Source organism: Strongylocentrotus purpuratus, unplaced genomic scaffold (genome assembly GCF_000002235.5).
Source record: "Strongylocentrotus purpuratus isolate Spur 01 unplaced genomic scaffold, Spur_5.0 spur5_scaffold_13, whole genome shotgun sequence".
In the NCBI taxonomy this organism is placed as follows: Eukaryota; Metazoa; Echinodermata; class Echinoidea; order Camarodonta; family Strongylocentrotidae; genus Strongylocentrotus; species Strongylocentrotus purpuratus.
The window spans coordinates 19,542,173-19,686,351 of record NW_022145598.1 but is presented as its reverse complement, the minus strand read 5'-3'; the positions used below and the strand labels follow the sequence as shown (position 1 = coordinate 19,686,351).

The following is a 144,179-nucleotide window of genomic DNA, read 5'->3' as shown; positions in this document are numbered from 1 at the left end:
AAAATAAAGAAATAGAGAGAAAGAGAGAGAGTCAGACGATAAATTAAGCCATAAATTCAAATAACGGCACCAAATCAAATTTCGTTGGCTTAGTTTTTGGTTTAATAAGCTTTAAAAGTTTGTTCTCCCGTCGTTGCTGCATGTTAACGGAAATCACGCTTTGTGCCCAATACCAATATGACAACGATCTGAGAAACGGATATAACATGCATCTTGGTCTGTTAGAAAAGTTGGTAAAGGTGAAAATATGGGAAAGGGTGCAAAATCTTCTACGGCACCAGTGTCCTGTGATTTATCTGGCAAGAGATTATTAGACGATGGGACGTTTTATATATTGTCCAACTGCAAATACGTTTGTAGGTTTATAATAATGGATTCATCACCATCATTTCGTGTCATCACATCACTTTAATATGACAATATTATAGACTGAGAGCTATGTCATCATCAATTTCTTGCCAAATCTGAAAAATATGGGACATCTTTGAAAAGTGTTTATAGAAGGGAAACGTTACCGAAACTCATTTACTGATGGAAGATCTCCAAAAGATACCAGTAATCCTCGTTTCTCCTTCCCCGTCTCTTTCTTTCATACAAAATAAATAAATACAAAAAAAATGTGTATATCGACTACGTACAGAATCAACTAAAAAGCAAACTCTACCACTATAGCTATTGGTTAACAGTGGAGGACTATGAAAAAACATTGGATAAATCTAAATTCCGCGCACCGGATCTGTCTGACCAATGTAATGCTTAGTTCCCTTAGAATGCGTCCGTATTCAGACGCGTCAATTAATTGTGCTTAAATATATACCGTCATTCGAAATTTCTGTAAAGAAGATAAAACTTTTAAGCTGATATTCTAGATAATACCGGCTTGGTCACCAAAAACATTCATAGCAAAATATGCTTGGTCCCATGCGATCCATTTGACATTCCAACAAAGAAAGTCCCTTCAAAGTTTTAAATAGTGTGCAAATATTTTGACGGTTTACTGAAATGAAAATGTCACAAAAATATATAAAAGATGATTTTACAACCAAATATTCACCCCCCCCCCCTTCGATGCCGAAATATGAGGTGCCTCAAAATAGTTACACATTAACAATTATCGGTTGTTGTAGCCCCCAGCTCACTACTTCTCCCACCAATGTTTATAACCGTAGTCTCATTGTCAGGGGTATTGTATTGGGCGCCAACAACACCAGTACATCGATGAGTATTTCCTATTGCATCCAGTTTTGTAACGAGTCTTACTTTACTTACTTTACTTTATCAGCCGTTGTCAATCCACAGCAGGATGAAGGCCTCAGCATGATGTCTCCAAATGCCTCTGTTCAGCGCCTGCTGGTGCCAATTTGTCTGTCACCAGAACTGTTGCAGCTCGTCTCGCCATCTTTTTTTTTGCCGTCCCCTGTTTCATTTTCCCTCATATGGTGTCCAGTGAGTGATTGCTGAGCTCCAGCGATTGTCATTCATACGGCTGATGTGGCCCGCTTCTCTTTTTTTCACTGTTTCAAGGATGTCCTGGACTTTTGTCTGTTTCCTGATCCATTTGTTCGTTTTTCTGTCTGTTTCTGCAGCGTATGAGATTGCTGGGATGATGTACTGGTTATATACTTTCTTTTTCACGCATAATGGAAGTTTGCCTTTCATGATGGTGCTGTATCTGCCAAAGGCTTGCCATCCAGCTTTGGTTCTTCTTCTTATTCCGTTGTCTTGATTTTTGTCTTGGAGGGAGAAACGTTGCCCTAAGTAAATATACTCCTCTACTTGCTCCATTTTGGTACCGTTCACTTGGATTTGGTTTGGATCTTTGGCTGATCCTGCCATGACTTTAGTCTTTTATGCATTTATCAATATCAATTCAAGGCAATTAAATGCGGAACGCGCTTTTGTAACATAGCATCATGGTATTCTTTCCTATTTTATACAGGTGAAGACTATCTTGGGTGCTTTGTGGACAAATCTGATGATCGACTTCTTAGTGGTGATAGATTATATGGTCATCCAAGTATGAGCATTTCCTATTGCATCCAGTTTTGTAAAGAGTCAACCGCAGCGAACTATAAATACGCTGGCGTTGAATATGGAGATCAATGTTACTGTGGTGAAACCAGTGATGACTATACTAGACATGGAGTGGGAACAGATGCTCACTGTCAGGTCCCATGTACAGGAGACCCTACCGAGAGCTGTGGTGGATTTCAATACATAGCTATCTTCACCAGTGAGTATATGTAGACTTAATAAACTAACAAATACATCTACCGTTGGTAGTGCGATCCGTCAACATCATTATCGCTTATAAAACTTACGATAAAGCTACCGCACAACCAAACATAGATTGATGATTATCATTATTTGAGAGATCCACATTCATCAAGCCTTGCTTCTCAGTGAGTCCCTTGATTTCCACAGTTTTCCTTCGGAAAAAAAAAGAAATGTATACACTTTCTTTGTAATTCGATTAATGATTTGCAAAATGCATTATAATAATGTTCATTCATTTTTTGATTGATTTTTTTTAAGGCGCTCTATTGATTACATTTGTTGTTATGTAGGAAATACAAATTAAAAAAACTGAAACTGAAACTGAACTATAAAGAAATGACGCTGTCTTTACTCATTTTAAAGAAAACAAATTACATTACCAGCCGCATCCATTGGTTTTTTTTTTAATTAATAAGCCCACTATATCACAAAACAATCGTGTACAGTGCGCGGTGGGCTTAAGGCATAACCGTATTTTTTAACTGCAATAAGTATGAGCATGATCATCATGATCTTTAGTGTGATGCAGTGTATTTCGTTCTCGTTTTTGAGCATATTTCACTCGTCGTAACGACTCATGAAATATGCTCATCAGCTCGTGTGATATACTCACGTACTGCTTGTATTCGTTCAATATAAATGGTATTCTACAGCGCTTGCCACATAGTGATAAGACGTCTCTCTATTACTAGGGACTTTTAGATTTGCACTACGAGAACTTGGACTGCTCATGTGACACCCTTTTAAGCCCATTTTCTTATTAGGATGTCACACGTCGCAGTCCAAGTTCTCGTCGTGCAAATCTAAAAGTCCCTACTTTCAAAAGTAGACCTACTGTTGACCTCTGCCACGGGTTATGTGCAACATTCTTTAGATACTTACCTTGTAACTCGTCTGTTTCATGTATATGTAGTTTACGTCGAGACTGTGCTGGGCTATGTGCAATATTCTTTAGAGACTTACCTTGTAACTCGTCTGTTTCACGTATATGTAGTTCACGTGGAGACTGTTGAGACGACACCCGCCGTCGTGTCATCTGAGAAGGTAACCCATGTTTCAACCGAGAAGGTAACCGAAGTGACCAGTCAACCAGGCTCAGAGCCGATCAGTCATACCAAGGATGCAGTGACGTCATCATCAATGGCCACACCCTTGTCCACGCCCACAACGCTCCAACAGAGTGGCCATGGTTCTTGTAATTACAGATTTTACGCTTAAATTTCTTACATGGGATGAAATCGATATAGAATTTTACCTATTTCTGATTTTAATATAAAAACTGCAAACTTACATTAATAATGGTATAACTGAGATTAAAAAAGGGTTGGAAATATATATCAGGAAAGATTTTTTTTTTTTAATCCATTCATTTGTAAAAATTACGAAGAAGAGGAGGAAAGAAACAAGACACAAAAACAAGGACGAACATTTCTGAATAAAACATCATAACGACAATGAATTCGATTGAAGATATTTGAATATGTCTTATGAATAATCCAGTCAATCATCATTTATAAATTGTATGCTTATTACACGGACGGGCCTGTAATACTTGGAAGAGCAAATTAAGGCCTAAGCTCTACCAAAATATCTCATATCATCATGTATTACTCTACTCCCATATGAATCTTATTTTTTTCGCTTTTCCTCCGATGTTATTACCGAAGGTGTGGGTGTTGGAGTTGGTGAAGGAGTTGTCATTATTTTACTGATCGCGACCATCATTGTCTTGGTAATATACATCTTCCGAATTCGAAAGTGAGTATCACATTTTCTGAATAAACGTTTTTTTCCTATTTGTCAAAGAAGACGCCAAAAAAGAAAAATAGAGTAGCAATCTTATTTGTCAATTGTGTCATCACTACCACACATAGGTAGTGGTAGAGGTATCGAAGTCATGTGGTTTTAAACACTTGAATTGAGATGCGGAAGTTGTGGGTTCGAGCCCCGACTCGGCACTTATATCCTCGCCAAGACATAATCTACATTTGCCACTCTTCATCCAGGTACTAATGGTTACCGGTATAAAGGAATTTCTCTGAATACCGTTAGCACCGAAATAAGTAGCTTATATAGGTCTTCTAGATTACAATAATATGGGATCGTCTTGAGCACATTGCATGGCGAATATAAACGTTGTGCAAGTATATTGATTACATTCGTTTATACTGTATTCAGGTTTGATGTTTATTACATCATGTACTCGGGAAATATTCTCAAGAATTTGTAACTCCACCTCTCATCAAATATGAAATATCAGGTCCATAATTTCTTCACAGTAATTAGATTTATGCAACTCGTCCCTATTCGGCCATTTATTTTAGCCCCTTTTTTTTCTTTTAGGAATTTTGACCCAAATCATGGTCACATCACAGATGATATGACTTTGGCCCAGGCCTCAAGTTCGCATGACAAGGATACCGGTTTCTACCATGACATTCGGGACATCAGAACACCAGTCTCAACATCAACACCTGCAGGCGGTTCTCACTACTCATTGAAGATATACGACCAGACACGTGGGCATGCCATAGATCCTGCCGATACCGGTATACCAACAGAATCCACACATTACTCTACCAGGATCGAGAAAAACTGACTTCCCGCCGACACCGTGGCTATGAAAAAGAAAGAAACTGGGAAAGATATAATTATGCAGATCCATGTATTGAGTTAATTCAAATTTTGATCAAAGTCGAAAAAAATTAATTCACCAGAGAGTCACAAATGATAAGAGCTAGATAAATGATCTTTCAAAGCATAAACAATTATCCTGAGCCAAATATAGTTACAAAGATTATTCGACTTTGCTGATAACTTCTAGTAAATGAATTTGTGCATACATTGTTGTATTTAGATTAGAGATGTATTGCATTTTTTAAAAAAACGTTTATGTGATTAGTAATGTATTCATTGTGTCCTATGTTTTGGGATTTGCTTAATTCAAATTTATTGAAGAAAGAAAAAAGTATACAAATACGGATAATAATAATAATGATAATAGTAATAAATGGGTTGATATGTACAAATATAGCATCTTTTCCAGAGGATACATTAGAAATAATTGTAGAGGTATGTTTTCAGATTTTTTTTTCTTGAAGGAGTCGAGTGAAGTACTATTTCTGAGCAATGTAGGGAGTTTATTCCAAAGGCGTGGGGCATTGGATTGAAAAGATTTGAAGCCACCCTGTTTTGGGGCTTTGGGAATAAGAAGGAAAGGAGCTCAGACGTAGGTCGGAGTGAATATAATATTCTCTGCTGCTAAAAACAATGAGGAGATGTATTGAGTGGTCGATATAATTAAACTAATATAAATTTAACAAGTATCTGGTATCTGGCCTTTAAATTTAAGGAAAACATCAAGTCAATTGCATTGTGAAGTTGAACAATGGGGAAGCGAATGGGAAAGGTTGATTGTGCAGTTTGTGAGGCTTTGAAATAATCGAAATGAAAAGGAATTGACTCAGTCTCGCCGACAACATGTGCGAGTATATGGGACTACACACACACACACACGCAAATGTGACATGAATGTTTGGTCTTAACACGACATTAATTTATCGTCAGTATGAGAGCAAGTGAAGAGCAAGCCTTTTCAGGGAAATGTTTTACTTTGACCTCTTCCAAACTGATATGACATAATGAAAAATCCCCCAAAAGTTGTTCAGCTTTTTTCAGATTTCAAACTTTTCTTTATTTAATAGTAGCATAGACCTCTTCTGGTCACTATATATTTAGCTATAGCTAAGGGCAAAGATATATGAAAATAATCCTAGTTTAGATATGCCTTTGTTTGTAGCGATATAATGCTCTGTTTGTATACGGGTAGATACTTGATCATTCTTGCCATATATAGTTGTTTGATTCTTGTTTAACGCATGACATAAAATATAGTCATAATTTCATTCAAATAATTCAAAGATTACCTTATCATTTTTTGTATCCATATTATACAATATAGCAATTATGTTCTAACTAACATAATTATGTAAATATTAACATACCATGATCAAGCGTAGTTGTCAAGGATTACCAAATGGATTATGAAATACGTTATACATAATAGTTATCATCCCTTTTCTGGCCTAGAATCAGCGTATTCGATTTCAGAGCAAAGGCAGTGTTTTTGATATTTCCCTTTCATGGGTTATGCAAAATTAAGCTTGTTATTTTATTTTCATCATCATTTGTATTTCTTATTTTTTCTTATCTCTCAAGGACATATTTTTAATAAACAAACTGTATGTACAACGATGTAGTTAAAGGATAACCCCGTGTGAAAAAAACGTTTTAAGTTGTCCAATAATCTTGATTTTTTTTTTTTAGAGTTCTGGCATGGTAGTGTTGCGTTCATATCTGGGTCTTTCCATGAGGGTGGGACAGAATTATGACGAAACCCTTAGTAATCTAGTATGAGGTTGTAAATAACTTATTAAGTATGAAGACCTTTGTTGACAAATCTTTTTTTCAGTAAATATAAATGTAGGTATGCTCTGCCAGAACCATTCCAGTTCTAATCGGTACTTTACGATTTTAAAGCTTTACTTAATTAATATTTGTTTTTTTCTGTAATCTAGGCTCCAATGATGAACACGGTGTTCGAGAGTGATTAGATGGCATTGATGAGGGACCGCTCGACCACAATACGTCGTCTATAATAAACCGTAATCCTTGCTCACTCTTTCTTTTCAACATGGGCTTGACTATGAAATTCACGATACGATATTCTATATGAAAATTCAGTTTGACAATACACCTGACGGTGGCCACACTGCAATTGAAGAAGATGTTATGATATTCTTTTTTTAACCCTAGATTGAAGATTCCAATCTTTCCAATGTACATAGGCTTGTAGGTTACTACAATAGAGTAGACATACATGTTCATGTATACGAGTGAAACAAAATAAATCTGTTCGGAGAAATGACATGCTTACCCCTTTGCTCTTTGTTGTTTTGATCGGTCTTGGTACATAATAGGGCCCTGGGCGTTGTTTCACGAAACTGTCGTAGGTAAAAGTTTGATGACATCCCATAGGAATGTATGTAAACTTCAATACACGCGTTTCAATGGGATGTCGGCGAACTTCTACTTTTGAGGGTTTGGTGAACGCTGCCCTGGACGAAAATACATGTTCAATGTGACGTCATGGCCGTACAAAGTATACTTAAAAAATGCTTTAAACAATTCATATTGTAGTCTAGAACAAAATGAGAGAGGGGACAGAAATAAAGAGATGGAGAGAAGACTGTGTCTGGGATTGAGAGAGAGAAGTTAAAAGTGTTAAAGAAAGAAAGAGAGATAGAGAGAGTAGTAGTAGTAGTAGTAGTAGTAGAAGTAGTAGTAGTAATAGTAATAGTGGTAGTAGTAGTAGTAGTAGTAGTAGTAGTAGTAGTAGTAGTACTAGTACTAGTAGTAGCAGTAGTAGTAACGCGAATTGTAGAAAGGATTGTCTTGATAGAGGGCAGCATGCATGTTACGTTTTTATTCATTGATGAGGCCTTTAAAAAAGATGTCGTATTGTAGGTGCTAATCCAGAATCTGGCCTATTTAATTTTGATCTCTACCACTGACACCTACGCAATATGCTACCTTTCCCTACTTACTTGCTGCCAGCCGAAGTTGGAGTGATCATTAATTTATGACGAAAATAGGCGCGTGTACGGCTTGGCTGGTGAGCTTAGAGTACAAGTTCGTTGATAACGCCATCTTCGGCGGCTTGAATCAACGTTGTAGGGAATGTATAATTTGAAGAATCGGCCGGATTCTGGACGATGTAGGTGCCAGCAGCTGGGACGGTCGGTCGATTTTCTTTTCTTTTTTGATTTTTCTTCCCTGTTTGGGCTGATATTTTTCCGTTTTGAATGCTTTAATACATTTTTTTCGTAAAAACGGTAAGAACCGACCGTAGATTTTTAAATTGTTGGGCGGTCGCAAAGGGCAATACATCAACTATTATTTTTTTTTTTTTTTTTTAAATCAGTTTTTATGAAAAAATGTTGTCTTACAACTTTGTTCTTCTTTTGTATAAGTGACCGGCCTTACAGGCCATATTTATATATTACTTACAACTATACCTCCATCAGATGGTTGTATAGTTTTATCCAATCAGAACGCAGGAACTACCGTGTGAGTCAAAAAAAAGTTTACACCTAGAAAATTGTTAATTATTTTAGAAATCATCTATAAATGGTCTATGAATAGTTTTATGGTGGCTGTGGTGTTCCACACAATAGACACAAAATAATTTTAAATGACTTTTTATGAAATGGGCATGAGCTTCACAGGTGGCCAAAAAATAGGGGAACTAGAACAAACTACATTGACACGTATTCAGATCTAACGTTGATGATTTGTTGATGTATATACCGGGGGGGGGGGGGTCACAAAAACTAAGATCGACTTTAAGTTGGACTTAACTATGGCAGGTCATTTGTGCCACTGGTTGCTATCACTATTATGATCTTTAGATAATATTTTTCCTTCAATAATGAATTATCAATAATATGTTAATTTTGTAAATTTGTGACCCTGATTTGTACATCCATTGAGAGGCCAATACCAGTAAATGGTGAGATCAAACAGTAGCATAAACGGCCTGCCATAGTTAAGTCCAACTTAAAGTCAATCTTAGTCTTTCTGAACACTCCCTGAACAGATTCATAGGAATCGATTTTCATCTGCACGTCATGGAGTCTTGAATATAGTATCATGGAACGCTGAGTGTGCCAGTACCATGGGTGTCGATCCCGGGGGGGATGGGGGGGGGGGGGGTATATATCCCCCCCCCCCCAATATTTCAGGTGGGGGGGGGGGGCTGTACAATCATCCCCCCAATAATTCATCATCAAAAAACAAAAAAAAATGAAAAGAAAAAATAATGATAAGAGCCCGATGAGAGTTATTACTCGCAAGATGACCATCAATATACACATTTTGCTATCTCATTTTCATAATACATACATAATATACGAAGTAAATGAGACAACCGTATATGAGACAAGAATAAATTGAATTCTCGCTCATACGGCTTCATCAGGAATTGATGAATTTATTCAATTTGTTCAATCAACAGCATCATAGAAATGCAGTGTGCCAATTGCAAAGACGCAGCGTTAAAAAGCAACGAGCTAAATGTTAAGCGCGAAGCGCAAAATTAGCAATCTGCAATGCACATCAGACAATCCTGGACAGTGTAAACATAGATGAACTCTGTGACGAATTCGTGATGAGATCGGAGACAAGGAGAAAGCTTCCGCGCTTCGCGCGGTAGCGGGGAAACTGAATTCATACAAGGATTTAGAGTCGAGAATGGTACAACGAATCGTTTTCTTTCTTTAATAATCTAATGAAACGTCAGAGCTTCCACGCTACGCGCGGAGGAAGGAGAACTTGATTCAAACATTAAGGATTAAGAGTCGAGAATGGTACAACGAATCGTTTTCTTTCTCTAATAATTTAATGAAACGTCAAAGCTTCCGCGCTTCGCGCGGGAGGGGGGAGGGGGGGGGGGGACTGAATTCAGACAAGGATTAAGAGTCGAGAATGGTACAACGAATCATTTTCTTTCTTTAATAATCTAATGAAACGTCAGTGCTCCCGCGCTACGCGCGGAGGAAGGGGAACTTGATTCAAACATTAAGGATTAAGAGTCGAGAATGGTACATCGAATCGTCTACTTTCTTTAATAATCTAATGAAATGTCAGAGCTTCCGCGCTACGCGAGGAGGAAGAGAAACTTTTTACAAACAAGGATTAAGAGTCGAGAACGGTACAACCCCGCCCCCCCCCCACTCAGTGTTATTTAGGGTACGCATATGCGTGTTCCAAGCGACCCCCCCCCCCTTTTCAGCAAAAGTCCGGTATGTAAAGTCAATACGGGTCGACCTTTTTCTTTTGTTATACGAGCCTTTTTCAGCACCCCACCCCCCTTTTCAGCAAAAGTCCGGTGTGTAAAGTCAATACGGGTCGACGTTTTTCTTTTGTTACGAAAAGGACATTTTGGTAACACGCATGGGGTCCGTCCGTTCTCGGAGTGGGGGGGGGGGGAGGGGGGGTACAACGAATCGTCTTCTTTCTTTAATTATCTAATGAAACATCAGAGCTTCCGCGCTTCGAGGGGGGGGGGCAAGAATTCAGACAAGGATCAAGAATCGAGAACGGTCCAACGAATCGTCTTCTTTCTCTAATAATTTAATGAAACGTCAAAGCTTCCGCGCTTCGCGGGGGAGGGGGGGGAACTCCGCCTCCCTGCACCCAGCCCCCTGGGAACGCGCTTCGCGTGCTCACTACCACCCCCCTAAAATGAAATGTTCGCTACGCGCTTGGGGAGGGGGTGTAACCTGCCACACGCTTCTACCTCTTGGTTGCTTTGATCCATTGCCAACAATATTTTAGCACCTATCATCCCCCCCCCCCCCCCAACCACGGATACAAATCGACACCCTTGGCCAGTACTGAAAATATACGACACCGCATTCATTCTAAAGAAGAGAATTTAACGTCATGAAATAAATAATATTTGATCTGAAATATCAAGTTATTATTTCCCTTGACTGAATTGACTATAGTGCTGGTAAACGAGATCTTGATCAAAACAAAAACAAACAATGCTATACACCACTATATGGAGGTTAAAGAATACAGAAATGAACGGGTCGATATAAAGGAGTGAAAATTCCCTCAATTAGCGGTCATATTACATTAGGTATCAGTTCATCTTTGAGCTAAACCCATTCCGAAATCATAGTGGAATCCACTAGAAGTTATTGGTTTAAATTACCATTTTAAAAGGTTGTTTCCACTAGTTTGAGCCTACATTTCCTTTCTAAAATTATTGATCTTTAATGTGACTCTCCTGCCGAGAGAGAGAGAGAGAGAGAGAGAAGAGAGAGAGAATAAAAAAAAGAGTGTTTTTTTTCTAATTGTGGTCCTACTAGTGAAAATAACTATACAAATATTCCTTTTGAACAGTATCATTTGCTACAATATAGGATATATCTTAATTCATCGGCTATTACAATGATGTAATGTAGCCTAGCAGACTATAGTTGTTTCTTTCTATAATCAAAGATACCAGTTGTGCAAATGTATTAAATGTATTCCAAATGGTGCTCAGTCTATATGATTACAAACTGCTATACCAATCAAGGCCTGCTCGAGGGGTCTGTGTGATATACTACTTACGTATTCCCGAACACGAATGATGTAGGAAATTTTAAAATTATGTTCAACATTCAGACTTACCTGACGTTTTAAAAACAAACTCTACAGACAGGTACCTGAAAGCGGAACTTGACTCTGAAAATGACTTATGCCGTCCATTATTCATTGAATTCGTTTTCAATGAACTTATTTTTAGGGTTAGAAATCAAACAAAACACCGTTCCTCTGTGAAATGAAAAGGAGTATTAAATGGAATGACGTGCAAACAGTGTTCTGGGCACCCTTTCACAAAATGTGCTATCCATAACGAGTGACAAAAGCTGTTATAAGCTTCTGAAATCATAGAATTTGATTGGTTGAGAGCAAATTTGTCATAGAATTTTCGTACTTTGTTATTCATAACAGGTTTGATGAAAAATGGCCCTGTTTCACAGAGTATCCGAAGCGAAGAAGGGGAATTCAGCAAGGAACCTACCACGATTAGTCGCCCCTGAACTTGCGTGCACAAAGTCATAATCAAATATTACAACATTCTTCACAGTATTCTTATTCATGTAGCATTCATTTGAGCGCTGTAGTAACTGTAATAGCGTGTAGTTTTATCACGATTATTGTTGTGCTCAGTGATAAGAAAAATTGTTCAGGATCTTCACTCATTTATTGCGGATAATACCGGATGGATGCGAGCCATGCAGAGCATAGATATACTGGAGCTTGAATTGAGAATACGGTAATTACGAATAGAATACTAATATATATATATATATGTAGTGTGTATCAGCTTATGAAATACTTGTACTGGAAAACGTTTTGTCTCGCCTTCTTGAAAAGAATAATCCCACCTGTGTATAATAGATTGTACCGCCTATGGATAATTGAATAATGATTTCATTACTTTCAAAAACACTTATCCAGCAGTCGCCTCGATTAATTGTACAGTTTTGTATAAACGACCTTTATCTGCAGGTGGATATTTGGGGGATATTTAGTTGAACAAGTTCTATCTCCGAAGTGGCTTCTCTACACAATAACTCGGTAACATGTAGGAAACCTATCGACCAAATACCTAGGACTTGCCCTCATGCAATATTGATGCAATCACAGTTAACTTAGCGACTTCAGTTGATTCACTGACATTTGGGTATGGGGATTTATAAGCCTAATTACTTCCTTTCTCTCACAGGTGTCATTCCCACACCATGTCCTTCCCACTTAAGCATCGTGTTATATATTAATTTGGATTATAACGTCATGAACTTTTGAAAAATGATCCATCATCATAATTGACCCACACAATTTAACTAAATATGCTGGCGTTCAAAATAAAATGGGCTGTTTCTTCAACCTGATCTCGATCCGCAGAGTCATCGGTGATTCATAACTATAACTCGAAATGGATCGGCATCAAATTATCCTCGTGTTCCTGGTGATTCTTTTGACGCAGTGCAGCAATCACATGGTCAGATGTGTCATAACAGGTAACCAATGCATCTTGCACACAAGGCGTTATTTGTATAACGTAGGAATGCTTCAATAAATGATGTGGTCTTTGAGACTACATGTTAAAGTGGCATCGACAAAATAGTGACTGTAAAACAAAGAGTACAAATCATACTTTCAATAGGTTGTGTACGGGCTCGATGCCTTGAATTCGTAGACTTGATAATAACGCTATCAAAATTACGCCTCGTTTGCAACTGGGCATTACAAAACCGGGAAAGATAATTGGTGCTTATTGCACAAGCACAAGGTGCATATTATAAAGCAATGCAATTGTCATATAACTCAAGTTGGTGTTTGCAGTGTCCATTTTGCATTCACTTTTTTGTAAATATCACTCTCACATGCTGCATCAAAGACCGCGCCAGTTGCTAAAGATAAAGTTGGGTTCTGGGACCCGTTTCATAAAGACTTTTTTCAATGACAAATGACAAAAGTCAGTGATAAATCTGCTGACAACCAATCAGAAGCAAGGATTTCACTAGCTCATAACAAAAACTGTCATAATTGTCACTGATGACAATTTTGGTGAAATGGGGCCCTGGTCATGCGATTGCATTGTGAAAGAAAAGGTGTGGAATGTATCAGAAAAGTTTGATCATGTGTCATGTAAGTATTGGTGTGTACTGCAAGGTTCTGGAGTCATCAAAATCATAATAGATTTGGCCCAGTCTTGGTAAAGTAACAAGCACTGTACACAGAAAGATGTATATGGGACTACACCAATGGTGTCGGGCCTACTTACCTTGGTTTCCTTATCTTCTATCCTCATTACTCAGCCAGTATACATTTTCTACCAAAATTGTTTGGCAAATAACATTTAGTTGTAATCTTAACATTCAGTGTAAGTTTCGTTTGATTCTGTGAGAATTCATTTTCCTTTTATACCAGAACTCAAGTTTATCTTTAATGCTGTCCTGCGACAGCCACGCCTCGTATATATACAACAGGCATATAATGAACTCAACCATCACGGATATTCTGTCTATCTCATGTTAGTTCTATTGAGTTATCAAATACAGTACATTTGTAAGCAAAGAAGCAACCTATCTTATGACACCTAGATATTATTGGACTATCCAGATGGTCTAGTTGCACATGAATTACAGTATGTTTGAACATGCAATTTTGACATGTTCGCCTTCTATCATATCCTCACATTAACATAAACCCATTTCTGGGAGTAGTATAGTGCATCTTCTTACTACACGAAAGAGATCGTCCACCGTCCCATGCTGCCAATAGACGATCTTTTAAAAAAATAGAACAAATATTTCCTTATGATAAAATAAATTTCCTACTTCTCAATCAAACTTTTAAAACTTTTAAAACTGCTTAGCATTAATTTAACGGAACAGAATTTGTATTGAGTATTAAAGTGAAAGCTTATTGTTTCACCTATAAAATGAGAGTCTATTGATATGCTGGTTAGGAATTTGCTTGTAAGAAACCTAGTCCTTGATATTTCTGGCTAGCGTTTGCTCCAGTTGTTCATAATGTTGAAACATCTGTCAGAAGCAAAAGCCTAAAATAAGCCAGCAATTAGAAGGCCAGGACTAGCCACATTTATGTACCATCACCATTAATAATTTTGTGTTTCACAGATGTGCAACTTGTTGGAGGTCCAACTTCCAATAAAGGCACAGTTGAGATCAGAATAGACAACGGGACTTGGGAGACAACATGTGGAGTGTATCTTGGTTTCAGTGACGTCACTGTCATCTGCAGACATCTGGGCTTTACGGGAGTTAACCGAGCAATAACAGACACACCTTATGGACAGAATTTAATCCCCACCAGAGGGTTAGATTGTAATGGAGGTATAAATGTCATTTAAACTTTTGAAAATGTTACTGCCTAGTCTGCCTGGTTACCACTGCTAAGATGAAACAGAAAACTAATGTTATCTATGCGAGTATACTACAGGTCCTCCAAAACACATTGGTCAAATGGGTTCATATTGCCCGAGGCAGAAAAGGTTACACATGATTCGCAACGTATCAAAGCTCCCCTTTAACCCTAAAAGGGCAGGGTAATTTGAGGTCTTAATACGGTCAGGGGCAGGGGGGACATTATGCCCCCCCCCTAAGATCTCGGCCCAGGAAGGTTCAATTAATGTGAAAATTAGCATTGTGATAGATTGAAGTACTGTTTATTTTATTTTATGTTTATTTTTTGGTTTTATTAATATTTTTATGACAATATGCGATTCCTTTTTTGGAAATTTTCAAAAATGCGTGATTTTAAACAATGAATGGGCAGATTTGATTCGAAATTAGTTGAGTAATAACATTTATCAATTGAAATATAATAGTTGTGTTAATACAAACATACAAATAAACACACACACAGGTACAAATATGTTTGCTACATGTTGTTTTCATATGAAACTATAGTTTGTACCATATTTTGCGGGGGAAAAACGTCAGTTTCTTTATATTTACAATTACCAATTTCTTATGTATTCTATTGTTTTTGATTTCTTATGTATTTCATTATGTGAATAAAATATGCTTGGCCAATACTAAACAAGTATAATCATGAATGTATGACTGCATAACATAAAGTAAATCACTCATGATATTGATTTTGATAAAGATCATATAACTGCAGTATACTTACACACGCACATTTGTGAGAATTACATATTTTGCTTGACATGTGATGATATTTTGTCACTTAACACCCGCACCATAGATTCGCCCCTAACAAATTTGGTTTCAAAATGTGCGGGAGACAAGAGGAAAAAACTCATGAAATTTCAGCGCCAAAGGTTCAGGGGTTTTGATGCAGCAGCAGAAAATCGACAGGGGGGATCATTATGGCCCCCGGCCTTATTAGGATTAAGCTTGAAATAATGTATGTGGTATCATTATTCTCCAATATAATTTAAAAATATTGCTGTAAGATTAGATTTAAAAGTGGACCAAAAATTTGTATCATGTTTTTAACATTTTGATATTTCAGATGAAGCTGACTTGTCAGAGTGTTCATTATTTCCAAGGGGATGCTCAACAGCAGGAGCAGCTTCGTGTCATGGTAACTTCTTCTGGTGAAATGATAATATCACTTTTAGCTCTCGAAATAAACAAAGAATGTAGAGAAATATGAGAGAGTCACTATATGCATGAAGTCAGAAATCAAAATGGTACTACATACAGTTTCGTGGGCTGAGAAGCAATTTCTATCCGATTTAGGAGGAGGGGGACAAAAACAAAAACAAACTCCAGTCGATATATTTTCTTCGAAATTAACTTTGGAAGTTTGTACTTCGATTGTTGCTGGGTGTTATTAGAAATCCTGCTTTGTGCCAAATACAAATATAAACAACGATTTGAGCACTGGATACATACATCTTGGTCTATTCGAAAATGTGCTTTTGACGATCACTCAAATAATCACGTTATCACGTTTTGAGTACTTTCGTAGAACACGCTATATGATCTAAAAAGTGTTGGGTTACGTAAACCAAAATTTCGTTGAAATGCTCTTGTAAAATACGAACTTCAGTGCGGATACTTGACGAAGATAACTTGATTACATGATTGATCGGTACAAGCCTATAAAATGTGATAAAAAGTGAAATTATATACATTTTTTCATGGCCCTATGTTGTAGGTTCCAATGTTCTGTGATTTGTCTGGCAATAGTTCATTAGAAGATTATTATTGTTATATATTGTCCCACATCAACTAAATTCATAGGGTTATATCCGTATCAGGAAAACTACCCCCTGGGCAATCACCCCCCCCCCCCGGAAAATCACCCCCCGGAAAACTACCCCACAAGGACAATCACCCCCGGAAAATTCCCCCCAGGAGATTTACCCCCGAGGACAATAATTTATTACCCCCCAAGGACAATTAACCCCCGGAAAATTACCCTCCGGAGAATAACCCCCCAAGGACAACTACCCCCCGGGGACAATTACCCCCCGAGGACAACTATCCCGAGTACAATTACCCCCGAGGATAATTACCCCCCGTGGACATTACTGGGCATGGTGGCTCAGTGGTGAGAACGCCCGCCTCATGAACGGGAGGTCGTGGGTTCGAACCCCGGCCGATTCATACAAAAGACTTGTAACAATGGGACCTTCTGCCTTCTAGCTAGGCGCTCAGAATTTTATATTGGAGAAGGGTAGTAATAACATATTATGTTATGCTGGGCCTGCTGGAAGAGTAGTTTCATAACTAAAATGGCTACCGTGGGTAAATACAACGTTATTATTATTATTAGTATTATTATTACACTCGAGGACAACTATCCCCAAGGGAAACTACCCCGAGGATAATTAAACCCGAGGACAACTCCCCCCCCCCCGAGGACAATCACCCCCGAGGAATTCATAACACTGTGACGTATAACACAAGCTTCTCTCCAAATTGCTTTTTACAGAATATTGCATAAACCTTCATTTTTTCTTTGTTATTTATGAAGTTTATTTCAGTCTTTTCAAATTATTCAATTCCATATGGGGGGGGGGGGGGTGTGGAGGTTGCCCAATTTCCCTGGAGTTTTGCTACTGAGTAAAGAACAGAAATTACATTTTCTTAGAAATTAAACAATACATTGCGCGCAGATGAGTACGCGTTACAGCCTCTCTCACCATCAATGGCTCAACAAAGAAATTAGGATGTAAGATTTCCTTTATGCATCGTCTGTAACTTTGTCTTTGTATGTATAATGGGCCCTTATTCATGCCATGATCCATAATTAAGGTTTTCGTCACGTTATCTATTTATTTCTGTTGTCATGCTGAAGTATAATATGTTTTCGTGTACGTTAAATTATTTTGAAATAGAAATTGCCTTCAAGTTATATGTACGGTGCCTTGTGACATGTCAAAAGAAAATAAATATCCGCTCTCTGGTAATTCATCTTATTTGATTTTGTAACTCCAGCACAACGTTTTTCAACCGGTGTGCCGCAAAAGAAAGATTTGGAAAACTTTGATTTTGTAAAAAAAAAAATCAAATACCAGAAACGGTTAAAACATGTAATTACATGACAAAATAAAATTTTGAAGCTACTAAAGTGTTTTGTTTCCTCGCTCCCTGACAATATTTTGACAGCAAGGCAAATAAAGGCAACGAGAAGCCCGAATATCCTCATATTCGTGTATCAAGGTCATGACCGAATATATCACTTTTTTATGTACATTCGGTGGCAAGGTGCCCGCATACAGTACTTTAAAGGGACTTGGTAACATTGTTCAGATGAGAGATAGTGGTGCTACGGTAGTGAATTCAATGCTAGATGTACAATTAAAGATAATCTGAAAATTTGAGTGAAAACGGACCATTATTCATGGTACAAATTGGAAAAAAACTGATCTGATTGATTCCTTAATTCTCCCAACTATATTATTACAATTTAATTACATTTTAGGTGAATGGAAATGTCACAAAGCAATAAAATGGCTCTACATTCCATTTCAGACATTTAAGTGTTGACAGATTTTTTATAGCCTGTTTTACGTTTTTTTTTTTCATGGAAAAACGGTTGGGAAAATTCAAAAATGGTTGGGAGAATTTACTGTTAATCACTGTTAGAGGGTGTCGTACATCGACGCCTTCAAAGAAAACCATAGATATCTTCGTGGTTTGAGAATTTTTCAGGATGTTTTGCATATCAGAGGGTTAGTACAGTAGAAGGAATATAGTAAATAACATTTTATACAAAAATTAAGAATTTTTTTCATCAACCTTCAACAATGTTACCAAGTCACTTTAAATAGTTTCTAGTGTGTAGATTACAAACTAATTTTTTACCAGTTTGAAAGTGTCTTCTCCTTTTTATTTTTTAAATGTGCCCATACGTGTGTGCATAGCACTTGACGAGAGCCATAGTCATGCAACATTAATAGTCTGTAAAGACCTTGGGATTTGGGAGAAAATTTTCGTTTCTTAAGAGGGTACCGTGACTAACAAAAAGTTAAAATAACGCTGCTCCAGAGAAATGTATTTCTGTGCATTTTGAAAAGCGCTGGACAAATTGCATAAATTATAATGAAAGGGAAATGCGTAGTAATGAGGAAGACAACGTGCTAGAGTATTTGAACGAATATGGGTTCATGCAGGGGATCTTATGGGCTCGTAGCCATCTCTCAATGTGTCAGATCGTCTTTTGCTATTGAATCCTGATTGCCCACGGGGGTAGTTGTCCTGGGGGGGGGGGGTAATTGTCATCGGGGGAATTGTCCTCGGGGGGTAATTATCATCGGGGGTAGTTGTCCTCGGGAGGTAATTGTCCTCGGAGGTAGTTGTCAGCGGGGGGTAGTTGTCATCGGGGGTAATAGTCCTCGGGGGTAAATATCCTCGGGGGGTATTGTCCTAGGAGGGTAATTGTCCTCGGGGGGTAGTTGTCCTCGGGGAGTAATTGTCCTCGGGGGGGAATTCTCCGGGGGTAATTTTCCGGGGGTTAATTGTCCTTGGGGGGTAGTTGTCCTCGGGGGGAGATTCTCTGGGGGTAATTGTCCTTTGGGAGTAGTTTTCCGGGGGGGGGGTAATTTTCCGGGGGTGATTGCCCAGGGGGTAATTGTCCTAAAACCGGTTATATCAATGGCTATATCACGATCATTTCGTGTCATCTCACCACTATGATATAAACCAATGAGGATTAAAACAGAAAGCTACGTTATTCTCCTGCCAACTATAGTAAAATAAGGTACTACTTTGAAAAGTACCTTTATTCGTCCACTGATGAAAGATTCTGCCATAAATACGTACAGTCCCCGTTTCCCCTTCCCAGTCTTGCTATTTCAATACAAAAAATGTGTACATCTATACCCCTCCCCCTTAAAGGTACTATGTCCCTTTTGCAGCCAACCTCAAATTCTGTAGAACTTTGCAGGAATTATGAATATGTCATGTATGTCCTATCTGTGAAATTTAAACGTTAGCAGTGTCCTCATATTCAAATTATGCAAGGAAACCCGTTTACTTGCTAGACTTCATTGTCAGATACTACTGAGTGACGGACTGGCTTTTTTTCTTCTTTGAATAACATACATGAAAAGAGTTGTAAAGGGTACATGAGCATTTTTCTACATCAATAACCCACTTCTTGTGATGGCCAAGATTAAACTGATTGAATCTTTGCGCAGCATAAAACGTATGACCATTCGGGACAAATGTCTGAAAATCAAGACTATTACTTTTGGGCTCTATAGCCCTAAAGTCGATTTGACAACTAATAGTCGATATTTTCCCACTTGAAGACATTTTCAAGCCCCACCTTTTTTAGGGAAGTTCTTAATTAGTTTTATCTTTCAAATGCAGTTGGAATTTAACTTTTTCATTTTTTTCGGCCTGCAAATGGGACATAGTACCTTTAAAAGAAGAAAAACAATATTCCGAAGGGTTAACACTTATAGACTATAAAAGAAACATTAGATAACATTATATTCCGCAAAACGAATCTACCTGACCCACGACGTGTAATGTCGGTCCAGGCCTAAGTTCCGTGGGAATGCACCCGGATTCGAATGCGTCAAGTGTTGTACCAAAACATTTACCATTATATAAAGAGTAGACTATTTAAAATTTTGTACAGAAGCACATTTTTAAAGCTGATATGCTGAATAATACCAGCATGACCACCCTTAACATTGAGAGCAAAATATTCTTCAATGGTTGTTCCCCTGCGATCCATTTGGCATTCCAATACAAAAAAGTCCCGTCAAAGGTAAACATGTTAGATTGAGCGGATATTTTGACTGTTTCAATACTGAAGAGAATATACTGAAGACATTTTAAAAACTACATATTTGGCCTCCTCGAAGGCCAAAGACGTAGTGGCCAAAATATTACTACATATTCAAAATTATAGGAGGAGATGTAGCCCTCAGCTGATCTCTTCCTACACCAATGTTTATTACTGTAGTCGGATTGTCAGGCGTTAATATGATTCCTGGATATCTCGGATGTTGTGTGGATAATGTGAAAGACAGAGTGTTACTTGGCGAAATCAGAACCAGTGGATCGACGAGTAATTCACATTGCATCCGGTTTTGTAACGAGTCAATTCAAGGCAATTAAATCGGGGACGGGCTAATGTAATAATATAGCATCATGATATTGTTTTTTCTTTTATGAACAGGTAAAGAATATCTTGGATGCTTTGTGGAACTTTTGCCAGATCTAGTGTTACCCGGTGATCAATTAATCCAAAATCTAGATATGACCATTTCCTATTGCATCCAGTATTGTAATGAGTCAACCACAGCTAACTATACATACGCTGGCGTTAAAGCTGGAAATGAATGTTTCTGTGGTGAAGCGAGTGATAACTATACTCGACATGGAGTGGGAACAGATGCTTACTGCCAGGTCCAATGTTCAGGAGACCCTACCGAGAGCTGTGGTGGGATAGGATACATAGCTGTGTTTAGAAGTGAGTATACTGAAACTTATAAACTTATACAGACATCCACTGTTGAAAGTGTGTTGCGACCAATGCCGTCAACATTATCATCGCCTTAATTATGATAAAGCTACTGCTCAACCACACATAAGTTTATGGTTGTTACGGCTATCGTTATATCTAAGAGACCCACAATAAAGTAACCCCGCGTCTCAGTGTCTCTAAAATTATCATTCATAAATTTACAGCAAATGTATACATTTTCTTTTGTAATTCGATTAATTGTTTGAAAAATTGTTTATATTAATGTACATTGACTTTTTTGGGATTCTTTTGTATAGGGGGGGGGGGGGTGAAAGATCACATTGGGAAAAAACGGGGGGAAATGAAACCGAAATGGAATTTTTTTTTAAATGAAATGAAACTGTCGTACAGCTTCAGCCATGATATAGATTGTCTTTTTTTAAGAAACAAAATACACGAACAGCATCAATTGGTTTTCATTTTAAGCCCACCGCACACAAAACGATCCGATTTTGAAAGAATCATACATGTTAAATCTTCATGACCGAGGATGTGAGTAATAAAGTAAATCTAAATTTCAAGGGATTTCATGCTTCTTTGGAAGAAGAAAAACTTAGCGATCGTTCAAAATCGTAGTAGCGTCAGATTAATAGTGTGAATTACGATTTAAAGCCGATTCGGCTTTCATTCTGACAAGAAGAGTTCAATGAAATAATATTCAGTTTGATGTTATTCTAATCATTATTTAAAAGCGAAATCAGGAATATGTTTGTTTGGATATCAAATCTAATACAATTATCATTTCTCCGAAAATCGGATCGCATGACGATCGTGTAGTATGCGAGAGGCTTAAAGACAAGCTCGAGTTCTGGAAATGATAGAAAATAAATTACCACAGAATCCAACAAAACTTACACTGAATGTTCAATATTAAATGTGAATGACATGTGCTAAACGATTTTGGTAGAAAATGAATAGGGGTGGAGTAATGAGCATGGAACAATTATGAAATCAAGTTTGAAAATAAGTATAGGCCCGACACCATATTGTGCTAACATGGGTCTCTATGTGCAAATGAAAGATGTGGTTTTTATTGAAGATGATTTCCAGCACGTTTGTGTGAGTTTGTTTTTATTTAATGTTCAAACAATCAATCTACTACATGATAAAAAAATCAAAGAAATATTATAGCCATTTGCTTCAAGGCGTAGCCTACATTTTAAGTGAGCATGATGAGGATATTCCAAGTCAATGTCACTGTAAATCGTGGTTATGATGATAATGATATTTCGTATCATTAAAGGGATAGTTGAGTTCTGTTTTCAGACCGCAATTGCCTTCAAAGTGCATGGTAATTGCTCTAATTCTTATCTATGACATTTCTAGTGCCCTTTGAGGACCTAAAGATGCTATGAAGGTAATTTTAGACCCCAGAATGTTTAAAATTTAGCCAATACGATCATACCAATTCAGCTTCACGTTCAGAAAAATACGGTGACCGTTAATTAATTCATTCATTAATAATAACAATACATGGGCAGGCTGGTTAGGCTTAATAAAACCGACACGTTTCTTCAACGGCTTTTTTAAATTATCAAATATTTGTGGTGGTAAACAAATATTAGAAATCGTTATATTTATGGATATCTCAACCGTCTCTGAACCGGTTTTGATCAAAAAAAGATGATTTTGTCATTTAATTGTATGTTCTTTCAAATTTAATACTCACTTTTTCATTACCTCACAAAAAATTATTTTGTGTAGCGCCCTCCGCAACAGAACTCAACGGTTCCATGACACATGCTCCGCCGACGATTGCTTCGCCGACATTTACTCCGCAAAACGCGACAATTGCTCCGCGACATTTGCTCTGCGACATTTGCTCCGACGTCAAATGCTCCGCCGACAGGTGCTCCGCCGACAGTTGCTCCGCCGACAATTGCTCCGCCGACAATTGCTCCGCCGACAGATGCTCCGCCGACAATTGCTCCGCCGACAATTGCTCCGCCGACAATTGCTCCGCCGTCAATTGCTCCGCAAAACACGACAATTGCTCCGCCGACAGATGCTCCGCCGACATTTGCTCCGCCTGAAGCGACACTTGCTCCGCCGACATTTGCTCCGCCGACATTTGCTCCGCCGACAATTGCTCCGCCTGAAGCGACAATTGCTCCGGTGACATTTGCTCCGCCGACAATTGCTCCGGTGACATTTGCTCCGCCGACATTTGCTCCTCCGACAATTGCTCCGCCGACAATTGCTCCGCCTGAAGCGACAATTGCTCCGGTGACATTTTCTCCGCCGACAATTGCTCCGCCGACAATTGCTCCGCCGACATTTGCTCCCCTCAAAAATTGCCCCGTAAAATACAAAGGCTACTACGACAATTGTTGCTCCTCCCCAAAAGTACCCCTTAAAAGACAATGCTCCGCCAACAATAAAATTGCTCTCCGATCCAAAAGTGCGGCCTCTTGGAAGATATGAATGCTCCTCTGGTAATTAGTGCAATAAATGCTCAGCCGTTTTTTGCTATTCCGCATGTTTGATTAAAAAGAGAAAATCAAGTTATAGCTCCTTTATATGCAAGTTCTCCGGCGAAAGATAATTACTCCGCTCAAAATCTGTTTCATGTATTACTCATTAGCTGATCCAAAGCTCAAGGCTATCTCTCTCTCTTTCTCTCTTGCTCCTCCTTTTTCTTTTACACCCTTTTCTTGTCTTCTTGGCTCTTTTCTTTCCTCTCATGCTATTAGTCTTTTTTCAATTTCATCACTTCTTCTCTTCTCCCCCTCTCGAGTTCTATTTCTCTCGTGAAATTGTAACGTAATGTAGTACATTCTTGTTTAGAATAGTATTTTCAATAATATCCAGTCCGTTTTCTATAGGTTTCTTTCCTTCAGTTAAGTGTATGTAGCTTTACTATAATTATATATATATATATATATATATATATATATATATTAGTGTGTAAAACACCCCGTCTCATTCGAGTACTTTGTTTTCACTGACTTTAAGGGACTCACGGAGCCACCGGAAGAAGAGCAATTGGCTTATTATGAAGAACTAACATCACACTGCAACAGAATGATTTGTATAAATGGGAATAAGCAGAAAGGCTAAGAACTAAACCATAAAGATAATAAAATAACAGTGTTATTCATTTTCTTTATTCTTATCGTTTCAAATAATAATTACAAAAACTTACATCACATATTCAACCAAACAATTTCATGATGCAGATATGTTATATCATAAGTTACTATCATTTCCTGAAAGAACTTTTTTCAAAATTATCTTCATATTGTTTTAACCTAATTCTTCTACAAACTGTATAGGCCTAATTTTCATGACCGTCACATCATTTTCTACTCGGTTTATCTTCTTCTTATCTCAATTCCAATCAATTTTTTGTTGGAGTTCTGGTCATCCAATTACATTTCGAAATAAACCGTTTCAAAGCATTATGAAATTAGATTAGGTGTACATAAACAAGATTTAGGGATTATCGAATCGATAATTTTGCACACGAAAGTCCGCCTCAGGCACTTGCGCTGAATGCATAAATGAGTAGTACTACAAGGGACCAAACTCAATTTGTTCTGGCATGAATGTTCAGCCCGAATCCAGCCATTTCTTGACATTACTAAATATACATGATAAAGGCCTTTGACGAGCAACCCCCTTTCAGGGAACCTTTAAAAAAGTTATGACATTCTTCCTAACTCAGAAGGGGAAAAAATGCGAAAACACACAAAAAAATCCTTTTCCCAAAACTTAAGGTTGTTTTTAACCAGTTTTGGGATATGCATTATTATGCAAGTACAAAGTAGGCCTATTTATGCGTCATTCCGAATTGTCTCAAAAACTAGGCAGCACGCAAAAAGAACAGACATCCGAGATATTGATCAAAGAATCTTTTAAAAACCAAACTCGAAAACAAGAGGATTGAGCACCATACAATTAATACAATTAACATATCAAAGAATCTATGCTGATATTGCAAATATGTTCAAAAGGATAAGAAACATTTCTCTTACTCCTGTTAACCGAACAACTGCCAAAACACTCTCAAATGGTATGCAACAGGCAGCATTATAACATAAAAACAATCCTACATATCAATTGTTGGATGGTAAATATCCTTAATAACAATCTAACAAATTACAGCTCAAACAGGAAACGTACATTCGTCGAACTGCTCTAAAATAGAAAGATTGCAAAATAAGCTTTTAAAATTAATAGGCACCGTTAAACGGGGGGGATGAGAAAAACAAATGAAAACATGTTTTGGGTAATTTGTTTTCTCGATTATTACCCACATGTTTCCAGCTTCCTGGCTATGAATATCATGCTGTGAATCATCAATCAAGTATTATATCCTCTCGGAGGGAATATGTACATTGCTTTAATGTTCTGAGATATGTCTACAATTTCTTTCTCTTGACCTTCTAGATAATGATCTGATTTACATGAAGACCTCACAAGTATGGTGTTTCATAACATTCCTGAGGAAGAAAATGATTGCATTTTGAAAGGGTTATAATTTGTTTTCCCTTTAAATATTTTTTTTTTTTTTTTTTTTTTTTTTTTTTGGGGGGGGGGGGGGGGTAAATAACCGCAAGATTATTCAAACTGTCATATTATTACATCTTATGGTAACTCTTCAAGATATAAGAAAAACCTATGGTGAAAGAACAAATAAAATGTCTAAAATAAAAACCTCGATTTACTCCCAAATAGCTAAAGTGGATTTAGGTCCTTTTGCAAGAAAACTCTTCATATTCTTGGCGTATAACATACCTACATCAAGGGATTATACAGCTCCACACTACTAAGTACAATTATACTGATATTGCAAATGGCTATATATTATGGAGGTATTAAACAACTGGTAAGCCGGAGAACATTACTGAACGGCATCTCCAGAACAGACATTTTCAGGCACCTTAAGAAAGCTTAAATAATATCCGGCACACTTCGGCAAACAATATATCCCTCCCCTGTTGTTTTCTAGAACCATGATGAACTAGTACATTGTATAATGCTTTACTTGCAGATGGTTTACCTAGTAAGATGCATGTGCTTGCTTGCATTGAGGTTATTTCAGGTCTTACATATTGATGAGCTGTTTGAAATTAACTAGGAGGTATGCGCGTATTTGGGAATGTGGCTTGCTGCTCTACTTTTTTTAAAAACTTCCCACGACATGTAATGAGTGTTTAGTGTACATTATATGGGACGTACACTGATAGATGGAAAGTTATTTCAGTATATTCGACATGACTTTTAGGTAACTCCTTTTTCCTCCCACTTCATCAACATTCATTCATTTCATTTCATCTACATTATTTCGTGAAATGCATTCAAAAAATGAAGAAGAAAAAAAAGAAACGAAAATTACCCGTGTAAAAAAAATATTGTCGGCGAAGCATTTGTTGTAGTACTAGTAGCATTTGTAGTTTGGGACACTTTTTGGGCGGAGCAAATGTCGTCGGAGCAATTGTCGGCGGAGCAATTGTCGGCGGAGCAAATGTCGGCGGAGCAAATGTCGGCGGAGCAATTGTCGCTTCAGGCGGAGCAATTGTCGGCGGAGCAATTGTCGGCGGAGCAAATGTCGGCGGAGCAAATGTCGGCGGAGCAATTGTCGCTTCAGGCGGAGCAATTGTCGGCGGAGCAATTGTCGGCGGAGCAAATGTCGGCGGAGCAAGTGTCGCTTCAGGCGGAGCAAATGTCGGCGGAGCAAATGTCGGCGGAGCAATTGTCGCGTTTTGCGGAGCAATTGACGGCGGAGCAATTGTCGGCGGAGCAATTGTCGGCGGAGCATCTGTCGGCGGAGCAATTGTCAGGGGAGCAACTGTCGGCGGAGCAACTGTCGGCGGAGCATTTGACGTCGGAGCAAATGTCGCGGAGCAAATGTCGCGGAGCAATTGTCGCGTTTTGCGGAGTAAATGTCGGCGGAGCAATCGTCGGCGGAGCATGTGTCGGGTTACCAACTCAACTATCCCTTTGATGTATGGAGGGTTTTGCACTTACCAGAACAATCTTACGCTTTGTGCAAAAGTACCGGGATTGCCGTACAATGTTAAAACAATAATTACAATAATAATAATAATGATAATAACAATTATATACCTCTCTTTAGAAATCTAGTATTCTGATTGGTCGAAATTGGAGTCATGATTTTACCCATTCCCGCCTACCGGTCAATAATCTTTTAGAAGATGCCCGCATGCCCGGTTAACGGGCCGCATAAATAAATGCTGGTGAAATCCCCATTTGTTTACATGTAAAAAGTTTCGTTGTGCGAGCGCGGATACAAAATACAGTGCAGTGTGTGGGCGATTCCCGAATGGTTGTAACATTTAGGCAACTTTCCAGCGAAGATTTACAGACAGTGTCGCAGATTTTCTATGATGTTTTAACCAGTCTTTACTCAAGAAAATGATAAGGTAAGAATTCTTTGTAGATTATTTTGTGAATTTGGTATATAAAAGATATAAAGACTGCTTTAAAATTCGAGACATAGCTGTTTGTATAGGCTCTCCGGGACGTTCCATCCTGCTATCACCCCTCGGCACGCTTCAGGGTGATACAGGATGTAACGTCTCCTGTAGCCTAGACAGCTATCCCTCCCATAGCAGTCATTATATCTATATAATGATAACGATAATAATAGTGATGATGATATTTAATAGCTTTTTAATTGTGAGATGCAGTGTATACAGCACTCGCTTTGAGAATATGTCACTCGTCGTGGCGACTCGTGAAATATCTTCACCCTCTCGTAGGAGTACGATATACCCTCGTCACATTTTGTATCCATTATATCCATTATTTTCCATAGCGCGTGTCACATTGTGATAAGACGTCTCTCTATAACTTTTCATCTGACTCATACCATGTCCTGTAGGCAATTTTCTTCAGAGACTTACCCTGTTACTCGCCTGTTTCATGTATTATGTAGTTCACGTCGAAACAAGTGAAACGACAACCGACGTTTGGTCAACTGAAATGGTGAACGAAGTGAACAGTCAGCCAAGCTCAGAGATGACCAGTCATACCAAGGATGATGTGACGTCATCAGCAGTGACCACAACCTTTTCCACGGCCACAACGCTTCAACAAAGTGGCTACGGTTCTTGTAATTATAGATGCAATGCTTAGATTTCTTACATAGGATGAAATTGATATGGCCTGTACCTTCTTCGTATATTCATATTATGCCCCAAAATGTATATAATAAATGGTATAACTAAGATTAAAAAGCGGTTTTAAATATATCCCAAAAAATCTTTAAAATTGTGTTGACAACTTGTTGTGGTCCACGTTGTAACTGAGCATTCGATTAAAACAAAAAGTGAATTATTTGCTATTTCTAGCATGGGATTTCTCAATTTTTCGTAATATCGGTATAGTCGAAGCTAGCAAAAGCCTTTAATAAGCCAGCTATTGCTAGGCTAAGCTTGGTTAGTTTTACGCGACATCACCACTGTTATTTTTTTTTGTCCCAGATGTGCGACTTGTTGGCGGTCCGACCTCCAATAAAGGCACGGTTGAGATCAGGATAGGCAACGGAACATGGGAGACAACATGTGGAGTAAACCTTAGTATCAATGACGTTATCGTCATCTGCAGACAGTTGGGTTTTACAGGAGCAAACAGAGCAATAACAGGTACACCTTATCAACAGGATTCAACTCCCACCAGAGGGTTAGAGTGTAATGGAGGTAAAGACATATCATTTAAACTTTTGAAAATGTTTTTATTGCCTATTCTGTCTGTTTACCACTACAAAGATGAGACAAATACGACTTATACATATGCGAGTATACTACAAGTCCTCAAAAACCCGTTGGTCACTGTGGTTCATATATTGCCCAATGCAGAAGAGGCCACACATGATATGCCTTATTTCTCAAAGTACCAAAGCTCTCCTTCAAGCTGGAAAATAATGCACTTTTGTAAGAAACTAATAAGGCTCATGAAATTATTTGATATGTATTGTTTGTTCCTCAACCTTTAAAAAACAATATGAGCACAAATGGTCGAAATGTTTTTGAATTTTGTCGGCTGATGTCTAATTCTGCCAAATTATCATATTTCCAGTAAGTACACAGATAAGGCGACCCTGGTTTGCGAGTGGAAGGGCGAGGAATGGGGACACAGTAATATATCTCTTGATGGTACACAGCGTTCAAGTTACCGTTCATTTTTATCATTTCCAAGAAAACGGTTTTGGTTACATGTATTCGGTATTTGTCTACTTCTCCACCCTAAATGAAATGAGTACTATTAAAGGAAAGATGTCTTTGCCCTTTAACTTAACCCTAATAAGGCCGGGGGGCATTATGCCCCCCCCCCCCTCCACGATTTTTCTGATTGTTCGGGAACGCATATGGATGGCGCCCCGCCGCTCGCTGACTTTTTTATTTCGAGTCTTGCGCAACTTTTAAAATAATTTTTTTGAAAATCGGACCTACGGTTACAAGGTCACGTGACCTTTTGTTTTTGCATGTCACCCCGAAAATCGCTCATTTTCGTGATTTGTGTACAAAACATATGGAAAAGTAATTTTTCCTAAAAATAGATCAAACATGGGTTATTGGGTCTTGTTTAAAGTTAAGGTGGTTGTTTTGGGAGTCAAAATAGTTGAATTGTAGTAAGAAATGAAATAAATTAACAAAAACAATAAAAAACATAAGTTAAAAAAACAATGAAATACATAATAAATTATCAAAACAAGGGATAACATAAGGAATAAGCTGGCTCTTCCAAATTTTGTTGTCGTATTATTATTCAGAATGGTCTAATGAATATATGTAGTGAAAAAAAATGCTTAAATATGAATAATATATGATTTATGGGTAAAAAATTTAAATTATCATAGTATTCTATACACTTCACTTGACATGCGTGCAAATTTTCGCGGAGATCTTATGGGGGGCATAGTGCCCCCCCCCCCTCCCCGGCTGTACTAAGACCTCAAATAGCCCGGCCTTTTTAGGGTTAAAGTGAACACCCCCCCCCCCCCCCCCCCAGTGCACATTTAGTTCGCATAGTTCATGTCATATGATTATTTTCAAATATAATTTGAATATATTGTTGTGAGACTGGAGTTAAAATGGGACCGTACATTCATATCATGTTCTTTACTATTTTAAATATTTCAGATGAAACTGACTTGTCAGAGTGTACAATATTGTCAAGGGAATGCCCGGATGCAGGAGGAGCTTCGTGTCATGGTAAATTTTTCTGTTGAATTGATAATTACATTTTTTAGCTCGTGAAATAAGATAACACAACTATAGATAAGTATGTAAGAAAAGTGAGAGAGATACTTTATAAAAAAAGGTCAAAAATAATGGCACTAAATATCCATCCAATTTCAGGGGGCGGGGCGGAAATCACGCTGAAACTAATAACAAACCCCAGTTGAGATAATACTTCAAAACTGGACTAAATAATTTTGTATTTCAATTGTTGCTGAGTATTACGGAAAATCACGCTTTGTGCCAAATACAAATAAGAACAACTACGTGATCAAAAGATCAAACATACCTCCTGGTCTATTAGAAAATTTGGTAGAAAGTGACATGATGGAGAGGGTGCAGTTTATTAGTATATAGCCTTATAGGTGGTAGGTTCCAATGTTCCGTGTAAGCCTCATCGTAAACTCGTATGGAAAGAGTTTATTAGACGACGGGACATTTTATATATTTTTTTTCCCACGGCAACTATGTTTATATGGTTAAATTAATGGTTATATCAACATCATTTCGTGTCATCACATCACTATAATATGGCAATTTGGTGAGAGCTACGTCATCGTCTTATCGAAGGGAGATGGTTATACAATCCATAGATTCACATATTCCCCGTTTCCCTTCCCCGCCTCTCTCTCTTTCTCTCTCTCTGTTTCTATACAAATTAATAAGTGTGTAAATCTAGTGTGTACAAAATTAACACAGAGAGAAAAAGCTATCTAGGGGTTAACAGAACCATTTGGAAAATTCTGTGCACCGTACATTAAGCTATGATCACAACACCAAAAAGTAGCCTGCTCGGCGGCCGGGCGGCAAGTTTTTAGCCAATTTCGCCCGGGCACCGCTTGTTTTTAGGGCATCGCTCGGTCGCCGCTGAAGTTTAAGCGCGGAGTTAAAATTTGGGCGGCGCCTGCTCACTTTCACTCGCCGCCCAAAATACGCTCGGTGCGGTGACCAAATCGAGCGTTCGCCGTCGAGAGATTTAGGTCAAAAATCAAAGCCGTTAGGGCAAAGGCTGCTGAGCGGTCGCCGCTGGGATATCAGTCAGTCACTGGGCGGCGAGTTAAAAATCGGTCGGCAGCCTTTGACCTAGCGGCTTCGATTTTTGATCTAAATCGCTATCGAGCGTATGTTGGTGCCCCGCCGATCACAGGCCTGCAGCCGGGCAATTATTTTTAAATCGTCCGGAGACCGACGGGAAATCGACAGGGCACCGACCAGGCCTCGCTGGGGCTCTACAGCCTGCTCGACTTCTCCAAATAATCGTTGGGCGATGCCTAAATTCCAACGGCGACCGAGCTGACCCATGTAAAGTCGGTCTAGGCCTTCGGTCCCTGTTATTGAGGCTTATTTATTGTCCATTTCACAAAACCTGCATGAAACACGGCGCTCCCGATGGGAAGTGAGGGACTGAGGGTCAAACTACCCCAACAGAAGTGGCGTACGTCGAATGCGAATCTCGTAAGAGATGAAACATATAGCTCCGATTAGTCTCATTTGACAACGCCCCCTATCGTCAGAGTCCAGCAGCCTAACCGTGTGTTAGCATATTGACTTTTACAAACAAAATCGTTAAAAATTCATTTTTTTTTGTTTAAACGAAAAGCACATCCACCCCAACGTACGTTGACACTAGCTCTTTCATTGGAACCCTCATGTCCCATTGACTTTTGAAAGTTCACCCACCGTAATTTGATCAAAATAGGTCGCAAGCTCGCCATTGCATATATAACGCATGTGTAACAAGTCAAACTTTGGACGCAATTTACCAGGCGATTGTAAGATTATAGGTCAAGCACACGAAAGATGACAAGCATGAATTATCAGTAATCAGTTCTGCTTGGTTCATTATGTCCACTTCAGCCAACCCCCACCGTAATTTTTTCATTTTAATCATAGGCAAACATTTTGCCGAGGTAAGGAAAAACATGAATATTCATGACACACCATGGACTATTAGATTATTTACAGAGGGGTGCAATTGTGTACCATATCAAACTCCCCTACTTTCAGTCAAGTATTTCATTGTATTATGTAGTTTGGTAGGTTTATTTTTACTAACTGTTTAATTATCAGATATCAATGATAGTTTAAAGATATGGAAAAGGTTCTTGTAGTTTATATTTAGCAAAGCAATCTTACATACAAAATCACTATCAAGTGTCGTCTGCTCCGCCGATTGTCGTCTGCTATACGTTTCAAGGCACATATTTATCTGTGGACTGTGATGTATACAGTTTACTCGTCATTGTAGATTTATGATTAGCCATCTGACACACATACAATTACCACACACACGAACACTCTCACTTCCCCTCCCCGACACACCATTTCCGCACACCCGGTTCACACATACCCAATGGCACACCCTGTAACATAGTGGAACATTCTACGAAATTGACAATTTTCCTGCAAAATAGACCCCTTGAATCATGTAAGACGTATTGTACCCTATTCTGATGACATGAATGCATGACAAGATAACAATGGCTGCGTTTCCATACAGAAATGAAACTAGTTTGCGATTAGAAATAGTCAATTTTCTATAATTTCACAAAATATATTTGCCGCTTCATACAATATGACGTCATTGACAGCTGATTGGTTATAGTTTGGTAGTGACGTCGAACTAGCTACATTTGTGCTGGCTTTGGTCCAACGAGCGAAAATGAGACAACCGGAGCAATATGATAATGCTGCTTTTGGTGTGATTACAAACTCTTGAAAATCTTTGAAGAAACGGTATAATCGACATAATTTGATTTGATTTGAATTATTTACCAACAGCCATACGTATACATTACATACAATAAATTTACATATACAAGAAGAGAAACTGATAATAGCACATGTGCTAGTCGAGCCTAACCTCTTAAACAGCTAATCAAAGTATTTTGGTACAAATCAGTTTAGAAACGTAACGTAAAAATTTATGAATTTACTACTACGATCGATACCTTAAAAAAACAAGAATACTCAACAATATCTTACAATATACAAACTAATAATGTAAAATATAAATTATTTACATATGCATATTATTCAACATGATATTTAATTCATGACTTATTCAACAAATTACTTGTAACAAAATTTAGAAACCCATTACTAGACCTTGTCAATCTGACATCAATAGGTAATCTATTCCAAAATTCACTGACCACAAAAGACAATGAAAATTGGCCTTGTGTCGATCTTAATCTCGAAAGACGTAATTGTCCACCTTCTTTTTGTCTTGTGGAATAGCTATGTTCTATAATGTCATAGTACTCTATCAAAATATGAGGCAAATTGTCATTGACTAGATCAAACATGAAAGTAGAAATGGATAAATCATGTAAATTATTCCCATTTAGGATTCGCAATCTTTTAAATAAGGGATCTGAAGGAGTTCTCCATTCACTAGATGTTATAGCACGAACTGCCATTTTCTGTAAATATAAGTTACTTCTTAGGCTAGTCTTATAAGTGCTTCCCCACACCTCTATTCCGTAAGAAATGTGTGGTTGTATAAATGCTTTATGTAATAATATCAGAGTACGGCTAGGAACAAAATGTCGCAATCTAAATAGCACTCCAACTTTCTTTGTAATACACTGATTTACAAAACGAATGTGACTATTCCAAGACAAATGTCTATCAATGTGAACCCCCACTAAACTTCAACATCAACCTCTTTAATTTTTCCTCGCCAGCGATTTTCAGTTTACCATTAATACCTATTTTTTCCTTATTAACATGAAATTAGTTTTCATTGAATTAATTGTAAGTTTGTTAGCAATGCACCATATACGTATCTTCTGCACGTTGTTATTCACTTCATTTTCATCAATTTCACCCTGGTCAGCAAGATATTTATGAAAGAGGTTGGAATCATCGGCAAACAGCCGAACCTTGTAATATTCAGTAACAGCTGGCAAATCATTTCTATAGATTAAAGAGAGAGTTGGCCCTAATACTGATCCTTGTGGAACACCACATCTTATCTTTTTTCTTTCTGATATCGTTTGACCACACTGAACAAACCGAAATCAGTTACTGAGATAATCCTTAACCAATTCTAGAGGCAACTCTCGAATGCCATAATAGATAGTTTACCTAGTAATATATCATGATTAATTATGTCAAATGCCTTTTTTAAAACGTTGAACATACCCAGAGTTACTTTTTCCTGTTGAATTTATCTAGTTGATCAATGACAATTCAGTACTATATTTCTTTCGGAATCCATATTGATGGTAGTAGAATATATCATTTTTTTCTTGAAATTGTATTAATCTGATATTTATCAATTTTTCTACAACTTTATTGTTATTATAGAACGATATTGGTCTATAGTTACATGGATCTTCTCTTGGGCCTTTTTTGTGTAGGGGAGTAACTTTTGCAATCTTTATTTCATCTGGAACCTTGCCAGTTTCTAATGACAAGTTAAATATATATGCCAGTGAATGTGAAATATATGGAGCAAGCCTTTTTGGTATCAAGTAGCAAAACTTGACTCCTAACTTTAACTGCACTTATTGGTTTCCAAAATAAAGATTGCTCTATATTCTGCCCCCAAAAAAATCACCATATGCTAAATCTGTATTCCGCAAAGCATCTGCTAAATTCGGTCCTATATTTTAAAAAAAAAGTCATTAAATTCATTCACAATATCACATTGAGATATAAGTTGCATATTTTCTCCATGAACCTTCTTAATAAGTCTGTCCACTACAGCGCTTTTCAGTGATCTATTTTTTCCAGCTAACAACTCATTGATAATGGCCCATGTTTTATTTGTGTCCTTCATATTATTTTGTAACAAATCGCAATAGTAATACTTTTTGCATTTCTTAGTAGAGTGGTCAGTACATTTCTGTATCTTTTGTACTAATCAACAAGATCCTGTCGATAATTTTATTTAATAACTTTTGAATACATTGTATATTTTACACGAATAGATTTCATGATCCCTCGATATAACCATCATATAGCTCTGTTTAGTCTCATTTCACAACGCCCCCTATTGTCAGAGTCAGCAGCCTATAGCATGTTAGCCTATGGAATTTTACCCCCAAAAATCGTTAACAATTCATTTGTTTTTGTTTAAACGAAAAGCACATCCACCCCGACGTACGTAATCACTAGCTCTTTCATTGGAACCCTCATGTCTCATTGACTTTTGAAAGTTCACCCACCGTAATTTGATCAAAATAGGTTGCAAGCTCACCATTGCCTATAATACACATGTGAAACAAGTCGAACTTTGGGCTCAGTTTGCCAAGCGATTGTAAGGTTTTAGGTCAAGCACACGAAGGATAAGAAGCATGAATTATAATAGATCAGTTCTGATCGGTTCATTATGTCCATTTCATCCAACCCCCACCGTAATTTTTCCATTTAAGAGATGCCGCAAATTTGCCGAGGTAAGCAAAAACATGAATATTCATGATCGCCGTGGACTATTCGATTATTTGCAGAGGGGTGCAATTGTGCACCACATCAAACTCCCCTACTTTAAGTCTAGTATTTTATTGTATTATGTAGTTTGGTAGGTTTATTTTAATAACTGTTTAATTATCAAATATCAATGATAGTTTAAAGATATGGAAAATGCTCTTGTATTTTATATTTAGCAAAGCAATCTCACATACAAATTCACTACCAAGTGTCCTCTAATCCGCCGATTGTCGTCTGCTATATACGTCTAGCGAGCGAAAATGAGACAACCGGAGCAATATGGTTTTTTGGCAGCTTTCCTCTCTCCTACCTGCTTAGTAAACAATGGTGCATGTTTATTACAAAGGTTAGAGAAAGAATTACAAAAATTGAGATAAGCTGTGTTGACATCTTTTGAATTATATACCGGCAGTTATAGGCAGCAAGATCTTCTCTAAATACATTTATATCATATTTCTTATAACATCTATATAATTTTTTTTTTTTTACTAGACATCACTTTTGCTATGTTCTTGAAGATTGCAAAAACTGAAATGATCGGACACATTAGATTGAATTATACCTGAATGAATTTCAGATTGATATTTGAATATATATGATCTATTAAAGTAGCGGATACCGTTGTTGGTGATTGAATAAATTGGTCCTAGCCTGTGCATTGTAATGATGTCAGAAACTCTTATACTGTGTCTTCATCACTCAACAAATTAATATTTAAGTCACACAAAAGAACACATTTATGTTTATCTACTCTTATTTCTTCTATTAAACACACTCAACAGATTATCTTGGAATTCCTTTACATTTGTATTAGGTTTTCTACAAATTATTCCAACTGTAACTTTTACATTATCTGTAATATAAATCAAATTTTGTACAAATGCAATCTTCAAACAATAATTTTAACGATTCAAATGTTTAGACAAAGAGGTGACATTAATGTGAGATTACTTTAGTGAGATATATTAAATGGACAACACTATCCATATTTCATAATTATCTACGAATTTACGGTTGAAATTTTATTTTTTTAATACTGAGAGATTAGGTGAAATGTAGGTGACTTCGAGGAGATTTAGTTGAAAACTAGCCAATAAGACTTGCAAACACAAATGAATAATTTGGAGAGTGACTGATGGACAATAAAAATAACTTCATGAGAGTACATGTGTACTATAAGAATAATCAAAATGATAACCATGGCAAACGAAATGAAACCTTTATTCAAGAAATTGATTACGTGGCAAACATCGTCATTTTGATTCACCTTTTGAATATTTTTGTGATAAATATTACTGACAAAATATATATGTTGGAACGCGCTTGATTTTGCGAAATCTAGAGGTATTGGGTAGGTGTGGAGAATTGGAGACGCTTAAGCACATTTGCATAATTTACATAAACATAAAAAATGTTACACATACAGAAAGTTTGGTATTCTCTTCAGTAACTTCTTCTCTTTATTTGGTAACAAAATTGTGGTCATGATGTAACTGTTTAATAAGATAACAGTGATTAATGACGTCATCACCAAAGGTCTCCCATTACCTACATGTGTAGGTAATAAGGGACAGTTACAAATCAAGACATTTAAAATACAATTTGAATAAAAATGGGATTGTTATAGTTAGTTCAAACACTTTTTGAAAGAGATAAATGCAGCCAATGAACTTACTGTAATTTTGAAACGATTTTAAAACAATGTGGCCTACTTGGGATACTCAAACAAAGATTTGTACAGTCTATATAAACCAGCTCGCTGATCTCATATTTTTTATTTATATTGTCCAGAAGCATCTTGAGTCTTCTCATTCTATTATACATCCCAAGTTGGCCACCCAATATTCAAATTTACATCTTCTTTTTTTATTTTCATATATCAAATTGAATCCAATTACATTGCACCACATACATCTGTGAATCTTGATGTACACCCCCCTCTTTCTTTTTTTCTTTGTTTCTCTCTCTCTCTCTCTCTCTTTTCCCTTTTACCAATAGTTGTTCCACTATATTCGTATTATTATGTATCCATTGAGGGTAGTCATGATATCCAGCTTTGCTTTATACTTTGTCAACCCTCCTGTTTGATGTTTTGAATTAGTTACTTTATTCGACATTATGTTATTTTGAAACGTGTAAAATTGGCAATGTTTTGTATGTTTTATATTTGTAAAAATGCACACAAAAAAAAAAATCAAACAGAAATAAATAAATCAAATGTGGCCCAAAATATTTCTGTACATGGACAATTAACCAACCAGCACCGGGTCATTGACTGTCCTTGGCATACTCGACATTCACAACAAACGATCCCCATCTTGGACCAGGTTTCCCCCATTGCCTTCACACATTTCTGATCAGACACCATTCATAATGTACATTGCAACACACATTCCCAACACACAATGGCCATATGTTTTCTGTGATGGTTGGCACACTTCATAAACTTCCTTTTAAAACTACTTTTTAAGAGCCACCCCTAAATATCTGCATACACCACAACATTCAATGACAATTGTGTTTTTTTTATATCAGAGCATGATTGTTGTCGACAACTGTTTACAGGGGATAGAATATGCGTAAGATAAGGAGACAGAAAAAACTCGAACACTCGCAGAAAGGTGCAATTTAGGTCAAAAAATTACCACGCTCTGTAATTATCGTTAATGTAGCTAGCTACCAAGGCCAGCGCCTCGGCGAAAAAGCTTGAAAGCAGACGACAGTGCTCATACTGCATGGGCGAGATTTGGGTGCGTGTTTCCTGTGGCGAGAAAACCATCGCCGTTTTCGTTCAACCGAGAGAGGGTGGTAGGCAGTTACGAGATTCAAACAAGTCATCCAACGGTTTAATTCTGCCACGAAAACGGTATTAGATGTGGGTTGTTTTAACACCCGAATTCTTCAAAATAGGTCAAAGTAATAAATAAGTATCGATTAAATTTTGTATCTTAGTGTCCAACACACATATTATGACCATAAATTTCCAGTTTTGTTGTCAATAAGTTTCCCTTACCAGAACTGTACTTCAGCTTCAATTTGCTTCCTCACAGGTGATGGATATATCGGATGTGTTGAGGATGATGCGAGAGACAGAGTGTTGCCCGGCGTGAGAATCACCAGTTCATCGATAAGTATTTCCTATTGCATCCAGTATTGCAGTGAGTCAACCACAGCTAACTATGTATACGCTGGCGTTGAAGCTGGAAATGAATGTTTCTGTGGTGAAGACAGTGATAACTATACTAGACATGGAGTGGGATCAGATGATGATTGTCAGATCCCATGTTCAGGAGACCCTACCGAGAGCTGCGGTGGGTTAGGATACATAGCTATCTTCACCAGTAAGTATATGGATATTTGTTAAACTTACACATACATCCACCGTTGATAGTGTGCTGCGACCAACGCCGTCCACATCATTACCGCCTTACTTATGATAAAGCTACTGCTCAACCATACATCAGTTGTTGTTGTGTTTTTTTTTGTTGGGGGGGGGGGGGGTTATAGATTTTTTGTATTCTCTTCTCTCATAAATAAGATTTCACATAAATTATAACATTGTATACAAAATTACAAATAGTCTTCACATATGCCTAATTAATTTGCAAGTGAGCTTTAACATTTACCAACAAGGATACAAATACATTTTCATATAAAAGATATTTGCAGATGAAGTTAAACATTTACAGAAGTAAAATATTCACATAAACAAAATTATAGTTTCACATTTTAAACAAATCGCACATAATTTTGTTTACAATTTTCTTGTCCGGCTTGCATATTAATTGTGTTTTCCACAATAATTTTTGAAAATGTCCTTCAAAGAGAAAAAAGGGCTATCATAGAAAGAAAGAAAAGAGAAAATATAAGATAAAAGAAGAAAAAGTAAGAGAATACCTACTCCCCCCCCCCCCCGCCCCACACGCAAAAACACACACACACACACACACACAAAACGAACAAACAAAAGAAAAGAAAACCAAATGAGAAAAGAAAACCAAGGATAGAGAAGAGAAGAGGGTCGAGAAGTTATATATTAAAGAAGACAAAAAAAAAAAACATCTATTCAAAACTTTCCAGGCTTCCCATTTTGCTAAATGAATTGAAGGGTGTCCTTTTCCACTGAAAGTTTTTTCCTCTTCATTTCTATTTTCCAGTATTTTCTGTGTTACACTTTTATTTCTATTTGATTCCATTAGCTGTTTAAAAAAAGCTGTATTCTTCTCTCCACATTCGTACCATTATGCTCTTTCTCGTACCTTTTAAACCTTCATTGATATAGTCATAATATACTCTTAGTTACTGTTTCTTAATTTTCAGTTGTTTAGCAATATCTTTATAACGTACTTTATTATTTGATAGTAAATTCTCTTTCTTTTGTATTTATTTGTATACCTGCGTATTTCCATTATAATATATGCCCATAATACTCTCTTATTTTTTTTTTTTTTTTTTTTTTATCTCAGATGACAATTTGCTCTTTAACTCTTTGTTTGCTTTGTTCGCCGATTTGCACGGACGTAGGCGTGCCAACTTCGCATTTTTGCACAGATGTATACGAGTCAATTAGACATTCATAATACCGCTCGCAGTGTGTAGCCACGCGTTGCGTTTACTATTGTTTACATTGTATACATCGCACACTTTCCGGTAAACTGTTTTTCTTCATAGTGTTACATTCGAAATTACCGTGTATTTAGCGGTTTTCTTTGGATTTTTTTTACTGATGTTACGATGGCACCTGCTGGAAAACGTCAACGTGTGTTTAGTGTAGAGGAGGCTCGAGATCTTGTTACTATGGAAGCATGGAGCATGGACTCTGATTCCGACGAATCGAGCAGTGACGAAGACTCTAGTGATAAAAGTGTTCCCTGAGAGTAGACTGATAGAATAAGAATGAATAAAAATTAATGAAAGAGCTAGAGATGACAGCAAGAAAGAGAGTAGACTGATAGAATAAGAATGAATAAAAAAAATGAAAGAAGGAGATAGAGATGACAGCAAGAAAGAGAGTAGACAGTGATAGAATAAGAATGAATAAAAATAATGAAAGAAAGAGATAGAGATGACAGCAAGAAAGAGAGTAGACTGATAGAATAAGAATGAATAAAAATTAATGAAAGAGCTAGAGATGACAGCAAGAAAGAGAGTAGACAGTGATAGAATAAGAATGAATAAAACTAATGAAAGAAAGATGTATCCTGTCTTGCCGTCATCTTTATATCTTTCTTTTATTATCTTTATTCATTCTTATGCTATCAGTGTTTACTCTCTTTCTTTCCGTCATCTCTATCTTATTATTATTATCATTTTCCTATCTATATGTACCCTATGTCTTGCCGTCATCTGTATATCTTTTTCTTATTATCTTTATTCATTATTATGCTATGAGTGTAATACTCTCTTTCTTGCCGTCATCTCTATCTCATTATTATTATCATTTTCCTATCTATATGTACCCTATGTCTTGCCGTCATCTCTATATCTTTCTCTTATTATCTTTATTCATTCTTATGCTATCAGTGTTTACTCTCTTTCTTTCCGTCATCTCTATCTTATTATTATTATCATTTTCCTATCTATAATTATGTACCCTATGTCTTGCCGTCATCTCTATATCTTTCTCTTATTATCTTTATTCATTCTTATGCTATCAGTGTTTACTCTCTTTCTTGCCGTCATCTCTATCTTATTATTATTATCATTTTCCGATCTATATGTACCCTATGTCTTGCCGTCATCTGTATATCTTTCTCTTATTATCTTTATTCATTCTTATGCTATCAGTGTTTACTCTCTTTCTTGCCGTCATCTCTATCTTATTATTATTATTATTTTCCTATCAATATGTATCCTATGTCTTGCCGTCATCTCTATATATTTCTCTTATTATCTTTATTCATTCTTGTGCTATCAGTGTTTACTCTCTTTCTTTCCGTCATCTCTATCTTTTTATTATTATCATTTTCCTATCTATATGTACCCTATGTCTTGCCGTCATCTCTATATCTTTCTCTTATTATCTTTATTCATTCTTATGCTATCAGTGTTTACTCTCTTTCTTTCCGTCATCTCTATCTTATTATTATTATCATTTTCCTATCTATATGTACCCTATGTCTTGCCGTCATCTCTATATCTTTCTCTTATTATCTTTATTCATTCTTATGCTATCAGTGTTTACTCTCTTTCTTTCCGTCATCTCTATCTCATTATTATTGTTATTTTCGTATCAATATGTATCCTGTCTTGCCGTCATCTTTATCTCTTTCTCTTATAATCTTTATTCACAGTAAAGTCCTTTCATTTCATATCACTATTTCTCTCTCATAATGTCTCTCACGTCCGTTCTCCATATTTTATTCATTGCATACTCCACTCGTCAATCATTTCTGATAATAAGCTCTCTCACAATAAAGTAAATGGAAAACAATGCAATATAGTTTATATTTTAAGATTGATTCATTCTTTCTTTGTATATCTATGGCTGTGATAAATGTACTTGAAATCAATTTTATTGAGGGGTAAAGAAGGTGAGAGAACAGATGCGGTGAACATTCATAATGAGACATTTCAATAAGATGCTGATTATGTCATGTATATCACATATAATATATTATGCCTATACCATTTTTACATGCTCATACCAGTGGGCAAAATCAATAACATTCTCTTATTTCTTATTGACTTATCATGGCACAACAAAGAAAAACATCCCCACGACGTCCCTTTTCATGCCCCGCTAAACCGGACATTGACAATAACCTGGGGTAATAGGGATTTCAATGGGCAGATTAGCCCATTGTCAAGGGTGGCTGAGCGGGGTACTTTCAAGTCTCTCCCTATTGAACTTCTTTTCTTCAACAACCTAAATACTAACCTTCTGAATTGTTAGAATACTTGAGCAAGGTATGTAAAGAAAGGTAAGAAGTCCACCTTTCTAATAGATTCGATTTGAAGATGTCTTATCATTGCTAAATAAGAAATTCTAGAGGGATAAAAAACTGCCGTAAATAAGAAAAATTAAACATTATATAATTATGATTATTATAAAAATGATAATTCAAAATATAACAAATGACGGTTCATCGAAAAGCACGTTTTCCGGTCTACAACTTTGCTGCACAATATTTTTCATCATGATCATCCAGTGAAGAGTTATAGCCTCTTGATTCAGCAGAGTCAATAAAGATTCCCTCGAAATGTGTGACCCTAAAAGAATGTGGCACAGGGGGGTTTTTTAAGTGGCGCATAAAGAGTTAAAGTCTGTATTTCTACCCTCACCTTTAAAACATAGTCTCTATCATTTACCAAACTATTATTGAACTTCCACAAATCTCGTTTACCCTGAAATTTTTCAGAAGTTCTATCATACAGAACCAACTTAACAGCTGAATGGTCAGGTGCTAAGGAGGGAATAACGTCACATTTAGATGTTATCTGTTCTAAATTATCCGATATAATCCAATAATCCAAACGGCTTTGCATAAATGGACCCCTTGTCTATATGTATATATATTAATTTTTTGTATTTCTCCATACGTATGTTAATTTAAATTCATCCATGAATTCTTCTAATTTGCTCCTGAATTTTGATTGCTTCTTCGAAACTTGTCCAAACAATTCTAGGTTCCTGTCTCTAATAAAATTAAAATCACCTCAAAGAGATACTCGGTTCCCTTTTGAATTGTTCTTATACAACAACTGACTTAAATCATTTAAACATTTTATTTGCTCTCCTTCATTATTTCCAGTAGGAATATAGACAATTCCAAGGAACATATTCTAACCTTGTATATTATTACATCTAATCAATACATATCTTCCATTTATGTATACACAAGCGTCACTTATTTCAATGTCTAACTTACTATTTATTAATACCAGAACTCCTCTACTATGGCTTGTACCATGACTAAAGATTAATTTCCCGCCCCACTCCAATTGCTTTTTCTTTTCGATATCAGGTGTACTATATGTCTCTTGTAAATGTATTATATCTAGAGACTTTGTCCTAAGCCAATTAAACATTTTTTTCACGTTTACTTCTATCTCTTATTCACTTACATTAATTGTGAGAATATAACATGAAAACAAGTTTATTTTCATTATTATCCATCTTTTTCTCTTTAAACAATTATCTATATATACATAAGCAGGGACACTCTAAGTATTCCATTCTTGCCGATAAAGGGATCAACATGAAATACTTCAAGTTCTTTTGGCAAATATATATTTTAAATGAAACAACTTCACGACCCTCTCCTCTAAAAGAAGAGAAACTAAGAAAGAAAAAGGATTTTAAAAAGTACATGTACCTTCTACAAATATTCAAGAACATACAGGTAAGAAGAAGAAAAAAACGAAAACAAAACAAAGACACAGACAAACAACAGAGCTCGCGTAGCGAATCGTACATGATGACTAATCAAACTGCCTTTGCAAACTTTGCATGGCAGTCCCCTGTTATGACTATCGTTATATTTAAGAGACCCACATTAAAGAAACCCTGCGTCTCAGTGTCTGTAAAATTATCATTCATTAATTTACAGCAAATGTATACATTATTTTGTGTAATTCGATTAATTGTTTAAAAATTTCTTTATATTAATGTACATTGATTGATATTTTTTTTTTTTTTTTTTTTTGGGGGGGGGGGGGGGGAGATCAATTGGGAAAAAACTGAAACTGAAATTGAATCAGAAAGAAATGAAAAGAAACTGTCGTACAGCTTTAGCCGTGATTTAGATTATCTTTTTTTAAAGAAACAAAATACACAAACAGCATCCATTGGTTTTCATTTTAAGCCCGCCGCACGCAAAACGATCCGATTTTGAAAGAATCAAACATGTAAAATTTTCACGATGGAACAAGTGAGAGCTTGCGAGAGCGGCCAAAGGGTGATTGAATCTAGCTATTTTGCTCTTCTCCAATGAAAAAGGAGTATGTTGAATTTGTATGCTTTTCCGACAAAAGTACAGAGAAAATGCATATTATTTTTTTTATTTTGTACTTTTAGAAAGGTTACCCAGGTGCCTCCCAGGCACCCAAATGTTGGAAAGAAACGCACTCTTTAGAGAACTTCACTTTTTCATTCAAAAATGCTTATTTGTTCTATGCACGTGAGTCAGATTGAGCGGACGATACAACGTTTCCATATGGCAGGATGTAACGTTCCCTTTAGCCTATAAAAACAACTATCCCTCTCATAGCAGTCATTATATCTATATAATGATAATAATAATAATAATGATGATGATATTGAAATGCTTTTCATTTGTGAGATGCTGTTTATACAGCACTTGGCGTCGTGCCGACTCGTGAAATATCTTCATCATCTCGTAAGATATACCCTAGTCATGTTCTGTATCCATTCAAGGCCATCTAATATTATAAATGCTTTTCTATAATACTCGTGTCACATTGTGAAAAGACGTCTCTCTATAACTTGTCAACTGACTCATACCATGGCCTGTAAGCGTTTTTCTTCAGAAACTTACCTTGTTACTGGCCTGTTTCACGTATTATGTAGTTCACGTCGAGACAAGTGAAACGACAACCGACGTTGGGTCAACTGAAAAGGTGAACGAAGTGAACAGTCAACCAAGCTCAGAGATGACCAGTAATACCAAGGGTCCTGTGACGTCATCAGCAGTGACCACACCCTTCTCCACGCCCACAACGCTTCAACAAAGTGGCGACGGTTCTTGTAATTATAGATTCAATGATTAGATTTCTAACATATGATAGAATCATTAAAGGCCTGTATCTATTTCGTATATAAATATTATGCCTACAAATTTACATAAAAAATGGTATAACCCAGATTAAAAAGCGGTTAAAGATAAACTCCAGTTCTGGTAAAAAAAAAAAGACAATTAATTCTCACAGAATCAAACGAAACTTACACTGAATGTTCAAGATTACAAATAAATGACATGTGCCAAACAATTTTGGAAGAAAATGTATACTGGCTGAGTAATGAGCAAAGAAAGACAAGGAAATCAAGGTAGTACTAGCCCCGACACCGTGTGTGTTGTCCCATATATAGCTTTCTGTGTACAGTGCTTGTTACTTTACCAAGACTCGATCAAATTTATTATGATTTTGATGACTCCGGAACCTTGCAGTGCACACCAATACTTACATGCTTCATGATCAACTGTTTCTGATCCTTTCCACTCCTTTTCTTTCACAATGCAATCGCATTTCCAGTTTTAAAGTTTATCTTTAATGGTTTTAAATATATCAGAAAAAAGTCTTTAAATTTTTGTTGACACATTTTTTTCGTGTCCAGTAATGGAATGCTCATTTCTAGCATGGGATCGCTCCACTTTTCGTTATGTCGGGATATCCGAAGCTAGCAAAAGCCTAGGATAAGCCAGCTATTGCTAGGCTAAGCTTGGTTAGTTTTACTCGACATCACCATTGTTAACTTTTTGTGTGACAGATGTACGCCTTGTTGGCGGTACAACCTCCAATAAAGGCACAGTTGAGATCAGGATAGACAACGGGACATGGGAGACAATATGTGGAGTAAACCTTGATACCAATGATGTTATCGTCATATGCAGACAGTTGGGTTTTATTGGAGCAAATAGAGCTACAACAGACACACCTTATGGACAGAATTCAGCTCCCACCAGAGGACTGCAGTGTAATGGAGGTAATGACATATCATTTAAACTTTGAAAATGTTATTCCCTAGTCTACCCATTTACCACTACTAGGAGGAAACAAAACCAAATAATATATATGCGAGTATACTACAGGCCATCAGAAACCCGTTGGTCACTTTGGTTCATATTGCCCAAGGCAGAATAGGTTACACATTAAATGCCTATAAGCTCGCAAAGTGTCAAAGCTCTCCTTCAAGCTGGAAAATACTGCACTTTTGATATTTTGTATATGTTTAGTTTGTTCCGCGACCTTAAACAAATAATTGGACGGCATTATTTTGAATTTTGTCGAGGAGGCTGATTTCTAATTCTGCCAGATTATCATATTTCCAGTGCGTACAAAGATAAGTCGACCCTGGTTTGCGAGTGGAAGGGCGAGGAAGGGGGCGCGTAAACTATCTCTAGATGGTACACAGCTTTACAGTTTTACTGTTAATTTATATAATTCCAAGAAAATGTCTTGAATTTAATGAATTTTATATTTTTCTACTCATCCATCCTGAAAGAAATTAAAATAGGCGCCTTTGCCCTTTGATTTAAAAAGAGACTTTTCCCTAGCGCACATTAATCTCACATTGTTTAATATAATTAATTTCCAATGTAATGTGAATTTATTATTGTAAGACTTGAGTTAAAATTGGATCGTACATTCAAATCTTGTTCTTTACATTTTGATATTTCAGATGAAACTGACTTGTCAGAGTGTACATTGATTCCATTTGCAATTGAATGCAATACAGCAGGAGCAGCTTCGTGTCATGGTAACTTTTCTGGTGAAATGATATTACCACCTTTTAGCTGGTGAAATAAGATTACACAAATTATAGATAATTTTTAAAGAATAATGAGAACGTCACTATATAAAAAAAAAAGTCAGAAACTATAATGGCACTAATAAAATTGCGTGGGCTTTGAAGCAATTTCCATCCGATTAATGGAGAGGGCGACCATCAAGTTGAAACTCATAACGAAACCCATTCGAATATTTTCTTCAAAATTTAAATCTAAAATTGTGTAGTCCCATATCATGCTTTGTGCCAAATATCAATAACGCAACGATCTAAACAATAACCAAATGTATATCTTGGTTTATTAGTAGATGTGTTAAAAGGTGAAATGATGGGAAAGAGTGCAATATTTTCTATCGCCCTAGGTTGTAGGTTCCAATGTTTGGTGATTTATCTGGCAAGAGTTTATTAGAAGAGGGGACTTTTCATATATTTTCCCACTGCAACTTTGTTCATGGGGTTATTATTTATTTATTTCTTTATTTCGGCATGGTTTAACAGTTTACGTAGTATGATCATGACCACCATGGTAATAAACACTAAATCACGACCATTATACATTTGTAATTGGTAATAATGCAGAAGCATACAGAGCTATGACAATATAAGCTTAATGCATGAGAAATTGCCACACCTTATCATCTAACGATATATTTGTTAAAGTGGTAAAAAAGGGAAGTTAAGCTACTATTGAACTACTACTAAACCACGAACAGATTACAACTAAATTATTAAACAAGTCAATAAACTAAAACATGACATTATTTAATAGATAATACAAGACAATAAAGTTATATTTGCAAATTTTAAAGAAAGATAAAAGAAAAATTAAAGAAATTCAAAGACAAAAAAAATGAGGAAGAATAAAATATAATAAAATAGCCCTGCTATTAATCTCCAAAAAATTAACATAAACATGTAACAAAATATGGGGGGAAAAGAAGAAAAAACACATCACATTACTATAATATGCCAATATGGATTAAATTGAGAGCTATATCATCGTCAATCTCCTGCCAAATATGTACAATAAGGTACAACTTTTGAATATGTTTATCATAAAGGAACGGTACCACCATTCACCGTCATATAAATAGTATTCAACATTTATGTACATTAGAAAAACTGTCATTCAAAACATTCATAGCAAAATATGCTTTGATGGTTGGTCCCATGCGAGCCTTTTGACATTGAAGTTTTGTAACGGGTCAATTCAAGGCAATTAAATGGGTACACGTTTTATACTGTACCATCATGCTTTTGTTTTTCAATTTGTTTAAATACAGGTGAAAGTTATCTTGGATGCTTTAGGGATGAACGGATTCGAGTTTTACCCGGTGATAAATTACTCAGAGATCCAGATATGACCACTTCATATTGCATCCAGTTTTGTAACGAGTCAACCACAGCTAATTATGTTTACGCTGGGGTTGAAGCTGGAGATGAATGTTTCTGTGGTAAAGCCAGTGTTAACTATACTAGACATGGAGTGGGATCAGATGCTGATTGTCAATACCCATGTGCAGGAGACCCTACCGAGAGCTGTGGTGGGGCAGGATACATAGCTATCTTCACATGTGAGTATATGGAGATTGTGTGTGCTGCGACCAATGCCGTCAACATCATTACTGACAAAGCTACTGCTCAATCATACATAAATTTATGACTGTTATGACAATCATTATATTTGAGATACCCACAATATAGAATTCCTGCGTCTCAGTGTATCCCTCCATTTCTACATTTTTTCTCTATAATTAACATTCATTATTTTTCAGCGGATGAATACAGTTTCATTTGTATTCGATTAAAGATTTCCAAAATTCTTTATGTAAATGTATATTAATTTCCTTCATTTTCCTTTCCTTTGGGGGAGGGGTCAAAAAATTGTATATTGGTTGTTCTGTTTGAAATGAATATAAGAAACTGAAACTGAACCAAAAAGGAAATCGCTATCTCAATTAATTGGTTAGATTTCGAAAACCTGATATCAAAAAATAAAACAGGAACATAAAAGTACCCATAGACGGAATTTTCTCTGGAATTGGGCGTGAAATAATGAAAAAATTGACAAAAGATCAGCACATTTTGGAGTCATTTGCGTCCGTTCCAAAAAATTACTTAGTTACTGGTAGGCTCTGGAAATCTTCATTTTGAGAGCAGATTTCCTCAAAATTGTAAGTAAGATATGGTACTGACTGATTGTATGATATCTTGCCTTGTAAATAATGAAATTATCCTATTTTTGATGGATCACAATTTTTTATAAATCAGCTATAAACACCTGTGCGCAAAGTATGGTCTCGTTGTTTTAATGACTTTTTTAGATGCAGCGCGCACGCCGATCGAATATCACACTTTCTTAAATTTTCAAAATCTTCACGAACTTTGGTCAACACTTCATACATTACAATCGGTATGGCCTCTTGCATTCACCAGGTAAATTTTGTTTTGATGTCATGTCCAATTTATGGATTATTTGCAGAGGGGTTAGTCTCCATCTTAGGTCTACTAATTATGATTGTACAATTGTCAATAGAATTATTACAGTGGCAGCTCAGAAAACGGACGCGGAAATAGGCCTAGCCTAGACCTAGATCTAAAAATATATCTCTTAGGCCTCTTTGACATTATTACTGACATATGTCAGTAATAATGTCAAAGAGGCCTGAACATTTAGAGACCTGAAAGAGCTAGATTTGTCGATCTAGCCTAGGCCTAGCCCTAGGCTACATAGTGGCACCAAAGACTACACTAGTACAGACATGAGACAGTTCTACAAGCATATGACTAAGTCTAGACTGAACTTTGATGTGTTAGACTAAATGGATACATTATTTATGGGCTAGCCTCACCTATCATAAAACCATTACCATTATAATTATGTTAGGCATTACAATTCTACTAACACTAACAGTGGTCAGTTTCCAAAGTTGGCATTTTGAAAAAAATGTGTACTATAAATTAGTAATAAATAATAATGAACACAGTCAAGGTAATTGACCTTTGACCTTCATCTTGACTACATTACAGACCTCTGCACATACAATTTATTGCTGTCATGATGAAGGGGTAACAAAAGTTCGCAGACATTTTGAAAATATTAGAGAATGTGATGTTCCATCAATGATTTCTCATATTCTACACAAATCTATTTCAATTATAACCAAATGGAAGGCAAAGTGTATTACTACAAATTGGTTACACTAGAAAATGTATCGGTAAGGATTCCGGAGATGTCGCGATCTAACAATTCGATGTCGGATCGGCGTGTGCGGTGCAACTAAATAAGTCACAAACAAAAAGGCCTTACTTCGCGCACGGAGGTTTACAGCCGATTTATTTTTAAACTGCGATCCATCAAAAAAATATATTATTTCATAATTTGCAAGGCAAGATGTAATACAATCAGATGTTACCACTTTTAGTAACAATTTTTGAGGAAATCTGCTCTCAAAATGAAGATTTCCAGACCCTTATCGGTAAGTCAATAATTTTCGGAACGGACGCAAACGACCGCAAAATGTGCCGATCTTTTGTCAATATCTTTATAATTTCACACCCATTTCCAGTGAAAATTCTTTCTCCGGATACTTTAACGTTCCATTGGTGATATCAGATTTTCGAAATATTATCAATTTTAGGGGATATTCATGCTTTTTTATGAAGAATTATTGTGAGTAAATGTACAGTAAATGTAAAGCAATGATAATGGCAACCTCCCCCCCCCCCCGCTTCCCCACCTGTCACAATTTGTGTTTAAATGGATGGAAAATCAAACAGCATTGTTTCATAAACCATAATAATCAATGCATTCAGTCGTGTGCTGTTTCACAACAATATACAGGCACGCACAATGTGTAGTGACTTTTGAATTAAGCCAGGTTTTCTTTAATCTGTGTTCATTCAGCCATACAGTGATGAATATAATGTACAAAACAACTGTACCAATAGTGTGATAAAAAGACATCGTGATACATGTTAGGGTTATTAAATTATGAGCAATTCTTTAGGGAGCAGTTTCTTTTTGTGTTCTGTTAACATGTATGTGTAAATGTAGTTTTACCACCTTCAAACAGATTGGCTTATTATAATTTTTATTTTAGGCAAATTCCAATTAAAAAGAACCCGAAATGCAAAAGAAATACCTGATATATTTACATTATTTAATCTTTTTTGTTGTGAGGATAAATGCGCTACTTTTAGTACAGACGGCATCAAGCTATGACAAACCACCTTTTCAAAATATTTGTTAACGTCTAACTCTTACACATATATAAGTGTGATCACCGTCTTTTTTTTTTTTTCTTTTTTTCCAATCCTCCATAGTGTCAACTCTCAAGTACGTCCTTTCAACACCTTATTTCGCTCACACAAAGCGAAAAGCCGCCAAAGGCGTCCCTTTCCCGAGTTGTGATATTAAAGACGTCTCTCTATACATATTAGAAGTACAATCGACTTTTTAATATGCCATGGCCGGTGTGCAATATTATTTAGATACTTACCTTGTATTACTCGCCTGTTTTAACGTTTATATAGTTCACGTCGGGACTAGTGTAACGACACCCGCCATCGTGTCAACTGAAAAGGTGAACGAAGTGACCTGTCAACCATGCTCAGAGATGACCAGTAATACCAGGGATGATATGACGTCGTCAACAATGACCACAGTCACCACACTCTTGTCCACACCCACAACGCTCCCACAAAGTGGCCATGGTTCTTGTAATTACAGAGTTTACGCTTAAAATTCTAACATGAGATAAAATTAATATAGCCTGTACCTATTTCTGATTTTGTTATTATTACTTCAAATTTACATTATAATGGCATAACTGAGATTAAAAAGCGGTTTAAAATATAAATGAAGAAAGAAAAAAATAAATACATTTTGGAGAAAGTATGACTCCGTGCATTTGTAAAAAATGACGAAGAAGTGGAGAAAAGAAACTTAAGGAACAAATAAAAAGAAAGAAAAAATAAAAAAGACACACAAACAAGGGTGCAAATTTCTGAATAACATATACCCACAATGCATTCGCTTGAAGATATATTATGTCATTTAGTTTTAATGTATAATCCAGTCAATCATCCTTTTACAATTTACGTTCATTACACGGACGGGTTTGTAATACCTTGATGAAAAATTTAAGGCCTGAGCTCTACCAAACTAACTTATATCGCAATGCATACATGCCGTCTTGATCAATGCAATAGCCTTCTTTATGGCCTTCCGGACTCGCAAATTGCAAAACTCCAGAGAATCCAAAACTCTGCTGCCAGGCTTGTAACACGCACGCGTTCTTGTGAACACATCACCCCAGTACTTCGCGAATTGCATTGGTTGCCGGTGACGTACCGCATTATGTACAAAATCTTAGTTTTAACTTATAAATGCATTCATGAATTGGCACCAATTTATCTGCAAAAATTAATTCAGGAATACAAGCCCTCACGCAATTTACGGTCATCTTCCCAATTAAACCTCGTATCTACTTCTGTGTCAACTCTTTCTCATGGTAATCGCTCTTTTTGCAAAGCTTCTGCTGAACTTTGGAACAGATTACCTTTAAAGGTACTATGTCCCTTTTGCAGGCCAACAAAATAAAAAGGTTAAATTCCAATGGCATTTGAAAGATAATACTAATTTAGAGCTCCCCTTAAAAAAGGGGGCTTGAACATGTCTTTAAGTGGGAAAATAACGACTTTTAGTTGTCAAATCGACTTAGGAGCTATAGAGCCAATAAGTAATAGTCTTGATTTTCAGACCATTGTACCGCATGGTCGTACGTTTTAATGCTGCGCAAAGAGTCAATCAGTTTATTTTTGGTCATTACAAGAAGTGGGTTATTGATGTAGACAAATCCTTTACAGCTCAGTTTATGTATGTTATTACCAAAGAAGAAGAAAAGCCAGTCAGTCACTCAATACTGACAATAGTGTCTGACAGTGAAGTCTAGCAAGTTAACGGGTTTCCTTGCATAATTTGAATATAAGGACACTGCTAACGTTTAAATTTCACAGATAGGACATACATGACATATTCATAATTCCTGCAAAGTTCTACAGAATTTGAGGTTGGCTGCAAAAGGGACATAGTATCTTTAAATTTCAAAAACTGTCAAACCGTTAACCTATTCAAAACTAGTCTTAAGACATATTTATTCAAAATTGCGTTCGATGATTAATCAACTCTGTTCAATTTGATGTGTATTCCATATGTATTTTAATTTGTAGGTTTATATGCATTTTTAGTTTTGTATAAGATGTAATTGTATATCGGTCTATTTTGTGTGTTATAGCGCTTAGAGACTTCGGTGGTAAGCGCTTTTAATATAAGTAACGTTTTTATTATTATTATTATTTATGTATTACTCTACTTCTACGTGAATCCTATTTCCTCCTTTTTCCTCCGATTTTATTGCCGAAGGTGTTGGTGTTGGAGTTGGCGAAGGCGTTGTCATTATTTTACTGATTGCGACCAACATTGTCTTGGTAATGTACATCCTCCGAAATCAAAAGTTAGTATCACATTTCCTTTATCATTGTTTTTGTTTCCTATTTGGCAAAGAAGACGGCAAAAAGGGGAACGTAGAATCGCAATATTCTTGGCAAGTGTGTCTCCATAGGTAGAGGTAGAGGTATCGTAGTCATGTGGTTTCAAACACTTGACTTGAGATGCGGAAGTTGTCGTTTCGAGCCCCGGCTCGGTACTTATATCCTCGCCTAGACATTAATCTGCATTCGCCATTCTTCATCCAGGTACTAATGGTTACCGGTATGAATGTCATATGCACCGAAATAAGTAGCTTATAGTGCAGTCTAGATTATAATAATATGGGATTGTCTTAAAGCTTTTGGAAACGCCCCCCCCCCCCCTCTCAAAAAAATGAAATAGAAGCTCTTATTACCAATCATGTGAAAGAATATGTTTTGAATAATACGTGATGATACAAATTTTGCCGGGAAACCACCTAGTAATTGATATATTTGGTAAATCATTATATCTATCTGGACCGGATAAATACCGCGCACGTGTCGCGTAGTCCCATATACATCTCTCTGTGTACAGTGATTGTAACTTTATCAAGACTGGGCCAAATTTCTTATCATTTTGATGATTCCAGAACCTTGCAGTACAAACCAATACTTGTATGCTAGATGATAACATTTTCTGATCGATTCCGCAACGTTTCTTTCACAATGCAATCGCATGAACAGAACTTGTCTTTACCTTAAGCACATTGTATGGCGGATATAAGCGTTGTGCAAGTACATTAAATTCATCTGTTATACTTTTTTTAGTTTTGATGTTTATTATATCATGTACACGGGAAATGTTCTTAAGAATGTGTACCCCCCCCCCCCCCCCCCTCCGCTCTCTCTCTCCAAATATGAAGTATCAGGGACCCGTTTCACAAAGCCCTTTTTCAATGACAAATAAAAAAAAATCAGTGACAAATCTGCTGATAACCAATCAGAAGCAAGGATTTCAGTAGCTTACAACAAAAACTGTCATTTGTCACTGATGACAAGTTTTGTGAAACGGGGCCTAGATCTATAATTTCTTCAAAGTAATCAGATTTCTGCAACTCGTCCCTATTCGGCCATTCGATTCCCCCTCTTTTTTCATATAGGAAACACGACTGTAATCATGGTCAAACCACACACGATATGACTTTGGTCCAGGCCTCAAGTTCGCATGACAGGGATACCGGTTTCTATCATGACATTCAGGACGTCCGAACACCAGTCCCATCATCAACACCTGCTGGCGATGCTCACTACTCCTCTAAGATATACGCCCAGACACGTGGCCATGCCACAAATTCTGCCGATACCGGTATACCGACAGAAACAACACAATACTCTACCAGGATCGAGACGGACGGACTTGCTACTGACACCGTGGCTATGAACAAGAAAGAAACTGGGAAGGACGCAGATCCATATATTCAGATAATTTAGTCACGTGATCAAAGTCGAAATAAGTAAATTCACCAGAGAGTCAACAATGATAAAAGATAGATAAATGTCTATTTAAAGTGTGTAATTCTTATAATGGGCATATACATGTAGATGCAATTATTATTCGGCTTAGCTGATAACTTCTGGTATACACAAGAATTTGTACATATTTGTTAGAATTCAGATTATAGATGGATCACATTTTGTATATGTACACACCTGTACATAGCTTCTTTTGCAGAGGATACAAGGCACTGTCCCTTAATAATCAATCAACAAATAAAGAAGATTGTAGAGGTATATTTTAAGATTTGTTTGAAAAAGTCAAGTGACGTAATATTTCTGAGAAATGTAGGGAATTTATTCCATAGGCGTGGGGCAATCCTAATTGAAAGGAATCGAAGTCAGCCTCTTTTCGGGATTCGGGAATGAGAATAGAAGGAGCTGATCTAAATTGAAGTGAATGTAATATTCACTGCTGCTGAAAAAGTGAGGAGATGTACTGCGTGGTCGAAATAACTTTAAAAGTTTGAACAATTACTGTTATCTGGCATTAAATTTAAAGATAACATCGACTTCAACTGTACTGTGAAATGAAACATTGGGGAAGCGAATAAGAAAGGTAGATTATGTAGTTTACATGTATGAGGTTTGAAATGATCAAAATGAAAAGGAATTGACTCAGTCCCGATGGAAGCCCATGCATTGCACATGGAAATGAGTATATGGGACTACACACACACACACACGCACACACACACACACACGCACACATACACACATAAATATATGTGGCGTGAATTTTTGGTCTAAATACGACATCAACTCGTTGTTAATATGAAAGCAAGTGAAGAGCAATCCTTTTCAGAGGAATGTTTTACCATGACATTCTTTCAAACTGAAATGACATAATGAGAAAGCTCACAAAAGTGTCTCACTTGTCCGGATTCAAAGTTTTTCTTTAAAGTGTAGCATAGACGTACACCAGTTAGTATATATTGAACAATAGCTAAATACAAAGATGGATGAAAAATAAATCACAGTTGAGATATGCCTTTGTTTGAAGCGGTATAATGCTCTATTTGTAGCGGGTAGATACTTAATCATTCTAGCCAGATAGTTGTTTGACTCTTGTTTAATGCACTACACATAATTTAGTCATAATTTCATTCAAATAATTCAAAGACTACCGTATCATTTTCTTTAATATCCATATTTTACAATGTAGCAATTATGTTCTAACTAACATTATTGTGTAAATATTAACATGTCATGATCAGGCGCAGTTTTCAAGGATTACCAAATGGATTATGAAATACATTTAAAATAATTGTTATCATCCCTTTTCTTGCCTAGAATCAGCGTATTCGATTTCAGAGCAAAGGCAGTGTTTGTTATATTTCACTTTAAAAAGGGGTTATGCAAAATTAAGCTTCTTCATTTACTTTCATTATCATTTGTATTTATTATTTTTTGTAATATATCCCAATAAATATCAAATAAAAAAACTTTATAGAAAAAGGTGTAGTTAAAGGCTACCCATGTGAACTACGAGCGAAGTGTTCTAACTATCATGATATTTACATTTACATTTGTCAAAAGTCTGACATTGTAGTGTTGCCTGATTTGGGCCATTACATGAGGGTGGAATATAATTATGACGGATTCCATAGTCCTCTTGTATCAGGTTGCAATTCCCCATGGCATATGAAGACATTTGTTGAAGATAGTTTTGTTTATTCAGTTAATATAGATTCCGGTGTGCTCTGCCAGAATCGTGTCTGTTCATATCGGAAATCTATGCTATGATATTAAAACTTTGCTCTATTAATACTTGTTATGTTTTGGGTTTAGGTTCCAATAGTGAAGATAGATGTGAGCGATGTTTGCTGTTACACCATGTATTCTTTCGAATGTGATTAGATGATGATGGCTTAATCAGAATACGTCATGTTGCCACAAGCCTCGCTCATTCTTTTCTTTTCAACATGGGCATGATTTTGATAGTTACGTTATGCTTACTTTTTGTATTTACCAGAGATTGGAGATTTAAATCTTTCCAATGTACATAGCTTTAGTAGGTTACTTCAGTAGAGCACACACATACATGTTCATGTATACATGTATAAGAGGGAAACAAAATAAATCTGTTTGGAGAAAATTACATGCTCACCCCTTTGCTCTTTGTTGTTATGGTCGGTCTGGGTACATAATAGGGCCCTGGGCATTGTTTCACGAAACCGTCGTAAATACAAGTTTGCCGACATCCCATTGATATGTGAGTAAACTTCAATACACGCGTTTGAATGGGATGTCGGCCTACTTCTACTTTTGACGGTTTGGTGAAGGCTGCCCTGGACGATAATATAATTGTGGAGGGTCTTTTCTTATGTCAGATTATCTATTCAGCGTTTTCAATGTGACATCATGACCGTACATAGTAAAGTTAGAAACACTTTAAAAAAAGTACATTATAATATTTATATGAAAACCATGTAGTCCTTTTTTAAAGGACCTTCCAAGTTTGAAACGCTGGTATGCAAATGCATAGTGTGAAGCTATTATTATTTGCAAATTACCCTAGGTTTTGTAAAAAGCAGTTATTATCGATTTTGTTTGGTGCCTGTGGTGTTTCACACATTAGACACAAAATAATTTTATTTGACTTTTTATGGAATGGGCGTGAGCTTCATAGGTGGCCGAAAAATAGAGGAACTTGATCAAAGTTTATTGACACGTATTCAGATCTAAGGTTGGTGATTTGTTCATGTATAGACCTTGGTGATTCACACAGACTAAGATCGACTTTAAGTTGGACTTAACTATGTCAGGCCAGTGGTTGCTCTCACCCTTATTTATGAGGAGTGTATTTTTATATGTGTTGCTCCTGTTAGTGAAAATGGTAATAAAAGTGTTTTTATTGAACAGTAATATTTGCTACAAAATACGATGTAAATCAATTCATCGGTTATTACAATAATGTAATAGCTGAGCAGACTATAGTTATTTCTCTCTACATCAATATATCATTGGTTCAAATTTAAACACGTATTCCACAAGTTGCTGATTATATATGGAAAACTTTGACGACAAACTGCAATACCGATCGAGGCTTGCTAAAGGGGTCTGTGTGATACACACATTACGCATTTACGAACACAAATGATATGGGAAATTTTATACAAATATTTATGTACAAACATTTATAGAAATTGAACAAAAGACTTTTCATTTGTGAAATGAAAAGAAGATGTGCCAGAATGACATGCAAGCAGTGTTATGGCACCTGTTTGCTCAAAATTGGTTATCTATAACAAGTGACAATAGCTGTCATAAGCCATTGAAAACGTCCTATTTGATTAGCGGAGAGCAGCTTTGTCAAGAAAAAAGTTGGACTTTGTTATTGAAAGCTGGTTTTATGAAAGAAGAACCTGCTTCACAAAGTCTCCGAAGCAAACAAGGAGAATTCTGCAATGAAGCCAACATGATAAGCTGCATGTGAAATTGCGTTCACAAAGTCATAATCAGAGCTTACACAATTCTTCACAATATTCATATTGCATTCATCTGATCATTGAAGTAGCTGTTATAACGTGCAGTATCATCACCCATCATTTTTGTGTGATTGAAAAGGACAATTATTCAGGATCTTCACCCATTTATTGTGGATAATACCGGATGGATTCGAGCCAGAAACATAAATGTACTGGAGCATGAATTTGAGAACATGGTAATTACGAATAGGATAATAATATATAATTCAAGTGTGTATTTGCTTATGAAATACTAGTACTGAAAGTATGGGAATATGTAACTTGCGAATTGTTTTAACAGTTTAATACCGACTTTTTTGTGGCGGTCACTGGATGAAACAAAATCTTTGTACAATGTTTCAAGTAAGTATTTAAAGTATTGGGGACGAAAGAGGGAGGGTTTTTAATTACAGGGCTATATTTAAAGCCACTTCGGAGATGTACAAACGACCCCCAAATATCCGTAGATCTTTTTACACGTGGAGACATCCCACTTTTCTGTGTTTTCCAAGTGATATTCTATTTGGTACTCAAAACAGTATAATATGATATAATTATAATACAGAGCTGTGACATGATTAATACAAATAATATTATAAAAGCATTATATTACATCTTGTAAAATAAAATATGATGTCCCACTTTGTATTGGTGCATTTTAGAATAATCACTGCCAAAACGACGTAGATGCTTCATGAATACATTTTGTTTGTCCTCTTGAAAATAATACTTTCACCTGTGTATCTTAGAAGATACCGCTGATAGATAAATGAATAATGATATCATTACTTTCTAGAATACCGTCGTATCCAGCAGTCGTCTTGATCGGAGATTCGTATCCTACTCGAAATGGATTTTCATCATATCATCCTTGTGTTTCTGGGGATTATTTTGACGCAGTGCAGCAATCACATGGTCCGATGTGTCATAACAGGTAACCAATACACATTGTACACGAGGCGTTATTTGCATGACGGATGGCTGCGTCAGTGAATGATCTGGTCTCTGAAACCCGTGTTAAAATGACATCATACAAAAAGTGATTGTAAAATAAACAATGCAACAATATGTTTAGGTAACTTGTGTATGGCTTTAGTGCCTCAACAGGCCTGATTGGCGCAGGTAATAATGCAATACAGGCTTTACAGCTTTACAGGGAACATACATGTGTAATTAACAACCATGGATATGCAATCATTGGCCGAAAGACCTATTTTGTTTCGCTATCTCAATTTATTTCTATTGAGTTATCAAAATACAGTAAATGTGTAAGTAAGGAAGCGACCAATATAAAGAAAACTACAGATTATAGGACTGTACAGATGATATTAGAAGTACAAGAAATACACCTTTTTGGAGAAAAAAACAAATTGCGACATGTCGGTCTCTCAATTCTCATATTTTCACATTAAACATATCCATTTCTATAATAAGTAGTACAGATTCATACAACATTGAACAGACAATCCCCTATCCAATGCTGCCAATAAACGATCTTCATATTAAGCAAATATTTCTGTAACGATGAATTTTCAAACCACCCTTTTCAAGAGTAAAATTGATAATTTGCAATGCTTTTTTCTATAGAGACTAAATTCTGCCTTTTGACAAACAGTAAAAACTGATTATTTGTCTACGGAATTATGAGCTTTTATTAAATGGCAAAGCATTACATTAGTAATAATAGTAGTTGCCGTTTTTAGCCCGGGATTGCTCCACTTTTCGTAATGTTGAGATATCCGAAGCTAGCAAAAGCCTAGAATTAGCCAGCTATTGCTAGGCTAGGCTTGGCTAGTTTTACGCAACATTACCACTGTTAATATTGTGTGTTCACAGATGTACGCCTTGTTGGTGGTCCAACCCCAAATAAAGGCACAGTTGAGACCAGGGAAGATGGTGGTGCATGGGAGACAACATGCGGAGCATATCTTGATTTTCATAACGTCATTGTCATATGCAGACAGTTGGGATTCACAGGAGCAAACATTGCAATAACAAACACATCTTATGGACAGAATTCAACTCCCACCAGAGGGTTCAATTGTATTGGAGGTAATGACATATAATTTCAACTTTTGAAAATTGTATTGCCTATTCTGCCTGTTTGAGGAAACAATACAACTTAAATATATGTGCGAGTATACTTCAGGTCCTTAAAAACACATGACAAAAGAGATTTGGGAGATCTTGCCCTTTAAATAGAAGTAGAAGATTTTGCCAATGTACGGTACAGTACTGTATAACCTGCATGCAATGCATACACGATAGCTGGCTTCCAATAGGCTACAGCCAGCCCGGCGATCGAGCTAGTAGCCGTGAATTGCAAACTGGACTGATCTCAGTCTTCCCTCGATCGAGTTCTCTTTTCCCTGTTTATCTGGTACGACGACTTAATTTATCGAAAATCATGAATTAATCGGCCTAATCACACATCTTCGTAATGAATATCTGGACGATTTTATTCAAATTTGTCGCCTATTTTGCTCCAGAAGAATTGTTAGGTTAGCATGAAAAATGTCCTTCGCACTCCCAGATCAGACACATACACGCTAACTTGCCCTCAGAATGTGTGATTATATTTCCGATTCTTATGCTCAAATGTTATGGGGAATAACGTAAAAATCAAACAAAAATTTGTGAAAACTATTATTTATGCGCTGTATCTCATTCAAAGGGCCAAAAATAAAGGAAATACACCACTGGCAGTAAATATACAAACATATATAAAAGCTGCAATGGGCATCCAACATTGTCCCGAATGTGTGATGTAGAGTAGTTCACACCGTGACGTCACCGTTATCGCCGCATGTGTTTTAATATCGCCGTCATTTCACTCTGTGAGTGGGTTCTGGAAAGGGTGTCAAAATTGCATTTAATTTATTCCTCGCAATAATTGGCGTTCAACAAGTACTTTACTCATTTTCTTAAGGCTCTAAGCAATCTGTGGAGGTATAATTTACACATTTTCAAATTTCAATGAACCTGCTCTTTAAAGGTGACTTTTCCTCAGCGAACATTCATTTCACATAGTTTATCAATATAATTATTTTCCAATATAATTTGAATATATTGTTGTGTGACTGGTGTTAAAATGGATCGTACATTCATATAATGTTCTTTACATTTTGATATTTCAGATGAAGCTGACTTGTCAGAGTGTTTATTGATACCAACAGGATGCGTAACAGCAGGAGCAGCTTCGTGTCATGGTAATTACTTCTTCTGGTGAAATTATATTGATATAAATGGAAAAATGAATGAATGTAGAATACAAATATAAAGGAATACAAAATTATTTACCCTTTCATTATTGCACAAATGCAAATTAAAACCTTATTTTCCGCACCCCTCGAAATTACGGGTCAGCAGGTGTCATATTTGACGAAGTTACAGTGACGACATTATATGTAGACCCCATTGGTGCACCTACACTGTTGGTCATAATGGTGGAAGATTTTTTTTTACCCCAATTTATGGGATGATTCGGAACATGATTTGTTCCTAATAGATGTAAATAATGGTATACATTCTCAGATTGTATTGAATAATAATTTGCGAGTGTTTGTTTTTCGTGACTGCTAAAGCATGTGTGTGCTACTATGCTAATCAACTAGGAGACCTACGTCCTTAAGTCATAACTGACAGTAATGAGGATTAATGCCTCACAAAAGGGCACTAATATAGCTGATCGACACGGTTTTTATTCTGGGGCCTCACAGTTACGACGCCATTGCTTAGCCACTGAATCATGACTGTACGCAGCGGGGGCTAGGGTACGTCGCCGCCCCCACAAATTCAAAAAACTATGAAAATGCAATAAATTATCAAAAATTTATTGCATTTTCCCCCGGTCCCCAACATTAAAAATTCTTCTGTAGGGCAATGCATTATGGGTCATATAGGTTTTTTTTTTTTTTTTTTTATCTTAGGGGTCGGGGCAAAATGCAATGAATTATTGAAAATGTATTGCATTTTCTTTGTTTTTTGTATTTGTGGGGGGCGGCGATGTACCCTAGCCCCCGCTGCGTACAGTCATGATTCAGTGGCTAAGCAATGGCCTCGTTACTGTGAGCCCCCAGGATCAAAACCGTGTCGATATGCTTTATTAGTGCCCTTTTATGAAGCATTATTCCTCATTACTGTCAGTTATGACTGAAGGACATAGGTCCCCTAGTAGATTAGTATAGTAGCATGCACATGCTTTAGCAGTCACTCAAAACAACAAACACTCACAAATTATCATTCAATAACATCTGAGAATGTATACTATTATCTAGATCTAGTAGGAATAAATTATTGTTAAAATCTTTCCATAAATAGGGCTAAACAAAAATTATTCGACCATTATGGCCAACAGTGTATATAGCTGAGGCGATGAGCCGTGCTTACTTAATGCAAAGTCATTGTGAATATATGCGTACTCCACATAAAATGATGTCATCAAGTCGATAGCAAGCTTTTAGGTCGACAACTTCCGATTTTCAAAGCTTTAGATTTTTGAGTTCTCAGACAGCTGACACTCCTCTGACAGACGCTAAGATAATTTATACTAATGTAATCTATGACTTATAAGCTTTCCGTTTATATGTAATTCATCCATTTCATTTTTCAGTTCGGATACGATCTTTAAAGAAATGTTGAAATGTCTGTACTTTAGAAAAACTGTTAAGCTGATATTTTAAATACTACCAGCATGGCCACCCAAAACATTCATTGCAAAATATGCTTTAATTGTTGGTCCATGCAATCCATTTGACATTCCAACAAAGAAAGTTCCGCCAAAGCTAGCAATATTCGAGTGGGCAGAGATTTTGACTGTGTGTTAAAGCCACACTGTCCTACTTGTAGCTACTTGCTCCCTCTATATAGAAAACAATGCCTAATCGGTGACCATTGGTCCCCAATGATCATCTTTTTCTTATGTTTTATCAGAGCTGGGTTGATGAGATAACCACCAGTGCAATGACCTTGCAGGGTGTTCCAATCCCTCCCATAAACTAGTACAGATAAGCTTTAAAGTGAAAATGTCATTAGAAAATGCCAAATAGCATTTTTTTTAAAAACTTATCTGGCCCCTCGATGCCCAAATATGTGGTGGCCCAAATATTGTTATATATCACAAATTATCTGGGGCTGTAGCCCTCAGCTCCTCACTTCCTACACCAATGTTTATTACTGTAGTCGGGTTGTCAGGCGTTAATGTGTGTCCTCACAGGTGATGGATATTTCGGATAATTTGAGCATAATATGAACCACAGAGTGTTACTTTGCAACGGCAACATCGGTACAGCGATGAGTATTTCTTATTGCATCTAGGTTTGTAACGAGTCAATTACATGCGGGATGCGTTTTTTGTACGATTGCATCATGCTATTGTTTATTCTAATATTATGCAGGTGAAGGTTACCTTGGATGCTTTGCGGAAAAACACCCTGATCCAGTTTTATCTGGTAATCACGTATCCAATAATTCAACCATGACCATTTCTTATTGCATCGACTTTTGTATGAGCTCTAGCTCAGCTAAGTATACATACGCTGGAGTTGAACGTGGATACGAATGTTTCTGTGGTGAGGCGAGTGATGACTATGCCCAACATGGAATGGTATCAGATGATTATTGTCATTTCGAATGTTCAGGAGACCCTACCGAGAGCTGTGGTGGGTTAGGATTCATAGCTATCTTTTCGAGTGAGTATATGGAGATTTGTATAAGGTTACACATATACATCCACCGCTGATAATGTGCAGCGACCAATACCGTCAACATTCATATCGCCTAACATATGGTTTAAATAACTACTGCTCAATCATACATAAGTTTATGACTGTTATGCCTATCATTATGTTCGAGAGACCCATATCATAGAAACCCGGCGTCTCAGTGTTTCCCTCCATTTCCACTTTTTTTTTTCTAACATTAGCATTCATTAATTTACAGCAAATGAATAAAGTTACTTTGTAATTTCGAAGTGAAAATGACTTATACCGTGGCCTGTGTGTAATGTTAGAGACTTACCTTGTAACTCGTCTGTTTCACGTATATGTAGTTCACGTCGAGACTGTTGAAACGACACCCACCGTCGTGTCAACTGCGAAGGTTGACGAAGTGACCATTCAACTAAGCTCAGAGATGACCAGTCATACCAGGGATGCTGTGACGTCATCAACAATGACCACACTCTTGTCCACGCCCACAACGCTTCAACAAAATTGCAATTGTTCTTGTAATTATAGATTTTTATAGAGTTTTCTCTTACATGAAATTGATATAGATCCAAATGTACATTATTTATGGTACAACTGAGATTAAAAAACGATATTAAACATACATGAAGAAATAAAATCTTTAAAAAGATCTTGGACGAAGTATGACTTCATGCATTTGTAAAAATGAGGAAGAAGAGGAGGAAAGAAACTTAAGGAACAAAAAATATAAAGAAAATATAGAAAGAAAAAGAAGATGACACACAAACAGAGAATAAAATTCCTTAATAAAATGTAATAACATCAATGCATTTGCTTGAAGTTATCCGATTAAGTTTTATGGATATTCCAGTCAATCATCCTTTAAAATTAACGTTCATTACACGGACGGGTCTGTAAAACATCGAAGAGGAAACCAACTCATATCTTCATGTAATACTCTACTTCTATACGTAATTCTTATTTCATTGTTTTTCCTCCGATGTTATTACCGAAGCTGTGGGTGTTGGAGTTGGTGAAGGCGTTTTCATTATTTTACTGATCGCGACCATCATTGTCTTGGTAATTTACATCCTCCGAATTCGAAAGTGAGTATCACATTTCTTTTGTAAACGTTTCTGTTTCCTATTTGGCAAAGAAGACGGCGATAAAGGGAACAGGAATTGTTATATCGCTACCACACATAGGTAAAGGTAGAGGTATCGTAGTCACGTGGTCTTAAAAACTTAACTTGAGATGCGGAAGTTGTGGTTTCGAGCCCCGACTCGGCGCTCATATACTGTCAAGACATTAATCTACATTCGTCAGTATTCATACTAATGGTTACCGGTATGAAGGAATTCCCTAAATGCCGTAACCTCTCTCTCTCCTTGGGAGTGACGTCAGGGATCAATTGTTTAGGAGTGAATATCGATTGATTTCAGAGTGCTCTCTAAAAAAGAAGAAAATAGTTAATGTTCACTCTATTTTCACTACATTTTTCCTAGAGAGTAAGCACCAAAATACGTAGCTTATAGCTCAGTCTAGATTATAATAATATGGGAGCGTCTTGAGCACATTGCATGGCAGATATAAGCGTTGTATAAGTTTATTGATTACATTCGTTTCCACTACTTTTAGGTTTCATGTTTATTATATCATGTACACGGGAGATGTTCATAAGAAATTGTTACTCCCCCTCTCACCAAATATGAAATATGAGGTCTATAATTTCTTCACAGTAATTAGACTTCTGCAACTCGTCCCTATTCGGCCATTCATTTTACCCTCTTTTTTTGTCTCATAGAAAACAAGACTCTAATCATGGTCAAACCACAAATGATATGACTTTGGTCCAGGCCTCAAGTACGCATGACAGAGATACCGGTTTCTATCATGACATTCCGGACATCAGAACACCAGTTCCATCATCAACACCTGCTGGCGGTTCTCACTATTCCTCGAATATATATGCCACAGATCCTGCCGATACCGGTATACCGACAGAATCCACGCGAAGCTCTACCAGGATCGCGAAAGACGGACTTGCTACCGACACCGTGGCAATGAAAAAGAAAAGAACTGGAAAGGATGGAGATCCATATGTTGAGATAATTTAGTCAATCGAACAAAGACACAAAAATAATTCCTCAGAAAGTCACCACTGATAAGAGGTAGACAAATGTTCATTCAAATAGCCTGCTGACACATGGGAATTGATCATATTTTTGGAGTTACCAAGTACTTACATTTAGATGCAAAACAAATTATCCGGCTTTGCTGATAACTTCTGGTAAACGGGAAAAATGTGTACATACACTGTTGGTCATAAATGTGGAATATTTTTTCTTTTACCCCCAATTTAAGCAATAATTTTGACAATGTGTGTGCGTGTATTGTGTTTTTACAGAGGTGTGTCAATCAGATATGATTATTTACTTCCGAGGGACCGACCTTTAAACGTCACCATCCGAAAGACGTGACTCAGTTTCGAACCTGCGTCCTCGGCTGAATCAGTTTGTAACTTCCACTGTTAGCTGCATTACGTGATTTAAGTGTTTTTTTAAATAGTAGCATAGACGTATACTGGTCACTACATATTTAGCAATAGACAAAGGCAATTTTTTTTTTGCGTTTTAGCCCTCCATAGGCTATTTTATTGAGTCAAACAAACATTTTAACTAAACGAAAAACAGAATAAAGGCAAAGATGAATGAAACAGAAAACCCAGTTTAGATATGCCATTGTTTGTAGCGATATAATGCTAATTAGTCTATCTGACAATTTGAATACTTGTAAAAGAAATAAAAGGCTGTGTAGTTGGTGGTATGATAGTCAGTCATTTAATGTATGCAGATGATCTCGAGTTTGCTCAAGATTTGTTTTGGTTATGGATATGATAATGATGTCCAATATAATGCAAACAAGAATCATGTTATGATAATCAGATGTAAGGAACACCGTAGATTGGTATTCCCGGATTTGTATCAATGTCTGTACAGAGGTCATGTATCTTGGTTATTTCTTTACTGAGGACCTCAGTGATGGTAAAGATATTAGTCAACAGTGTCGTTAGTTATAAGCTCAAGGTAATATGCTTGTTAGGAAATTTCCTATGTGTTCTCCGGATGTGAAGGTGATTTTATTTAGGGCTTACTGTACACCTCTGTACACTTCGCATCTGTGGTGTAACTTTAAGAAGAACGGTTGGTACAGGCTTACTGTGGCCTATAATGATGCCATGAAAATGCTTCTTAGGGTACCTAGGTACTTCAGTGCAAGACTAATGTTTGTTGAGTTGAATGTTCCAGCCTGTTCGACTGTATTACGAAATATCATGTATAAGTTCATCCAGAGAGTGGATGTCTCTGAGAATGGTATTTTAAAGGTGTTAGTGAACCCCTCGTACAGTTGCCTTAGGTACACATCGGGCCTCTGGAAATTTCGGCTGAATAGCCTGACACATGGGGATTGATCATATTTTTAGAGTTACCAAGTACTATCTAGTATCCAGTCTCTCTTGGTTGCAGTATAGTCTTTGTTGTTTGTTATAGTATATATTTATATATTATTAGTATATTATTCTGGTTAGTTGAGCAGAGATTGTTACAAGTTAAAACTTCAATATATTGTTATACTTGTACTTTTTTTTTATTTGTACAGTTACATGTACAGCTTAGAGTTAGATTGTTATACTGTAAACAACCTTACAGATATAGGTTACATGTAACACTGTTTATACTCAGCTCTTTTCCCTATATATCTGTGTAAAATATGTTTTATGGACCTCTGCTTTGTGCAGCTGAGTCTGAAATAAAGTTCTGAATTGCTTTGGAAAAAAATGAATTACTTGCTGCCAGCCGAAGATGGCGTGATCATTAAATTATGACGTACGGCTGGCGAATTTTTTTTCCGTACTCGAGAGAGCAAAAATCCCATGTGCGCATGCGCGTGGACTTATGATTTCTCTGCTACTTCCCATACGAAATGTACATGTATTCGCATGTACTGTGCACGATTCGCGTTCTACGAGTAAACGATGGCATAGTAGTCTTCAAACACAGACTCTGATTTGCCAGTTTGACAAATCAATATGCGTATGTGTCGCGATGTGCTTATTCAAGTCTGTGTAGTTGTATGATTCAGACCCAGTAGTGCATATGGAAATACATTGCAACTTGTATAGAATGGTATAGTAGTCTGCAAGCACAGACGCTAATCTGACAGTTTGACAACATACTAGTAGTGTGCTGAGAAGTACTTTATTCAAGTCGCCAACTTGTATAGAATGGTATAGTAGTCTGCAAGCACAGACGCTAATCTGACAGTTTGACAACATACTAGTAGTGTGCTGAGAAGTACTTTATTCAAGTCTGCGTAGATGTATGATTCAGACCCTACTGGTGCGTGCGTTAGAAATGCATCTCAATGTGTAGAGTGTAGTATAGTAGTCTGCAAGGACTATTGTGTATTGATGAGTAGTGATTTTATGCAAGTTTGTGTAGTTTAATGATTCCAGACCCCATGGTAGGCCTATGTATTGTGCCACTGCTCTCTCACACTCTTTCTCTCTCTCTCTCTCTCTCTCTCTCTCCATATCTCAACTGTCAGATTAGCGTCTGTGCTTGCAGACTACTATGCCACTCTGCAAGTTGAGATGCCTTTCCAATACACGCACCAGTAGGGTCTGAATCATAAAACTACACATATTTGAATATAAAGCACTACTCAAGACACTATGTTGTCAAACTGTCCGATTAGCGTCTGTGCTTGCAGACTACTATACCATGCTATTCAATTTGGGATGCATTTCTGTAAGCACTAAAATGTCTGAATCATACAACTACTCAGACTTGAATACTAGTACTATTGCTACGCACGATATATGCGTAATTGTTTTGTCAAACTGGCAAATCAGAGTCTGTGTTTGAAGACTACTATGCCATCGTTTACTCGTAGAACGCGAATCGTGCACAGTAGATGCGAATACATGTACATTTCGTATGGGAAGTAGCAGAGAAATCACAAGTCCACGCGCATGCGCACATGGGGTATTTGCCCTCTCGAGTACGGAAAAAAAATTCGCGTACGGCTGGGCTGGTGAGCGTATATATAAGTTCGTTGATAGCGCCATCTTCGGCAGTATGAATCAATGTTGAAGGGACTATAGAATATGAAGAATCGGCCATATTCTAGACTATATAGGTGCCTGCAGCTGGGACGGTCCGTCGATTTTTTGTTTTGTTTTGTCTTCTTCTTTTTTTTCCTCTTTGGGATGGTATTTTTTAGTTTTACATGCCTTAATACATATTTTTTGTATTGATGAAACATTTTTTCCTTAACAAACGGTTTTAAAAAAATCAATAAAATGCCGACCGTTGGGGTCGATCGCATAGGGCAATACATAAACTTTGTTTGTTAAAGGTATAGACCAGAAAAGGTTGATCATCTAGCAAAAAGGTATTGGTGTGTACTGCAAAGTTATGGAATCATCAAACTGATAAGAAATTTGGTCAAAACATATTCTTTCACATGATTGGTAAAAAGAGCTTCCATTTCATTTTATTGAAATGGAGGTGTTTCCAAAATTGGTCCATACCTTTAAGCCTCACGGGAGATTAGCCAACCCGGTTAGAGTTGGGCACACTATGGCGAATACTGCTTTGTTGGGCAAGAAACAAAACAGAAGAATATACGCCATCTTGTGACCTACTGAAACGAAGATGGTGAAGCTCTGTGTATAGGTGGCCCTTGTGGCAATCATAGAACCCCTGTATTACTGTGGTTTGTTAGATTGTAGAAGAAACAGGATTACCAACAACTGTCTGTACATATAAAGCAAAACAGCTATTTGCAATGTTTTGTGGCGTCTGGATATTGTTTTATTTGGCAACAAAAATAAACAAATGAATTCTTCAGATATTACTGTTCTGTTCTGTTCTGTTCTGGTTATATCTGTATTTTAAGGTTCTTGGTAATCAACACGAAAAAGGCAGTCATATTGTAAGAAACGTGTAAACGTTTAGGTGCATGGCACGTGTAAACTGTGTAAAACGTAACACGATAAATTCAAATACAAAATTTCTCTGGCTGCCTATAATCATGAATTATTCTTCATATCTCATGCTGCACTAAAAACATACATGTATTACATTCCTAGTTAATTATGATATTCATGTTGAAAATGGCTTTAAAAAACTACAAAATCATCGCGATTTCGAAAAATATATTGATATAAGATAATCTGAGTAGTCGACGTATATAAGTAAATGATCCAATCCGAAATACGAAAAACTAATTATATTTTAAAGATAAATTATGAGTACGGGTCACGCGATTATATGGTGAAAGAATCTGGATACAGTTGACATGGTTGGGACATGTTGATTATGCAGTACATACGAACTGATGTGTCATTTTGGCTAGACATCAATCTACATAATGCTACTCCATACCGAGGATAGAAATGAGGACCTGTTAGAACGGCGAAAGCTTTTGAGGTAGACATTGCCAAATACCCTCACGGTGACCATACGGTACCAATATTCGCCAGAGAGTAGATTTGTGCTCACTGTGCCATGCTGTGTAAGTGAAAGAATCCGATGAACAGGGTAATAATGATATATATTAAGCGCTTAGAGACGGTATTCCGTATTAAGCAATACTTAAATCCAGATTAATAGTTTTTATTAGGCCTGTTGAGAAATTTTCAGAACGAAAACAATGAAAAGTATTTGACTCAGTTGTGATGATGATCACATGCATCGCACGCATAAATTGGTATATCCATCGAAATGTATGGTCTATTCTTTTACGCTATCTTTATTCATATTTATTAATTGGGGATTTTCGAAGCAAATCTTTTGAGTGGAACAATTTTTACTGTAATATTCTTCCAAACTGACATACAAAGTATCAATCAGCTCACATGTGTATTTTATATCTTTACCAGAACTCAACCTTCTGTTAAACTTTGTGTTAGCATAAAGGGTAGGGTCAAGTCATATCGACGCAAGTCAAGCCGGGTATCTTTTACTAGACAGAGTAGTTTGTATAGCATATTACACTGTGAGATCAAACAAGAAGTATGGTAATGTGAGATGAAGTTAAACTGAGAGTAACATAAACTTGACAAAGTGAGTATTATTATGTGACCGCGACACCCAAAACGACATGAAGAGATAAACATGGTTTTACATTCTGTAACAAATCTGAGTAGACATTCATTCAACATAAGAATAATATTATACCATACAATCTACAATTCAATGAAAATGATTAGCTATGCATTGTAGAATAGCATGAATACCATACACCATAACAAAAAATAGACATATGAAAACTAATGATTAAATGGTAACCCTTGATTAGCTCATTCCGTACAGAGATAGAACAACTGGCTACCTACATGCATGTTAAGTGCTAGTTGCATATAATGTTACCCTCAAACGAGCAAGTGCAAATATATAATTCGATAAGTGCCTGATGACTACATCTGACTAAATAGTCTTAAAAACGCTCCTTTTTGTTAGATTATCTAGTTGATCAAGAATGAAAAAAAAATTAGTTGATTTTGGCAGTAAACTGTTATTATCAAACCGGGCAAATTTGACCTACCCTTAGGAACACTATTTTTTTTATCTATCTTATCTCACCATTTGAGTATCTTTTCAGTGAATACAGCAGCATTTTCAAGGTTCAAAATTCCGTTTTAACTAACTTTTTGGTTACATCGAAATTCCCACTAATATGATATCTAATCAACAGATATCGTTAACACATAAAACAACAATCATCTATTCTTTATTTTATTTGTTTCGTTGTTAAAACGGCGCACAGTGGGCCAGGGAGGGACCAAAGTGCGCCAAAACTATTTTTGGGTGATTTATTTTTTTCAATTTTTTTCTTGCCCAGTTGAAAGGTAATACATAGAGGAATACCTCAGTGAAATATTTAATTCCGGTATGCACAATAAGGGTATAAATTTACTACTTCAATCAGCAAAATCCTACATATTCACAGTTTTAGTGCAAAAGTGACCTATTTTATAAATCTTTCAATTCAACATGAAGTTTTTAAGTTATTGATATGAAATTGCTCTCACATATTTCTGATAGTTCATTTCATTGAATGAATGGGTTAAGATTAATAGAAACACAATCTTCATGATATATTATAGGGTAATTCACTGAAAAATGGACTAATTATCCATGTTTTTTATAAATCCAGAAGAAATGTTTAGATCTCCGCGGTGTACCGCTTAAATTTTAATACCACCCTTTCCTCTGATGTCTAAGCTTCAAGTTGATACCAAATTTGGCTGCCCGATCTTGCCCGTTGTTATGTTAGAGCCGATTTCCCTTGCCACATTGCCCCGAAAATGTGGGTTTTTGGGGTCCGCGGATGAATCATGAAGGATTCGTGGTCATAAATCACGGCGCGAGGGGGCGCGTGACACTTGTTCTAACACCGCAGACCAAAATAAACACATTTTTCGGGGCAATGTTGCAAGGAAAACAGCTCTAACATAATAACGGGCAGAATCCGGCTGCCAAATCTGGTATCAACTTAAAGCTTAGACATCAGAGAAAATGTTGGTAATACAATTCAAGCGAAAATCCCTGGAAATCTAAACATTTCCTCTGGATTTATAAAAAAGAAATCCCCAAACATAAGTTTTGGCGCACTTTGGTCCCTCCCTGGCCCACTGTGCGGCGTCTCTCAAACGGTATAGATCTCATTTTCAACCATATCCGGCTCATATTGATCTCCAGAAGACGATTCGTCAGCTTTAGCATAAAGACCATGCACTATGCCATCATCGTTCCCATCCGGCTGTCCTCGGGGCCTATCGGGTATTGCATAGAGAGAGCCGAAGTCTTCCGAAGTGTCATTCCGAGATCCATTTCCATTCTTATCGGGCGAGGCGTAAACTACGCTCAGCCTGTCGTTCTTGTTCGGCATGGTTCGGGGGCGCATCGGACTTACATTGTCAACAGAAACATACGGTGCCATTTCATTGGTTATTCCTTCGTAGTCGTTCCGTGGTTCATTTCCATTCTTGTCGGGCATGGCGTAAACTACGCTTAATCGGCCGTTGTTGTTCTGCACGGTGGCAGCGGTGTCAAATGAAGCGTAGGGCTTCATTCCATCGCCTAGCACTTCATCATCGATTCCCCCGTAGATATTCATTGACTTGGTAGGATTCAAATTTACAAGAAGTCCACTCTTGTCTCCTCCGGAAGCAGTAGGAACAGGGGCCGCAGCATTATTTGAAGCTTGTAACCCAAGCTGGGAACCTCCTTCAGCCGACGGCTCTTCAAGTGCTGCGTTGCTGATACCAAGGCCATTGGCTCCTGTAGGCGTGCTGGCTGTAGCCAAAGACATCCTCTGTGAGGAAGTGGGGTCCTTTCGTCTCTTCCGGGACCTGAATTGAGAAATGTTGATATAAATATAATTTTGATAATAATATTAATCATAATCTGGAATTTATATGGCGCGTACGAAATACGAAATACCGTCTTTAACGCTTTACAGATCTCATTACCATGGTCATCGGATTGATTCACGTACAATATGTATCATTTTACCCTCTGGGGAGTATTCCAACCATTTAGTTACCGTAAGGGCATATTATAATTACTAACGCTAAGGCTTTCATCATCCTACCAGGTGCCCATTTCTCTCCTGGGTATGGAGTGACAAAACAGATTAATGCAATGCCAAATTAGTGCCGTTTTGGGGAAGGAACATAATCATGTACGAGGCTTATCTTTACCGTGGTTCAAGCTTCGAATACAGGTTGTACCTGCTATGTTCTTAACCAGGTACCCGATTCTCCATCAGGAAAAGACGGTCGGGATAGTTTTGTTTAATACAGGCGCGTACGCAGGATTTTTTCAAAGGGGGGGGGGGGGGGGGTTAACATTTATAAATCGGTCCGAAAATTTCGCAACGACTCAGCCAGCCGCTGAATAAGCGGGGGGGGCGGTCCCAAAAAATCGCAGCGACCAAGCCGACCGCTGAATAAGGGGGGGGGGGGGGGGGGGGGGGGGGGGGGGGGGGGGGGGGGGTAAGAGGGACACTTTTTTTTTTTTTTTTTTACTCGAAATTTGGAAATTTGACATTTTGCTCAGGTGGGGGGGGGGTGTAAGGTCACCTTTTTTAGGTCGGCCGTGGGAATATTTTTTTTTTTTTTTTATATAAAAAAAAAAAAAAATCAAAAGGGGGGGGGGGTTCAGGTTTTTTTTTTAGGGGGGTTTACATACATAAAATTACCAAAGGGGGGGTTAACCCCCTCCCCCCCCCCCCCCTCCCCCCCCCCCCCCCCTGCGTACGCGCCTGGTTTAATATCCCGTTAATTTGTGATTAAAATAATGATGAAAGAAAAAAATTGTAAGAAATTCCCAACGTGTAGTAGTTAAAAAGCAAAAGTTTATATAAGTCGATCTTTGGTTTAAAAAAAATGCTACACATACCATGATACGAACCAATTGCAACATCATGGATATCATTGCCATAGTTAGAAGAGTAGACTTTATGACATTCTATGCCATAGTGATCCCATTCATAACAAAATCTCAGTTTCAAAATTTGTTGGATGATTATTTAACATGCCTTTTCAAAATATAAAGAGTGCGTTTGATGTCAACTTTGTGCATGAAAAAAATATTTGTGCGCATATCATTTTTCATAGGATAGATCCAACCATTAAGAAAGGATGCAAAATTGAGGGTAGCTACAAACCTTCTCCCCATGAAGAAGATGATGACAATGATGATTACGATGATGATTAATGCAGCCACACCTCCATCAATCCCTGCATATAAATCTACATGTAAGAGGTTTACCAATGATGAGATGGGATTACTCTTCGATAACCAAGATAACAAATGAAGAAGCGTTCAGATAGGCAAGAGTAATACACATCGGGGTGTTAAATTACATGTATATGTCAAGCTTGTGAAAACTCCTCCGGACACTCTAGTCACAGCATCGAGACCGTCACAAACCCTACAACAGACCCAACATAATAAAAACAAGATTGCAAAGTTTTCATTACCTATACAAAAATTCGTGTTCGGATGACGTATTTTAAATGTTAATGGAACTTAGATTGCCATAAGTTGATTATTTTTTAATAATTGGAAATTGTTTTAGCATTATTTCCTTACCCTGAATGGCAAGGAAGTTGTCGTTTTAGAGTCGGTCTAGCAGTGTGACTGATGTAGAAAGCAACATAATAATGTAAGACTTGCTATAAATTCAAAAAATGGGATTCTGAATTTTTTATTCACCCTCACCTGTGTTATTTCCAGTCAGAGGAAAGGCAGACGTTGTTTGAGGTGCAATAGATGTCGTTGATGGTGATGATGTTGCAGGTTTGTTTCCGTCATTTGTTATCGTGACCGGTGTGAGAGCTATTGAATTAGAAACAGTTCTCGAAATTATTATAGGCCTAAATATGTAGGCCTAAATTCTACTAAAGTATCAACCCGGCGCTGGTTAAGGATTTTGTTCAAAGGAATTATAATAACAAAGGAAGTTAGTCTGTGGTCTAAGTTGTCCTTGTTAAACATGATCTTAGACACAAAGTCAAGATTATCTATATTCGTAAAAATATATCGACCGTATTTTTTGCATATTTTGCTTTAAGTATACACTTCTGTCCCCACTGAAGAGGTTTAGTTATTAAAAAAGGAGGAACATGAAACCTCGTATTGTAATCATTTAATTTTTACGAAGGACTGAAGATTTGAAAGTAGGTTGAGTCCTCTGAACTTGAAGAGATATTCCAAATTGCATTATCCAAATATTAAATTGAAAAAGTTTATTGTCCACAAGATTGGGAAAGTTTTGTTCTTTAAATTCCACATACATAATAAATATGCAGGAATAATCAGAGATAAAGATGGGAAACAGGAAAGTGATCGTGGACGCAGCTCTATAGACGTGGATCCATTTAGGAAAAAGCCCCCTCGCCCTCATCTCCCCCCCCCCCCTTCACTCTTCTAGTAAAATACTACATAGTTGCTGCACATTATGCTTCCCAAGGATCTCGGAATGTACGGCGGATCAAAACATAATTATCCCCCCTCCCTCCTACCCACACCTCCGACACTCGTGGATCCGCCTCTGGTTACGGGTACATACCTATTGACGTAGGCCTAATCGTTGAAGAAACTGTTATTGGCGTAACCATGGATACTGTAAATTCAGGTAAATAGCAAAATATGAAATGATAATTTAAACTGTTTTGTACTGTAACAGTGCATTCCCGTCCATAAGCCTTATATAACAAATTATTAAAGCGCTTTAAAGAGTATTAAGATTCAACGTTTCAAGATTCAAAACACATTTTGTACCTTTTGATAATCAAATGAACGCAATTTTAAATACACAGTTGTAGCAATTGAGGAAGGGGGTTAGATTCCCTAAAAGCAAGAAACTTGTTAGGGGTCGTCATTATTCATTGGCTAGATGGCTAGCAAAGAAACTGCAAACTTTGGAGATATTGTTTTCCTGCCTAGGTAATCAAATAGGAGTAAATTCAAGATTTGTCAACTGGCTCACATGTTTTGATGATGTTATCAGCCAAAGTGTGTTGGATTTCATTTTTCTTTAAACGTAGCGAGTCGAAACTAAAAGTAATAAAATACTGTCTTGTTGTTTGGAAACGGCAAAAACATCCACATCTCTAATGAAGTACTCCCAGCTGTTCAATTTAGTGACATATCTGTGGAATTTAGATATATTTATAATGGTACTCACTTGTGAAGACAGCTATGTGTCCTGACCCGCCACAGCTATCGGTAGGGTCTCCTGAACATGGGACCTGACAGTTAGCATCTGATCTCACTCCATGTCTAGTATAGCTATCACTCGCTTCACCACAGTAACATTCATTTCCATTTTCAACACCAGCGAATATATAGTTAGCTGTGGTTGACTCCACACAAAACTGGATGCAATAGGAAATAGTCATCTTTGGATCGGCAACTGAACTATCACCGGGAAAAACTCGATCATTCGTTCGGTCCACAAAGCATCCAAGATAACCGTCACCTGTACACAATTAGAAAAAATAACACGATGTTATGGTACTCAAACGCTTCCCGCTTTTAATTGCTTTGATTTGACTCGTTACAAAATTAGATGCAATAGGGATTACTCATGAATGTACTGATGTTGCCAAGTATCACTCTATCATTCATATATATGATCCTCAAAACATCCGAGATATCCATCACCTGTAAGGAAGCACATTAACGCCTGACAATCCGACTACAGTAATACACATTGGTGTAGGAAGTGAGGAGGTGAGGACTACAGCCCCCGCTAATTTGTAATATTTTACAATATTTGAGCCATCACTTATTGCTGTACGAGAGGCCAAATTCGAAGTTTTTAAAATCTTTGTTAGTTTGTTCATATGACATTTTCACTTCAATTAACAGTCAAAATGTCTTCCACTCGAATATTTGTGATCTTTGACTGAACTTTCTTTGTTATAATGTGAAATAAATTGCAGGGGACCAACCATCAGAGCACATTTTGCTCTAAATGTTTTGGGTGACCATGCTGGTATTATTTAGAATATCAGCCTAGAATTTTGCTTCTGTTATGTACTGAAATGTTGATTACTCTCTATAATTATGACGGTATGTTTGAGTACAATAATGGACGCATTCGATGAGGACGCATTCCCTAGACGGACACTACATGGGTCAGGTAGATCCTGTGCGCAGAATTAAAAGTTATCTCATGTTTACTTCATAGTCCCTTAGTGTTAACTCATTGGAAGACCGGTATTTATATAAATATATATAGGTGTGTGTACACACTAGATGTACACATTTTTATTTATGTATTTGTATTGAAAGATATATTGCACACTTACATATTATATAATACCTACAATTTCTTTTTATGAAGCGCAAAAATCAATAAAACATTGCTCAATGAGCTTTACGTGACAAATTAATGCTGAAGACAAACAACAATATCGGAAAAAGAAATTTGTAGAAATAAGAATTCAGTTATTGAAGAGGTGCGTCATTATGTTCTTGTTAAGAGTCAATCGATAAGGTAGTGAGGAAGGGGGCCATAACAACCTTTCCCATCATTTCATTTTTGTATCACACTTACTAATACTAGACCAAGAGGTATATTTTATCAATTGCTCATAAAAAAAAGAAATTATTTGTAATTGGCACGAGGCATGATTTCGTTAGCATTCAGCAACGATGGGAATACAAAAATAATATAACTTGGGGTTCGTTACGGGCTTCAGCTTGATGTCCCGCCCATCCCCTCCCCAATAAATCCGATGGGTATTGATTCTAAGCCGACACATTTTTATTTAGTGCTTTTTAATTTCTGACCTCATTTGTATAGTGACTATCTCATTATTCTCATATCATTATCTGCATTTTGTGTGATCTTACTTAAGAGCTAAAAGGTAAATTATCAATGGTCAATTATCAGTTACCATGACACGAAGCTCCTCCTGCTGTCGAGCATTCCGTTTGGGGTAAATCCAATGTACACTCTGACAAATCAGCTTCATATGAAATATCAAAATATAAAGAACATGATACGGATGTTAAACTCCAGTATCGCAACAATATATTCAAATTTCATTGGAAATAAATTATATAACATAAACTATTAATTTGCGCTGGGAGAGTCACCGTTAAATCAGAAGGCAAAGGCGTCTTTCTTTGATACTCATTTCATTCATGGTTGATATGTGGACAATATGAAAGACATCAAACCAAAACATTTTCTTAAAAAGATAAAAATTAACAGTAAACCCATAAAGCTCAGTCTCCCCTCCCCCTTCCATCACCCATGTAATCGCAAACCAGGGTCGACCTTCCTTGGTCATGTTCGTGTACATACTGGAAAGATGATAGAACAGTAGATGATAGAACAGTAGAACTGGCTGTTGCCATCTGCCAGATGGCAACAGCCAGTTCTACCAAATCCAACAAAAAGCCGTCTTTCAAAACAAATAATGAAACATGTACATTTATTTCATGAGCCTCATCAGTTTTCTTGCAAAAGTGTAGTATTTTTCCAGCTTAACGAATAGGTTAACTCGCTGCGAACAAAGGTAAACCACGTGAAACGTGTTACGAACCAACATGATAAGTAATTGTCGATGACCTGTAGCATATTCGTATGTATATAGGACCCATTTCTCACTCATTATCTTGATCTTAAGTTGTATCTTATTAGTGGTAAACAGAGAGGCTAGGCAATAACATCTTCAAAATTTAAATGCTATGTCATTACCTCCATTAATAATAATAATAATAAATTACATTTATAAAGCGCTTAATACAATGTTTCTAAGCGCTTAACATACAAGTAATTAGGTACAACGTAAAATAAACATACAGCAATAATAATACACAATTCTAATAATAACATTACAGATAATTAAACTGCCCTATAAATTACTATTACCGGTAAACAAAAAATACTTCAAACTTGCCTTAAAAGACTCTACAGATGGGGATTGACGAATAATAATAGGTAAACTGTTCCATAATTTAGGGGCTGCAATGGCAAAAGTACGATCTCCGTAACGGGTATTTGTTCGGGGACCAGGGGCGTATTGGAAATTAGCATGTGTAGTTGACCGTAATGAACGTGATGGAACAATAGGTTTGAGAAGGTCGTTTAAATATGATGGAGCATAACCATGTTTAATTTTGAATACTAACAAAAGAATCTTAAATTGAATGCGAGTTAAAATAGGTAGCCAATGAAGAGATCTGAGAATAGGAGTTATGTGTTCATATTTTCTGGTTTTGGTAATGAGACGGGCTGCCATGTTCTGAATACGTTGGAGTGGAGAAATGGTGGAATCTGGTAAAGCCAAAGTACAATCCGTTACAATAATCTAAATGGGAAGTCACAAAAGCGTGGATCAATCGTTCTGTAGACTGTCTGTCCAAATATTTTCGAAGTTTACTAATCCTGGATATACCAAAGGCAGCCGTCCGACAAGTATTCCTGATGTGTTGCTTCATATTCAATACATCATCAACAGTGACGCCGAGGTTACGAACTACTTTTGAAGGTACGATTTCAACGCCAGCAGCATCCAAGCACGGCAGACTGCAAGAACTTCTAAACTGCGAGGTGATATGTAGTACCTCAGTCTTAGATTGATTTAACTTGAGTTTATTTGAAGAAGACCAGGACATGACATCGGAGACGCACTCGCTCAGTTTATGCATAGAGCCTACGTGATCTTTGGATGTCATGGTCGCATACAACTGGGTGTCGTCGGCGTACATGACATGATGAATGTCCCGATGGGAAGAGATGACCGCACTCAACGGACCAGTATACAGGATGAACTCCAGTGGACCTAGGACAGACCCTTGAGGAACACCCCAGGGCAGGGGAAATGGTCTGGAAATAGAGTCATTCACAACGACGTGCTGTTTGCGATTATCCAGGTACGAATCAAGCCACTTCAAAGCACACCCCTTGATGCCATAGCCTCGCAGGAAACGATCAATCATAGTTGTATGGTCAATAGAGTCAAACAATCTATATGTCAGTGTGTTCCTGGAAGAAGGAGGTGGTCTATAGACAGCATGTATTCTAATTACAGCACGCTGTGAAGCATGGACAGTCAGATCCACATGTTCAAACGAGTTAAAAGTGGGAAAATCGTTGTTCAAAGAGACATTAAGAGCAGAACGATGGATGATACAGATTCCCCCACCAGATCCAGTGCGACGTGCCTTGTGGACAATCACATAGTTGGGTAATGTGTAGTTAATGTTCGCAATGGTGTGGTTGTCTTGTGAATCACCCTTTAACCAGGACTCAGTAATGACAAGTAAATCAAGGTTCTTTTCGAGGATGAGATCACAGATAGATACTACTTTGTTATTCATGGATCTAGCATTCCAAAGACCCAAACTTAACGATGGATCAAAACAGGAAATAGTTGCAGGATGTCGCCCTTGGTTGCGGCGTCTGCATACATCAATCAAGTTGGTGAGATCCCGATGACGAGGAAAATCTGCGCATAAAGTACGAGAAGGCTGTTTATATGAATTCCTGTCAGTAGTGATAGTAGGGATATTAGATTCAATGCAGTGTGCGAAAACTGGAGGGTGAATCTGTTGACGCTTGGACCCCTGGCCTTTTTTCCTCCTCGACGCGTCCGCTTTCTATACGAAATACCAAGGGAAGTAAGATTTCTCCACTGGGTAGGGGGCAGCCAATGAGGGCATGTTTTAGTCCGATTACAGTTGTACAACTGTTCTCTGGTGTAAGTGACACGTTGTCTTGACTGTGACCCATAACTATCTCGGCATATATCATCAGCAGGCCCAGGATTAGGATTAATGTCACCATCCAGTAAAATGGAGATTTGGAAGGAAGCCTCCGAATTCGGGTAGTAGCTGATGGGACCCCCCAACAATTTCCTTGCAGGTTTTGATGATAGAGAATTCAGCCTACCTTCATGTGGGTATAAGTTGCCGGTTATACTGTGATAAGGCAAAGTAGAATGTTGAGATACACTGTATATATATCTATTCAGCAAGTAAAGTCCAAGAAGAAACACAAAGGTAGGACGCTTGACCAATGCCATTGTCCCAAGAGGCTGGTATTGTTCATAACAATAGGAACAGCAAGAATGGTATTCAGGCTTGGGTGATCATCAATAGGATGTGTGCATGAAGCAGTTTCAATATGGCTATACTTGGCTCCAAATACATAGATAGCAAAGCAAAAACTTGAAAGTCTAGAACCTCTCATCAAGTTGCACTAAGTCCTTCAAAAATTGTCCAAAGTGATCCAGAGGGTATACTTGGTAGATGTGTATGTTTATAGACACACCAATATCCACTCTAACCTCACAAATAAAGCATAAAAGTAGAGAGGAGAGGAGCTGCTCACATGCTGAACGCTCACTCCCACATTACAATTTATTCCTCTGGTGGGAGTTGAATTCTGTTCATAAGGTGTTTCTCTTATTGCTATGTTTGCTCCCTTGAATCCCAGATGCCTGCAGATGACGATGACGTCACTGACACCAAGATTTACTCCACATGTTGTCTCCCATGTCCCGTTGTCTACCCTGATCTCAACTGTGCCTTTATTGGAGGTTGGACCGCCAACAAGTTGCACATCTATGAGCGTACAAAATTATCAATGGCATACATATAGACTCAATTTTGATAGGTAAAATAATTCGCATTCAGTTACACAACACAACATTTTGTTTCCAGTAACAATTCCTTTACAGTACCGGTATACTACAGTGTACTTGAAAAGGGGAATTTATTTAAGCAAGCATTATGCTTCTTGGTAGCATGGGCTGGTGGGTGATATATTTATGTAGAGGGAAGATGTACTACCACCCACATAAATGGGTTTGTGTATAATGTGAGAATATGAGAAATGGAAGCCTAACATGTAAAATTGCTTGTTCAAACAAGGTATAATATTCTTGTGCAACTTCATTTATCTGTACAGTCTTATATATTATCTCAAGGTTTCTTTAGATATGTTGCTTCTTTGCTTACAGATATGTTGATAAATCAACATAAATAACATGAGATAGCGATACAAATTAGGTGTTTTGGTATGAAATTGTTGTTTTTCATATTATTAAGGAAATTCAATCGTTGCGAAGGTATTTATTTTGAGATCGTTTTTTCCCGTTACTTTTGTAAGCTCAAACAGTTAGAGTCGTATTTTCTTTGGATTTTTCTTTCTGAAGATACCGTAGCAATTTCTTTCACGGTGGTTTTAGTACGGCATGTTCAGTTGTCACTCACTTTCATTTCAACACGTTGACAGGAAGGAATTGTCAGCTCGTCGTCATTTGCTCATTTTCAGCATGTTAATTTGTGTCCCGCCACAGAAGTAAGTTCTTTGGATTAATGATATAATTATGTAAATAATGTGTTGATGATGTGATTATGTAAAATAAGAGGAAAAGGAAAGTTATAAACAAAAGTCAAAGTTCTTGGTAAATAATGTACACGTGAAAATAGGGTGAAGTTAGGAGCACAATTTTTGTGTAAAGGAATTTAAGGTAATGTGTCAGTGAGTTGTTAGTGATTTAGTTAAAGATATGAAGGTGATTTGTAAATTGGTTTTTGATAACAAGCAATATTGTCTGCTACACTCAAACACTTAGGCAATTTAGAGGATATGGGTTATTCTTTAATCAGGCATTTGTAGATTCTTTTCTATGTATATATATAAGGAAAACATAAATAAGAACCAGGTCACAAAAAGAATTGTACATTTCAAACCATTTATTAAGAACATGTCAGACTCAGAGTATGAACAAGATAACTCAAAATATGTTATTTTGTGTGCATTATCTTTACAGATTGAATAAATACCTACACCAGTAGGAACTATACATTCTAACGGGCACATCTCGGCTTGTTCACTGATCCAAACATAATTTGATTGGAATCAGACGGACAAGATGGCTGAAACTGCAGGCGAGTTGAAAGCTAAGAGGAGAACGGCAAAAGGGAAGCTCACAAGGGGTATGAACCAACTACAGGCACTTTTGAACACTGAAAGATCCATCAAGGAGGTAGATGAGAGCTATCACGAATTCCGCAAATTGTATGAAAATGTGGAGGCAAAACATGATGCCTATTCTGAGGTTCTCGATGACACCGCGTATGAAGCAGAGCAGGCGTGGATGGAGGAGTGCATGAATAGCTTCATGCAGATGAAGTTGAAGGTTGTGGACTATGTAGGCAATAGTACCGGCGTGGATGACACGGTTGACACCACAAGAGAGGCTGAAAGCCCAAGGTCAGAAGTGAGAAACACAACAGCATGTCACGTACAGATAGAGAAACCAAAGTTGCCACGTTTCTCAGGAGACATCAGAGAGTACCAGACCTTCAAATCGGACTTTAAACATCTTATCGAGTCCAAAAACGCGGAGAGGGACTGTATAACCATTCTGCGTACTAGTTTACAAGGCAAAGCACTTGAAGTGATTCAAGGCATAGGAACAGACTACAACGCAGCTTGGGAGCAACTAGATGTCATCTACGGTGATCAGAGGAATGTCGCAGATGCTGTTATCTACGACATCACGAAGTTCAAGAACTTGAAAGAAGGAGATGATAAAGGGTTCATTGAACTAGCAGGGTTAGTGAGGAGGAGTTACAATACTCTGAAGGAAATCAACAAGGAGGAGGACATGAACAATTCTCACATGTTGTCATTGATAGAGCGAAAGCTTACGAATGAAGATCGTAAAATCTGGTTACGTCAACAGAAGTCGCCAACTTTGAAGTGCTTAATGGAATGGTTGAGCCAGGAGTTGCAAACTCGTATCAGGGCGACTGCATCGATTCGAGAAGGAAGGTCAGATAGCAAGCCAAGGCAGGGTGCCTTCATACACCATCTGACACAGGAGGACAAAGGAAATGAAGGTCGCAAACCAGACTTTAAGTGTTGGCTCTGCAAATCCAATGATCATTGGGTCGATAAGTGTCAGAAGGTCGTTAAGATGAGCCAGCAGGAGAGGTACGAGTTGATGAAGGAAAACAGGGCTTGTTTTAGCTGTCTGAAACGGGCTGGCAAGGAACATCGGATGACTACATGTCGAAGAAGAAAGAAGTGTGATCGATGTTCTTCCTTTCACCATCCTTTGTTACATTCAACCATAAAGATCCAGGAATCTACTGTGGATGTTGCAAGCACCGGATCGAGTGAAACTCTTCTGCCAATTCTTACAGTCAAGGTTCGTGGTCCAAAGGGAGCGGTCATCGGAAACTGTTTATTGGACTCGGGTTCTCAGGTGACACTCATCAGGAAGGGAGTAGCAGAGAAGCTCAACCTGGAGGGTGATCCGGTTCAAATAGTAATCACAAAGATCGGCGGAGATAGAGAGACTACTAATTCTAAGTGGTATCGGGTGAAGGTAGAGTCTTTGGACAATCATCGAGTTGTTAATGTGAAAGCTATTGGACTAGATGTGATCAACGACAACATCACAAGTGTTGAAGTTCGGGAGCTTGCAAGGATTTTCGATCTTGATAAGCTCAACAGAGGAGACGGGTCAGTTGATCTACTCATCGGTGCTGATTATGCAAGACTACATCTTGGTGACGTCAAGTCAAGAGAAAGAGGACATCTAGTGGCTACGCGAACTCCACTAGGTTGGGTGGTATTTGGCGGCAAGCCAGGACAGAGCAGTGGAAGTGTACTTAATGTACAGGTGGTTGGAAATCCTATTGACCTGCAGGATTTCTGGACGACGGAGTCCATGGGTGTGGCATGTCCAGCTATGGAGACAGATGAACAGAAGTTAATCACCAAGGCCTGTCAGAAGAAAGGACAGCAGTGGCTGGTACCGTACCCATGGTTGAAAGCTCCTAGAGAACTTCCAGACAATAAGGTTCTAGTGGAGAAAATGCTCTGTGCTACTGAGAAAAGGCTGATGAAGGATGCAGAGCATGCAAAGGCCTATGACCATCAAATCAAGGAGATGGTTCAGATGGATTTTGCTAGGAAGCTAACGGCTGAGGAGATGGAGTCGTACAACGGCCCTGTGCATTACATCCCTCATCACGCCGTATTGAGACCAGAGAAAAAGAGCACACCGATACGAATTGTCTTCAACTCTTCATCAGTGTACCAAGGCAAGTGTCTCAATGATTTCTGGATGAAGGGGCCTGACCTGTTGAACAATTTGTTTGGAGTCATCATACGATTTCGGGAGAAGCCAGTAGCAGTCTGTGCGGACATCTCCAAAATGTATCATAGGGTGCTGATACCGGAATCTGATCAACACGTACACAGATTCTTGTGGAGAGACTTGCAAGTTGATAGAAAGCCTGATACCTATGTGATGCAAGTTGTTACCTTCGGTGACAAACCGGCTTCAGCAATGGCGCAGACAGCATTGAGCCTCACTGCAGAAGAGGGACGCACTCAGTCCCCAGAGGCTGCAGATGTGTTGAAGAGAGACTCATACATGGATGATATCTGCACATCTACAAATACGAGAGAGGAAGCTCAAGCCTTAACTGGGAGCATTGACAATATTCTCGCTAATGGTGGGTTTAAGGTAAAAGGCTGGACTTCAAGCACACAGCTAAAGGGAGCACGAGGAGATGAAATGGAGAAAACTCTGATGGAGAGTCTAGCAGAGGAAAAGGTGCTAGGAGTCTTCTGGGACAGAAAAAGGGATGAGTTCTCTTACAGGGTGAAAGTTGAGAAGTTCTTGGATAAGGAACTAACCAAGAGAATCATCCTAGGCCAGGTTTCTCGAATCTTTGATCCTATTGGCTACACAGCACCGTTTGTCATCCGAGCAAAGATAGGACTACAGAAGATGTGGGAAGCTGGCTATGACTGGGATGCAGTTCTTCCAGAGGAATGCCAGATAGAGTGGAAGAGATTCTTTCAAGAGATGGAAGAGCTCAAGGAAGTAACGTTTGAGAGATGTTTGACTCCGAAGGGAAGCCGCTACTATGTATCTTCAATGATGCATCAATGCACGCCTTCGGAGCATGTGCATACCTGAGGTGGGAGACGGAGGATGGAGATTACAAGACAAGATTTGTGGCAGCGAAATCACGAGTGGCACCACTCAAGCCACTGACGGTTCCGCGCCTTGAACTTCAGGCTGCAGTTCTTGCCAGCCGACTGTACAAGACGATAGTAGAGCAGCTGACGATGGAGATAGATGATGTCATCCTCTTTACAGACAGTATGATAGCCCTCTCATGGGTGAGGTCTAAGGCAAGGAACTTCAAGACGTTCATTGCTACTAGGGTAGGAGAGATCCAGAGCAACACAGACCCCAGCAAATGGCGACATATCTCAGGAGTAGACAACATAGCAGATGTGTTGTCAAGAGGACTGAAGGCAAGTGAACTGAATGGGTCATGGCAACACGGTTCAGACTACCTACAACAGTCAAGATCTGATTGGCCTGAGGAAGTGAAGGTTCTTACGAATCTACCTGACGTTGAGAAGGAGAGGCGTCATGAGAAGACGGTTCTAGCTGTGGGTTTAAGTTGTGACCTAATCGATTATGAGAGGTTCTCCAGCTGGAGGAAACTGGTCAGAGTCGCAACATTGGTGTTAAAGTTTGTGAAGAAACTAAAGGCTAGACGGGGAAAGCAGGAGAATGAGACCAGTAAAGGAATGACTCCCGCAGAACTAGAGGAGGGAGAGAGGTACATCATCAGAGACGTACAGAAAGGCATGGAATCACGAATCAAGAAGGGAGAACTGAAGTCCTTGAGTCCCTTCATTGATGACTATAGAGTCATTCGAGTAGGAGGCAGGATAGATAAAGCGATGACATCATTCGAGCACAAGCATCCTGCTCTTCTTCCGTATGGACATCATGTTTCCAAGTTGATTACTCGTCATGTTCATGAGATGAGTCATAGTGGAGTAGCTGCAACCATGGCAAAGATAAGGCTAAAGTACTGGATTCTACGGGGCCATAAACTTATCAAAACGCTCAAGTACAGGTGTACTAAATGCAGAGCTTTTCTGCAAAAAACTGAGACCCAAGAAATGGCCCAGCTACCTAGGGAGAGATTAGCTCCGAATACACCACCGTTCCACTTCACTTCGTGCGATTACTTCGGGCCACTAACCGTGCGAGTGGGACGCAACAAGACGTCGAAGCATTACGGAGTCATCTTTACTTGCTTGAACACAAGGGCCGTTCATCTCGAGCTGGCAGTAGATTGCAGTGCCATGGAGTTTATGCAGGTACTGCGGCGTTTTTTCGCTGTGAGAGGACAACCGGCCAGCATCCTAAGCGACAACGGCACTCAGTTTGTTGGTACTGAACGGGAGTTAAGGAAGATGACTGAGGGACTGTCCAACGAAGAACTTCAGGACTTTTGTGCTGAGAGAGGTACCGTATGGAGATTTACCACTCCAGGAGCACCACATCAGAACGGCTGTGCGGAGGCTTTAGTCAAAAGCTGCAAACATGCTTTGAAGAAGGCAATTGGGGAGCAAGTGTTGGCACCATTTGAGCTTTTAACTTGTCTGGCTGAGGTGGCGAATCTGGTCAACCAGAGACCAATTGGCAGGCTGTCGACCGATCCAGATGATGGCGGATACATCTCACCGAATGACATGCTTCTGGGACGAGCATCAGGGAACGTAGCGCAAGGTCCATTCTTGGAAACGCGAAATCCGAGGCACAGAGTAGAACTGGTTCAGCGCATCGTAGATTCATTCTGGCAACGCTGGACGCGGGACGTATTGCCACTGTTAACTCCTAGAAGAAAATGGAATGTGCATCGACGTAATGTACGCGTTGATGATATCGTTATGTTCGCAGACGCGAACTCTGTGCGTAGCAAGTGGACAATTGCTCGCATAATCGAGGTGTTTCCGGGTGATGACGGTAAAGTACGGAACGTGAAAGTAAAGACTATGAACTCTGAGTACCGTCGCCCGATCACGAAGATTGCTGTAATCTATCCCGCAGAAGGTTACGAAGATTAGGTTACACAAGAACTTTAAGTTTGAAACATTGTAAACTTAAGAACAGATTAATCTTTGCAAATTTTTTTTTTGGATGTAAGATTTTCTTCATTTATATCATGAGGACAAATTCCCTCATTGGGTGGGGAGGATGTTTTGGTATGAAATTGTTGTTTTTCATATTATTAAGGAAATTCAATCGTTGCGAAGGTATTTATTTTGAGATCGTTTTTTTCCCGTTACTTTTGTAAGCTCAAACAGTTAGAGTCGTATTTTCTTTGGATTTTTCTTTCTGAAGATACCGTAGCAATTTCTTTCACGGTGGTTTTAGTACGGCATGTTCAGTTGTCACTCACTTTCATTTCAACACGTTGACAGGAAGGAATTGTCAGCTCGTCGTCATTTGCTCATTTTCAGCATGTTAATTTGTGTCCCGCCACAGAAGTAAGTTCTTTGGATTAATGATATAATTATGTAAATAATGTGTTGATGATGTGATTATGTAAAATAAGAAGGAAAAGGAAAGTTATAAACAAAAGTCAAAGTTCTTGGTAAATAATGTACACGTGAAAATAGGGTGAAGTTAGGAGCACAATTTTTGTGTAAAGGAATTTAAGGTAATGTGTCAGTGAGTTGTTAGTGATTTAGTTAAAGATATGAAGGTGATTTGTAAATTGGTTTTTGATAACAAGCAATATTGTCTTCTACACTCAAACACTTAGGCAATTTAGAGGATATGGGTTATTCTTTAATCAGGCATTTGTAGATTCTTTTCTATGTATATATATAAGGAAAACATAAATAAGAACCAGGTCACAAAAAGAATTGTACATTTCAAACCATTTATTAAGAACATGTCAGACTCAGAGTATGAACAAGATAACTCAAAATATGTTATTTTTTGTGCATTATCTTTACAGATTGAATAAATACCTACACCAGTAGGAACTATACATTCTAACGGGCACATCTCGGCTTGTTCACTGATCCAAACATTAGGTCTACTGGCCAATGATTTGATATCCGTGATCATTAATTCCATAAGCCTGTTGCCTACGAAGCTTCATTTCTGTTTAATAAAGGACTGTATTAACGACTAGAGAGGTCTTTGACGAGCCATGTGCGAGTGACTTCGGAAAATCAGTAAATGCACAAGTGAACAGGATATAAACGTTACGTAAATTCATTGCTTCACAATTTGCATCTCGTGTGCAATGGCTGTTAAATATCTTTCGCGTATTTCTAATCCCGTTGTATTAAAAAGAGGCGTTATTTTTATTGCATTAATCGGGCCTATGAAGGCCAAGAACCCAAACATAGCTTATTCAAAGTATCGTCTGCACTCTTCGTTTTACAATCACTTTTTTTACTATGTCATGTTATCATGGGGTTTCAGAAACCACACTATTCGTTGACGCAGCCCTACGTCATGCAAATGACGGCTCGTGTGCAACGTGCATTGATTACCCGTTATGACACATCTGACCATGTGATTGCTGCACTGCGTCAAAAGAACCCCCAGAAATACAAGGATGATGCGATGCCAATCCATTTTGAGTAATAGTTACGAATCACTGACAAATCTGCAGATTAAAATCGGAGTCGAATATTTAACAGCTCAGTCATGATCATGAACTTATTTAGAAAATCGTGAGGTCGATTGTGATAATTGGATCATATTGCAACAGTACATGTTGTTATAATCTATTATGCAAGAATAAGATATAGGAATGACACCCGTGAGAGATATAAAGTATATAGGCCTACACAGGCGCGTACGCAGGGGGGGGGGGGGTGGGCGGTTACCCCCCCCCCCCCCTTTGGTAATTTGATGTATGTACGCGTATGTGCGTACGCGCCTGGGCCTACATCCTCATCCACTGATTTCAGTGAATTAATTGCAGTTGCTAAGTTTATTGTGTTAACATAAATATTTGCACGAGGGCAATTCCTAGGTATTTCGTTATTTGTTGTCTTACAAGTTACCGAGTAATTGTGTAAAGAAGCCAGTTTGGAGATAGAAATTGTTCAATTAAATGGCACCCAAATATCAACCTGCAGATAAAGGTAATTTATACAATACTGTAAAATTCATCCGGACGACTGTTTGATAGTTATCTTGAAAGTGGTGAATCACTATTCCATCGGCGGTACATTCTTTAATTCGCAGGTGAGATTATTCTTTTCAAGAAGGCGATACTAAGGGTATTCCTGAAGCATCTCCATAACTTTGGCAGTGATTATTCTATTTTATTTAAATTATATTATTATATTCAAATGCAGTTGGACGTCTTCATGTGTAAAACATCTATTGAAATTGTGGGGAAGTTTGTACATGTGGTATCTCCGAAGAGTTTTATAGCCCAGTAATTAACACCCCCCCCCCCCGACTATCCCAATGCTTTAAATACTCAATTAAAACTTTTTTTGAGGATTTGGGTTCATCTTGAATCTCGAATCTTGAAGAATTACTCTCCCAAAAGCGTGAACGCTGTCCTGAAGAGGGCTGTGCTGTGTTGCGTGCTGTTGGTGATGTGCTGTTGGTGATGTGCTGTTGGTGAAGTGATGGTGGTTGGTCTCCGTGCACTCTATACAATGTGCAGGGTGCAGTGTGCAGGTGGTGCAGGTGTGTCCCTTGTTACAACATCTCCAGGGGCGGCGCCATAGTCTGTATGGCGGGTAGTGCCGCTCCCCTAAAGCCAAGAATTGTATTTGCAGTGACAGGGTGACTGCCAGAAGGAACCGATAGTAAACCGGCGACAGAAATCGTAAATTAAATCTTACCATACTTTAAAGCTGATACTCAAAGACAATCCCAAATACTGAGATAATTACATAAATAGAAAGCTTTTAACCCCCACAATAACACCAAATGGTGTCCACCCGACAAAACAAGTTTAGAATAATGAATTCATTCGAGTAAACTCTACCAAAATATCTAAGTCTGAAACCCGGAAGTGCACGTAGAGTCGGGCCTCTATCCGTGACGTCACGAACGGGAGTCATGGGCTCAGTGAGAGTGAATGGCAGTGATATCCCTACGTAAATGCTATCCTGTCAGAGCTTAGATTTGTTGTTGTTAAGGAGTATATTTGATGGATATTCTGTTTTCATTTGAATGAAGAATAACGAAGCAACATTTTCCAGTCGCTGATTTCTTTTTATATCCTCATATTCACCTATTTGGTAGAGATTTAAGACGAGTTTACTGCTTAGGAATTAAAGTTAAATCGTGCACTTATGAATAGGCGGATGCATTATAAATTATTGTCATCAGATGTACATGAGCAGTTTTGTAAAACGAATAGGTCTAGAACTATGATAGTACTTATCATAGATGTGTGTGACTGCCTCAAAAAAGGATACAGTACCAGTTAAACATTTTATGTTGTAAAATATCAAACTTGAACGAGATCATGCAAGCGCGCGCGCGCTTCCTCTATAATATTTTGGCGAGTGATGCGGCTCTTGCATGAACGTTCGTGGAGCGAGCAGAATCGGGAGGTAAGACCAAGCCGCTGCTCTAGGCGCTGCTTGCTTGTGATGGAACGTACGTGCGCTAGTTATATGTTTATCGGCAATTGCAAGAGAATGAAAGTGACGTTGCCAGCTAAGAAAAACAACTAACAAAGACTTGCTCCTGACTACCGGTGTCAGAATTGGTAGATGAAGGATGTTCAGGGCCAAGGAAGGCGAAAGACATGGGAAAAAGGAAGAAGAAACCATCGGGAGATCGCTGCAGTGTATGGTAATGAACTGTGCATGGGTAGAGAGCCACTGTTCACTCCGTGCCTGGGCCGATTTCAACACCAAAACAAAAATTACATGGTGAAAATATCGACTAATAGCACATCGTTGGCATGTATATGTCATAATTTTTAAAAGGGGAATTGATATTAATACTATGAAGTACTAGGGGAAGGTAAAGAATTGTACATAGAATTATGATTTATTAGACTTTTCAGCCTTTGAAACAAAAATATGCAGAAAATCGTATCACTCTGCACATGTTTGCTATGGAACATCCGGGTACGTGAATATACTCTCTCCCGGACGTGAGGTCATAAATAGTAGACCAGCGTCGTGACTGATTTTCTATGCAAAGAGAGGCGGATATTTTAGACATTTCAATTGAGGATTTCGAGTAGACAGAATTTTTTTGTGATATACTAAGTAATTGAAAAACTTAAAAATAACATATACTTGCCGTAGGTAACAAATTAAGGGACATTTATTTGCTTAGAGTATCAACTTTAAGTACCAATATTTCATAAGTTAATACACACTAGAATTTCTATAAATATATATTATTGTTCTATTTGTTATTACCATCTTCTCAAATTCATGTTCCAGTATATGTTTGTTTCTCGCTCGAAGCCATCCGGTATTATCCACAAGAAATGAGTGAAGATCCTGAACAATATTCCTTTTCAGTGAGCACAGCTATGATACATGAAAATACTAAACGCTGTTACAGCTACTACAATGATCAGAAGAATGCACAATGATTATGAATACTGTGAAGAATTTTGCAAGATCTGATTATGACTTCAGGCGACTTATTATGATTGCTTCCTCACTGAATTCCCCTTTTTTGATCCGAAGACTCTGTAAGGCAGGGCCTTGTTTCACAAAACCTTCTATCAATAACATTGTGCGAAAATCCTATGACAAAGCTGCTCTTCGCCAATCAAATGCGATGTTTTCAATGGCTTATAACAGTTATTGTCACATGTTATGGACAACATGTTTTGTGAAACAGGGCCCGGAACAATGTGTGGCATGTCATTCTGGCACTCCTTATTTTCATTTCACAAAGGAACAGTCTTTTGTTCGATTTCTATAAATGTACTGAAAAAGTATTGAATGATCAATAGACGGCATGAGTCATTTTCAGAGTCAAGTTCCGTTTTCAGGTACATGTACGCCGAGGTGGTTTTGTTTACGTCATGCAATTCTGAATCTTTTAACATGAATATTTCTTTTAAAATTCCTATATCATGAATTCTATCCAATTTCGTGAATAAGTAATTTTTTTATATCAGACAGATCCCTTGAGCAAGGGTCAGTGTTGTGATTTATAATCAAAATTGTCGATATCGAATTAGCACCATGTGGAATACATGTAATAAATTTTAAAGGTAAAGACCAGTATTGGAAACGCCCCAATTTCAAAAAATGAAATGGGAGCTCTCATTACCAATCATGTGAAAGAATATGTTTTGACTAATACATGATGATAAAAGATTTGCCGGGAAACCGCCTACTAATTCATATATTTGGTAAATTTGTTTCTCTCATGGTCTGTGAGAGATATAGGGTAGTCCCATATACATCTTTCTGTGTATAGTGCTTGTAACTTTACGAAGAATGGGCCACATTTCTTATCATTTTGATGATTCCAGAACCTTGCAGATGCTAGATGCTAGATGATCAACCTTTTCTTATCGATTCCACAACGTTTCTTTCACAATGCAATCGCATGACCATAACTGGTCTTTACCTTTAAACAAAAATTGTAGTTTGCTCTGTTTGTTATAGCTTAGAAATTTAGATACATTGTAGCAAATTAATGTTACCTTTCAATAGAAATAATATCACTACTATTTTCACAAATAGGATTCCAAAAAGAAAAGTCCACCCCTCTTTCTCTCTCTAGATAGGCCTATCTAGGTCTATTTCTCTCTCCCTTCCTCTTTCTCTCCCTTTGTCTCTTGCCCTGCTAACTTCTCTCTCTTTCTCTCTCTCCCTCTCTCTCTCTCTCACACACACACACACACACACACCCTTCCCTCTCTCTCTCTCTCTCTCTCTCGCTATCTCTCTCTCTCTACTACACACACACAATCTTCTCTTTTTCTCTTTCTCTCCCTCTCTACGTCTCTCTCTCTCTCTCTCTTCCTTACACACACACACATACAATATTCTTTTTTTCTCTTTCTCTCTCTCTCTCACTCTCTCTCTCTATTTTTCTCTCCCTCCCCTTTTCCCCTCTTTCTTTCTCTCTCCCTCTCTGGTCCTTTCTCTCTCGCCTTCCGATCTATCTTTTTCTTTCTCTAGTATGAAACCATAATAACTAGCCTCTACCTACACTATTTGCGGTCATGACGTCACTATAAAAACTTTGAACGGATAACTTATGTTATCATCCAGGGCAGCGTTTCACGAAGTACTTTCGTAGGTACACGATCGCTGACATCCCATTGAAATGCGCGAATGAAAGTTCGCACGCATGTCAACGTAATGACGCCGAACTCGTAGTTACGACAGTTTCGTAAAACAAATATAATAACCTACAAAGGCTATGTACACTTGAAAGATCTGAATCTCCAATCTGGGGTAAGGAAAACAAAACATTATTACAACATTTAATGCTAAATTAGGCGACATAATTGTTAAAGGTAGTATATTTTATCACAAATAACAAAACGCGATTACATGATGATAACAACTCGAAACAATTTGCATGTTTGGGACAGATAGATGATGCAATACACGGACGGATGTATCTACATTTGCCACTCCATAGAGTACCGAAGATGTGACATCATAAAAATATATGTTTTGAATTTACTTAGATTTTGTCCTACGGAAGTATAAGTCTAAAATGCGATTTGAATACGAGATAAGTAAATTACTTAACTTAGACATTTACTTAGTAAATGTCTTACTTATGCTAAGTATTGAATTGAATACCGGCCCAGAACCATACTTTTTTATGCTCTTTCATAAAATGAAGGAAAAATTGGGAAATTTAAAAAAAAAAAAAAAAAAATGATGACGTCACACTTCACCACTCTATATATACCCAGGAAAAAATGGGGACTCGGTAGGATGACGAAAACCTTTGTGATAGACATTGTCATATACCTTCACGGTGACCATATGTTGGAATGCACAGCATGGAGTGGAATTGTCCACAATGTGTAATGCTGTTTGCATGAATAAATCCGATGACCGGGATAATACAAATATATGTAAAAAGACTCCATGCCGTGTGTGTGAATTAATCCGAAGACCGGGATAATGACAATATATGCAAAGGCGCGAAGAAAAAATATTCAGCTCTGAAAATCTAGATTTATTAGTAGTATTAGGCCTACTTGGAAGTTTTAAATGTTAAAAATGAAGATATAATTATATACCTCAGGATTGTTGATGATCACATCATTCACATGCGTCGCACAAAGAAATAAGTATATTCATGCAAGCCTTTTGGTTCAGTCTTTTCAGGTATTTCTTGTCACCTTTCGAATAATAGGGCATTTTCAAAGTGAATCTTTTTAGGGATATATTGCCACCGCAATGTTCTTCCAAACTGATATTCGAAAAATGAATAGGCTCATAAATTTATTTTTGATCTTTACCAGAACTCACCTTTCGTGGTACATTTATATTAACATATAGAGTAGGGTCAAGCCGGAAACGTGGCAAGCTGAGTACGTATATTAGACTGAGTATTTTGAATAACTTATTACACTGAAAGATCACACATGAAATATGACGATTTAAGACGATGTTATTTTAACAGTACATACACCGCGTAATAAAACCAAATCCTTCACAAAGTGAATATAATCATGTAACCGTGACACCCAAAACGACATGGAGGGATATGCAGGGTTTTTACATACTGTACACAAATCTGAGTAGACATACATTTAACTGTACACCAGAATAATATTAGATTACACCTTACACGATCTACAATTCAATCATGAAAATGAGAAGCCATGCATTTTAGAACATCATGAATACCATACACCGTACCAAGAACATTAATGTGAAGAATGAATAATTGCTATCGCTTGAATAAAATACCCCGTACATAGATAGAACAACAAGTGAATATATCATTTGCCAATAACTGCTTGTTCTGACTAAATAATCTTAAAAACGATTTTCTCGAGTTCAACTAGTTGATCATATCAATATTGAATAAATTTTAATTGATTTTGGCAGTAACATGTTTGAGGGGACAACTAATTTTGGATCGAAAATTATAAAAAGCGGGCAAATCTGACTTCCCCCTTACAAACACTATTTTTGATTAGGAATACTCATTATCTTGCCATTTGAGTTTTCAGGGTTCAAAGGTTATTGTTATTGTTTTTGTTTTGTTTTAAAGATGTCCCACTTATTCGATATCTGATCAACTAAATCATCAACACATGAAGCAAAATTTACTTATTCTGTTGTTTTCTTTCTTTGGTTAAAGCGGCGTCTCTCAAATGGTATACAGTTCATTTTCAACCATTTCCGGCTCATATTGATCGCCAGACAACGATTCGTCAGCTTTAGCATAAAGACCATGCACTATGCCATCATCGTTCCCATCCGGCTGTCCTCGGGGCTTATCGGGTATGGCATAGAGAGAGCCGAAGTCTTCCGAAGTGTCATTTCGAGGTCCATTTCCATTCTTATCGGGCGCGGCGTAAACTACGCTTAGCCTGTCGTTCTTGTTCGGCATGGTTCGGGGGCGCATCGGACTTACATTGTCAACAGAAGCATAGTGTGCCATTTCATTGGTTATTACTTCGTAGTCGTTCCGTGGTTCATTTCCATTCTTGTCGGGCATGGCGTAAACTACACTTAATCGGCCGTTGTTGTTCTGCACGGTGGCAGCGGTGTCAAATGAAGCGTAGGGCATCATTCCATCGCCTAGCACTTCATCATCAATTCCCCCGTAGATATTCATTGACATTTTGGGATTCAAATTGACAAGAAGTCCACTCTTGTCTCTTCCGGAAGCAGTTAGAACAGAGGCCGTCGCATTATTTGAAGCTTGTAACCCAAGTTGTGAACCTCCTGCAACCGACGGCTCTTCAAGTGCTGCGTTGCTGATACCGAGGCCATTGATTCCCGTAGGAGTGCTTGCTGTAGCAAAAGACATCCTTTGTGAGGAAGTGTGGTCCTTTCGTCCCTTCCGGGACCTGAATTGAGAAATTTGGATATAAATAACATTTTGATGATAATAACAAGCATTTATATGGCGCGTACGTAATACGAAAAACAGTCTCAAAGCGCTTAACAGATCTCATTACCCCGGTCATCGGATTGATTCACGTACAATATGCACCATTTTCACTCTCTGGGGAGTATTTCAGCCATTTAGTTATCGTGAGGGCATATTGTAATTACTAACGCTAAGGCTTTCATCATCCCACCAGGTGCCCATTTTTCTCTTGGGTATGGAATGACAAAAAAGATTAAGGCATTGCCAAATCATTGCCGTGTTGGGGAAGGAACATAATACTGTATGAGGCTTATCTTTACCGTGGTTCAAGCTTCGCTTCGAATACAGGTCGTACCGGCTGAATTCCTAACCAGGTACGGATTCTTCGTCGGGAAAAGAAGGTCGGGATAGCTAGTTCTTTAATTTCCCATTAATTTGTTATTCAACATAGTGATGTAAGAAAAAAGGTGTAACAAATTCAAAAACTTAATTTTATAGGAGTTGATTTTCGGTTAAAATTTTACTCATACCTCGGTACGTATTAATTGGAATATCATGGATATTGGTGTAGTTAGAAGACTAGATTAAAAGAAATTTCATACCATTATGATAACCTTTACAATATTATTTTCAAAACTTTTTGAAATATTTGAAAAGATGTCTTTAAAAAAATGAATTGTGCGGTATATATTAACTATGTGCAAGAAAGAAAACTTGGGCTTAGCTTTTTTTTTTATTTTTCATTACTTTGATTGATCAACCCATTAAGAAAGGATGCAAAATTGAGGATAGCTACAAACCTTCTCCCCATGATGAAGATGATGACAATGATGATTATGAGGATGATAAATGCAGCCACACCTCCACCAATTCCTCCATATAAACCTACAAGTATCAATTTTACCAATGATAAGACGAGATTAATCTTCGATAACCGAGTAATTTTTTTTTAAAAGCGTTCAGAAAAGCAAGAGTAAAGCACATTGGGGTATTAAATTAAAAGTTTATATCAAGCGTGTGACAATTCATTTTGACATTCCATTTACGCCATTGAGACCGTCACAAACCCTACAACAGAGCAAACATAACAAACAAGATCGCAAAGTTTCAATTAGTTTCAGAAAATGTGTTCGGATAACGTAACATGTTGCTGTGATGTTGACATACATGTATTTTAAAGGTTCTTTGACATGGCTATTGCAATTGCCACAGGTTACTATTTTGTAGGTAGTCGTGATCTTTTTAAGATTATTACCTAACCCCGAGTGGCAAGGAATCGTCGCTTTAGAGTCAGTCTAACAATGTGATTGACGTGCTATAAATTCAATAATGTAACTCTGAAATTTCGCGAAAAAAGTCCCACCTGTGTTATTACGAGTCCCAGGAGGATCAAACGTTGCTTTAGGTGACATAGATGCCGTTGATGATGATGGTATGGCAGATGTGTTCCCGTTATTTGTTGTCACCTGGTTGGGTGAAGTTAACTCTAATATCGATGTAGACGGTGTAAGAGCTATTGAATTAGAAACAGTTCTTGTAATTATTCTAGGCCTAAATAGGTAGGCCTAAATTCTACTAAGATATCAACCCGACGCTTGGCTAAGGCTTTTGTTCAACGGATTTAACAAAGGTGGTTAATCTGTGGTCTAAGTTATCCTTGTTAAACGTGATCTTAGACGTAGGGTCAAGTTTAATTATATTCGTAAAGTACGGACCATAGTTTTTGCATATTTTGCTTTAAGGATAATACACCTTTTTCCCGACCGATCAGGGGTTCAGTTATTAAAAATGGAGGAACATGAAACCTCATATTATAATAAATCATTTCTTACGAAGGACTGAAGATTTGGTGGTAAGTTTAGCCCTCTTAACCTTAAGAGAGTTTTCTAATTGCATTATCAAAATATTCAAAGTTCAATTTTCTTGTTCATAAGAATGGGAAATTCTTCTCTTTTAATTTCCAAATACATAATCAATATACAGGAATAATCAGATATAAACATGGGTTACGGGTACATACTTATCGACGTTGTTGTTGGCGGAACCATGGGTACTGTAAATTCAGGTAAATAGTCGGGGGAAAAAGCAAAATATGTGATGACATTAACTGTTTCGTATAGTGCCTTCCCACTCATTTGACTTATATACAACTTTATAAAAGTGCTTTATAGTGTATTAGGATTCAGTATTTCGAGATTATAAACACATTCATTCCCTTTTGATAATGATAAGAACACAAAATGAAATTTACATTCGCAGAAATGGAGGAAGGGGCTATATTCCCTGAAAGCACGAGGATTGTGAGGAGGTCGTCATTCTTCATTGTATTCTCCCATGGGATAGTGGCTACCAAGGAAACTGGAGAGATTGGGTTCCTTGCTAAATAATAAAAATGGAGCTATTTCAAAATATTTCAACTGGCTCACTACTTTCAATTAGGCTATCAGCTAAAGTTTGTTGGGTTTGATTTTCTTTTAAACATGGGAAGTAGAATCTTCGAAACTCATGAATCTTATCAGTGGTAAATTATTGTCCTGTTGTTTCAAGACCACAAAAACATGCAGGTATTGAATGAACTATATATATTTTGTTTGTATTATTATTTATTAATTTTTAATATACAGTATAGTATTTTGTCAATGCTTGGTATTCTGGGATGCCCAATTTAGTGACACCTCCGCGTGGTTTAAATGTATTTATGATAGTACTCACTTCTAAAAACAGCGATGAATTCGTACCCACCACAGCTCTCGGTAGGGTCTCCTGAACATGGGGCCTGACAGAAAGCATCTGACACCTCTCCTTGTCTAGGATACCCGGCATTAGCCTCACCACATAAACAGTTATTTCCAAGTTCTACTCCTGCGTATATATATTTAGCTGTGGCTGACTCATAACAAAACTGGATGCAATAGGAAATAGTCATATCTGGAACGTCTGTTGATTTATCGCCAGTTAAAACGTGATTAATCTGTTGCTTCCCAAAGCATCCAAGATAACTTTCACCTGTATAAAATTAAAAAAGCATGATGGTATGGTATTAAACGCGTCCGCATGTAATTGCCTTAAATTGACTCGAAACAAAACTGGATGCAATAGGAGATAATCATCAATGTACTCATGGTGGTGATGGCGCCACAAAACACTCTGTCTTCCAATTATCCTCAAAACATCCGAGACATCAATCACCTGTGAGGACGTTAAACACACGTCTGACAATACGACTACAGTAATAAACGTTGGTGTAGGAAGTGAGAAGCTGAGGGCCAACCCCCCTCCCCCCCCCCCCCCACCGAGAATTGATCGAATATGATACTATCCTGGCCACCACATATTAGAGCATCGTTGAGGCCAAATATGTAGTTTATAAATCTTTATATGTACTCATACAACAAGCTTTTCAAATGAGTCATGTTAATTCATATGGGGAGCGTGCGATTATCGAATGGTCATTCATTTTAATTTTTTCTCTCCTATTCAAGAAATAGGCACATGCAAAAATCAGATGCCGATGATCTCAGCTTTTCTTTAGTCTTGCGGGATCATGACCGGGTACAAATGCTTTAATTACATGTAAGTGCATTAGATTTAAGATGCATCGTTCAACATGACCAGCTACATAATTATATTATGAGTATGCATGAAGGCCAAACATACTTATTCTCAACGGATTATTTAGATTACATATGATAATGAAATATAGGATGTAAATGTGAAAAGAAAGACAAAAGGCTCCTTGAACCTATCGCGTTAATTTGAATACACGAACATCGACATTTAATGCACGAAATTTGAGATCGTATGTATAAGTAAACTCTTGCCAGACACTAATATATAATGGAATATTGGAACCTACAACCTAGTGCCATAGATTAAATTGCACCCTTTCCCATTATTTCACTTTTTATCATATTTTCTAATGGACCAGGAGGAATGTTTTATCGAATGCTCAGATCGTTGTTTAATTGGTATTCGGCACAAAACATGATTTCTGTTAACACTCATCAACAACGGGAGTACAAAATTCTTAAGTTCAATTTTGGAGAAACTTTTATCAACAGGGGTTTGTTATTAATTAAGGTGTGAGGTCCCCCTCCCCCTCCCCACCCCCCCCCCCCACCCCTTCCCTCCCCCCCCCCCCCGTCATATATCGGGTGGATAATTTTTATTTTTACTTAAGTTACAGGTGTATATAATGACTTTCTTATTATTATTACTTAATTATCTAAATGTTGGTGTAATCTTATTTCACGAGCTAAAAGGTGGTAATATAATTCACCAGAACAAGTTACCATGACACGAAGCTCCTCCAGCATTCGAGCATGCCGATAGAAACGATGGGCACTCTGACAAGTCAGTTTCAACTGAAATATATCAAATTGTAAAGAACATAATATGGATGTACGATCCTGTTGTAACTTCAGTCTGACAACAATAAATTCAAATTACATTGGAAAATAGTTATATTAAATAAACTATGTAAAATGAACGTGCGCTGGGGAGATCACCTTTAAAGAACAAAGGCGTCATACTCATTTCACTCAGGATGGATAGGTGGAAAAACATATTTAATTAAACCAAAATACATTTTCTTTAAATGATAAAATGAATATCAACAACTTAAAGTTATGTACCATCAAATAAACATTACCCCCCCCCCCCCCCTTCACCTTCCAATCGCAAAGCAGGGTCAGCTTTCCTTAGTGTACGTACTGAAAGGTTAATAACCCGGCAAAAGCCAACAGCACCGTCTACCAAATAAAAATTAATGATGGCTACTTGTATTCATCACTTTGTTTAAAGGTTGCCAAAAATATATACAAAAAACTAATGAGCCTCATCTTACTTTTCTTACAAAAGTGCAGTAGTTTGCAGCTTGAATGAGCTCTTGACACGTTGCGAACTGAGGTAAGCAATTTGCAACCTCTTCTGCCTTTGGCATTGCAAATCAACATGACTAACGGGTTTTCGATGATCTGTAGCATACGCAACACTTGATGCATGACTGATCGTCAACGAAACGGAGTTAAGTCTTTTGTCAACTCTGTTTGTTGCTACGGCAGGCAGCCAGTGAAAACGATTCGTTTAATCAAATTATGGAAATGCATGCATTACTTTGTCTTTAAACAAACAGAACTTTGTTATTTCTGGTCCATTTTTCCTGATTGAGGTGTCATATGAAAGGGCGGAAAATGTACTTTCTAAAAATATGATTTTCTCTGTGAAATTCACTGTATTATATATATATATATATATATATAAGTTGTCATTTATCTTCCTAGTAGTGGTAGACAAACTAGGCAATAACATTTTCAAAAGTATAAATGATATGTCTTTACCTCCAAGACATCCCAGCCCTCTGGTTGGAGTTGAATTTTGTCCATAATGTGTGTCTCTTATCACTATGTTTGCTCCTTTGAATCCCAACTGTCTGCAGATGACAATGACGTCACTGGAATCAAGATTTACTTCACATGTTGTCTCCCATGGCCCATTGTCTATCCTGATCTCAACTGTACCTTTATTGGAGGTTGGACCACCAACAAGTCGTACATCTGTCAAAATTAAGATGTGTACAATGAAACGTCCATGAAACTAACGAAGCCTAGCCACTGCTTATGCTACGCTTTTACTAGCGTATTCAGATATTCCAACATGATATGCACAACTGAAGTAAATGGTAACCGGTAATAGCTACGACTAGATTTCTCGCAAGCAAATTCCTAACCAGCATATCAATAGACTACACTTTAATTGATAGGTAAAACAATTAGCCTTAATTTACTATACAAAAAATTGCTTCATTTAAAGTTCGTCTATTCCGTGGCAGTATGGAATGACAACAGGGTCTGGTTAATGTAGTAGGACAAGGCGCTTCTTCTCACATAAATATGTTTGTGTTTGATGTGAAAATATTAGAATTTGAAGACTACATGTGAAATTGCTTGTTCCCACAAGGTGTACATTTTGTACTACTGAAATCATCTGTATCGCCCGAATTCACAAAGGAGGTTTGTCGTCAAATCTTGGTTTTCGTACGTCATATGACGCGTTTTACGCGTTTTTTACAAACCTGGTTTGTAAAGAACAAAAGGAGGTTTGGCGAAACAAAAGGAGGTTTGAGCTCAAACCTTGGTCTGAGCTCAAACCTTGCTTTGTGAATTCGGGCCTAAGTGTCTTTAGACAGGTTTTTAGTTTACCTTCAGATCTACTGTATTTGATAACTCAATTGGAATCAAATGAGATAACGAAGTAAAAAATAGATCTTTTAGCCAATGACTGAATATCTTTGGTCGTTTATTCCCTACACCTGTTGCCTACGAACCTTCATTTTCTGTTGGAGGACTACATTAACGACTGGAGCGGTCTTTGAAGCGCCATTAGGGACTTTTAGATTTGCACGTTGACAGCTTTGACTGCAACGTGTGACGTCATTTTAAGGCACTGCGCATGCGTCACGTCGTCTCAGTCAGCGATCGAGAATGCGTCAACCTTGATTTTCCTAAATCTAGTACGGTACTAGTATATATGCCGCGTGCGCATAAAATATACAGTTCCTCATGTAGACAAAGGAACATCCCTTCCCTGCTATCCACCTGTTCTACACATTGTTACATAATAGCAGTGAAGGAATGTTCTACCACAGCAATATGCCATTTTCGTAATGTAACCAAATTTAATGCATAGGTCTTTGTGAAGTGCCTCAATACAAACTATTTCATTCACCTGATAAGAATAATAGTATTTCAATAGACAGAATCCTAACTGCATACATTAGTTGTTGCCAGGTTGGACAAACATTATGGCTTGACCTACCTAGCAACACTTAATATATGCAGTTGCATTCTGACTATTGAACTACTATTATTCCTATCAGGTGAATGAAATAATTTGTATTGTGCACTTCACAAAGACCTATGCATTACATTTGGTTACATTACGAAAATGGCCTATTGTTAAGGGTAGAATGAGGAACTGTATATTTTGTCCTCTTTCTTTGTCTGTCATGTTCATAGTGTTACTTCCTGCATGCATGTATATCGTCGAAAGCAATCTAAAAGATTTCTAATTGTAGTCAACATGGGCAGTTGAGTACGTCAACACGCATGATCAGTCGGCGTTCGTCGTGTTCTCGCCCACTCAATCTAAAAGTCCCTATTATGTGCGAGTGACTTCAAAAAACTAGTAAATGCCAAAATGAACTGAGTAACCATTGTGCTGGGCCATTGTGTATAAATATGGCAAATTCATTGATTTGCACCTCGTGATCATGCGATGGCCGTCAGGTGTCTTCATCGGCTTTCTTATGCTGTTATAAACGAGGAGTGGTTTTTTATTGCATTTTTACCTGCGCTAATCGGGCCTATTAAGGTAACTATCCCATACACAACTTCTTGAGAGTATTGTTTGCACTCTTTATTTTACAATCACTTTTACATGGGGTTTCAGAGACCACATCAACCACTGAGACGCGCAGTCCTAACATCATGTAAATAGGGACTTTTAGATTCGCACGAAGACAATAGGTCTATGCTACGATCGACGTCCTTGTAATGCACTGCCTTCAATGGACGTCACACGTATCAGTCCACGCAAATCTAAAAGTCCCTAGTGACGGCTCGTGTGCAACGTGCATTGGTTACCTGTTATGACACATCTGACCATGTGATTGCTGCACTGCGTCAAAAAAATCCCCAGGAATACAAGGATGATGCGATGCCAATCCATTTCGAGTAATAGTTACGAATCACCGGTGAATCTGCAGATTAAAATCGAAGTCGAATATTTAACCGCTCAGTCATGATCCTGAACTTATTTAGAAAATCGTGAGGTCGATTGTGATAATGGGATCATAATGCAACAGTTCATGTTGTTATAATCTAAATCAATATATAACAACAGGAATTATGCTCATAAAGTAGCAAGAATATGGTATTGGAATGACACTTTACCACAACATGCATACGAGTAGGACGTAGGTTTCTTGCCTCTCCGTATTTGTTCGAACTTTCCTCGCTATATGCGCTGTAAACGGACTATATAACTTGCAATCGACCGACGATGAACTCTCAAAGGACAAGACTGGCAAGAAGGGCCAAAGGACACCTGGAAATGCAGGAGGAAGATGTAAGTTTACACCATTTTTACTCCTCTCCTGCCACGTCAACCGATGGGCTTGACGTAGGTCACGTGAGATCACCACCGCGAAGCTTGCCCGCCCCAGCTCTGAACCTCTGAACCCAGCCCTGTACGCATTGTACACATAGATCGATACTTTATTAAAATGACTGAAAAGTTTAAAACAATGATTACAAAAGCTGTTGACTCTCTAGTCGAAAACGTAAAGAGGGTCGAGCGAGACCTGGGGGCGGCAATCGAATTCGAGTCCCAAAGAGTGAACGAACTCAAGGAAAAGAACGCTGCACTCGACACGCAGATGACTTCGCTTCTCCGAGAATCGGCTGAGCAGAAAGCTGGGATTAACAAAGCTGAACGCTTCTCTCGCCGAAACAACGTGCGCCTTGTTTGAAAACCGGAAAATACGGTCGAAGATTGCATCCAGATTGTTCAGAATGTCATGAGTGATAAATTTGGAATAACCCCCAGGATCGAGAGAGCTCACTGAGATGGTAAGCCCGATGCTGATCGTCCACGACACATCCTCTTTAAGTTCTTATCATTTCGCGACAAAGTTACCGTTATGAAGTCTAAACGAGCATCTCTAGCCAACGAAAACTACTTCATGATCGATGACCTCACTAAAGATGATCTCACAAAAAAGCAAAGGCATGCTCAAGAAGTAAGTCGTCTCTATCAACAGGGGACGAAGCTAAAGTTCTCAGCGGGAAAATGGCGCCATATGAATGGAACCCCGTTCGACTTTACATCAGATGCTTAAAGGAGAAATCAAGAGAGTAAATATGCCTATTCCTCCTGAAATTTTCGCATACTCGTTATACTCATGAGTCAGCTAATGTTCAAGTCGCTGATTACCATGAGCCATCTGTATGTTTTTTATATCTTTTACCTTTTTTACTTCCTAGGAGACAGTGATCTCATGACCATGTTGTATACTCATGAGACAGAAGTTCTCATGATGAACCTTTCTGTACATTTTTCACATCTTCTACATTTTGTACTTTCTAGGAGACAGTGATCTCATGAACATGTTGTATATTACAAAAATGTTAATAAATACAAAAATACAAAATACAATGCACCCGTAAGAGATAGAAAGTATAAAGGCCTACATCCCCTTCCACAAATTTCAGTGTATCAACTGTTGTTGCTAATTACTGTGATTGCATCAATAAAGCATGAGTGAAATTACTAGGTATTTGGTCATTTGTGGTCTCACATGTTGAGTTATTGTGTAGAGAGATAGTTCGGAGATAGCACTTGTTAAATTAAATGACCCCAAATATTAACCTGCAGATAGAGGTAATTTAAACAATACTGTAAAATTCATCCAGACGACTGTTTGACAGTTATCTTGAAAGTGATGAATCATTATTCATCTATCCATCGGCGGTACATTCTTTAATACGCAGGTGAGATTATTCTTTTCAAGGCGATACAAAAGGTATTCATGAAGCATATCCATCACTTTGGGAGTGATTATTATATTCAAATGCAGTTGGACGTCTTCATGTGTAAAAATCTATTGAAATTTTGGGGAAGTTTGTACATCTGGTATCTCCGAAGAGCTTTATAGCCCGGTAATTAACACCCCCTCCCCCCACCCCCCATATCGTCTCCAATGCTTTAAAGGTGAAATTCAAAGAAAATCACAAATATGTCAACTAATGTATCACTAAAAACTGGTACGCTAACAGATGGCCATCGTACAAGTTTAAGATCAACTACATATCGGGTGATTTATCAAAAAATATATAAATACAACCACCTCCATAGCAGCAGTGATATACGAGAGATTCGCCGGAAAAAAACCAATGTTTTAATGACGTCACTATATGGACCAATACTGCCCAAGCAGACGAAATCCCATAAAGAATGAACATAATTGCAAAGCTATTATTTCTCAAATTATAATGATTTTAGTGTATATAAATGTAATGGCATGTCAAACCATTCAAAAGGGGATATGACCCGATTTTGATTACTAAAATCTTTTGCTTGTAAATACACAGGATAGGGGTTAATTAACAATCCAAGAAACCAGACTTTCAAATTGAAAAACCCCCGGAATGATATTAAGGACGGCATTTGTTCCCTCTTGAAACGCCGAACATACCGCGGTGTGTGTAGCTGAATATACAAAGGCGTCTTATTTTGTTTGCAAGCGACAGATTCCTTTATTTTTGTATCGCTGCATTTGTCATCAAAATAAAACCATGCGCGGGGTTTAGAGTGAGGCAATAGATTATTCATTAAACCTGACGGTAGTAAAGTATGAGAAAGAACTCAAGAGAAGATGAAAACACAGGCACTGAAAATGTGTGAGATGTCATGGTACATCGTCTACTTGTGCAAATCATGTCCATACTGTGATCTCACACATCTCAGCACCGTTCGGAGAGCTCCTCAGGTGCTATGCCGGGGCTGTATTTAAGCGTTTGTGAAATTTATAATAATCATTACTTCGGATGTGTCCAAGCATTGAATTTTAATAACCTTGTCGAAAGAAAATTTCAACTTTGCAATAATGAAAATAAAGTTAGTTTTTTAAAATCAATGAATATCTACTTTAAAAACTTACTTGAAAATTGTTTTGAAGTTGATGGGTCATTCAGTGACTGCCAGAGAGAAGAAGCCAAGGATAAAGTTGTGAATGAAATCGTTAGTTACAGCATACCACACTTACGGTACTAGTATTTCATGAGCTAATACAAATTACAAATATATATCATTATTCTATTCGTAATTACCACCTTTTCAAATTCATGTTCCAGTACATCTATGCTCTGCGTGGCTCGAACAAATCCAATATTATCACAATAGATGAGTGAAGATCCTGAACAAATGTCCTTTTCACTTAATACAACGATCAATTGATACGTGAAAAAACTACACGGTACCACATTGATCAGATAAATGCAATATGAACATGAATACTGTGAAGAGCTTTGTAATTTCGATTATGACTTTGTGAACGCAAGTTCACAGGCTACTGATCATGCTGAATTCCCCTTCCTTGTTTGGGAGACTCTGTGAAGAAGGGCCTCGTTTCATCAAACATGCAATCAATAACAACGTGCGAAAATTATATGACAAATCTGCTCTCAACCAATCAAATGCGATGATTTCAGTACCCTATAACAGTTATTAAACTTGTCATGGATGACACATTTTGTGAAACAGGGCCCAGAACAATGTTTGCGTTCCTGCACTCTTTTGTTCGACTTCTATCAGTGAACTTAAAGGGTATTGTATGAATAGTAGACGGCATGAGTCATTTTCAGAGTCAATTTCCACTTTTAGGTACTGTATGCAGAGTTGGTTAGTCTGCATGATAATACTATCACAAAATATTATGTACCATTTGTGTACGTGAATACGTAATTTGTCTAGCAGACATCGGTGTCGCGGTTTGTAATGAAAGATTTAAATGTCGAATTAGCACCGTGAGGATTATGTGTTTTAGATTTGAACACAACTCTCTCTCTCTCTCTCTCTTTCTCTCTCCCTAGTTCCCCCCCCCCCCCCCTCTCTCTCTCTCTCTCTCTCTCTCTCTCTTTTTATTACCACTCCGCCTCGACCCACCTACTCTCTGCCTGGCAACTTTGGTTACAAATATACTGTGTATTTCATTTAAACTTTCAAATTTTGGACCAAACGGGAAACGTGTTTGTTGTTGTTGTTATTTTTATTTAGTACGTATACTGGGAGAATGTTGATATTTTAAACAGAAAGTATAGGATATTATGTCTAATGTATTTCATATTCTATGGGATTATCCTTGAAAACTACGCTTAGTCAAAAGATATTAAAGGTAATACAAATTTTTGGTATGGGGTCGTGAATTTGGTTCAAATGAACATATTGGAAGCATATGCGATCCTACAATATTCAGTGATCGTTGTCGCGGTTAAAGTCGAGTCTAAAGTTATGAAATTGTAAACAATAAACTCTTTATTTTGTATAGCTCCCTCTCAAGGTCGAGATATTAATTAAGCTATAAAACAATGTTTCTTGACTAAAATCTACCAATTAGCTATTCCCGTTTGGAAATAATATATCACAACAACATATTCTGAAATTTTCATGGTCGTAGCTATCATTGTACGGCCGTAGGCGCTATTTGAAATTTATCAAAATTTACCGGGAGCACCGGTAAATATTTATATTCAATTTGTCTCGAAAGCAGAAGTGTTTTAGGGCCTAATTTTTTAGTGCCTATAATACATCCACAGGGGCATCCAAATATATTAAAATTTTAAAGAATCACTATCCACCCAATTTTCAAAATTTCCCAAAACTTTGTGTTACCTTTAACATTTATATCATCATTTTAAGTAGAACATAATTGCTACATTGTATAATATATGGATTACAAAAAATCGTTAAAGAAAATGATACATTAGTCTGTAAAATATTTCAAGGAAATTATGACCCTATGTCATGCATTATACAAAAGTCAAACAACTCTATGACTTAGAATGATTGTATCTATCCGCTACAAACAGCCATCTATGCAGTTAACTATTCTTAGATATATACTAACCAGTACAGGTCAAAATCTTGAAGTCTGGCAATTGAAACACTATTGTGAGCTTTCTCATATTTCATATCAGTTTAGAAGAAGGTCATATTAAAAGTTTTCCCTATAAAGGATTGCTTTCCTCTTGTATTCATATTGAGGATAAATTTATGTCGAGATTCCCGCCAGCGTCTTATTTTTTCGTACCACGGCGAGCCCAGATTCCAGTATGAACTCATTTTCATACATAAGAAGCTACGTAAGCTTGCAAAGAGGTCACAAACAATTAGACTTTGATTATTTATTGCTTTGCCTCACTATTTATAAAGGTAAAACAACTAAATAAACTGAGATTTGAACCCTCACGACAACACCAAGGTTCTATTAGTAACACGCTGTCCTTACGATTGAGCTAACGATGAGTTGATGAAAGATTGATTTGTATAATTAGTATCACCCTATTGACCACCCTACCGGATTCCACGTGCGCATGAGCTGGTTTCCTTCGCGAGTGCGCATGCGCAACTTTCCCTCGCGAGCTCAATCTGTGCTCGCCGTGGTACGAAAAAATAAGACGCTTCCCGCTACATGTATGTGCAGTCCCATAAACTCATTTATGTGTGCATTGCATGCGCTTTTCACTGAGACTGAGTAATTTTTAACATTTTTGATCAGTCCATATATGCTCCCAAAATCGTCGTGTTTCACATTCACACAAGCGAGACTGAGTTGATTCCTTACCATTTGTATTATTCCAAAGCCTTTTAATGAACCCAATGTAATTTTTAAATGTAATGACAAATACAAGATACCTGTTCAAACTTTTAAAATTATATCGACCACTCAATACATCTCCCCACTTTGCATATCATATTCACTCCCATCTACGTCAGCTCCATTCCTTCTCATTCCCAAATCATGAAAAAGGGCTGGCTTCAAATCCTTTTAATCAGATTGCGCCAACGCCTCTAGTATAAAGTCCCTACATTTCTCAAACATAGTTATTTACTCGACTTCTTTAAAAATAAATAAAACATGCCTCTGCAATTATTCTTAATTTGTTGATTGACGATAAAAGAGAGAGCGCCTTGTATCATTTGGAACAGGCGCGATAAACAGTGAGTTTGGAATTGGCAAATATCATAACATAATCACAACGGATGAATTAACTTTTAAAAAGATACAATACATCTATAATCTAATTACAAAACTGGATTTATAAATGCTTGCGTTTACCAAAAGCTATCTACAAAGACGTATAGTTTTCGCATGTACATGCATATACATATATATGTGTGTGTGTGTGTGTGTGTGCTCATTAGAAGATTTGTACACTTTGAATGAACATTTATCTACCTCGTGTCAGATGTGACTTTCTAAATAATTAATTTCTTTCGACTATGGTCACGTGACTAAATTATTCAATATATGAATCTGCATCCTGCCCGTTTTTTTCTTTTTCCATAGCCACGGTGTCGGTAACACATTTCAAACATGTTAAAGAGACTGTCGTTTAATTCGTATTCAGACGACTCAACGAAATCAATATCAACCCCACCTAATTTAATTAGCTGTATAAGTGAAATATGGAGGATGAAACTAAGACAATTGGGGAAATCCTTGTAAGACTTTAATTGATCGAATATTAATTTTGCAGAAGCGTGCATTAAGAATAATTCATAATGTCTACTGTTGTTCCCACACTAACCACTTATTTTTACAAGACAAAATTCCTGGCACCACGGTATCTTTATGTTCCAACTACTGTAATTAATAACGAGTTCAGTGGCGTACGCAGGATTTTTGTCAAGGGGGAGGGGGTTAAAATCGGGCCCAAAATTTCGCAACGACTCAGCCAGCCGCTGAATAAGCGGAGGGGGGGGGGGGGGGGATGTAAGAGGACACTTTTTTTTTTTGGTCTCGAAATTTGAAAATTCCGTATGGGGGGGGGAAGGGGTAAGGTCACCTTTTTTAGGTCAGCCATTGGCATTTTTTTTTTATTTTTTTTTTAAATTAAAAAAAAAATTAAAAAAAACAAAAAATCAAAAGGGGGTAGGGATTTTCCCAAAAAACAAATACAAGCCATACACATAAAAAAAAAAAAAACTCAAGGGGGGGGTTTAAACCCCTTTCCCCCCCCCCCCCCCCCCCTCCCCCTGCGTACGCGCCTGGACGAGTTACCTCTCCCGATTCCCTCCATTTCTCAAAAAAAAATTACCAGATACATTCATACCTTCATACCCCAATAGACAGTCGAACCACTGCCACACTCCTCAAATGAGAACAGCTTTCGCACAAAAAAACAATTATTTACACCGGTCCAGTATTTAAATAGATAGGGGCTCGAGCCCTCCGAGCCCCGCCGTTCCGCGGGCCCTGATAATCATATTTTAACATAGGCCTATTAAATCGCATCATATCGTATCTTACAATAAAAAATATCATGTCATGTCATATCACAATAAAATCAATTCGGTTTAGATTTATCATGATATGGATGACACAAACAGTTAAAATGAAAAATAATGACAACTTAGAATCAGTAATAACCAGGAGAGTGCATCGAAACAATATTCACTTTGACTTTGCATTAATTAAGCACGGCTCATCGTCTCAGCCATAATCCAATCCGATCGGGACCACGTGTAATGTCGTCATCTTAACTGCGGCAAATTTGACCCTGTTGACCCATAATTTGGAGGGGTGCGGGAAATCAAATGTTTACGGTGCAAAAAACGCGTATTTTGAAAGATGACTCTTGTTTTGATTTGCAAGGGACCCGCATTCAGAAGTAACGTTGGAGGGCGACAAGCTCGAGAGTAAACAAAGCACAGAGATCAATGAGATACATTTGTCCAAGGATGTTCAACTAACAAACAAAGAAATAACAATAATAATAATGATACTATTAATGATATTAAAAATAATAATAATGATAATTATAATGATAATAACCAGTGAACTGTTTATTGCACAGCTCCATCTCATGGTCAACTAACCAACAGTGCGTTACCCAATACCTAATTTCCACTGAGCAGACACAGGACTCAATGCGAAAACCAACAACACAGGTAAGACCAGACCACCTAATTTGTTCCGATGACGAATTAAATTTCTCGTTTGGGACTATACTGCTGCAGCTGACCTGAGAGGGGACTACATGGGAATTTGCAGAAGTGCTTCTAGTACAGAAATGGCTTTACAGTTCACCCTTGCCTCGGCTTAATAGTAATGATACATATTCAATCGAACTCCCTCTTGCAAGATCAGTACTAATAAAACTAATCATATCCTTGTTTATCATAGTGGTAATCCCTATCGTATCCGAAACCTTGATATTTTGCTGGCCTAACGCACACTATATCCTATTCATTATACAAAGAATGACAAAATGAACAACAACAAGATCAAAGATTATAAAGTAAAAGCCTATAATATTTTGACAAACTCGCTACATGTAAAACGTTACTTATAGAGCTCATGATATACAGTTAAACTTGTCTTCATAGCCACCTCTCTCTAGTGCTATGCAGTGGCGGATCCAGGGGGGGGGCCCGGGGGGCCCGGGCCCCCCCCCCTTGAGAAAAAAAATCATGTAAAATCACGTGATTTTTACGATTTTTGGGGGTTGGGCCCCCCCCCCTGGCGCTCAAGGGGGGGGTGCAAATTGAAATTTTTTTGAGGATCAAAAAAAAAAAAATGTGCTCACTACCCCCCCCCCCCCCCCCCCCCCCCCCCCCCCCCCCCCCCCCCCCCCCCCACTGAGCGAATTTTTGGCCGGCGCGTTTTTGAAATTTTCGGGGCAAAAAAAAAAAAAAAAAAAAAAAAAAAAAAAAAAAAAATTGTGCTCTGTACCCAACCCCCCCCCCCCCCCCCCCACTGAGCGACTTTTCGGCCGGTGCGATTTTCAAATTTTCGGGAGCAAAAAAAAAAAAAAGTTGGGCCCCCTCCCCTAAGAAATCCTGGATCCGCGCCTGGTGCTATGCATCTTGTCTCTCTTTTGAAAGCTAATTGTAGAAGATGGTTATGGAAAGGCAACAATTTTACAGTGAGTGGCCATTATTTTTCCGTTGAGTCACCTTAATAGTCAGGTTTGACTGTATTTAAAACTCGTTCTGGGCCCAACTTCATGGAATCATTTTACAACCGGCAACTCGTAGTCCGGCTCAGTATTCTCATTGGCTACTCCCGAGTTTGATTTCTTCACTCTAGCTGTTTGCTTCACTATTGTTTGATTTTCATATTCTACCCCCTCGATTGCATTCGTGTGACCTCTATTTCCGTGTCTAGGTGCTTTGATATCCTCGTAGGCTGGTTGCTTCACAGTTGTTGCATCTAAGGATGTGTAGGGATCTAGTTCCTGGACCTCCCTGTCACTGACTGACGGCTTTAGAGCGATTTTAGAGCGTCTGAAATGAAGGAATCATATATTATTGGGGAAATATAACAAAATTGTGTTATAGCATCAGCGCCTCCTATACAATTATTCAAATTAATATCATTATTTTATGAATTGGATTATTGTTATCATTATCAATATTATTATATTTTACTTACTTATTTATTATCATTATTATTACTAGTATTATGCATATGGGGCAATTGTGGGTGTTTATGAGTGCTGGGGCGCTATGGAAGACGGGGGCGGTGGGCTTTATCTATACTTTACCTGAGATGCAGGTACATCAATGTTATGATGATACCATACAAGGTAACAAAAGCGAGTAGTATGCCCACAGCGAGAGTGCTGGCCACATCTGAAGAAGAAAAACATCAGGAAATAATTTATAGACAATAGGCCCATTTAAACATCACCAATTTGGGGGCACTGCCATTTACACTCTGGAAAAACCCATAATAAACCTTCGGTGCTCAAATTCAGATTTTATTGTCCACGTTAAAAAAACAAACAGAAATTTGGCCTTCAAGGCAAGAGATAACAATGAATAGTATAAGTGTGCACAAAACAAAAACATCGATTAGATTAACAAACAGTTGAACACATTCTGACAAAAGTAAAGGCCTTCGCCTGGGAGAGGAGATAACAATGAAATCGGATGAAAAACGAAGTAAGATCCACGTAGATAAAGAGTTATTAGATCAGTTTGGTGAAATTCAGTCCTTAATTTCCTCTTCCAGGTATTACAGGCCCGTCCGTGTAATAGACGAACATTTTACAAGATGATTGACTGGATTGTCCATAATTAGAGGTCTTTAACCGAATGCATTATCGTTTTTATGTTTTATTGAGAAATGTGCATCCTTGTTGGTGCGTTTTCCTCTTCTTCTCTTTCTTTCTTTTTCTTTCTTTCTCTTCTTCGTCATTTTTGCAAATGCATGGGAGTCATACTTCGTCCAAGTTTTTATTAAAAGATTTCCTTTCTTCAGATATATTTCAAACAGCTTCTTAATATCAGTTATACTATTATTAATGTAAATTTGGAGCCACAATATCAAAATTAAAAAAAAGGTATACACCCTATATCAATTTTACCCCATGTTAAAAATAAAATCTATAATTACAAGAACAATTGCCACTGTGTTGGAGCGTTGTGGGCGTTTGCAAGGGTGTGATCATTGTTGATGACGTCACAGCGTCCTTGGTATTCCTGGTCGTCCCTGAGCTTGGTTGACTGGCTATCAGAGACACTTGGGTGGTCACTTCGTTAACCTTCTCAGTTGACACGACGGCGTTTGTCGTCTCAACAGTCTCGACCTGAACTACATATACGTGAAACAGGCGATTTACAAGGAAAGTCTCTAAGAATCTTGCACATAGCCCAGGGTATGAGTCAATTGTGTGTTTTTTAAGTATAGAAAGACGAATTATCATATTGTGACACGCGCTATAGAAGAGCAAAACAAACAAAAATCATCATACGCAGTATTGACGTCATTGAATGGATACAGACATGACTAGGGTATATCACATAAGCTGATGAGCATATATTCCACGAGTCGGCACGAGAGAAATATTTCCAAAGCAAGAGCGGTATTCACTGTATCTCACAAGGAAAAAGCAACCTATCATAATTATCATTATTATTATCATTATTATCATTATCATCCCATGTATTATTACAGTAATGATTGTTTTTAAATTGCATGGTCATTCGTGTGATTTTTGCAAAGCGTAAGATTTTTGTAATTAGCGCAAAACCCCCCTTTACATTAATTACACAGAATATTATTATCATTATTGTGAACACTATTTACAGTGACGTCGACCTATATCCTTGGTATTGCCTGATCATGCTAATTTAAAATGTACGTTTATCTATTCAGCCCAGCGCACACTACATGATCGTCCTGCAATCCGATTTTCGAAGAAAATGCACTTAGATATAGTGCACATTAGATAGGAGATCTTAACAAGCATCATCTTTCTGATTTAACTTCTAAATAATGATTAAAATACTATTATAATTTCAGTGCATTGAAATCTTCTAGTCTGATTATAAGACGACTCGGCTTCAAATCGTATTCAATTGCATTATAATTCTATAACGTGTGAGTCAAACAAAGGTTTACACTCAGAAAATTGTAATTTATTTTAAAGGTCAGCTATGAACGAAAGTTTATCTTACATATTTTGAAAGAATGTTATATCCCGGAATCGTTTGGTATCATTTTGGGGGGTATGTGTTCACGCTTGGATTATCAGGAGGTATTGTTTGCGAGAGTGCAAAAATCTAATTACGGAAAAGTATTACAATGAGAGAATGAATTGAATGTATGAAATGAGATGCATTGCATATGCTTTTTCAGAAGAAAAGTCACACACACACACACACACACACACCCATAGCACTTTTAGATGCAGACTGACCGGGTCCTTGGGAGAAAAAATTCATTGTGATGCACGCACTTTCATTACGGCATTATGATTGAATTACAAATCCGTTTTGATATTAAATGAGAAATTTGCGATTTTACAGAAATGTTCATTACGTAAAAATGACTTGGCAACGTGTATTTTTCATTTATCTGGGTGTGCGAGTAAATGCGCCGAAGTGTGAATGTTTACGGGGGCGGTTAAGTAGGGGAAGGGGTGGAGGGGTGGCCGGCAAAGGGTTCATTGTATACAAATAGGTAATATAACTTTATTTTATTGTTCATGAATGATGGTAATTAAGTTGAGTATGTGATTATTATCATTATAAAAATTTAGTGATTTCATTCCATTGTTCTCCTTCTTTGCTCGGTGTTTTGTGAATAATTAATTTATGTCATGAAAACGAATTGAAGATCTGTATTCGTATGGAATTGTTTACATGGATTTTTATAAAAAATGATTTATTTTGAATGAAATCTCTAATAAAAAAAATATTGAAGAAAAAATTGTGTGTGTGTGTGTGTGTGTGTGTGTGTATTTTTGCGGTGTTTGTTTGTGTGAATGACTTAGTGTGACTCTGTGTGTTTTTTGATATGTGTGGTATGATTAATTTACCTAGGGATGTTGTGTGCATCTGCAAAGACTCAAATCCCAATTGTTTTAATCAAACATAACATAGGCATCACTTTGGCACAAGTCGATTTTTGCACTCTCTTAAATAATGTCTCCTGTTCATCAAATCGTGACCACATACCACACAAAAATGGTACCAAATGATTCGGGATAAAACACTCTTTCATAGGATGTATACTTATTTACTGTTCATAAATTAATTTTTAAATAATTAGCGATTTTATAGGTGTAAACTTTTTGTTGACTCACACTGTTTACGATTCTGAGCCGATCGTTTAACTTTTCCTTTTCCAATGAGGCTTTGAACCCTTTGAAATTTAGAATTGTTTAATCATATGACTATTATGATTTTCTGTCAGTAAGAATGTGCATGCTTGAATGTTCAAATCAAATGCTAATGCAATTTTTTTCTCGATAATCCAATCTTATTGTGTGCGTAATTCTTTATATGAAAACTTATGGAAGCTGCGTATTGTGTTTTTTTTTTTCTTTAAAAATAGTAATCGGAATCGTGACTGAAGATGTGATAATGACAGCGTCATTTCACTTGGTTTAGTCATGGACCTATTACGGATGGACATTCATCGTTTTCTTAACGAGTTCATTGTGATTGTCTCCGTCAATGGCGTCTCAATAACATTCCGTACACGTTTCTTCACTTTGATCTCATGATGGTCACCGCCAAAAAGCCGGGACAGAATCAAGACAGTGATTTTACACATGTTAATCTACATGCACAGAAGATAATAACTCGCCTAAATCGTGGAAAATCGATGTGCAGTTCTGGCCTATATTAAATCGGAAATTGTTGTTCCGTGTACCGTATTTTATTTTGAAAAACATGTTGATATTACCAGATATAGGTTATATCTGGATTGATTGTGATTTAAAATCCCGTTTCCCCCTATTTCCTCAAAATATTCCAGAGTTACAACGCACAGGGCTTGTAAAGATCATGGCCTTCTAATTGTTTTATAAGGTCATGGGTGTGGGCGAAAGTGTGCAAATCAGTAATAATACATTTCATATCACCAAAATCGGCTGCTTTTCAACTTTGCTGCTCCCCATTGGGGAAGTTTTTCTTTAAAGTTAAAGACCAGTATTGGAAACGCCCCAATTTCAAAAAGCGAAATGGAAGCTCTTATTACCAATCATGAGAAAGAATATGTTTTGACTAATACATGATGATAACAATTTTGCCGGGAAACCGCCTACTAATTGATATATTTGGTAAATTAGTTTATCTATCGGTATGTGAGAGATAAACGCACGTGTCGCCCACGTGTGCGTAGTCCAATATACATCTTTCTGTGTACAGTGCTTTTAACTTTACGAAGACTGGGCCAAATTTCTTATCATTTTTATGATTCCAGAACCTTGCAGTACACACCAATACTTATATGCTAGATGATCAACCTTTTCTGATCGATTCCACAACGTTTCTTTCACAATTCAATCGCATGACCATAACCGGTCTTTATATTTAAGACACACTTACAGATCACACCATCCAAACAAAACACAAGAGAGGGAAACTGCTCCTTTGTCAATGACCGAAAATGTTTACGCAGTTGTTATTGTTAAAACAGCTGAATGTTCTCATTAAGATGCACATAATCAGAAGGCGGTGACTATCATAGGGTCAAAGGAATCACGTTGAATGTCCATCCGTAATAGGTCCATGGTTAAGTTTAGTTTAAGCTTCAGTTTTTATTTTCATAGTCCATGAGACGATTCGTCTCGCTTACATTAATGGCAAGGAATAATTAAAGATGTAAACATAAAAAGCAGGAAACCGACCTTGTCCAAAACTCGATAGACGGATCTAATTAGGGGGAAGCCTCCCCTTCCCACCCCTATGAAGTCAAGACCTTCATATTCTCTCCACCGTATGCTTCGCAACGGTCTTGGAATGTACGTTGGATCACAATTATTATTTTGCCCCCCCCCCTTCCGACACTCCTGCATCCGCTTGTGGTTACAGGTACATAGATATAAACGAAATCGTTAAATATTCACAACTTTTAATGAGGATATCATGTCAAGTGTGATGGATTTCATAAACGTAGCGAGTCGAAACTTGCACAATCATGAACCTTATTAGTGGTTGATTTTTTTTGTTAATTTGAAGACGACAAAACATTTTTTTTTTTTTTTTTTTTTTAAAGTTTAGTTTAGTTTTTTATCAATGCTCGGTATTCCAGGATGTCCAAATTAGTGACACATCCGGGTGATTTAAATATATTTATGATGGCACTCACTTGTAAAAACAGAGATAAATCCGATCCCACCACAGCTTTCGGTAGGATCTCCTGAACATGGGTTCTGACAAAACTCATTTGGTACCTCTCCATGTCTAGAATACCTGGCATCAGCTTCACCACAGTAACAATCCGTTCCAAGTTCTACTCCTGCGTATGTGTAGTTAGCTGTGGTTGACTCAACACAAAACTGGATACAATAGGAAATGGTCATATTTGGATCGGGAAATAAATTATCACCAGGTAAAGCTCGATCATCCGGTTGATCCCTAAAGCATCCAAGATAACCTTCACCTGTATACAAAAAAAATACCCATCAAAGTACTGATGTTGAGGTTCCATACAGTAGTAGCTGTTTGTCGCGAAGCGACAATGACCGCGTTTATTTCACCCAACAGCTGTTTTCCATACAGCTCGCCGGCCTGCAGCAGTTGATTTAAGGTTCCATATAAGAAATAAATATATATGAATAGAAAGAAAACCAAAAATAACCTGTACCTTTGGCATGTCAGTTATAGGCTTAAAAAGATTAAGAAAACAGGCAAAAAAAGTCATGCAATGGTTCAAAACAGACCCTCCAGAATGTATGAAAGAAAGAATACTGATGGAGAAAATTCATGCTGTCATTATAAACGTACAAATTTGATTTTTTTTTTTCAAACCGGATGACACTCCAAATGAGGCAACCCCCCCCCCCCCTCCCCCCCCCCCAAAAAAAGAAGAAGCTAAACAAACTAGAGGGTATAGGCATATGGCACATCAGGTCTATGCAAGTACATGTTAAGGCAAATATATACATAGATATAGATATAGAGCCAAAATACACAATCACGCACCCACAACACATACAAACATACGGAATCCATAAAACTAAATGTACGATTAAATCAATTGATTTCCGCCAATAAAAGGGAACGCCCAAAATAGGCTCCTCGCGCCTATTGTGTTAATTTGAATACACGAACATCGAAATTCAAAGCACGAAATTTGAAATCGTATGTACATACAGTACTTCGTACGCATGTTAAATAAAACTTTTTTGCCCTACAAATAAATCGAATGCATATAACACATTTTAGAATGCCTTTAAGTGATAAATTTTGCCGATGAATCAATTTAAATGCCTATAAATTTATTCGAGTGTCTCCAAATGAATTTTACTGCTCAGATTTGATATTTGAAAGACCGATATCGATCGTGAGACGATAATGCGTAAATTTGAAAGCGCCTTATTTTATTTAAGTGACAAACACATTACATTGGAGGGAAACCTATATAAACCCAATAAAACATAGCTGCAGTGGGACAATTTATAAAAAGTACTCTTGCCAGACACGTATGTATCATGGAACATTGGAACCTACAACCTAGGGCCATAGACTATATTGCACCCTTTCCCATTTTGTTCACTTGTTATATTTTTTTTTTAATGGACAAGGAGGAGTGTTTTATTGAATGCTCAGATCGTTGTTTAATTGGTATTCGGCACAAATCATGAGATTCCGTTAACACTCATTAACAATGGGAGTACAAAATTCTTAAGTTCAATTTGGGAGAAACTTTCATCAACTGGGGTATGTTATAAATTTTGGTGTGATGTTCCCCTCTCCCCTCCCCCCATCCCCCCCCCCCTCCCCGTCATAAATCGGGTGGATATTTCTTACTTGAGTTATATAATGACTTTCTCATTATTGTTACACAATTCTCTAAATCTTGTTTCACGAGCTTAAAGATAAACTTGAGTTATGGTAATGCGATTGCATTGTGAAAGAAAAGGTGTGGAATGGATCAGAAAAGTTGATCATAAAGCATGTAAGTAATGGTGTGTAATGTAAGGTTCTGGAGTCATCAAAATCATCATAAATTTGGCAGAGTCTTGGTAAAGTAACAATCACTTACACAGAAAGATGTATATGGGACAACACACATGGTGTCGGGGCTAGTACTACCCTGATTTCCTTATCTTTCTATGCTCATTACTCAGCCAGTATACATTTTCTTCCAAAATTGTTTGGCACATGACATTTATTTGTAATCTTGAACATTCAGTGTAAGTTTCGTTAGATTCTATGAGAATTCATTTTCTTTTTTTACCAGAACTCAAGTTTATCTTTAGGGTGGTAATATAATTCACCAGAAAAAGTTACCATGACACGAAGCTCCTCCTGCATCCGAGCAAGTCATTGCCGATTGAAACAATAGACACTTTGACAAGTCAGTTTCATCTGAAATATATCAAATTGTAAAGAACATAATATGGATGTACGATCCTGTTGTAAATTCAGTCTCAAAACAATAAATTCAAATTACTTTGGAAAAATAGTTAACTATGTGAATTGAACGTGCGCTGGGAGATCACCTTTAAAGAGCAAATGCGTCATACTCATTTCACTCAGGATGGATAGGTGGGAAAATATATTAAAATAAACCATAATACATTTTCTTAAAATGACAAAATGAATATCAACAACTTAAAGCTATGTACCATAAAGAACAACATAAATCCCCCCCCCCCCCCCCACTCACCTTCCAATCGTAAACTAGGGTCGGATTTTCTTAGTGTACGTACTGAAAGGTTAATAGGGCGCTTTAGTAACGAGACGGCACGCACAGGAGACGGAGTGTTTAACCAACTGTGACGGGTCTCGCACTCTTGTTACCGTCGTGATGTTTAAGCGCTTTCGCTGTCTGCTAAAGGCGACGGGGACGCAAAGCCGCGCTGAACTGCACACCTGCTGCATTTTGGTGCTAGTGCTCTTGGGCCTCGAGGCTTGGCCGGAGCGCCGGGGCAATAGACCCGGCGGTGGGCTGTAGTGCGCAGCGTGCAGGCACGTCATGCATAACAATGAAAAAGGGCCCCAAAAGTAGGCCTAAACGGCCAAACCATCAATTTATTGTAGATTGAGGTATAGATACCGAACAGACATTGGAAACACTAGTAGATTCCCTGTCTTTATCTTCAGTAGGGCCCTGCATTGTTAGATCTAGATACAAATTATTTGTCAGCTCTCTCTCTTACGTCGTGTTTAGGGAACGAACGCTATGTTGGCCGAGTACCGTTCCGAAAATCGACGGGACGGAGAGAATTCAGAATCGCGCATGCGCAGTTTGTTTTTTTCGCTCGCATTACCGTCTCCTGTGCGTACCGTCTCGTTACTAAAGCGCCCTACTAACCCGGCAAAAGCCAAAAGCACCGTCGACCGAGCAAATGAAAATGAATGCTGTATTCATCACTTTGTTTAAAGGTTGCCAACAAATATATAAAATAGTGTAATGAGCCTCATTTTAGTTTTCTTACAAAGTGCAGTAGTTTGCAGCTTAAATGAGCTCTTGACACGTTACGAACTGAGGTAAGCAATTTGTAACCTCTTCTGCCTTTGACAATAAACCCCCCCCCCCCGTCACCATCCAATCGCAAGCCAGGGTCGACTTTCCTTAGTGTAGTGTACGCACTGAAAGGTTAATAACCCGGCAAAAGGATACAGCACCGTCGACCAAATGAAAATTAATGATGTCTACTTGTATTCATCACTTTGTTTAAAGGTTTCCACAAATATACAAAATAATCTAATGAGCCTTATTATTTTCTTTACAAAGGTGCAGAATTTTCCAGCTTATAGGAGAGGTTGACACGTGTAAACTAAGGTAAGCAATTTGTAACCTCTTCTGCCTTTGACAATACAACCCAACATGACTAATGGGTTTTCGAGGACCTGTAGCATACGCAAGACTTGATGCATGGCTGATCGTCAACTCTGTTTATTGCTAGGCAGCCAGTGAAAACGAATTCGTTTAATTAAATTATAGAAATGCAAGCATTACTTTAAACAAACAGAACTTTGTTATTTCTGGACAATTTTTCCTGATTGAGGTGTCAGAAAACGAACTTTCTAGAAATGTGATTTTCTCTTTAAAATTCAGATATCACCCGCCAAATGACTTTTAGGTTTCCTGTCTTCAAATTGTGTTTAATCACGCATGCGTGACAAATACATCATATGAGTTGCAACACATGAAGGAAGAGGATCATATCTTTACAGATATGTGTCATTTATTAATTATAACTGTGATTAAGTTATGAAAAAAAAACGATTATTCTCGGTTTCGTTTTTTCTGGGACGCACTGTTCACTGCAAAAACAAGGGTGTTAAATTCACCACCATTGGTGTTAAATTTAAAACTTTCCCGGTAGCTATATCGGAAGACACCAGTAAGTATAAATTATATTTATTTACCTCCAATACATCCCAGCCCTCTGGTGGGAGTTGAACTCTGTCCATAAGGTGTGTATTTTATCGCTGTGTTTGCTCCTGTGAATCCCAACTGTCTACAGATGACAATGATGTCACCAATACCAAGATTTACTCCACATGTTGTCTCCCATGTCCCATTGTCTATCCTGATCTCAACCGTGCCTTTATTGGAGGTTGGACTACCAACAAGTCGTACATCTGTGAACATGCAATAATTAACCAATGGTGATTGTTCTTGAAACTAGCCAAGCCTAGCCAGCAATTGCTGGGTTATTTTAGCTTATAGGGATCGAACCACCACCTTTGAATTGCAAGTCAAATACCTAAAACACTCGGCCACGGCACTTCTAGTATTAGTAGGAGTACTGATGATGGATGCTAATATATGATAACATGAATTGTTCCTGTTCTTTGTTACACTTCTTACTACTATTTGTACATGTATGAGGGCATTGAGGGGGGAAAGTTTGCAAAAGTAAAGTTCTCAGAAAACTAGGAAAATCACCCATGGAGCAATTCCTAATAAGAAACTACAACTAAATAATTTTCTTGCAATCTAATGTTTTACTGGTTTAATAAGAGCTAATAATTCCGTAGACAAATAATCTGCTTTTACTTTCATCAAAGGCTAAGTTTTATTCCTAGATAGACAATCGCTATCGCAAATGTTTTCCTGAAAAGACGTTTTGAATATTCGACGTTAAGGAAACATTTGCTTCGTATAAAGATCGTCTCTTGTCATCATGGGTTAGGGGATGGTCTGTGTTATGTATTATGAATATGCACTACTTCTCAAAGAAATGGGTTTATGTTTAATGTGGAAATATGAGAATTGGAAGACTAACATCTGAAAATGCTCGTTCTCACAAGTTATAATTCCTGTACTACTACAATCATCGGTACAGTAATATAATTTATAGGCTCTTTAGATAGGTTGATTTCTTATTTACAGATGTACACAATACGTAAATGGGACAATGACTGAATAATACGTGGCCTTTAATTTCATATACATGTTGCCTACTAAGCCACATTTTCTATTGGAGGACTGCACCAACGACTGGCACGGACTTTGGCGGGCCATGTTCGGAGTGACTTCAGAAACACAGAGAATGCGAAAATGAACATGGTAAATATTAATTGCGTTAGAAATTCGCATCTCGTGTGTACTGGCTACTAAGCGGGCCATTAAGTATCTTTCGCGGCTGTCTATAACGTCGTAGTAAACGAGTAGTTATTTTCATTGCATTATTACCTGTACTAATCGGGCCTGTGAAGGCAACGGACCCATACATAACTTACTAAAAATATCGTTTTTACTCTTCATTTTACAAACACTTTTTGTACATTTTCAATTTTATATGGGGTTTCAAAGACCACACCATTCATTGACGCAGCCCTACGTCATGCAAATAACGCCTCGTGTGCAACGTGCATTGGTTACCTGTTATGACACATCGGGCCATGTGATTGCTGCACTGCGTCAAAAGAACCACCAGGAATACAAAGATGATATGATGCCGATCCATTTTGGGTTATACTATGAATCACCGCTGAATCTGCAGATTGAATTGGGGTCGAATTTTAGCAGTCCTTTTCGTCATGATCGTAAGCTTTATTCAATTAAATTGTGAGGTTCATTGTGATAATGAAATCATATTCAAACACGTTGTTATAATACAAATCATTGCGTATAAACAGTAATGATGCTTACATGGGAAGGATATGGTGTAGGAATGACACTTGTGAGAAAAAAAAGTATATAGGCTCACATCCCCGTCCCCAAATATTAGTGAATCAACTGTAGTTGCTATTAAGTTTACTGTGATTGCATTAATATTGCAGAAGAAAAATTCCTAGGTCCTAGTCCATCAAGACCTTTACTGGATAAGTGTTCTTGAAATTAACTAAATTATTATTAATTTAGCTTTGAGCGGGACATTCTATGATAAACAGGTTGAAGTATTGTTTTACAGAAGGCAAGACAAAAGTTTTTCATGAAGCCCTTGCATCACTTAGGGAGTGATATATCGATAGTTGGGGCTCTTTTGTTCAAAAGCTATCTCCGAGGTGGCTTATAGCCTAGTAATGAACACGCACCGCCCCCCCCCCCGTCCCCTTTACCTGCAATATTCAGTTAAAACGTTTTTTGAGGATTTTGGTTCATCCAGTGACCGCCAGAAGAAGCTGATAAGAAATCGGTGACAGAAATCGTAAGTTATGCACATCAACCATACTTGCAGTACTAATATTTCATAAGCTTATGCACACTAAAATGTCTATAAATATATATTATCATTCTATTCGAAATTCCCATCTTCTCAAAGTCATGTTCCAGTATATCTATGCTCTGCATGGCTCGAATCCATCCGGTATTATCCGCAATCAATAAATAGTGGAGATCCTGAACAAATGTCCTTTTCAATTAACACTGATACACTGATAATACTGAACAATGATACGTGAACAAGCTACACGCTACCACAGCTACTGCAAGGACCAGATAAATGCAATATGAAAATGAATACTGTGAATAATTTGTAATAATTGATTATGACTTCGTAAACGCAAGTTGACAGGCGACATGAAAATGAATACTGTGAATAATTTGTAATAATTGATTATGACTTCGTAAACGCAAGTTGACAGGCGACTTATCACGATAGGTTCCTTGCTGAATTCCCCTTCTTTGCCTCAGCGACTGTGTGAAGCAGGGCCTCGTTTCACAAAACCAGCCTTCAATAACAAAGTGCGAAAATCCTATGACAAAGCTGCTCTTCGCCAATCAAATGCGATGTTTTCAGTTGATTATAACAGTTATTGCCACTTGTTATGAATAACACATTTTGTGAAACAGGTCCCGGAACAAAGTGTGCATGTCATTCTGGCGCTCCTTCTTTTTTTGTCACAAAGGAACCGTCTTTTGTTCGATTTCTATAAATGTACTTTTGAATTTTTGAATTAATAATGGACGGCATGAGTCATTTTCAGAGTCAAGTTCCGCTTTCTGGTACATGTAGGCAGAGTTATTTTAACGTCAGGTATAAAGTCTGAATGTTATTTCTATAAAATTCGTGTTCCTGAAAACGTAATTCATATATCAAACAAATTCGTTGAGCGGTGTAGCGGTTTGTAATCAAAGTTTTAAATTAGCAACATGTAGAATACCTGTATTAAATTTAACATGATTATTTTTTTTATGGTAGACAAAATATATATATTGCTCTGTTATTACACCTTTGTAATAGTTTAGGAATGTTCAATATAAACAATTTCATTGTTTTCCCAAATATAAGCCACAAAGAGAAAAGTCCAGCCCTCTCTTATGCAGTACATACGAACTTATGTGTCAATTGGCAAGAAATCAATCCCCATTTGCCACTCCATACCCAGAAAGTAATGGGGACCTGTTATAATCACAAACGCTTTTGTGGTAGACGAAACTCGCCAGGGAGAGGAATTGGGCACACTGTGGAATGCTGTGTACGTTGATGAATCCGGTCCATATATCCAAAGCGCTTAGAGACGGTATTCCGTATTAAACATTAACTACATTATTCCAGGTCTATCATGTTTATAAGGCCTACTGAGAAGTTTCAGAAAGATAAAAACGAAATTTTGCTCATTTTTTTCTCCCATTTTTGAAGAATTTTTTTGGCAACGACTCAGCCTGCCGCTGAATAAGCGAGGGGGGCGGTTAGAGCAGATATTTTTTTGGCCCCCTTTAGCACTCAACAAATATCTGAGGGGGGATTACCCCGTACGCGTCTGATATAGCACTTCGGTTCACAAGCTAGAAACTATACATGCGTTTACAAGTGCAACGGTGGATGTTTATATGTGTAGTTGTACATAATAATGGCCAGTACAGCCCGTCATAAATGTGTTTTGCCATGGTAGAGAGGGTCTGAATACAGTGCTGAAGTTAATTGCATGAGCATCAATTATCCAAGAGTTTAAAGACATACTTTTATAATACAATGTGTGATTTATATGACAACTATATGTACTCCTACTAATAGGACCTTCCATGTTTAAAATGTTGGTATGCAAATGCACATTGCGATGCTATTATTATTTGCAAGTTACCCTAGGTTATGTAAACAGCAGTGTGTTGTTATTGATTTTTGTTTGGTGCCTGTGGTGTTTCACACAATATAGACACAAAATGATTTTATTTGACTTGTTATGGAATGGGCGTGAGCTTCACAGGTGGCTGAAAAAGAGGAACTGGAACAAAATACATTGACACGTATTCAGATTTAACGTTGATGATTCGTTTATGTATATACCTGGGGGTGGGGGGTCACAGAGCCTAAAATCGACTTTAAGTTGGACTTAACTATGGCAGGTCATTTGTGCCACTGGTTGCTCTCACCATTATGATCTTTAGATAATATTTTTCCCTTAAATAATGAATTATTAAAGAATAGTAATTCTGTAAATTTGTGACCATGATTTGTCCGTCCCTTGAGAGACCAATGCCAGTAAATGGTGAGATCAAACAGTTGCATAAACGGCCTGCCATAGTTAAGTCCAACTTAGAGTCGATCGTAGACCTCTGTTACAGTGAGCAAAAGGCCGGGCCAGGCCTCGCACTGTAAACGAGCAAAAGGCCAAATACGAGGCCAAACTGGCCGCGCATTTGGCCTTGCTCTGGAGGTAGTCTCGGCCGCGGCCTGGCTAGGCATTTTCTCACTGTTAACGCACGCATGGCCAGGCCGCGCATATTTTTGGATTTGCATCATATCATCCTTGTGTCCCTGGTAGTTCTTGTGACGCAGTGCAGCAATCACATGGTCAGATGTGTCATAACAGGTAACCAATGCAATTGCACACGAGGCGTTATTTGCATGACGTATGACTGCGTCATTGAATGATGTGGTCTCTGAAACCCATGTTAAAATGACATCGTACAAAAAGTGATAGTAAAATAACCAATACAACAATATTTGTAAGTAACTTGTTTATGGCCTTGGTGCCTTAACAGGCATGATTAGCGCAGGTAATGATGCAATACAAAATAACACCGCGTTTACAACGGCGTCATAAAGCCGTTGAAAGACGGTGAAAGATAATTAATGGCCACTCATTGCCAATATGCAAATTCTAAAGCAATGCATTTGCCATGATTCTACGCAATGCTTACCCTGTTCATTTTTGCATTCATTTTTTTTTCCAAAGTCACTCGCACACGGGGCGCCACAGACCTCAACAGTCGTTAATGCACTCCTCCAACAGAAAATGAAGCTTTGCATGGAACAGACATGTTTAATTAACAACCATGGATATGCAATAATATGCCTAAAGACCTATTTTGCTTCGCTATCTCAAATTATTTCTATTGAGTTATCAAAATACAGTAAACTTGTAAGTAAGGAAGCGACCTATATAAAGAAACCTACAGATTATAGGACTGTACAGATGATATTAGAAGTACAAGAAATACACCTTTTTGGAGAAAAAAAAACAATTGCGATAATTATGTCAGTCTCCCACTTCTCATATTTTCACATTAAACATTTCCATTTCTATGAGAAGTAGTGCATATTCCTACAACAGTGTACAGACAATCCCCTATGCAATGCTGCTAATAAACGAACTTCATATTAAGCAAGTATTTCTTTAACGATGAATTTTCAAACCACCCTTTTCAAGAGTAAATTTGCTAAATTGCAATGCTTCTTTCTATAGAGACAAAATTCTGCCTTTTGACGAACAGTAAAAACTGATTATTTGTCTACGGAATTATGAGCTTTTATTAAATGGCAAAGCATTACGTTAGAACAAAACATTAGTAATAGTAGTTGTCGTTTTTATCCAAAACAGATTGCTCCGCTCAGGCGCGGATCCAGGATTATTAGAGGAGGGGGCCCAATTTTATATTTGTTTTGCTCCCGAAAATTTGAAAATCGCGGCGGCCGAAAAGTCGCTCAGTGGGGGGGGGGGGGGGGGGGGGAAGGAGTGGGGTGGGGGCGGATGGGGGGAGGGGTAGTGAGCACATTTTTTGGGGGGCCCTCGAAAATTTTAAAATTTACATCCCCCCCCCCCCCCCCCATTGAGCGCCAGGGGGCATCCCCAAAAAAGGTAAAAATCACGTTTTCGTACACGTTTTTTTCCAAGGGAGGGGGAGCCCGGACCCCCCCCCCCCCCCCCCCCACCTCTGGTTCCGCCACTGGCTCCACTTTTCGTAATGTTGGGGTATCCGAAGCTAGCAAAAGCCTAGATTTAGCCAGCTACTGCTAGGCTAGGCTTGGCTAGTTTTACGCAACATTACCACTGTTAATCTTGTGTGTTCACAGATGTACGCCTTGTTGGTGGTCCAACCTCCAATAAAGGCACCGTTGAAACCAGGGAAGATGGCGGTGCATGGGAGACAACATGCGGAGCATATCTTGATTTTCATAACGTCATTGCCATATGCAGACAGTTGAGATTCACAGGAGCAAATATAGCAATAACAAACACACCTTATGGACAGAATTCAACTCCAACCAGAGGGTTCAATTGTAATGGAGGTAATGACATATAATTTCAACTTTTGAAAATGTTATTGCCTATTCTGCCTGTTTACCACTTCTAGGAGGAAACAATACAACTTAAATATATGTGCGAGTATACTACGGGTCCTCAAAAACACATGGAAAAATAGATTTGGGAGATCTTGCCCTTTAAATAGAACTAGAAGATTTTGCAGATATACGCTACAGTGCTGTATAACCTGCATGCAATGCATACACGATAGCTGGCTTCCCATAGGCTACAGCCAGCCCGGCGATCGAGCTGGTATACCCGTGAATCGCAAACTGGACTGATCTCAGTCTTTCCTCGAGTTCTCTTTTCCCCGTTTATTTGGTACGACGACTTAATTTATCAAAAATCATGAAATAATCGGCCTAATCACACATCTTCGTAATGAATATCTGGACGATTTTATTCATAATTGACGCCTATTTTGCTCCAAAAGAATTGTAAGGTTAGCATGAAAAATGCCCTTCGCACTCCCAGATCAGACACATACACAGGCGCGTACGCAGGGGTGGGGGGGGGGGAGGGTTTGGGTGGGTTAACCCCCCCCCCTTTGGTAATTTTATGTATGTAAACCCCCCCCCCCTAAAAAACCTAACCCCCCCTTTTGAAAGAAAAATTATGCACACCTTACCTTACCCCCCCCCCCCCCAACTGAGCAAAATGTCAAATTTCCAAATTTCGAGACCCCCCCCTAAAAAAAAGTGACCTCTTACCCCCCCCCCCCCCCCCCCCTTGAAAAAATCCTGCGTACGCGCCTGCACATACACGCTAACTTTCCCTCAGAATATATGATTGTATTTCAGATTCTTATGCCCAAATGTTATGGGAAATAACGTAAAACCAAACAAACATTTGTGAAACTATTATCTATGCGCTGTATGTCATTTAAAGGGCCACTGGCGGTAAATATACAAACATATATCTAAAAACTGCAATGGGCATCCAACATTGTCCTGAATGTGTGATGTAGAGTAGTTCACACCGTGACGTCACCGTTATCGCCGCATGTGTTTTAATATCACCGTCATCAATGTAGTTTGAATATATTGTTGTGTGACTGGTGTTAAAATGGATCGTATATTCATATAATGTTCTTTCCATTTTGATATTTCAGATGAAGCTGACTTGTCAGAGTGTATATTGAAACCAACAGGATGCGAAACAGCAGGAGCAGCTTCGTGTCATGGTAACTTCTTCTAGTGAAATGATATTACCACCTTTTAGCTCGTGAAATCAGATTACACAAAATACAGAGAATTACGTAAGAATAAATAAAGAGTCACTATATAAAAAAGTCAGAAACTATAATGGCACTATTAATACAATTTCGTGGGCTAAAAAACAATATCCATCCGATTATTGGGGGAGGGCGGACTTCAAGCTGAAACTGATAACGAACCCCAGATGAAATATTTTCTTCGAAAATTAACTTTAAAATTTTGTAGTCTAATATATGCTGAATGTTATTACGGAAATCATGCTTTGCGCCAAAAATAAATAAAGCAACGATCTGAGCAATTGATCAAACATATCTCCTAGTTTATTAGTAACTGTGATAAAAGGTGAAATGATTGTTTATATAAAGAGGATGGGACTTTTCATATATTGTCCCACCGCAGCTATGTTTATAGGGTTATATCAATGGTTATATCATCATCATTTCGTATCATCATACCGCTATGATATGCCAATATGGACTAAAAATGTCATCGTCAGTCTCCTCCCGACTTTGTGAAATAAGGTACAACTTTAGAACGTGTTTATCATAAATGAAGGGTACCACCATTCATCAACTGATAACAGGTTCTTCCACGCATAACCCGTTACCCCCTTCCATGTCTCTCTATTTATTTATTTTTTTTTAATAATTAAAAAAATGTTTACATCTAGTATGTTCCAACAATAAACATCACTGTTCCTATGGTGTAACACTTAAATAGCCTATCCAATGAAAATACAACATGATATAAATTGAAAACTGAATTAATGTAGAATACGAATATAAAGGAATACAAAGTATTTACCCTTTCCTAGTTTATTGCACAAAAGCAAATTAAAACCTCATTTTCCACACACCTCCAAATTACGGGTCAACAGGGTTCAAATTTGCCGAAGTATACAGTGACGACATAACATGTGGACCCCCATCGGTTCACCTATATAGCTGAGGTGATGAGCCGTGCTTAATTAATGCAAAGTCATTGGCCCGTATTCTGAAGTCGTGTCTACTCCTGTTTAACTAAACACTTGTCTAAGTCCTGTCTAAGTCCTGTCTAAGTCCTGTCTAACTTTAGACACGAAGTCGTGTCTAACTTTTTTCGTATTCTGAAGTCGTGTTTGAATAAAGTTAAACACGAAGTCCTGTCTAAGTTCTGTTTAACTTTAGACAACTGCGAGGGGTTGTTTAAGTCCTGTTTAAAGGGCGCGATTCTGCTGCTTTTCAACGTCGAAGGTACACTTTACTTGCAGACCCCGAACTTGCGGGGGAGAACGATGGTACGTGCATCCTCTAAAATTTGAAATACATTTTGCAGGATTTTTTCTCGTGTAGCCTAATGTTTTTTTCTCGATAATATTAACAATTTTTATCTACTGGTGAAATCTTGGAAATTCCATAATCTTTAATAAGCTAACAATTATGTTGGAGAAGTTTCTTTTCTGGTTTTCCGAGCACTGAGGCACTGATACTGTAAAGTGTGTTTGTCAATGCATGCAGTGTGTACGTACCAAAGAACTCAAACGTACACAGTACAATGCAGTCTAGTCATTATTACGTCACGATCACATCACCATTGTACCAGCATGCGCACAGCTAGCTGTGCGCGTTAATTTTTTTATCCAGTGCGCGCACGCATGCGCTTTGGGTCTATCGTCAGAATTATCGCCTACTGAGCATGCGCAGAAGTCGTGACTAAAAGTTAAACACGACTTGCGCAGAACTTAAACAGTTGTTTAGTTAAACACGACTTAGACAGGACTTAAACAGTTGTTTTATAGTTAGACGAGACTTACACACGACTTCAGAATACGAAATTTAGTTAGACAGGACTTAGACACGACATCGCGTCTAAGTCGTGTCTAAGTCCTGTCTAACTAAACAGGTGTTTAACTTTAGACATGGCTAAGTTAGACACGACTTTAGAATACGGGCCAATGTGAATATGCGTACTCCACATAAAATGATGTCATCAAGTCGATAGCAAGTTTTTAGGTCGACAAATTACTCATGATTTTCAAAGCTTTAGATTTTTGAGTTTTCAGAGAGCTGGTACTCCTCTGACAGGCACTAAAATTTGATATTATTGTAATCTATGGCTTAAAGGTATTACAAAGTTTTGGTATGGGGTCATGAATTTGGTTCAAATTAACATATTGGAAGCATATGCGTTCCTACACTATTCATTGATCGTTGTCCCGGTTGAAATCGAGTCTAAAGTTAGGAAATTATAAATAATAAACTATTTATGTTGTATAGCTCCCTCTCAAGGTCAAGATATTAATTTAGCTATGAAACAATGTTTCTTGACTAAAATCGACCGATTAGCTATTCCCGTTTGGAAATTATATATCACAACTACATATTCTGAGATTTTCATGGTCGCAGCTACCATTGTACGGCCGTAGGCGCTATTTGAAATTTATCAAAATTTACCGGGAGCACAGGTAAATTTTGGTATTCAATTTTTTTCGAAAACAGAAGTGTTTTGGGGGTTAAGTTTTTTAGGGCTTATAATACATCCACAGGGGCATACAAATATATCAAAATTGTAAAGATTCATTATCCACCCAACTTTCAAAATTTCCCAAAACTTTGTATTACCTTTAAAGCTTTCCGTTCCTATATAATTAATCCATTCCATTTTTCAGTTCGGATATGACCTTTAAGAACTATGAAGGAAACATTATAGTATTAATGACTGCTTTGAGAGAAATAATTGTTTTTATACGCTCAAGGGAAGGTTAGAATTGTGCTATTACCCGAGGCGTGCCGATATTAAACCAGTCATTAATACTTTTATATGCCGAAAAAAAAAATTTAAAAAAAAAAATTGTCGAAGATGGGATTAGAACTCTTGCGTACAAAAGGTGATGTTACTAAAGTCAGCGCATTAATCCGCTCGGCCAGCGCGCTCTGTCACCATGCACAGTAGTTTTCTTTAATATATACATTAAAATGAATTGAAAACGGCTTCGCGTGGTCGATACTTCGCCGCTGCTCCATTAAACGGGCACTTCTTTTACTTTTGGAATGCATATTGGCACGAACTTAGATCAAGATCTATCGGCAAATGTTGTTTTTTTGTTTTTGGAAGTTTATTTTCGTCTTCATGTCAACAATGCAAGATAAAATTGTCGGTAAGATCGATCGAGATTCAATTGTATTGAAATTACCGACCAATTCTTCGCACACGTACGGTATCCTCGATCGCTCAGACCATTTTTTAACATGTAAACCTATGGGGTAACCATGGAGACTGACCTATTTTCCCAATAACCATGGTTATTGGGATTTTGAACTGTTTTTTAACCATGGTTACCGGGAATTTTCGGGAACAGTTAAAGTTTATGAATGCAATTTCGACCAATCAGATTGCTGGATTACTTATATGATAGATAACATTAAAATACGCGCATCGCATCTACCTTATCTATTTAATGCCGTTCTATTGCTAAGCTCCCTAAGAATGCGTCGAGTATTGTGCTAAAAAATCTACAGTCATAAAGATATGACCTTTAAGAACTATGAAGGAAACATTAGATAACATTAAAATACGCGCATCGCATCTACCTTATCTATTTAATGCCGTTCTATTGCTAAGCTCCATAAGAATGCGTCGAGTATTGTGCTAAAAAATCTACAGTCATATAAAGAGTATTACAAATTTATTTACATCAGAAAAACTGTTAAGCTGATTAATGTAAATGGTGGTGTTTGTTTTACCTGACTACTGAGAGAGCATAAATGCTTGTAAGTAAGTAACCAGACGGGCGACGGCATTAGGTCCTCTCCGAGGGACCTGGTAATAAGGATTAATGCCTGATATTTTAAATAATACCAGCATTGCCACCCAAAACATTCACAGCAAAATATGCTTTGATGGTTGGTCCATGCGATCCATTTGACATTCCACCAAAGAAAATCCCGTCAAAGCGAGTATTGTTCGAGTAGGCAGAGATTTTGACCGTGTTAAAGCCACACTGTCCTACTTGTAGCTACTTGCTCCCTCTATATAAAAAAAAACAATGCCTAATCGGTGACCATTGGTCCCCATGATCCTTTGTTACGTTATTTTAGAGCAGAGTTGATGAGATAACCACCTGTGCAATAACCTTGCAGGGTGTTCTAATCTCTCCCATAAACTAGTGCAGATAAGCTTTAAAGTGAAAATGTCATTAGAAAATGCCAAATAGCATTTTTTTTTTTCTTACTTATCTGGCCCCTCGATGCCAAAATAATATGGGGTGGCCCAATTATTGTTATATGTTACAAATTATCTGGGGCTGTAGTCCACAGCTCCTCACTTCATAAACCAATGTTTATTACTTTAGTCGCATTACCAGGCGTTAATGTGATTCCTAACAGGTGATGGATATCTCGGATAATTTGAGCATAATATGAATCACATAGTGTTACTTTGCGACGGCAACATCGGTACAGCGATGAGTATTTCTTGTTGCATCTAGGTTTGTAACGAGTCCATTTAAGGCGGGATGCGTTTTTGTACGATTGCATCATGCTATTGTTGTTTTTTTTCTAATATTATGCAGGTGAAGGTTATCTTGGATGCTTTGCGGAAAAACACCCTGATCCAGTTTTATCTGGTATTCACGAACCCAATAATTCAAATATGACCATTTCTTATTGCATCGACATTTGTATGAGCTCTAGCTCAGCTAACTATACATACGCTGGAGTTGAACGTGGATACGAATGTTTCTGTGGTGAGGCCAGTGATAACTATACCCTACATGGAATTGTATCAGATGATTATTGTGATTTCAAATGTTCAGGAGACCCTACCGAGAGCTGTGGTGGGGTAGGATTCATAGCTATCTTTACGAGTGAGTATATTATGGAGATTTGTATGTATAAACTTACACATATACATCCCCCATTGATAATGTGCTGCGACCAATACCGTCAACATTTTTACTGCCTAAAATATGGTTTAAATAAGTATTGCTCAATCATACATAAGTTTATGGCTGTTATGCCTATCATTATGTTCGAGAGACCCATATCATAGAAACCCTGCGTCTCAGTGTTCCCCCCCCCCCCCCATTTTCATATTTGTTTTTTTCTAACATTAGCATTCATTAATTTACAGCAAATGAATAAAGTTTCTTTGTAATTTCGAAGTGAAAATGACTTATACCGTGGCCTGTGTGTAATGTTAGAGACTTACCTTGTAACTCGTCTGTTTCACGTATATGTAGTTCACGTCGAGACTAGTGAAACGACACCCGCCGTCGTGTCAACTGCGAAGGTTGACGAAGTGACCATTCAACTAAGCTCAGAGATGACCAGTCATACCAGGGATGCTGTGACGTCATCAACAATGACCACACTCTTGTCCACGCCCACAACGCTTCAACAAAATTGCAATTGTTCTTGTAGGCGTTGTCATTATTTTACTGATCGCGACCATCATTGTCTTGGTAATATACATCCTCCGAATTCGAAAGTGAGTATCACATTTTCTTTATAAACGTTTTTGTTTCCTATTTGGCAAAGAGGACGCCAAAAAAAGGAAAACAGAATAGCAATATTAGTTGGCAATTGTCATCAATACCACACATAGGTAGAGGTAGAGGTATCGTAGTGATGTGGTTTTAAACACTTGACTTGAGATGCGGAAGTTGTGGTTTCGAGCCGGGACTCGGCACTTATTATCCTCGCCAAGACATTATTCTACGTTCGCCACTCTTCATCAAGGTACTAATGGTTACCGGTATGAAGGAATTTCTCTGAATGCCGTTAGCACCGAAAAGGGTAGCTTATATAGCTCTTCTAGATTACAATAATATGGGATCGTCTTGCGCACATTGCACGGCGTATATAAGCGTTGTGTAAGTATATTGATGGCATTCGTGTCCACTACATTTAGGTTTCATGTTTATTATTTCATGAACACGTGAGATGTTCATAAGAAATTCATAAGAAACTCCCCCTCTCACCAAATATGAAATATCAGGTCTATAATTTCTTCACAGTACTTTCTGCAACTCGTCCCTATTCGGCCATTCATTTTACCCCTTTTTCGTCTCATAGAAAACAAGACTCTAATCATGGTCAAACCCCACACGATATGACTTTGGTCCAGGCCTCAAGTACGCAGGACAGAGATACCGGTTTCTATCATGACATTCCGGACATCAGAACACCAGTCCCATCATCAACACCTGCTGGCGGTTCTCACTATTCCTCGAATATATATGCCACAGATCCTGCCGATACCGGCATACCAACATAATCCACACAATGCTCTACCAGGATCGCGAAAGACGGACTTGCTCCCGACACCGTGGCAATGAAAAAGAAAAAAACTGGGAAGGATGCAGATCCATATGCTGAGATACTTTAGTCACGTGAACAAAGTCACAAAATCATTTCTCAGAAAGTCACTACTGATAAGAGGTAGACAAATGTTCATTCAAAGTGTACACATCTATAAATTTAGATGCAAAAAAAAATATCCGGCTTTGCTGATAACTTCTGGTAAACGGGAAAATGTGTACATACACTGTTGGTCATAACGGTGGAATATTTTTGTTTTACCCCAATTTAAGGAATGATTTTGAGAATGTGTGTGCGTGTGTTGTGTTTTTACAGAGGTGTGTCAATCAGTTATGATTATTTACGTCTGGGGGGCCGACCTCTAAACGTCACCATCCGAAAGACGTGACTCAGTTTCGAACCTGCGTCCTCGGCTGAATCAGTTTGTAACTTGCACTGTTAGCTGCATTACGTGATTTAAGTGTTTCTTTAAATAGTAGCATAGACGTATATTGTTCACTACATATTTAGCAATAGACAAAGGCAAATTTATTTATTTTTAGCGTTATAGCCCTCCATAGGCTATTTTATTGAGTCAAACAAACATTTTAACTCAAACAAAACAGAATAAAGACAAAGATGAATGAAAAAGAAATCCCAGTTTAGATATGACATTGTTTTTAGCGATATAATGCTAATAAGTCTATCTGACAATTTGAATGCTTGTAAAAAAAATGGCTGTGTAGTTGGTGGTATGATAGTCAATCATTTAATGTATGCAGATAATCTCGTTATTATTAGCCCGTCAACTGCTTGGTTGCTGAATTTGCTCAAGATTTGTTTTGGTTATGGATATGATAATGATGTCGAATATAATGCACAAAAGAATCATGTTATGATAATCAGATGTAAGGAACACCGTACACTGTTAAAACAAGTATTAAAAAACTGCGGGTTAAAAAATTGTTGATTAAAAAACGTTCAACCATGGTTAAAAATGTAGTGTTGATTAAAATTTACTTTTAATCTTGCGTTGGTTAAAACAGTGTTGATCAAAATTATTTCTTTTAACCTATGTTGGTTAAGTCTAAGTCGTTGGCAAAAATTGTAGCCCAGCATGGATTAAAAACAAAATTCCGACAATAATGATAGCCCCCTTCTGGTTAAAGTTTAATCAATGTTGATTAAAGTACTGGTCACGTGACCCAATGGAACGATATCGAATCGCGTAGCTAGCGATCGCTCGACATACAAATAATGCACAGTACATGCAGTTTACGCGTGCGACAAAATTAACAATGGAGGTTGTCGCGAGGACCTGAGAAATGGGGGTTTGGACGGTCTTATCTCCGCGTTTTCAGGAAAGAAATTATTTTAATATTATCATCATCAATTCTAAGATTGTAAGGAAGAAGTGAAATAAGGTTCTTGTTCAAATCAAAAACGATTTGTGTCCCCTAGGCTGTACGTAGCTCAACCAATAATAAGTAACATTTTACTTGCACCGTGCACCTGGCTCTCGTAAGCACACACACACTCGTCAGTCTGCAACAATCTTCAACCGTGAAGGAGGCAGACCCAATTAAAGAAGGAGAAGTGTAGGCCTATTACGGATCACCTACCCAAATTGCATGCATGAATAATAATCTTATTTTTTAAATCTAATTGTATCTAATTGTTTAAAACAATTAAATATAAAATAAGATGTCATCATAAAGTGAAACGTCTAATTATGCATGCAATTTGGGTAGGTCATCCGTTACACTTACTGGCTGAGCTACAACCTACGGGTCGGGACACAAAGTGTTTTTAATTTGAGCAAGAACCTTATTTCACTTCTTCCTTACAATCTTAGCATTGATGATAATCATATTAAACAATTTCTTACCTGCAAACACGAGGATAAGACCTCTAATCCCCCGTAAGTTTAACCAACAGTGGTTAAAAACTGTAACCAACAACCCACTAAAGTTTAACCAACATCGTGTGAATCAAAAAAGAATTAACCTACAATGGTTACAATTTTAACCAACGACCCATGTAAGTTTAACCAACATCATGTGAATCAGCCCCGAACAAAGCATAAATAACCAACAAAAGATTAAAGTTTTAGTCAACAAATGGTTAAAGTTTAATCAACACCATTTTTAACCAACATTGAGCAATTTTTTTTAACCAATAATTGATTAAAAATTGTAATCAACCACAGGTTAAATTTTAATCAACAGGCTGTTGGTTAAAGTTTAACCAACGATTGTGTGATTCACCTGGTAATCCGTGGTTGATTAAAAGTTTAAAGGTAATACAAAGTTTTGGTATTGGGTCATGAATTTGGTTCAAATGAACATATTGGAAGCATTTACGATCCTACAATATTCAGTGATCGTTGTCGCGGTCGAAATCGACTCTAAAGTTATGAAATTTTAAATAATAAACACTTTATGTTGAATAGCTCCCTCTCAAGGTCAAGATATTAATTAAGTTATAAAACAATGTTTATTGACTAAAATCGACCGATAAGCTATTCTCGTTCGGAAATTATATATCACAACTACACACTCTGAGATTTTCATGGTCGTAGCTACCATTTTACGGCCGTAGGAGCTATTTGAAATTTATCAAAATTTACCGGGAGTACCGGTAAATCTTTATATTCGATTTTTCTCGAAAGCAGAAACGTTTTAGGGGCTAAAATTTCTGGTGTTTTTAATTCATCCACATGGGCATCCAAATATATCAAAATTGTAAAGAATCACTAACCACCCATTTTTCAAAATTTCCCAAAACTTTGTAATACCTTTAACCAACTTGATTAAAAATTGTAATACTTGTTTTAACAGTGTAGATTGGTATTCCCGGATTTGTATTTATGTGGAGCTTAACCCAATGTCTGTACAGAGGTCATGTATGTTGGTAATTTCTTTACTGAGGAACTCAATGATGATAAAGATATTAGTCGACAGTGTCGTAAATTATATGCTCAAGGTAATATGCTTGTTAGGAAATTTCATTTGTGTTCTCCGGATGTGAAGGTGGCTTTATTTAGGGCTTTAACTGTACACCTCTGGACACTGCGCATATGTGGTGTAATTTTAAGAAGAGCAGTTTGTACAGGCTTAATGTGGCCTATAATGATGCCATGATTATGCTTCTTAGCGTACCTAGATACTTTAGTGCTAGTCAAATGTTTGCTGAGTTGAATTTTCCAGCCTGTTCGACTGTATTACGAAATCTCATGTATAAGTTCATCCAGAGAGTGGATGTATCTGAGAATGGTATTTTAAAGGTGTTAGTGAACCCCTCGTATAATTGTCTTAGGTACACATCGGGCCTCTGGAAATGTTGGCTGAATAGCATGCAGACAGATGGGAATTGATCATTATGTTGCAGTTATCAAGGATTATCCAGTCTCCAGCCTCTCTTGGTTGCAGTAAAGTCTTTGTTGTTTGTTCCAATATCTAGTTATCTATTATTATTATATTCTTCTGGTTAGTTGAGCAGAGATTGTTACAAGTTACAACTTCAATATATTGTTATACTTATTTTAATTTTACAGTTACAGATACAGCTTAGAGTTAGAGTGCTATACTGCAATCAACCTTACATATACTGTTTACATGTAATACACTGTTTATACTCAGCTCTTTCCCCTATATATCTGTGTAAATAATTTTTATGGACCTCTGCTTTGTGCAGCTGAGTTTGAAATAAAGTTCTGAATTGAATTGAAAAAAATGAATTACTTGCTGCCAGCCGAAGATGGCGTGATCATTAAATTATGACGTACGACTGGGCTGGTGAGCGTATATATAAGTTCGTTGATAGCGCCATCTTCGGCATTATGAATCAATGTTGAAGGGAATATAAAATATGAAGAATCGGCCAGATTCTGGACTATATAGGTGCCAGCACCTCGGACGGTCCGTCGATTTTTTTTTTTTTTTTTTCCTCTTTGGGATGATATTTTTCATTTTTAGATGCCTTATTACATATTTTTGGTATTCATGAAACATTTTTTCCTTAAAAAACGGTTTAAAAAATATCAATAAAATGCCGACCGTTGGGGTCGATCACAAAAGGCAATACATTGTTGTGTATTAAATGAAGGAGGGTCCACTGGTTATTTCAAAGTAGAAAGGGGAGTAAGACAGGGAGACCCTCTTTCTTCGTACCTCTTTATCTTGTGTATTGAAGTAATGGCACACAAATTACGAATAGATAAATTGGTGGACGGAATTAATTTTGGAGATAAGGAAACTAAACTAGTACTTTATGCGGATGATATGACAATTTTTGTTCGCAATAAAAAATCAATTAATAGGTTAAAAGTATTATTTGCAGATTTCGAAAAAATTTCTGGACTGAAAATAAACAACGACAAGACTAAAATATTAAGGTTAGGTTTATGTCAACGTTTAGATTGTGATTTTGCTTTTGGCGAAATAGTTGACTTTCTTAAGGTTTTAGGGATTTTCTTTTCCCTCGATGAACACAAGAAAAAAGATCTAAATTATAAAGAAATCTGAAGTAAAATAAAAACACTTTTAAATTTTTGGAAGCAAAGGGATTTAACACTTATGGGTAAGATTCAACTATTGAAAGTGCACATTTATTCTAAAGTTCTTTATCGGGCGTCACTTACTCCTGTTCCAAAATGGGTTTATGATTCACTGGATGAATTAACTTTTGATTTCATATGGAAAGGAAAAACAGATAAAATCAATAGAAACACCATGTTCTTAGACTATAACCAAGGGGGGTTAAAGATGTTAAATTTTTCTGCACAAGTTAAATCGCAGCGAATTATGTGGATTCAAAAACTTCTAAACAAAGATGAAGACATGAAATGGAAACAATATTTTAACTTTGTCACTGAACACGTGGGTGGAGATTTGATATTTTCATGTGACTATATACCAAGTTTATTAAAAGTGACAGCTCCACAATTTATATGGATTTATTAGAAGATTGGGTGAATACGAGACATATAAGGAGTATAGCCATTCGTGATGTGGTAATTTTTAATAATAAACTTATTCGATATAAAGGAAGTTGTATATACGATAAGAGGTTGTATGACAAAGGAATTTACAAATTAAAACATATTCTGGAAAACGATGGTAAACTAAAAAGTGACAGGCATTTTATCGATTTAGGTGTTGAAGTAAATGAAATTGAAAAAATCAAGCACTTTTATGCCTGTTTACCAGTTTGTTGGAAAAATAATTTTAAAAAGGGAGAAGAAAAAAATAATTCTGGAACTGATTTCACTTTGGGGAAGAAAACAACTAATATAGCTGATTTAAAATCAAAACAAATTTATGTACAATTAATAAAGAAAGATGATTTTAAACCTTTGGTTT

General features: G+C 37.5%; 8 protein-coding genes across 9 annotated transcripts in view; 5 read left to right on the top strand and 3 right to left on the bottom strand.

Moving 5' to 3' along the window:
- LOC105444780 overlaps positions 1-5,551 on the top strand; it is a 9,341-nt gene extending 3,790 nt beyond the window's left edge. For both annotated transcript variants that reach the window (XM_030983118.1, XM_030983117.1), the window contains 4 exons: positions 1,940-2,233; positions 3,272-3,472; positions 3,945-4,035; positions 4,621-5,551. In XM_030983118.1, coding sequence (XP_030838978.1) covers positions 1,940-2,233; positions 3,272-3,472; positions 3,945-4,035; positions 4,621-4,876 — 842 coding nt within the window. In that variant the 3' untranslated portion in view covers positions 4,877-5,551. The remainder of the gene's footprint in view (positions 1-1,939; positions 2,234-3,271; positions 3,473-3,944; positions 4,036-4,620) is intronic.
- A 59,494-nt stretch (positions 5,552-65,045) lies between these two features.
- Positions 65,046-67,146, top strand: LOC115923322. Its single transcript, XM_030983774.1, has 3 exons — positions 65,046-65,235; positions 65,712-65,802; positions 66,501-67,146. Exons 1-3 carry the CDS (start codon positions 65,142-65,144, stop codon positions 66,811-66,813), a joined length of 498 nt encoding a protein of 165 aa, XP_030839634.1. The 5' UTR covers positions 65,046-65,141; the 3' UTR covers positions 66,814-67,146.
- Positions 67,147-72,337: 5,191 nt separating this feature from the next.
- LOC115923220 lies at positions 72,338-81,237 on the bottom strand. Its single transcript, XM_030983600.1, has 6 exons — positions 80,694-81,237; positions 77,465-77,758; positions 75,997-76,113; positions 75,440-75,524; positions 73,411-74,120; positions 72,338-72,527 (listed from the first exon to the last, which is right to left on the bottom strand). The coding sequence occupies exons 1-5, from the start codon at positions 81,235-81,237 to the stop codon at positions 73,415-73,417; spliced, it is 1,746 nt and encodes a 581-aa protein (XP_030839460.1). The 3' UTR covers positions 72,338-72,527; positions 73,411-73,414.
- Positions 81,238-84,179: 2,942 nt separating this feature from the next.
- Positions 84,180-87,213, top strand: LOC115923219. Its single transcript, XM_030983599.1, has 2 exons — positions 84,180-87,145; positions 87,186-87,213. The coding sequence occupies exons 1-2, from the start codon at positions 84,180-84,182 to the stop codon at positions 87,211-87,213; spliced, it is 2,994 nt and encodes a 997-aa protein (XP_030839459.1).
- LOC100892047 lies at positions 87,191-90,190 on the top strand. Its single transcript, XM_030983115.1, has 2 exons — positions 87,191-89,632; positions 90,109-90,190. Exon 1 carries the CDS (start codon positions 87,221-87,223, stop codon positions 89,207-89,209), a length of 1,989 nt encoding a protein of 662 aa, XP_030838975.1. The 5' UTR covers positions 87,191-87,220; the 3' UTR covers positions 89,210-89,632; positions 90,109-90,190.
- A 5,753-nt stretch (positions 90,191-95,943) lies between these two features.
- Positions 95,944-109,295, bottom strand: LOC105438136. Its single transcript, XM_030983598.1, has 9 exons — positions 109,037-109,295; positions 105,788-105,903; positions 103,484-103,699; positions 102,437-102,508; positions 100,857-101,150; positions 100,165-100,197; positions 99,508-99,657; positions 98,945-99,029; positions 95,944-98,121 (listed from the first exon to the last, which is right to left on the bottom strand). The coding sequence occupies exons 2-9, from the start codon at positions 105,870-105,872 to the stop codon at positions 97,416-97,418; spliced, it is 1,641 nt and encodes a 546-aa protein (XP_030839458.1). The 5' UTR covers positions 105,873-105,903; positions 109,037-109,295; the 3' UTR covers positions 95,944-97,415.
- Positions 109,296-114,865: 5,570 nt separating this feature from the next.
- Positions 114,866-126,316, bottom strand: LOC105438137. Its single transcript, XM_030983597.1, has 6 exons — positions 126,232-126,316; positions 124,770-124,985; positions 120,535-120,702; positions 116,329-116,526; positions 115,475-115,562; positions 114,866-115,214 (listed from the first exon to the last, which is right to left on the bottom strand). Exons 1-6 carry the CDS (start codon positions 126,314-126,316, stop codon positions 114,941-114,943), a joined length of 1,029 nt encoding a protein of 342 aa, XP_030839457.1. The 3' UTR covers positions 114,866-114,940.
- Positions 126,317-129,779: 3,463 nt separating this feature from the next.
- LOC115923218 (WSC domain-containing protein 1-like) lies at positions 129,780-142,389 on the top strand. Its single transcript, XM_030983596.1, has 6 exons — positions 129,780-129,792; positions 131,090-131,152; positions 132,433-132,504; positions 137,088-137,381; positions 137,757-137,927; positions 142,373-142,389. Exons 1-6 carry the CDS (start codon positions 129,780-129,782, stop codon positions 142,387-142,389), a joined length of 630 nt encoding a protein of 209 aa, XP_030839456.1.
- The last annotated feature ends 1,790 nt before the right edge of the window (positions 142,390-144,179 follow it).

Excerpts from the sequence above, each read along its gene's own strand:
- LOC115923322 (XM_030983774.1), top strand. The coding sequence starts at position 65,142 with ATGACCAGTCATACCAGGGATGCTGTGACGTCATCAACAATGACCACA. Across the intron at positions 65,236-65,711 it reads ACAAAATTGCAATTGTTCTT|CTGTGGGTGTTGGAGTTGGT; the intron begins GTAATTATAGAT and ends TTATTACCGAAG. Across the intron at positions 65,803-66,500 it reads TACATCCTCCGAATTCGAAA|AAAACAAGACTCTAATCATG; the intron begins GTGAGTATCACA and ends TTTGTCTCATAG.
- LOC115923220 (XM_030983600.1), bottom strand. The coding sequence starts at position 81,237 with ATGATTGATCGTTTCCTGCGAGGCTATGGCATCAAGGGGTGTGCTTTG. Across the intron at positions 77,759-80,693 it reads TTGTCGGACGGCTGCCTTTG|GTGACGGTTATCTTGGATGC; the intron begins GTATATCCAGGA and ends AATTGTGTACAG. Across the intron at positions 75,525-75,996 it reads TCTGACTGGAAATAACACAG|ATTTATATGCAGGGATTGAT; the intron begins GTGAGGGTGAAT and ends TCTTACATGTAG.
- LOC115923219 (XM_030983599.1), top strand. The coding sequence starts at position 84,180 with ATGGCTGAAACTGCAGGCGAGTTGAAAGCTAAGAGGAGAACGGCAAAA. Across the intron at positions 87,146-87,185 it reads TTCTTTCAAGAGATGGAAGA|GGAAGCCGCTACTATGTATC; the intron begins GCTCAAGGAAGT and ends TTGACTCCGAAG.
- LOC100892047 (XM_030983115.1), top strand. The coding sequence starts at position 87,221 with ATGCACGCCTTCGGAGCATGTGCATACCTGAGGTGGGAGACGGAGGAT.
- LOC105438136 (XM_030983598.1), bottom strand. The coding sequence starts at position 105,872 with ATGGATTGGCATCGCATCATCCTTGTATTCCTGGGGATTTTTTTGACG. Across the intron at positions 101,151-102,436 it reads TGGAGGAGCTTCGTGTCATG|GTGAAAGTTATCTTGGATGC; the intron begins GTAACTTGTTCT and ends AATTTTATACAG. Across the intron at positions 99,658-100,164 it reads GCCAACAACAACGTCGATAA|CTCTTACACCGTCTACATCG; the intron begins GTATGTACCCGT and ends CTAATTCAATAG.
- LOC105438137 (XM_030983597.1), bottom strand. The coding sequence starts at position 126,316 with ATGGATCGGCATCATATCATCTTTGTATTCCTGGTGGTTCTTTTGACG. Across the intron at positions 116,527-120,534 it reads ATTTATCTCTGTTTTTACAA|TTCAGGTCGAGACTGTTGAG; the intron begins GTGAGTGCCATC and ends ACGTATATGTAG. Across the intron at positions 115,215-115,474 it reads TTGATGTACCTGCATCTCAG|ACGCTCTAAAATCGCTCTAA; the intron begins GTAAAGTATAGA and ends CCTTCATTTCAG.
- LOC115923218 (XM_030983596.1), top strand. Across the intron at positions 132,505-137,087 it reads AGGAGCAGCTTCGTGTCATG|GTGAAGGTTATCTTGGATGC; the intron begins GTAACTTCTTCT and ends AATATTATGCAG. Across the intron at positions 137,382-137,756 it reads ATTCATAGCTATCTTTACGA|TTCACGTCGAGACTAGTGAA; the intron begins GTGAGTATATTA and ends ACGTATATGTAG.